This window comes from Melanotaenia boesemani, chromosome 12, assembly GCF_017639745.1.
Source record: "Melanotaenia boesemani isolate fMelBoe1 chromosome 12, fMelBoe1.pri, whole genome shotgun sequence".
In the NCBI taxonomy this organism is placed as follows: Eukaryota; Metazoa; Chordata; class Actinopteri; order Atheriniformes; family Melanotaeniidae; genus Melanotaenia; species Melanotaenia boesemani.
Window position 1 is genome coordinate 11463134 of NC_055693.1, and position 116051 is coordinate 11579184.

The 116051-nt window shown below is 39.3% G+C and overlaps 3 protein-coding genes and 1 long non-coding RNA gene across 5 annotated transcripts in view; 3 read left to right on the forward strand and 1 right to left on the reverse strand.

Annotated features, from left to right (window-relative positions):
* The first annotated feature begins 204 nt into the window (after window positions 1–204).
* Window positions 205–968, forward strand: LOC121650732. Its single transcript, XR_006012324.1, has 2 exons — window positions 205–252; window positions 434–968. It is a non-coding gene; the product is annotated as an uncharacterized LOC121650732 (long non-coding RNA).
* An 8387-nt stretch (window positions 969–9355) lies between these two features.
* Window positions 9356–79097, reverse strand: clybl (citrate lyase beta like). The gene is made up of 8 exons (XM_042002481.1): window positions 78572–79097; window positions 42849–43062; window positions 22035–22223; window positions 17568–17669; window positions 16221–16314; window positions 15525–15692; window positions 11923–12047; window positions 9356–11071 (listed from the first exon to the last, which is right to left on the reverse strand). The coding sequence occupies exons 1-8, from the start codon at window positions 78676–78678 to the stop codon at window positions 10976–10978; spliced, it is 1095 nt and encodes a 364-aa protein (XP_041858415.1). The 5' UTR covers window positions 78679–79097; the 3' UTR covers window positions 9356–10975.
* A 16981-nt stretch (window positions 79098–96078) lies between these two features.
* Window positions 96079–98428, forward strand: si:ch211-184m13.4 (uncharacterized protein LOC798560 homolog). 2 transcript variants are annotated; one of them, XM_042002057.1, is made up of 5 exons: window positions 96079–96089; window positions 96534–96563; window positions 96720–97074; window positions 97393–97907; window positions 97988–98428. In XM_042002057.1, exons 3-5 carry the CDS (start codon window positions 96726–96728, stop codon window positions 98150–98152), a joined length of 1029 nt encoding a protein of 342 aa, XP_041857991.1. In that variant the 5' UTR covers window positions 96079–96089; window positions 96534–96563; window positions 96720–96725; the 3' UTR covers window positions 98153–98428. The 2 variants fall into 2 exon arrangements, with proteins under 2 accessions (XP_041857991.1, XP_041857992.1); XM_042002058.1 differs by lacking the exon at window positions 96079–96089 and having other exon boundaries at window positions 96455–96563.
* A 16850-nt stretch (window positions 98429–115278) lies between these two features.
* gpr183a (G protein-coupled receptor 183a) overlaps window positions 115279–116051 on the forward strand; it is a 3495-nt gene continuing 2722 nt past the window's right edge. The window contains exon 1 of the mRNA XM_042000822.1: window positions 115279–115565. The gene's annotated coding sequence lies outside the window, so the exon portion shown is untranslated. The remainder of the gene's footprint in view (window positions 115566–116051) is intronic.

Genomic DNA, 116051 nt, shown 5'->3' on the forward strand with positions numbered 1-116051 from the left:
CAACTATAACCTCTAAAAGTTTCACTCTTTCCTCTTTCTCCTACAAACACACGGGTTTTAATGGCCACATATTTGTATTCCAGGCGTTTTGCCAACTTTTTTCCAAGCTCCCTAGCTGACTCTACCCGGTTACTATCTTAAATTTCAGGAAGTCAGAAAACAAGGCAGCCCATGTTGCTCTCGCTGCGTTCCTGGTTAACATTCAAAGACTGCCTTCAGAGCGGAATTTTCCTTCTCTTCCAACTGCAAACGGTCAGTACAAGTTTTTACCGTCATGCACCCAGATTATTTCAGCTTGCAGGAGACACTTCGGTTGCAAGTTTATCTTAAAACTTAAGTTTTGACTGAGGAAGGATTCCATCTCCCTCCTCCAAGATCGTGGATCGTGGTCGCTGGGATGAACTGAAAATTCTTTGTCCCGTTTTACACTCAGGCTGTCGGACGTCTGCAGGCGGAATGTCGCGCCTCTCCAGCCCAACTTCAGCAGCTGTGGTTTCACCTATTAGCCCCGATGTGTTTCCCAAGGAGTGCGGGAGTTGCACATCAGACAAAAGGCTCCTTGGGGGGTTTACACTACTGACCTGTACTTTTTAGTTTCATAGGCACTTCATTAAATCAATTACCCAATGTGCACATCATCATTTGAGTATTTGTAAATGACAAATTCTTTTTTCTACTTTCAAATGTTGAGCATGTTCTGCATAGACACGATGGAGTCCATGCTGGTGTATTGCAGGTTTGAAAACTTCTATTATTACACATAATCAAACTCCATTAATTAAGTAGAAAATTTCACTTTTGACATTTTTTAAGAAAGTTATAGTAGTATTTGTTCTTCTGACGGCAAGACTGAATTTTAAACCCATCAGAGTTTTTTAAATTTTGTCTCATACATCTAAGCATAACCAAAATATTAAGATGGCGATAATTATCATGTAAATTAAATGTATTTTCAGTTACAAAAAAAAGAAGAAGGGAGGAAAAACAGGTATATAGTATTTTTAAAAGAGCTAAAGTAAAGATACAAAAATATCTTCAAACATTGTGACATTGCCCTTGGATGGGCTGGCATTTTCTAACCAAAATAAATTTCTACACATCTTTAATATTTACACTGTGTGTTTTGATAAAATGATCTCAACAGGATACATAATTTTAGGGAAAAGGATTTTCCAAAGATTCATGTTTTCCACTCTTTGTAAAAAAATAAACACTTTTTTCTTTACTTTGTCCATAAATTATAAAAATATGTAACTCAGGATATATTCATGTAACCTCACAATGAAAACATTTTTAACTTCATCTGATGGGTTACCTAACTGATTTCCTGTATTATCGCATGCATCATATCTACCTTGCAGTCATGCACTGCTGTTCAGAAGAGCATGATGCATAACTCAGAAACTGACATAATATCTGGTGGCTCAGTAACATCTGTGGGGGTAGAGACTTGGTGCTGGTCCAAAGCCCCATCCCAGGACTGGGAGCCACTCCAAGGCAGTAGGTGAGGGGAGCAAGGTCGTCCACGGACAACCGCATGAGCCAGGCCCGGCTATACCTGGCCCATTATATGGCCCACCGGCCAGAAAGTAGAAACTAAAGTGCAGATAAGCGTGAGCATGCTGCCCCAGTAGTCTCTTATTGAATGACAAGGCTTTCCTAAAAGCCTCTAAATGCAGGATGTAGGCTTGAGCGTACTTGGAAAGTAGGGACGAGCGGGTGGAGGGAAATGGTGAACTACTCCATCAAAGTGAAGCAGATGGACTTTTTGTGCCTTGGGATGATGCTGCTTAGAAGGTACTAGACAGATTTAAAAGCAACAACATCTCTGGCACATGAGGAACAACCTGTGTGACTTTAATATGTTACAGTTTAGAGTTAAGCGTATTTTATCACTACAGGGAGTTGTTTTCAGTATATGAACCAAACAGATTAATAATTGAAACAAACAGACTTGTCAACTCAATGATGCAGCTAACTTTTAAGATGTTGCTTAAGACATGATTACACACTGAGGTAACAAAGCATTTCATAAATACAGGATTGCTTTCAATACACCATCCCTGATAATCTATTTTAAATCCATGTGCCTTCCCTTTTCTCCATCATATCTTGAAACTTATCTGTGATTGAGTGAAATGATTTCAGAAGCCAAGAGGCTTTATTCCACCTTCATCTCTTTGCCTTCTCACTCTTACCATCACACTCTCCGTTGTGGGCAAAGATTGGCATCAGAGTTAAATTTGTGCAGAACTATCATGCCTGCAACATCAGAGGGGTTGGCCCTGAATGCGACTGGTTTTATTGCAGAAAAGGTCAGAATTTAGAGAGGAGGGAATCACTATCACAGCTGGGAAGAGGGAAGGGGCATCCTTGGAAACAAGAGAGGAGAAAAGGAAAAGGCTTATATCCAAATAAGGACAGGGAACATGAGCAAACTGAGCCCAGTCACTGTCCTGTTAATAAAAGAAAGACAAGGAGCCATTTGTGCCAACAATAGATAAGAGCATAGCTCCTGCTTGGCCTACACAAAACTGACCTTCACAAAGTTGAGCCACTGCATGTTTATTATGGTAAACTGGTGAAGTTAGGTACCAATCATCCTCAGCATCCAGGCTCCCCGTGGGAGCTGAAATTCAATGTGATAAGCCAGTGGACTAACAGTAAAATATCCAGCGTGGAGACACCACAGCCTCTGCAACCAAGCAGAGCCAAGACCTCCCTCTGACTTCATGGAGATGTCTGCATGGATTCCAAACATCACAAGCCTCACACCCATTTGCCTTAACAGACTTGGGTTTGGCAATGACAGATATGACTCTGAATGGGCAGAAGAAAATGTGGTGTCTTGATGTTTCCAACTGACCAGGGATAAGCCAGAAAGAACATATGGCTGGATAGGCTATAAGACTGAGATATGGAGGTCTCCACCTGACCCAAAGCTTCAAAGAGATGTGGATTTGGTCCGGTGAGGCCCCAGATGAGGCTTAAGGCAAGAGCGATTGAATAGCAAGATGACCTATAAGGGGTTTCAGGAAACAGCCCCGACATCTCTCCATCCACTACACCGCTTCCTTACTTTGTTAGACCTGCAAAATGGATGTCAAGCTTTGATTCATTTTTAAATCAGAAAAGTGGAAGTTACAGCTAAATGACAACCCTCAGCCTCACTAAAGGACAGCTCACTTAAGCAGTTTTACTTGCTGTGAAGATACTGATGACAGCCATAATGCGTCTGGTTGTCCCACAGGACTCTTAGCTCTGGACTGTCCCAATCACAAGACTAATTGTATAATTAGGCCAGCTCCACTGGGGACGAGGACTTTTTGCCCCTTCACAGACACTTGCTATGGTAAATGACAGTATATCTCACAACATATCAAAGCTTATCCATCTTAGTGACACAAACTCAGAAAGATGGTGATTTAATTACCATGAAGGATAGTGCACAAAAATTCTGAAAACACAGCATGCCCAGGATGTTTATAAGTGCTTGTAACACTGTAGCCATAAATTTTACAGCATCTATGAGAAGGAGAGCCTTTTCCATCTGGACAGTAAGTAGAGTAGGCAGCAGATTGTGTGTTCATCATTTCAGTGGGAGGCTGCAGGGTGGTGCTTTTCTCTCACAAGTGAATCGGTCCTGAGGAAACATACAAAGCCCCCTCCCCTGCCCAGAAGAGGAGAGTGCTTATTTCCCTACAGCAACCCTTCCTTAGATTTTCAGCGTCGCTGTGCGCATCATTATCGTTGTCAAAAGTTGTTGCTGAGAGTAAGGCAAGGCTGTAGCAGGCACAGGCTGAGGTTTGCTGGGGGTAGAGGAGATGGAGGAGTAACACGAAGGTGCTTCAGTTCTGATCGGCCGTGGCGAGGTCAGGCTACCTTTCCATCCAGGAGGGCCCCACAGGTGCCCTCATTAAGCAGGCCCCTGTTGCACCGAACGGCATGCGCACGTTGAGTAGAGGTTCGATTCCTCACACTGAAAATCTTCCTCTCTCACCTGGCCCCCGTCCGTCTGTTACAGCTTCTATAGGGAGCACCATCAAGATGAATTATAATTAGGATAACAACTCTGAAAGCGCATTCTAACGGCGCATTATCAAGAGTCTCGCTGGGAAGAGTCAATTTCACAAGACAAAAACACACACAAAAAAAAAAAAACAGCGCAATAAACTGAACCATCACTTTAAAGGAGTAAGATGTAAACCGGGTTTAATCGCATCAGAACACATGTTTTTTAATTCATGAAACTCTTTATAAAAACGTCTCTTTATAATTTATGACGCTTGCCTGAAAAGTAACAAATGAAGTTTCTTCAAACTTCCCCGCTGCACACCGTGACCGAGATTCAAAGGGCAAGTGGTGCTTCATTAACCGTATCCCCATTTACTTTAGATCCCCCCTGAGTCTGAGAGAGCGGATTAATGTCAATTACCTGTCATTTTGCAACATCTAGCAACAATATGTGATCCCAGCTCGCGATTTAAATGAAATCTCAACGCGTTTACTGCGTAAAACGCTTCAAAGTTCAGGTAAGATGCGGCGCATCAACATTCTGCGCTAGTTTCAATTTCATTTGTAGTTAATTTAAATAAATTTACAGATTATTTGGTGCTGTTTTGCAAAGCTGTAATAGAAGACATGTGGCTCAGTAACAAAAATGGAATTGATTCCAAAAGGTGCAAATGTTTGCGTTTGTAGGTTTTAAATAAAAATTTGAGAATTGATTGTTATTATTTTTCACTTGAGCAGGGCTAATCTGCTTAAATAAAAGGCTAATTAGGCGCACTTATGACGCTTGTGAACTAAATCTCAATAATAAGATATTTAGGATACAATAAGTTTTTATAACTATTAAACAAGATCATAAAAAGACTTGAAGTGTTTCTGGATTTGTTCATTATCCTTTCTGATACAGAACTTCCCTGTAAAGACACAAATTATAAAATGGACTTCTATGTGTTGACCGGCCTGAACAAAAAAGCCACAGTACTGGACAAAGAAAAACACCATCTAGCTCGAGGACCAATGAGGGCTTTCTTTCACTTTTCAATCACTTGTGGTCGTGCATGGGATTAAGAGAGGGCTCTTGACTCCCTCTTTCACACAAAAGCAAGAGTGCTTGTCAGCAACTTGAAGAGAAAGAAAGAGGAGAATAATACGTGAGTCCAGGGTTATCGTGTTTAATTGGATTAGATGGTGTTGTGTTGAAGTACAGAGCATGACACGACTTGGAGAAACATCCCTCCTAAATGTATAATTAAATGACTATCACAAAATAAATAAAAAAAAATCTTAAAAAAAAGAAAAGAAAAAATAGAGACATATACCCATCTCATTCAAGACCGCATGAAGTAAAACATACTGAGATTAAGAAGTGTGGCACTGATGAGGTTTATATTGTCTGGGGTTGTGTTGTCGGCTGTGCGCTGCGCCTGTCTGCGCTTCAAGCCGCGGCAGCAATAACAAGGTGCGCGCAGCTGTGTGTGCAGGTGTGCGGCTTCCACCTGCTCAACTGCACAGAAAGTGAGAAAGGAAGGGGAAGAAGGAGGGAGGCCGAATTATTGTTTTTCATTGTGCGGAGAAATAAGAAAATGAACACCTCCTCCACGTTGATGTGTGCTGCTCCATCTGTCAAGGTTTAAATATGCAAAAGACATTAACTTAACATAAAAAATGGGTCGCAATATAAAACGCCGACTTAAGTTAAACATGTAGGTGTCGCGGCGGTATTTGGTTTAAAGCATCACACACACACACACACACACACTTTTATTTACCGTTCGAGCACAGCATTAACACATGCTCCAGCAGTAAGCTGTTGTTTTGCACCATTTTGCTTTAAACCATCATATGTGAGTCGGAAAACTGCGAGGTTGGATGAAACCACTGTGAAAGCTTTTATAGAGGATGCTCTGCAGAGCAGGATCAGAGGAAGAGATGCGCATCAGTGCCCACACAGATACACTCAGACACACACACACACACAAACACACACAGAGAGATATGTGGCGGAAAAGTTGTAGTGGTGTTTGGTTAAAAAAAAAATCTGTCAAACAAAATTATATAAAGACATTTGATAGAAAATTTTATTTTTTAGAAAAGGATTAGAAGCCTGATTGGCTGTAAAGTTGCAGGTGAGAGCGGATCTCTGCTCTTCGTTGTGTGTGAGCAGACCTCCACTGACGTCTTCGTTTTGTGGAGTTCTATTACTTTTTTCTTTTTTCCTCTAAACTGTCTCTGTTGGTCGCATAAACTTTCTATTAGTCTGTCTTGTCTGGTGCGTTCAGGGACTTCAAAGAAAAAACAAACAATATCAGGAAATTTTAGGTCTCAGTTCTTCCATTTAGTTCAAGAGGGATTGTTATTGAATGTGCGCGTTAAATATTAAATAATAAATATGTCAATAGCCAAATGTTACCTGGAATTCACCCCACCAAAAAACACAAAAAAGTGCCACATAATCTGACAATACATGTTTGTGCACCGACTGAAAAGTAGCTTAAACAAAGAAAGAAAAAGAAGATCAATACACTCAGCCTAGAAAAAAACGAAAGTGAGTTTAAATCCAGTGTAACGACCAATGGACGAAAAAAAAGAGAAAATAAAAATCATAAAAAGTTGTAGAGACTACTGTGTCTCTGTAACGAGTCTTATTATGCTACCCCTCCTCTCCTTCTTCCTCCTCCTCCTCCTGTCCCGACACCCTTCCTTACTCCTGGCAACAGCAGACAAAGCGGGCGGGTTTTAGTGGTCTCCGTCGGGGCGGTCAGGCTTTGATCTGGGCCCCGTTAAGAAGAAGTGAATAAGAGGGGTGGGGGTGTGGAGGGGAGTCTGGCCAGGGGAAGGGCTGTGGAGGAAGGTAACGTCACCTAGAAATATATTTTAGCCAAACTTTTCCGAGAAAATCATGCAGATAAGAATCATATCTACTTAACTGATTTTTTTAAAGCAATATCTCCTCATTTATAATAAAGAGCAACATCATCTAAGGTTTAGCTATTTAATGTCTGGGAGCTTATAAATTTCTGGTAACAAACTAGATTATGTTTATTTTATTTCACAAGCAGCAGAACGTTGTGGACATCGAAGGAAACGGAAGATCCAGATGCAAAACCCTCCAAGAACCACGAGGGCCTTCAAAGGGTTGAAGAGCTTTTGTGGGTTAAATTAAATGCATTTAGTCTACATTCCCATGCCCATTCTGAATAGGTTTACAGAAGGTGGGTTTTATAGTTCAAACACATTTAATTATTATATTTAATTTATATACATTTCATTTATTTTTCTGAATAATAACCAGCGTTGACACTTAAATGCAATCAGTGGCGACAAAAACAAACCCACAAATCAAATTCTAATAAATAGCAGAAAATGTCATTTCTCTATCAATTTATTTTCAAAAGAACCTAAAGCTTCATTAAGAACTGCGTCAAAAAAAGATTTATGACAATATAAAGGTAGGGTGAGGTGGGGGGTGTTAAGGTTAAATGTCTCTGATTCCGTCCCTTCGGACTCTCATAATGTGGACGCGGGGACATGTAGACAAAAGGTTTTCTCAAATGAAGTTAGTAATGGTCCACATGTGCCAGATGACTCACACAGGCCTCGGTAAAAAGTCACATCATGCAAAAAAGAATCTTGAACACGCATTTGTCATCACTGAGGAAAAGGGGACTCTCCAAAAAAACTAAACATTAAAGAAAAAGAAACAATTAAGCTTTAAATTTGGGATAAAGGAGCCTCGCGTCGCCTGTCGTTGGAGAAAACGACCTCTACCCAAAACTTGTATCGGTGGCACATAGGTTATTTGAAATGGAAGAGGGTGAATAGGGGGGGTTTCTTACAGCTGAATTATTTTCTAATTCAAAATGCTTATCTGCGAAGAAAGCAAAAATGATTCCTTTTTATTTTAAAGCCTTTTTTTCAAAGTAACAACTGATGAAGAAAAAGGAAAAAAAAAAGTTGTCTTGCCTGAGGGTTGTGATATGCTCCAAATGAAGTAATACTGTAATATTTCTGTCACAGTTTCTCAGAAGATGGCCTGCTGGAGTCACTTTGAACATTTTCTAATACATTTAAACCGTATTCCTGATCACTGCAACAGAGTTTAATTATCTTAAAACTAAAAAGCTTCTCGTTGATCAGCTCTGTGCACGTTATTGGAAGCCACACCTCTCAGACTGCGCAGCAACCGCAATAACAACCAAATTTTATTGCTTCAGAATAATCTTTTCCTCCAATTAGTTTGTCATATATTGTCATTAGAAGTCTATTAAAACATCAAGTCATTATTCAAGCATCCCCGGGCGGGGGGAATTAGAATAAAACTATCTTTGCCACACGGGTCCCATTTAGATTAATGGAAAAATATGTAAAACATTTCGTTTTAATTTTCCTCTGACAGTGTTTTGCATACATGCATTTTCTCCGCCTGCGCTGTCGCTCATTATTTATGAAAGCAATCTCGACCAACACATTACCGGCTATGAAATACAGCTCGCAGCCTAATTGATTCCCGTCACAATTGTGTGAGGTTATAATCGTGTTAATTGTAATTTAATCTCTCAGGGAATACCGGAGAGATGTATTTAAATAAAACTGCCGAGGGAAGGAAGAAGATTTTTTTTTATCAGTTTCCACACATAATAGAAATGTCATGTAGAATTACACAGCAGAGGCAGACAAGGATGCTTTTCTCTAATCTACAGAGATGTCACTGAAATGTTCTTTTTTTTTCCTCTCTCTCATTTACCCATAAATGTTATCGAATTAAAGTCATAGAGGTGAAAATAAAGCTCAGCAAAACGAGTTCTTAGAGCAGAGGCGACCGTTTTACTGTTCCTCAGCTAAAGGGGGGTGGGGGTGGGTTGAATATCTGTCGGTGTAAGTGGACAGACCAAACAAAAGCAGGATTATTGGCTGCAGTAAAAACATGATAAACATGTGTAGCACTTAAAAAGATGTTATGGTTTGCTGAAATATAAACTAGCCCAATAATTTCCTGTTCTTTCTCAGAAAAGGTGCCCCCTCCCACACACACACTTTTGTCCCTGCATGATGCCCAAGTGCTGCTTCCTCTGCTTGGAGGTCTTCCTTCCTGTCTGCAGGGGCACCTGTTGGTGCAGAGAAGCTCCAAGACTAAAGCTGGTCTCCTTCACCACTTAAAGTCACTTTGTTATGCTCTGGTGGACTGGAGTTACTGGACATTCACAGTCATGTGAAACTGCCAGAGAATGACTTTCTGTAGCCGTTTATGCAGTTCTACAGTACTGTGAATAGGGATGTCAGAGCTGTTTTATTATACCAAATAATATTTTAATTAAAACAAAAATACCCGATTCAAGAACAGGCACCTTACTTTAATTTTTATTGTGTACTAATGTAGGTGGCATACAGTTAAACCTGTAAAAACAGAAGCAAACATCAATTGCAAGAAACCAGCTAAAGTTCCAAAAGTCACAGTTTGATCAAAATTTTAATTAAAATTATGACACAAAATGTATTTACAATTTAAGCAAACGGTACCAGGACACTCATTGCTTCACATCTTTTAAATTTGTGTCCAAGTTCACGACATTGCTTGTTCAACATCCATGTAAAATCTCATAAAATGTGTCTCCCTAAATAAGATTTTGGAATCTATTGTAATGGAAGTCACATACAACGCTTCTGCCCACCAATCTCAGGGTATTTCATTAGTTTGAGTGAAAACAAACAAGCTGAAGGTGTATTCGCGGCAGAAAGCGTGAACCAGGGGTGACAGAGAAATGTGGCCAAATGCCAGAGAGACAGCTTACTGTTGGGGTCCTTGGCTGGACGCAGGAGTGGTTTCGATCTTTTTGTCTGGCCTGGCCTGGCACAGACACCAGCTCTTCCCCAGACACAATAGATCATACAGTATGAGAGAGACACAGAGAGAGACGAGTGGATGAGGTGGGGTAGAGGTGGTATGGCGCCTTTCATTACCATGGTCACCAATGGCAGTATTAACCATTCAACAACCCCCCCAATTATCCTCCCATCCACAGTTAGAGAGACAAAGCCTCAGTCCTGGTCTGCTGGAGCAACATGGCCACTAATCTGTCTCATTCTAACATCACACCCACTTCACTGTTTCTGCAAGTCAGATGCGGACAAGCTCTCCATTAAGCCCCTTTGTGCTTTCATTTGTGACAAGACTTCCTTACTTATCTCATCAAGGAGTTCATTTTTATTTTCCACCGTTGATTAGATTCAATAGTAAAGAAAGAAGCTGTTACAAAAGCAGGTCATCTCAAACTGGTGGCACTAGTTTTTGTCTAAGCCTCTTTGAACATAAATTCAACCACAGGTTCACAGCTATAACAGAGAAAGCTGCATGGCTTTACAAAGGTAAATAACACAAGTTTACATACTTCCATTTATTTATTTATTTTTTTACATCACTTTTAAGCAAGCAAGGATTTGAGGTTGTGAGTCAGGCTGTGCGCAGAGGGCTGTGGCCCGACTGTGGCCCGATGAATAGCCCTGCAACAGCGACTCAGTGTGTTTGTTTACCTTTGTGGAGATGGGAGATCATTCATCATGACCCAGGAGAGATGAAATGTATGGGCACACACACACTGGAGAATGAAAATTGTGGTGCATGCACTACCAGAAAAGGTTGGTCTCATGAGGCCAGTGCCATTCACACTCACTATGTATTTGTGTTGTGTGAAATATCTGAAGATGTAGCACAGCAGAAAAAGTAAAATTTTGCTGAAACAGCCACATAAATGATCTGAATTTCATCCAAAATATCAGCTATTAAAAACATAACTGAGAACCACTATATTCTTAGATCTGGCAATTTGAATCAGTCTGAAAAGTTTTGAAGTACTAATTTTGTTAAAAAAAAAAAAAAAAGTAAGACCTCCAACATTTCCAGTATCCTTTGACCTCTCTTGTCAGGGTTTAGTCGAGTGGTCCCTCACATTTCTTCTCACAGGCAGCGTTATTTCTTCGGCACTGCAGCTGAAAGTGTTATAATGTTCTGAGCCTGCTTTAGCGAGGGCATGTCAATCATGCTGCCACGGAAGGTGAACGCACCCTGAAGAGGTTTGTAACACAGGGAAAAGCAGAGAGGGAGACATTACAGCAGAAATACACAACCAAAATGCATGTGACAATGTTCAACATGTTAAAAAAACATAAAAATAAAAAGTTACATTTTGCACACTTCCAGTTGAGATACTATAAATATTTGAAGAGCAAACACCAGTCACATTTAAAGACAAAAGGACTAACACGGCTCTTCGTTCAGGCCATTATGTACCACACAGAGAAAGACACAGAGACATGCATTCAGCAGTGTAGGGATGGGTAAGATATGAATCCCTCGGGCGATGCTTACTAGGAGCAGCCCTGGCAGGGAGAGAGGTGTGGGCAGATTGTGTATTACCTCAGCAGATAGCCCACAGAGCTCAACACACAGGATCCAACCATGCACTAAATTAGGAACAATAATATTGTACACTTAATTGGCCCAACTGCCCCTCACTCTACTCAGCTGTCTCCAAAAGTCACCCAGGGGTGTACAGTATGTATTCACTGGAGCTACGGAGGTGTGTGAGGGGGCACACAAAAGAATCACTCCGAGTGTCAAAGCAGAGTAACAGCCGTGTCATCGCTGCACAGATATTTCATCATGAGACGTACGTGTGAGACAGAAGTCTGGTAGCTCTTTTTCCCCAGTGAAAATATTTTGTCAAGCCAGCATCTCATAGCAGTTTTATTCCAGAATAAAAGCTACACTGATTTTTTTCTGTGCATTTAATAGTCTCATTTATACATAAATCATTTGGAGTTTTAAAGGACCACCATTTAAAATAAATAAAAATATTTTCTTCTAAACTCAGATTATATGTGTATTTCTGTGTGATATATAGATGTTAACATTACCTTTCCCTCTTTCTGATGTTGGTTAAAAGCAGTAATGAGCTCTTTGGCCCACTGGACTCTTTCCTGACTGGGGGAGAACTCTTCCTGCACAGCCTGGACCTGTCCTGGGTGGATGACCTGCTTACCTGCACACAAACACACGTCATAAAAAAAACTAATTCTGCCAATTATAACAACAGGATTTTTGATGATCTAAATAAACATTAAAACAAAGACTTAATGTATATCTGCAAAAATAGTAATTAGAAAAAGCAATTTTAGCACAGAATTTTCAGTTACAGTGTGTGGCCAATATTTTACTTTTCTGAAAACTTCTGCACAAACTGCTGCATAGAAATAAATAAGAAAGACAGAAGGGTAGAAGCTGTTACGGCTCTGCAAGAGAGGAATGACGACGTGAAGAGGCAACTAGAGAGGAGAAATGGGAAATGCATAAGACTGAGTTGTGTATGTGTCAGTCTGTCCTGTGCCACTGAGTTGAGTCAGAGGGGTAGCACAGGACCAAAAGATGCTGTGCATCATTGCATCATGGCTGATATAAAGCTTCTCCTGTCTGCTTGCAGCCCTGCTGTTAAGTAGAAACTTCAGTGATCACATTGACTTCATTATGTTATGGACTGACAGAACAAAAACAGACATGCAGTCAAGTGAACTGTTGAAACCCAACAAGTAAATCAAGCATTATAGTACACTGAAGATGTAGATGAAGTATAATATATTTGCATTTTCTTGCAAAATTTCGACATATTCTTATCTAAGAAAGAAAATTTTGCCAAATACTGATAACGAACAGCTCAAACAGAAGCCTAACAAGGAGTAAGGCTCCGTCGACCACAATCCTCCCCCCACCAACTCCTCTCAGTTAAATGTGGGCGAACGCCACAGACATAATCCCATGTACATTTGCAGATCAAACTTGTAGTGATAAGTTAAGGTTATGAAATGTCTGGGGAGAACGGCGGCTCAGCGGCAGCCAGCAGGAACTCGACACTTTAGGGCTTAGCTCTGTCGCCAACAACAAATCTTTCAAGGTGGCCAAGCGGGCGGGCTGCACGAGCAGAGAGAGAGAGAAAAAAAAATTAGTTCGGGAGAATGAAGGAGAAGTAAGGAGGGGAGAAAAAGAAGGGGAGGAGAGAATCCACCCCCATCATCCAGCTCTGCTCACCCTAGTTAACCTCAAAAAACACAGCAGTGACACGATGAACAAACTGTGACAGAACGCTTGAACAATTACTCACCAGCAAACATTACTCATTAAGTGCAGTTCATAATAGGTAGGAACAATGTGTGTTTTTGTAAGTAATTGTGTTTGTTTGGGTGAAGCTGAGGCAGACCAACTGCCTGAAGACTCTCCATGCTACAACAGATATGTGTACAATTGTGTTTCTATGTGAGGAAACTCGTGAGTTTGCAAACACAGTACTACAGTATTTACACGAGAAAAGAAAAAAGTGCTCCGTGCATGCTGCAATGTTAAATTCTGCTGTGTAAATGCAGCATATCCAAGCGTCTGTGCTGCATTTTGAGAGAACAGAGGTAAGAGGAGTGTGTTTTTCCTCCTCTTTCACCTGTTTTACTGTCAGGAGACAGGAGTTTGTTGTCACACTGAAACTGCCATGTTTAAATGTACTGTAAAAGGGTTGTGTCTTCATGCTAGAGTGTGTATGTGTGTGGTTGTTTAGGACAACAGAAGAATGACTGAGTGAAGGGGCAGACTGGGTGACTCAGGTGCCCTCAGTTACAACCCATTGGTTCTCCGAAAATACATCATTCGTGGCCTCCAGCCAATCCAGAGCTGCCATGTGGTGCCTACATCTCATTGGAGGATTGCTATTTAGCAAAGTGCTCTCAGGCGAATGATGGGCAGTGTCCTGGGGATGGAGGTGAAATGTGGTCCCCGAGAGCAGAGAATTTTTTTGAGGAACCGTTTTCTATTTCTGGAATATTTTCACTGAGATCACAGAGTTTTAGCTGCAGCACAAACTCGGAGTATATTAAGCAAGGAGTATAAGCTAAAGATGCTGTTCTATTATAATCCACAAATAAAAACTATCTTAACGAACATGCTGTGTTTGATATCTGCCAAGGTGGACAGTAGTAGCTTTTTTTTGCCGCCATGCTACCAGTATAGAGCACTGGGTCCTTGTGTTTCACAAGCTCTGCACTAATGGGTGCTGCACTCAGCTTAATCAGTGCCAAGGTCAATTACTGCACAGGTAGAGGCTTTTGGCTGCACCGTATTATTGCTTAAGCACACTCGGGCCAGTAATAGCTACTAACCAAGATTATACAGAGTGCCCATGGCTTGTAAGCCACTAATCCAGTGCTTTGAATGGTTCTGTTCCATATCAAATCTAAGCATTTATTTCATCTCCCAGCTGTTTCATTTGGCTTTTACACCTGTCTCCTCTTGCTACAGCAGATAAGCTGCAAATTATTTTGACTCTGTTTCAGTAATTAGAAGCAGGACATCAAATTGAACCCTGTATTAATTTAAGGAAGCCTTGTGCTGAACAGCAGATTGTCTGCAGGCACACAGTTGAGAGAGGAGAAACATGAAATGACAACATAAACAGAAGAAAATGCACAAAAAAACTAAAAAAAAAAAACAAAAAAAAAAACACAAGGGATTTCTGCAACAGCAGAGAACAGAGGTGGCAAGCAAGGTCAACTGGATGAGTTTCAGTATGAGGCAACAAGGCCCTCCACTCTGATATGATGCTTTGAGTACAGGCTACATGATTGCTTAGGGCACCAACTGATGTCAGGAATTTAAAAGCTCTATGTTCATCTTCTTTCCCAAAGTAGTTAGTGTCCAATTGTTCTTAATATATATATATATATATATATATATATATATATATATATATATATATATATATATATGTTTTGTTTATTTGACAAGGAAATAGTACAGTAATAGAGATTACTATAAATGTACCAGAGTTTGCCAAATGGCTACTTTTTCATTTGCAGCCCCTGGCTTATTACAATGCTTGGAATTGGGTAAATACAAAGAAAAATAAAATCTTCATGGGGTAAATGTAAAAGAAAATACACTATTTTGGGGGATGCAAGCAAGAATAACTGGAGTATAGATTTCAGAGGTGGCTTTGCTGTCTTTTAATGTCTGTTACATGTGTGACAGACAAGGTAAATGATACTACACTTGTGTAATAGCTTATTTTAAACATACTTGCACAAAACATTGCATATAAACATTTACGCATAAGCAACTATCCCTCTGAGTGCAATCATAGAAGCATAAACCCATTCATGGGGTACGTTCTACAAATTACAATGCAAGAAGGCACATGAAAAATAAAAGGTTAGGAAATTTCTCGCAGCCTCCCCAGGTTTTTCGAACCACATTTAAAAGCATTTTAGAATTTCTACAGCATAAATGAGTGGAGACCAAATTTCTGGATGGCTTGAATGCTGTGTGCTGCTGGAGGCTAAGAGAAGTCTGCTACTCTTCCATGAAGTGTAATGAGAAATACAGAGCACACAATTCCAGAACAAATAAGAACAAGCTGAAGCAACTGGTGCAACTAAAGGACATTTATAAAGCCTCAAGTCAGATGCAGAGACAGAAATCTTACCTGTGAAACCCATGAGAGCACCTTCTCTGGCCTGTTGCCTCAGTCCCTCCACATCTTTGTAGTCAATGTAAACTAGGTCGATGGCCTGCAGACCGAAGGCTTTGGTAGTTACTACTACTTTTTGCCTTGCGTAGAGGAGCTCCTTGGCATCCTTAGTCCGGGTGGCTCCTGAAGAAGTCCAAAAAGCAAGAAAAAAAAAAACTGAGACAAGGTGGAAATTAACAGCATTTAAAATGGATTTGTATCCTTCTCTTTTGCTGCACAACAATCAGATCTTACATGAAAATATACTTGTTTCTAAATAGCTGCACATACATATCAAAAGAGCAGGACATGAAAAAGTCATCAATTTATAACATCTGGTTTTAGCGTGTTGTCACCCATTAACCTTTTCCTGTAGAATAAACTATTCCCTTCATTTTGTACTGTCCCACGTGCAACAATCATGTAAAAAAAAGTATTTTCAGTTACCTTATCTACATTTTTTAAACAATTTGTTCCAAATAGATAAAATAAAAATTATCTGTTTTATATGCTTTTTAGAGCCAATTAAACTTTATTTATTTATTTGTTATTTTATTTTATTTTATTTATTTATTTTTACTGCTGATGCTCTCTGCCACAAATCCAAACAGAGAACTGCTCATGTGTGATGATTAATGAAAGGGAGAGTGAAGCAGAATGTATGGTTTGTACCTATGCTGGCACAGAAGTCATCAGAGCCAAACACCACGCCATCATGGTGAAGACCAGCCTTGGGAGCAAGCCGTCGGATTTCCTCACACACAGCCTGGAGACAACGTACACATCAGCATGACACAGGCTGACAAAAGTGAAACAGATGCAAATAGGAGAAACATGCTTTGCTGCACAAATGCTCCTGAACATACTCCAAACCACCACAGCACCCAACCAGCCAATCATCATTTAACTGTTATGCTTTTTCTCTCTGAGAAAATGATGCATGTTAAAATATATTTTAATAAATTGAACCAAGCAAAGCATTTCAGACAAGCACCCCTGAGCAGTCAGATATATCTCATATTCTAAAAAAAAAAAAAAAAAAAAGTTTGGTATTTAACCTCGACTTTATTTGAGTGATGTTTCGTGACAGAGATTTTTATTTATTTATTTATTTTTTGCTTACTTATTTAAGCATGTTTGTTCTAATTAATTATTTTATTTATTAACAATTTCAATGTTATATTTTTGCATTTTAAAATAAAATAATTAGAAATTGTTACATTTTCTTTTATTTGTATACTTCTCTAATTTGATTTCATTAACAGCAAAAATAGACAAAAATTTGATATTTTCCAGACTAAAAGAAACAATTGCAGCACTGTTATAAAAAAGAAAGTCAAATCACAAAAGCTAAAACTAACAGACACAAATATGAAGTAAAAAAAAATCTTGATTGTCTGTAGCAGAAAGTTTCATGCTTTTGTTGACCTCCAAATTAATACCACCCCTAGCTGTGCCACAGCAAGTTCTTGTTTTCATGCTTGTAACCTGGGGTTCAGTCTGGGCAAAAATACAGGGTGTGCTCAAGAAAGCACACAGAGGCACCCCCCGCCATCAAAACACACATGCACACAATCACAAACACAGTTGCAGAATTTGAGTGAGGAACTAAAAGACAAACCAAAAGGATTGCCAGCTGGTTTCTACCCAAATGCCCCAAACCGTTCCCTTTTCCCCTTGTAGCCGAAGGTCACGCTGTACTATGACAGAAATGGCTTTGATGCTAGCCAAAATATCATCAAGAACTTTCCCATTATGATAATATTAAAACAGTACTAATTAAAAAATGTCAGCATGTCTGAAGAGGGACAGAGAGAAAGAAAATGACAGATGAAAGCCTTTAAAGGCTCAATTTGAGGGACAGTCCGAAAGCTTTGAATCGCTTTTATTTTGGACATGTGGAGTTCTCCGCTCACGAAGCGGTCTTTAATCTGAATTGAACAATGGGCAAACAAAAAAAATGCCTTACGCATGCAGTTTTTTTTTTCCTTTAGGGGTGGGTGTTTGTTTGCAATTTACCTTAAAATTGAGCAGGCCCACAGCAGTTTCCACAAAGGTGACTAGGCGAATGGGTTCTGTCAGCGGCCGTCCTTTCAAGTTGTGGTGAAACCTGTCAACAAACTACGCACACAGGGAACATCTCAGGCACAACTCATTAACAAAACCTACTGTTTCTGTGATGAGAAAGCAATAAACCTCTCAACAATGATAATAAATTAATTTGTTCTCACTACTTTGTGCACATAACCACATTTATCTGATGTTTTGGGCTTTGCAGAATCACGTTTTATGTTTAAAGTTTCATGATCAGCTTGAACCCAGTTGTAATTTAGTTGATATTGATGACATATTCAAGGAAATATCATGTTCCGGTGTACTGATTTTTTTCATTCAGCTCTCCGCAATGGATGTTATATCAGTAAATCAATAGTTACATTATAAAGACAAACTAAACAGGAAACAAGAGATGCAATCCTGTAAATTTAAATCATAATTGCAATTGTAATTGATTTAATAATTTTTAAACACAGTCTAATAAAACAGACTAAAAACATCTACATGTGCAAAAATTGACTTTTGATACAAATCTTGACAACTTTATTACCGGCACTGTTCCCATTTCAGAGACAACTCTGAGGGTTCAAAAAGGAAGCAAAGAAAAGCAGCAACAAAAGCAAGTGAAATGAAATATTTTACATTATCACCAGGGTTCCCTACTTTGTCTGAAGTCTCTACCTCTACCTCTTTCAAAAGCTCTGCTCAACTACAGCTTGTAGCTCCCCTGAGAGAGTGTGCACACATGTAAATGCAGACATGCACACAGCAGCAAAGTCAAGGGAAAAAAAATACAGAAAAGGGTGGAAGAAACAAAATTTGGGCTGTCTTTGAGTGTGTTTTACTGCTACATTATTCTGTTTCGCATCCCTCCTCTGTGGCAAGGAACAGGGAGACTGGAGCAACAATCAGAGTGTGATGTGACACTTTGCTGAGGCCTTTATTCTGCACGTCTCCTGCTAATATGCAAGCTCACCTAAGTAGGGGCTTTAAAACCAAGTTTAATTCTTTGAAGACCAAAGCATTCCAATTTTTTCCAACAGACCAGTTCACAGCTAGCCCTGGACTGCCAGTGGGGTAGCCCAAATTCCTAAATCTATCATCTGGAAACACACAAAAGCCCCCTCCGTCAGATATTTCCTTTCAAAGCCAGACAAAAATAAAAAAAAAAAAAAAAAAAAAAGAGTGCAAAAGCTCAAAGTAGAAATGTCTACCTCTATGTCCCCCCTTCTTCCCCTTTTGCTCCCTTTTTGACACACCAGGAAAAGAGATGGTTATAAGTAACCTCAGGTACAGCGTGACTATTTTTTCCACAAATGAAGAGCAAAATAACCCCTGTGCTCACACTTACCACTCTTGTTCTCAAAACTGAAAGAGTGGGCCTCCATTGAAGGATTTCAAAAATAGGGGCAATTTTAATCATCTCTCCATTCAATCTCAGTTGGATAAATCATATCTGAGAGATTTGCATAAATACAAACCATCAAAGACTTTTCATCTTCAAAGAGGTTTTCAAGACCCAATAGGCTTTGTACTGTAATCATCTGAGGTCACAACCCTGTGGGAGCAAGGCTGCTATGGCAACATAAAAACTAACGCTGGGGGCTTAGCATAATATGCCCCCCTCCCTCCTCCCGCCCCACCCTTCTCCAACATAGGAAAGGGTGGGGGGTGTCCGAGAGGGAGTGTGAAAATAGGGTGTAGATAAACCCATTTCTGTGACAGAGGAAACTAGGTAGATATGGCCTGTTGTGGAGAAACCTCACAGATATCACACACAGAGATTACCACCAATACACGGTGCCATGCAAACCTTAACAAGGCTGCCGCAAGCCAAGTGAGCTGTTTAGATCCTACCAAAGGAAAACAAGTGACAGCTCCATGCAGCACCACTGGTCAAAAAGCTTCTCTGATTACATGTTTCTGTCCTTCTCTCCTCTTCAGCTATTATACACTTTAAGGGTCTGATTTACTCTTGATGAGAGGTACTATAGTGCCTGTTTATTGTGACTCTGACAAACACAGCAACCATAACCCGTCAATGGCTATTAAGACAGCACCCTTTAAAGGTGTTATTCACCAGTGAATTGAGATGATAAAAGAAATGTAAAAAGAAGAAATAACACCTCTTCTTGCCATTCAAAGCCATGCCACAAACAAGCCCTCTGACAATTTCGCCTCCCAATCATGAAAAGAGAAGGAGGGAGATACGCAGCTAGAGAAAGGAGGCTATAGTGGGACAAGTTTCAATTAATTTCCTTCAAAAGGGGGCCAGATTAAATGTTTCCGGCCTGCTGAAGTGTTCATTTCACAGAGGGGAAGCGGAGAAAGGGATGAGGGGAGGGGACAGGAGGAGGAGTAGAGGAGGAGGAGTGGGACAGGGTGCGATTCTTTTGGTCCCAGTGCACACCAAATAGTGTGGTGGGCAAAGAATGCACACGGCTCCGAATCTGTGTGAGAATTGTCCTCAAACAAAGGAGGGAGTTACGCCTGTTATAGCCGAATAAGGCCTGTCAGTCACACAAGGGCTGGAGGAGAGCAGAAAGACAGAGCAAAAGATTTCAGCACAAAGAGAAACAAGCAAGTCCATCTTTTAGCGACAAATCAGTCTGGAGGTTCTTGTGCCAATATCAATAAAACGGGAGAAAAATAAACAAGTGAGGGATTTACTGCCCTGACTAACAAGAATGAAGAGAATCAGACACATGCTCACAACAAAGGCACATTAATAACAACAACAACAGAAAAGACTGGACAGAACTGAGATGGAAAAAGTTGTGAAGGACAAAGTAAGATTAAATGAGCATAAAGAGCGATCAGCTTGACTTTATGTCAGGAGCACGTATGCACCTGCTGGAAATAGAATAATAAATAAATAAAAACAAATGTGAAAAGACAAATACTTTGCTTAGATAAACTACAACAATTCTTTTTTCTTTTAATGTTGAGTTTTTTTTAAGTAAAAGGCATTAATATCTGCAAAAAAATAAATGAAATAAATAAATAAAAAAAAGCATGTCCAATTATCTGAATTTTAGTGCATTTATTATGCTTACTAAGACTTTCAGCATGTAGCACTAATAATAATGATAGGTGAATGGTTAAGAAAAGAAAAATTGAACAAAAGTGACTTTTTTAAGTAAAGAAAAGTAGCCAAGGGTGAAAAGCTGGGGCAGAGAATTAGAGAACACCTGTCAGCAATTATACTTGGAAGAAAGAAAGGGCAGCAGGAAATAGACGTGTTCTAATTAAAACCACTAGTTAAAAACTTCCTCCGCCTGCTCCAAGACCATGCACATTTATTTATGTTTGCGTATGTGTGTGCACACATGTGCACATGCGTGTTTGTACTGAGTCTAAGGTAAAAAGCCAGACCAGACACATGCCTTTCACTGCTGATTTAACTGAAGCTTTAAAAGGGTGTATCGGCCACTTAAGAAAATGCTAAGCTGTACTGCTTGCCTGTAAAAGCACATACGAAGAGAGAGAGGGAAAAAGAGAAAAATACTAGCAGTTTCAGTATTAAGTGTTTTTTTCTTTTCTTTTTTTTTTTTTTACTGAAAAATTAAATAAACTTTAAACCATATGACAGAAGCAGTGAAGAAGACAGACAGTTCCTCCTGTAAGTGAAGCATATGGAGCTGATCAGAAAGGTCTGCATTAATGATGTCACTGTCTCCTGACCTTTTAGGACTTGACATCCGTACAGAACTCCTTTATAGAAAGCCAGAGGCATGGCCGAGCCCAAACAAACACCTCTTAACTGACACATAGGTCTAGCTAGTTAAAACAAAATGTACTTAAAAAAACAGAAAAGAAAAGAAATTGGGAACCCAAACATATGGGTTTGCAATATCTTACATCAAAATCAATCAGTTCAGGATAAGCCTCACATGCTTTAATTGATACATTAGAGCCTCAGTAAGCAGTTGTAAGAAACTTTTTTTGTTTCTTGTAGTAAACGTGTGAACAGTTGTAGCACATTTAATTATTTCAAAGAGAATATGAATAAGTGAATGTGATGCAGCACAATGGTGAGCCTGAGCGATCTGAGTCAACAGTGAGTTCACAAGTGGCAGAAGGCACCATTGTGCTGTTACTGAAAGCGATCAGGCTTATGAAGCTAATCTGAAGAAATGTCATCCTTTGTTTGAGCAGCAGCCAAGAAAAACACACTCTGTCCCCGACAGTCCTGACACAAGGATCGGTTCTCTCTTTACCGAGAGATGGGAAAGTTTATTATGACTGCTTTGATGATTCCTGTGGTTTCTTCTTACGCTGAGTCTGTGTTATCATCCTTAGTTTTTTGCTTCTTTTATTTATTTAATGTTTAAACATAACACTGTCAAAGAAAAAAAAAAGTTTTTGAGCTCTCCTACTTTGAGCTCAGTTTGGTTCTAAGAAAGATTGGAATCATGATTCGCAGCTCACCCACTGAACCTCCTGAGTGTCCTCCACTTTGGGCAACATAATGGCTGGGGGAAGAACCTTCGCCTGCAGAATGATCTGCAAGTCAAGCTCAGCCAGGCCACTGGAAACTGAGTTAACCCTCACACACTTCTCAGTCCGGCCCAAGTCCAGGTCTGATAACATCCTGGGAATGGTTTCCCTGGCTTCTGCCTGGAAAACAGATTCACAAAACACAGACAGAAACTATGACTATTCAATACATCACATTTACTTACAATGAAGGCTGGAAAAAAAGTCATTTTCAATCATTTTAAATGTGTTGAAGTTGGTATATTAATTTCAGAAGCAATTATGGTTGCTGTCCGGTCACACAACGGAAATGTGTACTTCTACATGCACAAAAATGCAGTGACTGATCATTTTCATTTATCAAGTTATAATTGAAAAACTGTACAGGAATGCAATAAAGTTTCATTTGCTTGATGAAAATGTTCCTATATAAGTCATGTTGGCTGCTGAGCAAGAGCATAAAAATAATCGTTGCATTAGGAACAAAAAATAATGTGTGATCAAAGTCGTTATTCATCAATTTGGCAAAAATAACAAGATGATAAAACATTAACGACCCCCTTAAGTGAAAATAATTTATTTTCTTAGGTCCATATAATTCTAAAACCAGAAGACATCTAAGAAAATACATATTATGGCTAAGCCACCTTTACACAAAATATTATAAATCTCAACTAATATATGTCAGTTACAAAAGCTTACACAAGTTTTGAAGTTGTATTACATTTCATTTTAGATGAAAAAAATACTAGTGCAATAATTGCCTCTCATGTTGACTGAATAAATCAAATAACATCAGCTGGTGGAAAATGCATAAGTAACATATGTTTTCCATTTCTTTATTACTCACTTGTGTCTAAATTGCAAATTGTCAACAACAAGCCCATCCTCACTTGGACAGTGTCAGATAGTGTGTAAAGAAAGTCCTTGTGCGATATCAAAGCATAAGGTAGCCTTTAACCTCAGCAGGTAAATACAACAATGTCTTACTATGATTACACATAAATCCAAACCAGGTACTTGTGATTTCTCACCCTTACATCAGCCAAACAAAACAGAAAATGAAACTAAAAGTAAATAGAAAATTAATTAAAACATTAAAAATGAATCAAACTGAAAAAAATGATCTTCTTCCACCCTACCTTCAGCCACTTATAAGGATTGTGTGAAGAGTCTAGAACAGGGATGTCAAACTTTAGTCTCTAAGAGCAGATCCAACTGAGCTCTTAAAAAGATAAAGTCCTCCTCAATCCTGTAAGTGACTTATTAATTTGTATCAGATGTGTAGAAGCAGGAAAACATCCAAAACCTGAAGGGCAGTGGCCCTCGAGGATTGGGGTGGGACATCTACGGTCTAGAGCAGGGCTACTCAGTTCGGTCCTACGAGGGCTGCAGCCCTGCAGGTTTTCAATGTGGGACTCAAATTATTGAGTCATTGTGCAGATAGGCCGTTGAATCCATTTCATTTACCTCAGATGAGTTTGACCAGGGACACATGGAAAACCTGCAGGACTGCTGCCCTCGTAGGACCGAATTGAGTAGCCCTGCTCAAGATTGACAGTTACTGTCTTTGGTGTCCATGTCTAAGGCTGCCAGGGCTGGTGCGTTGGGTGAAGCCTTTCCATTGGTCCCTTGCAGTGACTACAGGTGGTAGTATTTGACTCACTGGAAACAAGAACAGATTGTAAAAATAATCCCAAAAATATGGATTCAGAAAGTCAGTTTCATACATAATCAACCCCTCAACTTAAATAAGGTTTTTCAAAACTGATGATTGATAACTAATCTAACATGAGCAACATTAAACATTTTTAAATTGTTTTTAGGTTTTGTGAATAAATGGAATGATAATTCAACTTTATTTTCTCCCAAAATTTGAACTGAATGAGTTGAGTAGGAAGGGAGGCAAGGAAAATGGGAAAAAGAAAAAAAAAAAAAATTAAAAACAAGCCTAGACCCTGTTTCTATCAGTAACACAGTGGCACATGCTGCTATACTCAAACCAGATGCTGAGGCTAAAAGAATGGAGAGAAAGCAGGATGGAATAGAGAGAGAAGTCGGGAGAGGAGAGCGCTTCTGTGGGAGAAATGTGGTCTGAGTTAAGCAGCATGAGGAAATGGTGGCTTATGAGTTGTCAGCTTCGATCAGAAGCTGAAGCATTTGAATTCTGGCGCACGTTTGTCTTCGGAGATGCTCAAACTGGGATTCTTTTTGTTAATCCAATCATTTACCACTAAAAATCTTCATTAGGATAGTTGAAACCTAATGAAGATTTGCTGAAAGAAATGGAGTCTTTTAGATGCTCATTAATCAAATAAAAACAGGCCACTAAAATATCACACCAAAACACTGAAATAACGCATCTTGATGAAACACACTTCTTGATGGCAACTTGGTGGAATAAAAGTTATGAATGCACTGCTCCATGCTGAACAACTAACTAGTGTGATAACTAACAGATTGATCACTGCAGTAATGTAAAAGTGTTCATTGTAGAGAATACACAGAAAGACACATGTACAGCTCATAGGTCATAATGTCTTGTTAAAAAAAAACTACAGAGGACCAAAATCAACTTAGATAGATTTCTGTGAGAGCTTATGAGAACCCCTCATGGGTCACAGGACGAAACAGTGCATGCTCTGATCTCCAGGAATGCAGAACTGCATTTGATATTATGAACACTTCTCCAATATCAATAAAATACAGTATCAAACTACATATCAAAGATTTTCTTGGATTTAATAGGGGTCATGAGCTGGCTGAACTGCTGTGTGTCATCTATGTCTCCCTTTTGCCTCACTGAATGAGACAAGAAGGACTGTCACACCATATGATGGGTGCACTGTGATCTTTGACTCTTGCTCAAGTTTTGCTCTCTCTTTCTCCTTCTTACTGCCGCTCATAAGCCAAGAGAGACCCATAACTGTATCGTGGTAACTTAAAACGGATGGGGCGATTTATGCAGCCATAATTCACTATTCATAAACCTGCTACTTGGTAGATAAAATTCTGTCTTTCTGTCCGCAGTTCAGGGTGACAGGAGAAAGCTGATCTGTGAGAACTCCCAGCTGCTTTATGTACCCAGAGTCAGACTGATCCTTAACCAAACTAGACCCACAGAGATAAATGATCAAGCTACATGGTCTTTATCATTTACAGATCAAATAAATAGCAGTGAGACAAACTTTCACTCCAAGGAGGCCCCATGATTGTATAAAATTATTTAAATAACAACACACATCACTAACTGCAAGGATGTCTTTGGGAACTTGACTTATTTTATGACTGTATTGCTGAAATCATGACGCCACAAATGTTTAAATAGATGTCTGGGTCATGATGCACCATCATTCCTTTTATCTCCCTTTTTTCCAAAGTAAGAAAGAGATTATTCTGGCAGACACCTTGACCCCTATGGGCTTTGCTACTCCAAGCTTGAATAAAGCCCTTTGAAAAGAAGATATTTTACATTAATGGACAGCCATCCAACAAGTTGCTTCAAAGCTCCCTCCCCAATCACCTGGTCTCCCACGGAGAGCTTGCCTCAACGTCAGTTCCATCTACTCTTTGATTCCCCCCATCATTCTCATCATTAGAGGCTGACACACAGGCAAGCAGGCTTGCAAGCCGACAGCCAGGAAGACAGGACTGTAGACCGCATAGATGCACACGAGAAGCTTTTCAAGTGCAGAGAGGCTGACCTTCCAGGAGAGCGAGGGCAGCTTCTTAACACACAGCCTGAGCCTTGACGCTAAGGATCCTACAGAGTGCTGTGTGTATGTGACACAGCATGGCTGCTGCCTTGTAGACACCACATCAGACTGGAGCGTCCAAACTGATGTGTGTACAGTCCACAGCAGGACCAGCTTCCTCTTCAGCATCAGATCATGGACGTCCAGCCCTCCTGTCAAGCTGTTTGAACTAAGCAACGTCAAACATTGCCTCTGGACAGGTTAAGCATATAGGCTCACTTAGTCACTTCATTGAGTTTGTATCATTTCTCAGAGCAGTAATAGAGTAGATTCTGTATAGACATTGGATTGTCAAGATAAATGACACGATTTAAGATAATTTAAAACATTAGCAGCTTTTAAAACCACTGACTACTTTTTCAACACACAAAACTGTATTTACATTGTAATAACTAACCAGTGTATAAAAGCTACATTGGTCCAGAGGGGAAGATATATACGTTTCACAGTCAAGCCTTAAAAATTCTAAAATTATTACACTTTCTGGTCTCTGAAATTGTCACATGCCTGAATTTTTCATTACACAAAACTGTCACAGTAATAAAAGAAATTGTGAGATTTATTTTTTTTTATGGTTGCAAATATGATACATGATGCTTTCTTTAAAAGTAATATGTTTAAATTTTGTATCACACAAAAGTTGTATGGCACAACCATTACATATAAAAAAAACTCTTAAAAAGAAGCAGTAGAGGATGGAAGAAGGTGTACACTAAAAAAATATATTAAAGAACCAAGTTTAAGCTTGTATGACTCAATAATATCCAACAAAATTTCTACTTTGCTATCAGTTGTGGCTGGTTAGGGTGCAATGAAAAACAACAGGTGATGAAAAATGTTATCATTATTCATGATTTGAAACTCCCGGCCTGCATGCAGGCAGGGATGACCAACAGTATAATTGCATCTAAAGACTAGACGCACACAGACAGCGCAAACCTCCACCAAGCTATTGTAATTTCTTTTTATTTTTTATCTTTTTTTCCACTGATTGTGGGCATTAGTTTTTTGGTTAGAAACTCTAATGTCAAAATTATTCCTATCTCCCAATAGTAATGAATCCTTTAAAAAATTCCTGGATGTAGACAGTAAAATGGATCACCCTAAAAATTTAATCACTTGTTCATTTTTCCATCTCTGACATTTTCAGAAAATTTAATAAAAATCCATCCATAACTTTTTAAGCTATGTTTTGACGTATGTTGCCCCCAACTACATCACCTTTGCCTTGGTGGAGGTAAATATGTGAAGAATATGTGAGTAGTCATGAGAGCAACTCATGAGTCCATTTGTAAAAACAATCTATTTTACTTTTCTATTTCTATTGTACTTAAATGATCCAGTTCAAATATAATATAATGTTAAAGCCTTCAATTAACCAGAAAATTATAAAACTTTGCTGCAATGTGTTATCTTTCAATTTAATCATGGCAACCAGTGAAATAACATCCATGAATGTGATGGTCATATAATAATTTATGCATTTTAGCTCAAACCATGATTGTTTTCTATCTTAATCTAAGTTGCCTTTTTATTTAAATTCAACCAAAAAGGGGGAAAAAATGTTACAGCAGAATGCTGTTGTATATTATATACTGGGCCAGATCTCACAGCACATACCATAACACAAATGGTTGACGCAGCTGTGACCAACAGTGCCATCGAAACCACCTGTCTTTCCTCCACATAAGCACTTTGTGTCTTGTTAAACAATACACCACACAATTATGTGTGTTCCAATATCGAAAGACTACATGAGTTGTATTTACCTCATGCTGATGCTAGGGGTTGTATTTCAAATTATGGAGGTCTGAGTTGTGTGGATAAACAAAGAAATTTGACTGTTTCAGCTGGAAGACTTGTTGCATCTTTATTGTGGCACCTACTACACTTTGGACATGTGGACAAATATACCTGTTACATGTTTTCTTTGTAGATTGGGCAACACTTAGCTGGTGCCTTCAAACAAAAGAGTTCTGCATTTGTATTCTCCAAGTGAATATATATTGTTAGACTTGAAAAGAGAGGGAGATTATGAGTCACAATGAGTGTAGTTGTTTTTCCGTTGTTTTTCTGAGCTGGTGTTTTGCACCCTGCTGTGTGACTCGCAATGCCATTTAAAATGAGCTGTAGACTCTTGCAAGTGAAGGATGCCTTCCTGAAGTGTGACTGTGAATGCATTTGTTTGTCTGTCTTTGTCTCTTTGTCAGGGTGTGTGTGTGTGTGTGTGTGTGTTAGAAGGCTTCAAGTCATTGTGGGTGCATTCTGACAAGTGGAATGCTGCACTCCAGAAAGATAGAGTGAGATGACTGTCTAATTCAGGCTATGTTGATAGCTGAGATGTGGCAGAAGGAGATTCAGGCTTTATCTCTTTTGTTGGAGGTGCAATGTGTTATCCATTATCCTGTAAGGGTAGACAACAAGATGCAAGTGACTGGATAGAGAAGGACAAATTTGTAAATCATGACATCTGTTTGGTCAAGCTTGGTCAAAGGTGACATGAAGTAAAGTAAAACTAAAACTCCTAATCATCCATAACAAGATATAATTTTGGCTCTTTGCTTACAGTTTATGAAAACCTGAGTGTTTTGGGACTAAATTCATAGGACATGTGTATCCATTTTCAGTGGAAATGGAAAAAAAAATCTCATTAAGCCTGAGATATGACTTCTGTCAGATCAGACAAAAATCTGAACAATTTTCTCAAAAATGCTGCAAGAAGATTAAAGATTCACAAGAACAACACAGGACATGCTACAAAGATACCCTCTTCTCTTAAGGGTTAATAAACTGCCAGTCCCCCGTAAACAAAGCTGACTTCTTGGTGCTTTTACATTACATGATACCATACTGTACAGTATTGTACAACTCTAGTACTGTTTACCAGCACAGTGTGTGTGAAGCAGTGGCGACCCAGACAAGACATAATACCTTTGTTGTACATACCTTTATGTAAAGTAACTTGCACGGAATGAGTACAGAGGAGTGTGGAGGGGTTGTTGCACTGAGTTTGTTGCAGGCTTTTAGTTAAGGAGCTTTAATACCTGCTGGCAGTGATTATGAAAACTGAGCGCTGTCGAGCTCAGCTCTGTCAGCAGAGACATAAAAATTTATTTGTATATCCAAACTTTCACATGTTTTCATTAATCGTGCTCACAGTATACAATGAACATGAATAAATAGCCATAATTTAGTCAGTTTTCAGTGTGACATTCAAATGACTTTATGAAACAAGGAAACATGTCAGTGTGCATACAGTTGTACAGAGTTGTTTACCTCCACAGGTGATGACTCTCTGACCAATCAATGTTCTGCAATGTTTCACCGTCACAGTATGGTATCAGCTTAGCACAAATAGAGTAATGGCTGAGGTACTACCAAACAGAGTATGGTACTACTTACAATGGAAAACCAATAAAACACAAGACCTACTATGTAATGCAAAAGCACCATATGTTGCCTGTATAATTAATTCTTTCTCCAGCCACTGCATCTTACTGGCACCACGATCTGTATCTATCTTAAAAAACCCTTGCATGCCTGCTGTACTCTCCTCAAACCACACAGTCTATCTTACATGCTGTATGATTGGACAAAGACGCAGGTGTACATTTCTAATTTTGAAAACACCTGTAAACTTGCTCAACTGTTTCCATACAGCAAAATTTTCCTCCAATTAATACCTTGTTATGGCAGTTGCTCTGTTATGGATTTTAAATCATTTACCACCCAACAGAACAACTGGAAAACTATGTGGGTGAGCTGGATAATCTAGTGTCTTCCATTCCACAACATCACTGTCTTCTACTCGTCCAAGAGGGACTTGAAACTCCCCAACCAGTCACAGCTCTGTTGACTTCCTGGCTCTGATCCACTCATTTCACTTCAAACACGTCAGCCTTGCTGCAACTTGTTAAGTAGGCAAAGAGCTCGAGCTCATTCTCATTTGAAACTGTGACACATGTGATCCAAAACTCACACCGCTTCAAGTCTCTGACAGTTATTTGATCCCCATCATTGTTTGCATGCTGGTAATGGCCATTGTCACATCACCAATAGCACCCCCACGGTCTGAACCCAAAACACATTTGCAACTGTAGCAGTCAGTCCACATTCAAAACAAGTAATCAAAACTCACCTGTGTAGAGCTGCTTTAACAGTATTATTTAAACTGCTGAGAGTTTCAGCAGACCTCAACTGGAACCAAAAATTAGTGGTTCCTCTTTGTAACCTGTAATACCATCAGGCTATGTTTACCTGGACACCAGACTGTTATTATTAAAAAAGAAAAAATGCAGAAGTCACGCAATTACTGGCTGTCAATGTTCTAACAAGTGCTGTATTGCATGCTGTGTTTCAACAAAGTTTAGGAAAAAAAAAAAGATACAGACCAAATTATCACGCTTCAGAAAGTGAAGAAGGAATACTGCAACAGTAAACACAGAACCCTTACAAAGGGTTCTAACAAGCACCAATAAGGGTTCTCCTACAAGGGCAAGCCAAAGAGTCTTATGTGGTTATAGGCAGCACTTTTTTTTCTAAGAGTGTAGGCAACAAGGTTCTGGCACCAAAAAATGACAGGTAGAACTTATCTAATTTGATTCAGTCCTTTGTTGACTAGTAAATCCAGACAGCTGAAATGATAGATTTCAGTAAATAAACATAAACTTTTAACAATTTGATAAAACAACAATAGCCCATTATATGACACACACACACAAAATATAGGGTCTAATTAAATATTGTTTACGAGGCGATTCTCCAAAGAAATTCTCACAAACCAACATTTGTTCTCATCAGTGGGGTTCTAAATTAAGAATGGACTTGTTGGCTGAAAAAAAGTGAATCCTAATACAAAATGCTGAAATGGCATTCTATAGTGCACATTTATTAACAGATAATGTGGTGCACATTAGTGTGATGGTGGGGGAAAAAAGAGGATTCACAAAACAAGTCTTTGCATGGAGGCCAGCAGCATGCCAGCAAATTAAAGCAAAGTTATGATTTAGAGAAAAAACATATTCTTTTCAGTCTGTTTTATTTATTTTACATAAACAATGTGTTTCAAAATAAGAGATGTGTGCTTATTTTTTTTCTTAATGTGTTTCATTCTTCTCCTCTTCCTATTATTTTATGTTTTTCCTCTTCTTGAACCCCTCCCTATCACCTCTTATCCAACTGAGGTTATCTTCCAGTCGGAGAAGTGCTTGGGTACGTTACAAAGCCCACGTATCACAGATTGGTGCAGACTACAGCTGCCAGTGAAAACACAAGACTGTAACAGGATAATGAAAGAGTGAGAGAACCCCTCTGATCTTAGGTATTTTCCTCCAGCTTCAGTTCTCGCCTTCAGGACCAAAGACGGAAAATATTAGATTTTCTTTTAAAATGTGTCTTTTCAAAGGACCATCAAAATACTTGAAAAGGTGGAAATGTAATTAATGAAATGAAGGAGTTATTCAGAATTTAAAGAAAAAAAAAGTTCAGTTTACCTTCAAATCCCTACACTTTCATACTAAAGCACTATCGTTGCTCTTCTTTGCACATGTTTGCCCATTTTTCTCTCCCAAAAGTCTCTAATCAATACCTGAAACCTGACACTTAAAACTACACTCATGCACTATGACAGACGTAAGGTTTGGAATGGATGGTCTTTCTGAGCCGGCCAGGATGGGATCTATTTTCTGGTCTCACACTCCATTTGTGAGTCTTGGCAGGCTGACTGGGAGTTTCTCTCAAGTCTCCAGGGTCCTCTGAGGTGCAGAGCACACAAGTACAAACACGATCACATGTATATAAAGGAATGAAAAGTGCAGTGAAGAAAATGTTAAACCTGCCTTTTTTTTCCTTAAGTTGACAAAAAGACTTTAAAAATTTTTTTTTAGTTTAGATACTGTAGCTCATTCCAGTTATTGGCCTGTTTTATGTTTAAATGATTCATAGGTCAGTGCAAATCGGTCACTCCAATAATGCATAATAGAATGGGGAGTTGGCTAAATGCTTCTGCACATTATTGTAAATCCACAAATTTGTAGATATAATACTCACTAAATACAAGTGTTCAGTATTCATAATTCAGTTAACGTTATTCCCCAGGAGTGCTTTCTGTCAAGAATTTATTCATCTGAATCCACTTGAAAGGAGCAAAGCTTTCAGTCGTTTGGAATAACACAGTGAGGACTGAACTGAGGTCATGTATCGGTTGACATTTGGCTGCATAATTTATGTCAAGTTGAAAATCTCCAGTGTCAGACACAGTTCATGCATACACCATGGCGATTACTGACTGACAACCAGACAAAGGTAATAGACTGTAATAATGTCATCCACTGCACAATGTTACAGTACATTCTGCACTCAGCTGCTCATAATGAAAGCATGGCAGACCACCAGACCAGTGGTAAGTAATCTTGATGTGAATGTGAAGCGACAAAAGAGAAATGTTATAAGGAAAAGGTATCTTCTTTTTTTTATTATTTATATATATATATATATATATATATATATATATATATATATATATATATATATATATACATACACTGTTTAGAAAATAGAATAATGATGTTTAGACAACAAAAATTAAGCCAAAGTACATAAGTACTATGTAAAAAAAAAAAAAAAAAGCATTCAGGTATGTGTTTACATAGAAGAAGAAAGACAGTTATCGGCAGTTAGCTAAGTAATTGATGCTGCTTATTAATCTAGGGAGGGAGTCCATCATTCAGAGATTCTTTAGTGGAAAACATTCAAGACAGTTTTCAATCTTCCTGAAAGTGGACATATTTGCCAAGTGACAGCTTGACCTCTCACCTTGAAGAGAAAGTTCTGAATGCTTGATGAAGTTTCCGCCTTATCTGCAGCAGTCTCCTTAAAGTATTTGCATTATCGGCATTTGTACTGCCAACGTAGTTAGCTAGCTTTTAGCGAGCTGTTACTTTGCAAATCTGAGATGCAAGACAGATCTCAAGTGTGGCTATCTAACCAATGGGAAAGCTGGTTACATTGGAGGAGCAGTTGACTGGTTTAACTTGGTTTCACTGCCCCAAAGTGTCATGTGAAAGCTAAATGGAGAGGATAAAAAATAAAGGAAATCCAATTGCAAAAAGGATTTAATAATACAGGGGAAAATAGATATGAAAAAGGGAACTGTTACACCCGCACCAGGCTCTGCCACGGACACACCCACTCCTGCCAGGTTTCAACGCATTTAAGTACTGATCAGTACGGATTGATCACACCTGCATTCAATTCCCTACCCGGCTTCATATACCCCTGCTTCACACTCACACCTTGTCGGATCTGTATCAGCAATGCTGGACCTTCCTCCTTCCCAGCTCCGACTCCCCTGGCTGTTGTCTGGACTTCCGAGTTTAATCCCGCAATTGCCTCCAAGTCTGTTGATATCCAAGCTTGTTATTAAAATCCTGATTGAACCTGATCTGTCTCTGAGAGGTGCTTCATTACAGGAACTGTTTTTTTAAATGTATGAAATGGAAAGGTATTTATAAGCAAATTTATAAGTTGTGTTATTTATTTCTCCTTTTAGAAACATATTTCAATATGCAATTCCTCTTTAATATTTCCATTTAAATTTGTAATTACAAGACACTTCGCAATTAGATTTTTTTGGTATGAATTGTTGAATTTGAAATTATATTTAGCAATCCATATTTTTATTTCACAATTAATTACTGAATATCAAAATGTTGTATTTCTATTTCAATGACCCTCCTGGTCCTCCACAGTTGTCAAGTAACATGGTAGAAAGCTTGTGGCCTTTCCTACTGCTCATAACAGGCAGGCTCTCACAAAAATCCTATTAGATTTGAACACCCAAATTTAACACTAGAATTCTCAGACCTATGAAATTTTTCATAAGGCTGAAGTTCCCCATGTCTCATCAGCATGCCATGGACTATGTGTTCTCATGTATATTAGCACTATTAATGCTTTCCTGGAAGAACCACCCTCCCCTTCAGTTCTAACTTCCAGCTCAGGTCTCTTGTAGGTTTTTACCTTCCGTTGATCTGTAAAGTCCAATAAAAGTTTCAGTAGAGTGAAAACTCCTGAAAAAGTCAATGAAGTCTAAAATGGGCTGCAGCACAAAGCTGGGAAAAAAAAAAAAAAACAAAACAAAAAAAAAAATGTAGCGTACGCTCTTTGTCACGTCAAAAGTTCAGATGTATCAAGACTGAAATGACCATGGAAACATGTGGTGCCTCACAGCAACTTCATAACTGGTGTACGCACAATTCTACAGCTGATGATGCTTTGGAGACACTTATAGGTGATGCTGGGAAACCTATAAATAAATGTGAAGACAGTCTGAGGACTAACTGGCGCGTTGTGATGCGCACATTGGAGACACATGAACAATTAACACTGATGAGCACTTAACACACCCATATGTCTGCAATTACCTGAGCGGTTATAAAAGCCTGCACAAAATGATGGAAAAAATACAGTTAAAAAACAATGGCTGCAGTATTAGAAGACGTTGTAAATGGTGCAATACGAAGAAAGTGTGTGTTCAGAGACACAGAGGATTTACTGGCACATGATGACAACTGGCTCATCAGCCGCTTTAGGTTCCCAAGGGCAATCTTCCTGGATCTGTGCACAGAGCTGCAGCCAGCCAGCAAGGAGCACCATACAGGTGCTGACCACACTGGGCCTTCTAGCAATCGGGGCATTACAGAGGGAGCTGGCAGACCGATCAGGACCGTATCAGTCGACCCTGAGCCAAACTGAGCCATGCCAGCCGTGTGGAACAGAATTATCTCCATGTCAGCTAGGTATATCAAATTCCCATACAATGCAATACATTAAAACACGATTTGCAGTGACAGCCGGTTTTTCTAATGTACTCGGAGCTATCGACTGCACACATTGCTATAAAAGCACCATTACATGATAAATTTGTATATGTCAACATGAAAAATTTCAATTTAATTTTTGTAATTGTCCTTAAATTTATCCTCGTAATGTGCATTGAGCATGCACTCCCAAATTCCCAGTCTTCACAGCATCATTGCCAGTGTTGCCAACTTAGCGACTTTGTCGCTATATTTAGCGAGTTTTCAGACCCCTCTAGTGGCCTTTTCTAAGCGACTAACGACAACTCTAGAAACTTTTTCTGGTATTTTTGGAGACTGAGATGAATGAAGGTAGTTTACTCTTCCCAATGAGGAGTGGCTGCTGTGCAGACCCCTCTCATACGAGGCTTGGTCTTGAAGCAGCTGCATTCAGAGCAGACGATGTTCACCTGTGTTTCATGACTAAGCTGAAAATGAAACGTACAAAGCTGCTGCTGGAGGACCCTGTGCTGGTTTACTGTTAGAGTATTGTCTATTAATGGAGAGTGTGGACAAAAATATTTAAAAAGTTAAAAGTGTTGTGATGTTCCAGACTCCCAATTAAAAAACAAAATACATTTAAATTTATTTAGCTATTCTAAACATTTTTAGGTTGTCTTTTTATCAATTTTTGCTTTCCCACGACATCCCTCTCTATGGCAGCATCCATTACAACTATATGTACTAGGCTGATTATGCTAATTAGAGACTTCTAGTGACTTTTAGGACAGCCAATGGCTACTTTTCTTGCTGAGGAGTTGGGAACAGTGATCATTGCTGTTTATTTTTGCTAGTTAAACTACAGCTTAACTATTCCATAAACATATTTAAATCTTAAAAAAAATATAAAACAACTCAAATCTCAAATCCTACAGCAGGGAAAAGGGCCAGTCTGTGTGGAAACTCACCGGTAAATTTATCATCATGATTGTCACCTATACCACTGATTCTATTCTTTTCTATTCTACAGTTATTTAGCAGACGCTTTTATCCAAAGCAACTTACATTTGAAAGTAAGAACAACACAAGTAAGAATTTAAACAAGATGGGACATCATAATTAAGTGGTAGCGATTGACACCATCATTTTGCCAAAGTGAGAAGCAAACACTCTCCCCCACGGCCTACCCCTGTTCAGTATGAGGACCACAACCCTTTTCCTGACAGGAAGCTTTACATGGGGGCAGGGATTTGCGAGGATATAATTCAGGAGTTCAGAAGACAACAATGCAAAGGTTCATTTTTAAAGGTCCCATATTATACACTTTATTCCCAATCTGAGACCATTCATTAATATCTAAATGAAATATTTCCGCCATGGTATGGACAAATCGACCCTCAGTTTGAGTGCAGCGGCTTCTCTTCACCTCCCTCTTTTTAGCAGCTTCAGAAATGTGCCGTTTATGGTGGGCGGAACCCTGGTGGAGCAGCTCAGCTGTTGGCTCCGCCCATCGCATCGCATCGCCCGTCATGAGGTGATTGACAGGTTAATATATTTTCAAGCTATCAGACTAATAAGGCCGAAACGATAAAATAACTGCCAGCTCTTACCTCTCCAGCTGTGTCACGGACAGTTGGTATTGAACCTGGCTTCAGCTTCAAACGGTTGGCGAAGCCTGCTTTCCATGCCCCCATGTTGTGGAAACAGTCCTCTTTGAAATGCTGGCCACAGACATGCAAAACCTTTGGAAGTTTTCCGGGTACATTTCCTCCAAAAATAAAATTAATCCACTCAGTCCTCGTGGGTTCAGTGGATGGAAGTAAAAAAACGTTTTCGTGTTCATTTATGCAGCCACAAACAGAACAGTGCTTCTGTCGCTTAGCCATGTCCGCTAACGAGGGTTGCCGAAGAGGGAAAAAACACTGGGCGCTAGGTGATTTTTAGAGGGCGGGCTTTGAGAGCCGGTAGGCGGGTCCATCGCTCTGTGGGGAGTGGTTATTGTCCCTTATGACGTCATAACGTACACGCTTTCAAACAAGCTCATTTCAGCGCTTACTTCCCTAGAGGTGGAGCAGGGGGGAGAGAGAGCGCCTGAAAGAGTTTCACACTTACGGGTCTCCTACACATGCGGGGGGACCAGTATGACTGTTCCAAAACCATTAAAAAGTGAATTTTGCATAATATGGGACCTTTAAAGATTTTTTTAATTTGTTAGATAAGTCACACATAACTGTCACTGTCTCTAATTTATTTATGTTAATCAGCTATGACATTAATGGCACTGATGATGTCCCTTTGTTTTTTTATTAAAGCTTCAGTCAGAACCCAACCACCTCCAGATGCACCATGCGCACCGGACACATTTGTGCTGGGGACAGCTAGAGCTCGGCAACCACATCTCCCTCATTGGGTCAGGACCTATAAGTCCACACCCGAGTGAAACAAAAATAATAATAATAATAATATAATGTGTTGACTGAGGTCTGCGCTCTCTGAGTGCTTCTAGTTTATTTTCTGCTACACTGCTGTCAGCCACACTGACAGACTGCACCGCACATCAACACGTTGCACTCGCAGCGCTTTCTTTTACTTGTCACTCTGTTGCTGTGGCCACTAAACAAAATTTCTTTTCTTGCCTCCACTAACGAGCATTTTAGTTTCTGTGTTGAAAAAGTTTTTTCTTCTTTTTTTTTTTTGTTTGTTGCCATGATTTCCTCTTTGATCAGCAGCTTCTTCATATACCACCCTTTCTAGAAAACCTCCACGTCATCTGATCCAGAACAACGGGAATCTAAAAATAGAACAATACCAAATCACATGTGGTCAAAATGAGCACCTGTTGCCGAAATAGGTAGAAATGATCAAAGTAACTATGTGACATTTTTCAGACAATTCTGTCTGCCTGAGTAAGGTGCAGAGTGAAAAGCAAACCAAACCAAGGAATGTGCAAACACGCCTCAACATTTAGTCAGAATGCAGTCAGATGTCCTTCCATAAAGCCAAAGTTAAATTAACAACATATAGCCTTACTTACTGGCTCAGTGGGAAGAGTGGTCATCCTGTAGCCCAAGGGTTGCCAGTTCAATCCCAGCCCGTCGAGCTCATGTCGAGGTGTCCCTGAGCAAGACACCGAACCCCTAATTGCCCCTGATGGGTCGTGGTGAGTGCCTTGCATGGCAGTTCCCGCCATCAGTGTGTGAATGGGTGAATGTGACATAAATGTAAAGCACTTTAAGTAAAAGCGCTATATAAGTACAAACCATTTACTTTTTTTTTTTCCTCTTAAAATATGGACAATGTGTGAACATTAATCACAATGGCTCTGAATGGTCAAGGCTCAGGTTCCCCTGTGCTCTCTGGGGGACCCCCCTGAGGGTCCTGGACCACTGTGTTAGAGCAGGGAAACATCTAAAACCTGAAGGACTGTGACCCTTTAGGACCAAACTTGCTTGTGTATGTGGAAGCTGCATTTTTTTTTTCCCCCAATTGTGGGGTTGTGGATGCAAAGATCATTTTTCCATTTATTGGCATCAGCACTTTTGACTGCGAACTGTCTATTGCAAATCCATCCAATTGCTTCTTCCAAGTTAATGGGATTTCCCTTTTGATTTGGCTTAAAAGCAAAAAGTTCTCACATCAGCAATGTCTCTGGCTTTGAAATTAAATACATTGTTAATATCAACAAATGCTCTGCAGAAAACATTTCACTTAAAAAGATTACCTAGAAATAAATGTTTTGTGGCTGTAAAGCTCCTCTCATATGTAGATGATGAGGGCACTTAGACCCTGTTCCAACTGTAGCAGACTGAAGCTCTATCAAATCACAACCACAACATGTAAATATGACATTTATGTTCTGGTCCACTCAGTTATACAGGTGAATACAATTCTGAAATAATTAACAATAAATGCATCTCATCAGATGATTATGTAATAGTCATTACAGCCCTAGTGGAAGATTGACGATTTCAGCTTGTTTTGTACCCACAGAACCTGGGCACCTTGCAGTCACTGAGTCGATTATGACTGTCTCTGTATACAATGTGAGGCCATCTGTCCAACAGCTAAAGCTTGGCAAAAATTGGGTCATGGAGCAGGACAATGATCCCAGGCACACTTGCACATCTACAATAGAATGACTGGAAAATAAAAGAACTAACCTATTTCTTGTTTTGTGCATGACATTCCGTAGTATAGCATCTTCTTCCACCCTGTCCTACTTCTTTATAATAATTTTAAACATATGTGTAAAATCACAGCTGTGATAGTTTCATAAACAACACCTGCATATGATTCAGCTCTTTGCCATTTCCATCAGAACTACCACTGCGCTTTATATGGGCCCAGTAAAATCTGAGGGAGAAGAACAGTGTCATATTAAGTGTTAATATACCAAAAAATACATACATAGTAAATTAACTAATTTTAAACACTGATGTGGTCTGTGTTCTGCACTAAAGTAAAATAAATGCAAAACCCTACTCTTTTTATTCCTGACTGATGTACAGCGAGTTTCCAACTGTAACTCAGTTTTATATGTGTGTGGATATCCATGTGTCTAGATATACACACTAAGACGTTTGTGCATGTTTGTTTTCTGCCTGCCTTATGTGCATTGCGGGCACACGCACTGGTGTGCGAGAGGTGCTCCCCGTTGTGTCGGCCGCGCCACTATGCCATCTGGAGAGGAAATCGAGTGTGAAGTACAGTATAGTTTGGGACCAAGCTCCGTGGCAGCGGCTCAGCAGTTAGTTCATTAGTTCCAAACTTCCAGGGATTAGGAGAGACTCTCTGCGGCAGGGAGGCAGGGGGGAGTCATGGAGGATGGAGGGACCCATGTGGGGAAAAGAGAAGGAGAAAGAGAAACACCAGGAGGAATACTGGACCAAAGGGCACTAAGAGACAGAGACAGAACATGGGGGAGGGAGAGATAAACAATTTTAACCCCGAGGACACTGGAGAGGGAAGATAGGCAAAAGAGAACAAGACGGTGAGGGAGAGAGGAGGAGAGAGGACAGGTGTAGCCGTCAGTTCCGCTCCAGGGTTTCAACCTGCCCTCCCTATTCCTCCACCCCACTGATCATACAGATATGATGATATGTGTAAGAGTGTTAGAGCAGTCAGCCTTGTCTTCCCTCCCTACTCTCCTCCTCCTTTTTCTCTCCCCTATAGGTCCATGGCGACACTTAGCAAACTCTGGGTGGCTTTTGCTCCCTGTCGTATCTCCCTACCTCTTAAGCAGTCATTTCAGCTTAGACAGAGTTCAGATATTCCCGGAGTCAAAGCAGCAGGCAATTAAAACAGATATCCCTAGATTTCCCTTTTAAAGGAGAGTCCATGAACTAATCTTCACCTCAAACTTTTGTTGCCAAAAAAATCCCTCTCTGTTTTAAGGTAAAGGATAATTAAAGAGTACATAAATGAACACATAATGGGGCAGTGGTAGGCAGTTGCCCGATTAAAGGCCTATCCATAGGCTTATCCAGTGACTAACCTCACCCTTCAACTAGTCTATTGTGGCTTTTGCCAAAACAATGTTTCAGGATGGCATTTAGAAAGCTCACTCTGTGCTTTGCTCCCATTAGACACACATTATGAGACTGACTCATTGTTGAGGCCTGACATGTCTTAGCAAACCCACGGAGCGGACTGTGTGGTTGTCATGGTGAATATAATCGCAGCTAGGTTATACACTGTAGAATCTATCAGTGCAAACACACTCACATTATAATAGCTAAATCTCTCACCCATTTACAGATCAGCTGGTCCCAGAGAAGACCTTAAATTGACTTCATAAAAGGCAGGTTAGGGGTAATATTTTTGACAAGAAAATGAGAGGTATGTTCTCAAAGCCTCCTGCAAATTTCGAAGAATGGTACATTTGTATCAGTGTAATTTTTCTCCTTCAGTTAAGTATTTCAAAAGATATTAAGGTGGATGTGTGTCTGACAGCTTTTGGATCTTATATGAATAAAGTGATGCCATTGGCTGATGTCAGCATAGATGTTAAATAAATTAAACTTGACCAGACGTAGTGCATCAGGTAACGGTAAAGAGTCCCGCGGTGCAAAAACCAACTAAACAAAAGAAAATGCCTCGACATTTTATAAAATGCCATATTTAAGAAAATAATAAAACTTTAAAATGTATAATTACAAACATTTACTCCAATGCTGTGTTTGGCTCCTGAGGACCACCAGGTGTGGACCACATTATGACAGTGCACATACAAGATTGTGTGTGCCAGGTCTTGCAGGATGTAGGCTGCCTACCTAAACCTTAACAACTTTCATAGTAATCCAGTAGTTGCAGCTTCACTTCTACATTAGTGTAAATAAGGTGTGTTTTTTGCAAAATCATGTCAGTAAATCGTTTGTGTTACAGAAAAACTAAGATTTGAAAAAATGGTTATCGCAGTGAAGAAATGTAGTGTGTCAGTGAAGAATAAAAATCAATCCAGAATACGATTATAAATGTTGAAATATGAGCCAGTACAGAACATTTGTACATCTGTAAACATCCGTATCACTAAAATAGAAGTATGCCCCAGTCTTCACATGTATATGTTAAAGTCCTTACAATAATAAATAAAAATGTGTATGGATTTCCATTTCCTTACTTCATATTTTGCTTTTCTCAGCATGTACACTCTGATATTAATATTTCATGACAACAAATGTGCAATATTTTGTCAGTGTGGTTATTAAGTAAATATGAAAAAAGGGAATTTTAAGCTTCTGTGCCTAAAGAGGACTCACGGGTAAATAACCCCTCTGTATGAAAGAACATTTTGAAAGGGAGTTTCTGAAGACAATTAGAAAATAAAAATAAAAAAGAAAACACAAATAATTTCCAAACATAAATTAACATTCAAATCAAATGTCTCAGTCAAATTTCCAGAATCTTAAAGGAAACTAGACAATCCCTGTGGATTTCCAATTGTGACAGAAGAGAAAGATTCCTCAAATGTGATAAATAAAAAAGGATGGGGAAGTTAAAGTTTGTAATCAAGCAAATTATTATTTTTTATATTACACAGCACAACCAAGAAAACACATATCATCTTATAAGATTTCCCCACACTGTGCTGGAATCTACCATATCAAAAAGTGCCTTCATGCCATCCATTGCTTGATACAATGCAGTGATGACAAAGCGAAATCAGAAATGAAAAAAGTAATGGGATTATTAGGCAGGGAACTATTGATGTACAATGCCATTTTCCAGAAGTTATTGTTGGTATTTTGATGTACATTACTCAAAGTGCTACAATTGGAAGGCAAAGTGGTAATCCTGCTGAGGGACATTATTCTGCATTTTAAAGCAATGGAACTTCCTGTAGCTAATGCAATTCTTCCCTTCAATTCTAACGGCATATACCGAGTTAACAGGTGCAACCCACCACCTAATTGCTAAGAGACAAAAAAATGGCCTTTAAAGAAACACTGGAAATAAAATGAGCCATGCCAATTTTAAAATATGCAATAATTTTCTGCAAATGCAATAAGTCTGACATAAAAGCTTATGCGAGTTATGAGAAAATGAAGTAGAATGGAGCAGAATACTTTGGACAAGAGTCTATCATCTGCTCTCTCTTGAGTGAATGCCCCCTTCTGTGTTGCATTCCTCTCCACACTTTCCTTTAAACACATAATAAAGACAGAAGCCCTGACATCCACCAACACTATTGAGGGGTCACAGTTTTAACCTGTCAGTCACATAGGCCATCATCTTATTGTCTTTGTCTGCTACAGGAACAGCCTCCAGCCATATCAATCATCTTTATTATCATGACTTAAAATCCTTTTGTTAGTTAACTTTTTGCCTGGGCCTCTTCTTTATCCCACTCTCCAATCACAATTTCATGGGCAGTTCAGCTGGACCAATGGGGAGGCTGAGTGGGCAGGAGGAGAATGCTTTTAACCTGCTGCATCTGGTGCTTTCCCACTGCTCACCCAGTGGGACATGGTCACCTTGCTTTAAATGACTGATGAAGGGGGGCACCACTGCCTTTTGACAAGCATAATAGAGCTGTAATGTTCTTGTTTTAAACATCTGTAGTTTTCAGTGACTAAGACCGAACACCTGTCTGAGGGAGGGCGTAGAAAATAAAATAAGTTAGGATCCCACACACTATGAATGTGTTTTTCTTGCTCTCCTGTTCATAGAAAGCTGTATTTCATTTAAATGTGATTGTTGGTGCATTTATGTACCTTTTTGGTGAGGGCCACACCATCCTCACAGTCCAACACAGCGCAATCGACATCCAGCGAAGCCAGTTTCTTCAATTTCCGTTCATCATTGCCGGGGCAGTAAAGAACTGCCCTACGGGGGATGTAACGCAGCGAGGAGGCTGCAGAGTGATGGTGGCAACGCCATGCTTCAGTATACATCTGCCATGCTGCGGGCAGCAGCCAGCCGCTCTCCCTGTCAGCACAAGTACATACATACATAAGCACACAGTAACAATACAGATATACACAACACTAAGGCAGGGACACCATTAATACACAAAAGCATGTCTTTGTTGCATATATTACTTATGAGCACACAGTATCAATACAGAACTGAGGGCAATGAATAATTAAAGGTTGTTGCTGCATTCCTAATATCTACAGTCTTAATTTACACACACAGATGCTGGAGGAGGAACAATTTTTTAGAGTGAAAGTGTGGAAACATTTTATATGAGGAGGTGTGTTTGCCCTTCAGCTGTTCATTGAAGTTAATGTGAGACAATGACCTGTGTTTTGGCACTTGTTGAAAAATTTAACTAAAACACCAATGCAATCAGATGATAACTATGCCACTCCTTTGAATATACAGACAGGACAGAAAATGAATGAGTTTGGATCTTAGTAGTAGTTCTGATCTTGTTTTGACTTAAAAAAAAAAAAAAAAAAAGCGTAAGAATGCCCATTAGTGATAATTTGAGAGACAACGAAATCTTTATCATTACTACTACTATTAACATTTACGTACAAACCTTGTATCACAACTGCATATTTTCTGCATAATGCTGAAAAATGCTGGAAGTGTATATGTAGATGAATTTTAACTGTTCATTTCTCTGATTATAAATTGAACTGCGTAACAGATGCAGCAATGAGGTGATATTTGAGCTTGGACTGATGCAGTCAATCTCTAATCAAAACTATATCCTTTCACGAACATACACGATGCATACATGTCAGTCATGTTTACAGACGAGGTGCATGATGGTCCACTTGGCCACACAGAGGTTTTTCTCTGTGTGATGAGATGACTCAGAGTTTACCATTTTTAAGACCTGTAAGGCCAAAAAAAGGCTTAGAAACACAAAGTTTCCCACAAGTTGACAATAACTGGGTAGACCATTAAATTTAGTTTGGTAACCCATTCTTTTTTGTACAAATCTAAAAATAATAAAAATCTTATACTACTGCAAAACTGTTTAAAATATGTTGAATTAAAAATTCTTCCTCTTTCACAAAAAAATCTGTTTTACGAAATAATATGAAATTCAAAGATAGGTTTGCAGCTACATTGGTTAGAAGGCTAAAAAATGATCAAATTATTACACAGCTGTTTTTACACGCAATGGACTGCATAATTTCCTCTAGACTTTTTTGAAAATATTGTCAACCCTGCCCTGTATTAAAATCGCTGGAAGAATAGTGGGTGAGTCAATGCATGAATATAGCACTATTATGGATACGTTCAGATTCATGCAGTATCAATATCAACTCAACAAGAACATTCATCTGCTCTTCCCCACAAGTTGTAATGAAATCACTGTCCAATGATTTTCACAGCACAGTTTTTGTAAAACACCCTGCCTCATGTGCAATTTGGATACGTGTTTGCCTGCACCACCTTCCTCATATTTCCATCCAAGAGAGCACATCTTCAGCAGTCTCCCACTGCAAAGTAAATGTGTCAACATCAATTGTACAAAATGTCCAGACCAACTTGCCCATACATTTTCCTGAACCTCTTTAGGGCTTTTGTGTGAAAATGGCTCATTTTCCTCAGTCTGTTTCCTTTCAATGCATCAGCTCATTGACAGTCATTGTCTCAATACATCTGCCTGAGTTAAAACGTTCTTCTTTCACATCTTGCTGCTGTTGATTTGGCCACAAAACAACTGTACAGAGAAGTAGCGGACCTTCATTCATGAGATGGTTAGAAAAGTAAATGTCCAATTTAAGCTTTGTAGATGTAACATGGATGAAGATTCAGTCGCTACAACATAATATGTTCTGCCAAATGTGTTTGTGAACAGCTTTTGTTGGATAGTTAAATACAATAGGATAGTACTCTACTCAAACAACAGGCGCCATTCATAAACAAAAAGCAAACATCTAATGCCCAAACCTGATTGACTCACAGCAAAAGCTTGAAGAAAAAAATCAAAGACAAAATTAAAATATCAAAGTAATGAAAAATAATTTTTAAAAAAAGGTGAAGCTTAAAGGACTTGGTGGTACAAACCCTAGAATGATCAGCATTGCTTCTTTTTTGGTGTTTTTGGGTGGGAGAAGGGTAGGAACATCCTCAGTGTTTAATTGATTTAGGCCCACAACACCTTCACAGGGCTCAATGGCAACACCTGGCATCCTCCCTCTGTTGTTACCCTCAGTGGTCATCTCGCAGCCTAGCTCGAGCCCTACTTCTTTAACCACAGCCAGTTTCTGCTTTGTTCCGCATCTTTAGAAAGTGACTTCACTGCTTGTTGAGAATGGGGGTCAAAGGCCTGTCCTTTGACCCCTGATCTCTTCAGGAACCTGGTTGTGGTTTTGGCAACAAACCCTGTGCATCTATCTTCTACAGGGACTACCTTAGTACGTCAGACACATTGTTCTGCCTGGCTGCTATTTCTGCATACTTCAAGCTTTTCCGCTCATGCACCTCTTTTTTAACACCTTCCCATGGTACAGTTAGTTCCAAGAATCACAGGAGTTTCTTAGAAGTTGACCACAAGGTCTGGTCTGAGAGTAATTGTTAGCATCTCTGTAAGAAAGACCTTTCTGGTCAAGGTCGATCAGGCAGGGCGAAGGAGGGCCACGTTAGCTTTTCACAAAATCTTGACTGGATGTTTGTATGCTCTCAGAAAAGGAGCAGTACTTTGGAGTTCATGTATGAGATGAGGAAAGGCATTGGTGGTGGTTCTCCTTCCTTCTAGAGTGATCGCCAGCTGCTGCAAGACCTGACTGTTCCTCCAGGTGTAGTGGCCTTGGGACAAGCTGGTTTTGCACCTGGTAAGGATATGCCTCAACGTTGCAGATGTTTGGCACAGCACATGTGGGATCTTCTCCAAGCCACTGGTGTAGGTTTTTGGAAATTGGAAGAACATCATAAGTGACACTGATGATGAAGCTGAGTCTGCTTTCTTCCATTTCCCAAAAAATCTCTCCAGGTTAGCTTGTGATGCTTCAGACTCTTCCCTCTCTACTCTTCGTCTGGACTCCGGCTCCTAACAGTCCTTGTGCCACAGCATTACAGCCTTGGTGGGAAAATACTCTCTGATTTTTGCTTTTATTTTATTGTTTAAAAAACAAACTGAACAAAAATTGATAATAAATAAATTTAAAGCTTTTTGATCTGATTCATGACAAATCAGTAATATTGAATATAAATAGCTTCATCTTCACGAAACCTACCAGGACCTTAATGATTCATTTCAAACAAAGCCAGAGTCATAGGAGAACACACTGGCAGAGATTTTCTGTTTTTTTTGTTTTTTTTTGTTTTTTTGAGCCAGAATAAAAAATTGACCACAAAACCCCAAAATTCCAGCACAATTCTTTTTTCTTTGCTAATCATTGGCTGCTAGCTCACACAGTTTTTGTCCCACAGTGATGAGACAAATGTCTTTGCAGTCAGCAGAGTCTCTGCTTTCTATTACACTTTGTGTGCTTTGCTTGAAGTGGAGAAATGATCAGAAGCTCTAAGTGGACAGAACTCTTCTCGTGTTATTACATTTCCATATAATTGCTTGGGGTTTGAACTGTGTTTTATCTGGATGCCAATACTTGGTAGAGTCTTTAAGCTGAGTTTCTCCCTGTGATTTTGATGCTTAATGTTAGGATTGTTGCTTCCTAGCAAGTGCAAAAATTTTCTGCGCTTCACGCATCTCCTGCTGCTCCCTGTACAGGGGGCTCTCTTGGAGAGGATGTTAAATATTTATTCCATCAATCTGGCTTGCAAAACAACAAGTCCTAATAAATAACTTAATGTTCAGGATATGATATATCTAATTAAAGGGAAACAGCATCTCCCACCACTAACTCTCTCTGGGTATCATTAGTTCTTAGAGGGCTTTTATGGGTAGATAGTGTCCTTTGCCTGAGGAAGGCATATAAAAAAAAAGCAAGTAAGGGGATATCCCCTGTTAAAAGAGGGGGCTGAGTTATTCTCTTTTCTTGTCTTTTGCTCTCTTAAAGGAGCTTAAGTGACTTCAATAGCCACTTAATCCTTTCAACTACGCTTCCACATGCCCTCCAGTTCCAATAAGGCCTAATCTACACTGAGATGTTGCAGTTGTAGTAGGCAGTTAAAACCAATTCAGAAAGCTTCAAGCACTTTAAGTCTTCCAGGCAGCAGTAAGCCCAATCACAAAAGGCCTGGGAGAAAATATGACAAAGTTGTCAGACTAGACCAAATTCATGCCAAATTTAGCCCAGTTAAAATAAGCTAAATATGCTAAATTTAATTGTAGGCACAAAAAACAACAAGGAAGCTGATGGAGAAGAAATTTAAAGAGCTGACTGAAAAATTAGAAGGTAAAATGGCAGGTACAGGGATGGAGTAGGGATTGCAGAGTAAGAAGTGTCAATAGAGCTAATGTTAGTAGCATGATGAAATAGCTTGACACAAAAATCCATAATTATGTTTGACAAAGGATACATGGAAATGTGAACCTTATATTCAAGATAAATTCCAGTAAAAACCTTTTAAAACGCTGCTTTTATGGTCAGACAATCAGAGATTATCATAGATTTGAGCAGAGATGCAACCAATGAGGATCTTGGCACTTTCATTAAATGGACACATCATTGTTGTATGTTATACAGCGTGAATATTTCTTTTATGCTATCCCTTATGTGATATTTTTCAGATTATGGAATATACAGACACATACAATTAAACTATTATGATGCCTTATTACTATGACGCCCCTAAAGGTATGCAGTTTTCAAGGGAGTTCCCCTGTTGCTAGTTGGCATCAGGGAGATCCCAAAACTCTTGGTCCAGAGGCTTTGTATGTTCCTATTAGTTCCCTTTTTATTTTTTACATCAAGTATTATGATAACACAGGGCTGTATCGCCATACAAATAGTTGTAAAGTGCTTGGATCTGGCCACATTGACTACGTTTACTGGTCTGAGATCAGAGGTAATTGCGTGTAAGTGGGGTTAGGTGCTGGATAGAACTGGTTGTTATTAGCAGAGAGACTGTAGCAGACCCAGAATTAGTGGCACTAAAACAGGGGGAAGATGGAGGGATACATTAAGCATTCAGGGTTTTTCAAAACTGCCTTTGGACGTATAATCTAAGTGTTATTGTAAATTCCCCAAAAGATATTCCTAAAGACAAAATATTCAGGCTTTTTCTTTGAGTTTTGTGTAGACGGCGTACTGGACAAAGCAATTCTTAGGTATAAAACTACCAACAGAACTTCAATTCACCAGAAAAACCTCTGATGATCTGACACTCACTGTCAACATCTTTGTACAGTCCAACTACAATAATCCACCTTGAACCACATAGCCCTGAACAATACGTCTGATCTTCTCCACTTTCAGACCACTACGTGACTCATGCAGCCATCCATCATTTTCATATTCTTATCTTTGAAGTTGTCTTATTCAATCTAGAAATAGGTTTAGTCCATGAGCATCCCATCTTGCAACACATAACATTTGAAGGATCTGGAAAAAGAATCCAGCTTGATGTCTTATGCAGCAGAACACCTTCAGATGTGTTGAATAGTCAATGCCCCACTGAGGCAGAACTGTTCTGTCGAACAGCAAAAACCTACACAACATTCGGGAGATAATGTTTATGTTTTGGCTGATATTTCACCACAATGTTGACACTGTACAGTTTCAAGCCAGTGGTTATTATGGTCAGGCAGGCAATATTTTTATTATGGACAGCTTGTAGTAATTGATGCATTATCATGACATGATGATCACAGTTTCTTGTAACTCTACTGGCCTCCACATGGCACATAATAGCCTAATTCAGGTAGTAATATTCATCCTACTACATGAATTACAGCAGATAACAAGAGGCCCACTCAAAACCAGACCCTGATGACAGCCCCCTCTCAATATGTAGATTTCTACAATTATCTCCAGCATGGTGGTGAAGGCAGAAGCTGTGTCTAAAATGCACAAAATTAAACATCTGTGTTTCCACCCCACAATAATCAGCTATGTCTTATTATGTATGCCACATTCTGTGGTCTGTGGTGCTTAAGAATTTAGATTAAATTTTGACAAAATAAAAGATGAATAAAGAGTAGGGAGGAAATCGATGTTGCTGAAGCATCAACAAGCCCTCCGCCTCCAGAAAGCTGACTGCAGGGGGGAAATAAAATGGTCAAAAAGTCATCAATATTTACCTAGCATCACATACCTGCCTGTCTGACACTTTGTTTTTTAGAATGAAAAAGAGAGCTAAAGCACTCCACACACATAACCCTCCTCTCAGCATGATGCTGTAATGTGTATGTTTTCTTCTTTTTTTCCCCCTACACTGCCTCAGGACTGAGGACACAACTGAATGGTCGAAAATGTTGAAAAATTAACCAGAGACACCCAAGACAGGGAAAGGAAAGAATCAAACACTTTTCTTCTATTCCTCTGCCCCCTGCTTCTTTTGCTTGCCCTCCAGCAAGTTGGCGCTCAGGATGAGCAATCCGTTCCCCTCCAGATTAGATCAGCTGGGGGCTCTAGTGTTTACAGGGGATAGCCTCTCTTTTATAGACAATAGCATGCTAGACATGTTACTATTTGTTGATAATGTCTGTACTGATTGTACTGTGTTGCTAAAGATGAACTCCAATACCTAACAACAGCACATATTTATGGTAGCTATACCCCTTAGTAAAAAAAAAAAACTAAATGTAATTCTCTGCTCCTATATGAAAGACTTACCCTCCTTTAACTCAAGCCTGGAAACTTTTTGTGTGGATGTAAAATGTTTGCACTTGTTTTTTTTTCTGCTCTTTTTTACTCTCACAACTTTAGATTACATCATTGGTCATACATCATTCCAATCCCAATGGCAATGTCCCTCACAATCAACTAAACCCTTTACTCATCCTCCCATCCATGTCCTCTCCCCTTTCCATTCTCATTAGTGTAGGTTTTATGCCTTAATCTACACAATGAGGATGAAGTCATGGCAGTTATCTTCAGCAGCCAATGTCTGTCTACCTGTAATCCTTCTCAAAGTCCCTGGCTTTTTAACAGCTCACAAATCGGCACACAATGCTTTTATGCAAGGCTTCTGCCGTAATGCTCATGGACGACAGCAGCCTTTTTCTTCCCCCTCTTTTTCCCCCATCCTTTCACATTAAACTTAGTTGAATCCACCTCCTTCTTAGAAGAACAGAGATGTCTTAATTTAGATCTCAGGACAAGAAAAAGTCAGAATGCAAAAGGACATATGTGCTATTATTTGCTCTCAAGTTACAAGCCGGATTTTGCAGGCTGCAGTTTTCCTCCCTTTCCATCCATCATGACCTACTAGATAAATCAATTCAATTCTGGATTTAACACTCTGTAACTCATGCTGTAAAATAGTTAAATTAGTTAAAAGAATTGTAACATTAAATGCTAAAAATGATGTACTTTGGATTACAGTTAGGGGAAAAAATGAGGGGGAAAAAATCAATAAATTCATCATTAAAAGTTCATAAAGAGGAGAGCTTAGAAAGGTCAAACAAGTCGCTCAATTCGAGGAGGGCATGAGGGGGTTAGGTTTTAACTTAGCATTTTTATTGACTCTTGCAAAACAAAATGAGCGGGCTCTGTAGAATTGTGCACTCTGCATTGGTCATTCTGGCCCTCAGAGCTCCATTGTAGTACTTTGAAGAGAATGAAAGGAAACCCCACTGGTGGAAATGCAGTGGAACAGCCCCACAACAGGCCACAACTGTTCCCTTATGCATGAAAGGAGGGGACATAAAAGACAAGATGGACTTCTGAGGTAGGGCCAAAAACAAAGACAACAAAAGTGCTGATCACGAGGGGATGACACGACTCGTCTCGGCAGAAGGAGCAGGGAGAAAAGGGGCAGGGGACAATAGCACTCCCAGCCAAATGACATGTTGAAGAATTGAAAAATCCACACAAGAAGTGTCTTCTCAATTCACTAAACCCACAAGAGCTGAGTGACTGTCGGCTGAGGGATGAGTGAGCCAAAAAATAAATAAATAAAAATAAACACAGCTTTTCTCGCCTCAACTTTCTTTCCCAAATCTTCTACTGTTTTGGCAAACAACTTGGCAACGACAGAGACAAACTGGGGTGATGGCTTTAGTCTGCACACACCAAACCAAAACCATACCAAACCAAACCAAACCTAATCAAAGCATGGTGGCTTCCACTCCCGCAGCTTCCGTTTTGATCTGTTGGCTCTCTGTGTCTCTGATCTGTTTCTGTTTGGGGCCTAAGCACAATTATGCTACTGCCCAACCTCCATGGAAACAGTCAGAGGAACAAAAACATGTTTGCTCTCATTGAAAATGCATCCTTGTTGTAGTGACACAGCGATGCAGATATTTGAGCCAAAGTTTCATAAGTCATACTAAATGCTTTGTTTATGATTACGCTTCCTGCCAATTTTCATCCCGACTCTGGCCTGGGAACAACTTTCTCAAAGTAGGAAATAAATACATGCATCAAAATAGAAGTATTTGTGTGCTCATAATATGCTGCGAGTCTAGCTATGTGGTGGCAACACAAACTTCAAAAATGTATCCAGCAGTAGCATAAAATTATAAGAGATCAGCCAAACTGTGCTTACATTAAAATATAATTTTTTCCACATAAATACAATTTTAAATGTGACTTGCAAATTGAAAAAAAGAAAATGAATTATTTTGCAAACGAAGACTCCTTGTACTCTTAAATTAAGGGCTAGGACTACTTGTTAAGCCAACTCCAAACTCAGCACTCCACAGGTGTAAGCCTTCCTCCACTGTAGCCCGAGGGCTGTCCCACAATTCTTCACACATACCCATGGGCCCTTTCACTAGCCATCACCCTGTCTGATTAATGGATCAATGTAGGAATTGATTAGTGAAGAGGAGGTGGGATATAGGTCAAACTTCAATAATGTCCCCGTGACAAAAGGTGGAAGACGTAAAATGTACCAGTGATAGCCTGCAGCCAGACCTCTACCCATCAAAGCACTGGCAGGGCCAACATAAAGGCCCCAAAACATTCTCCAGCCTGCCCTGCCCTCCCTCCTCACTACTCCTTTTCTCTTGGTAATGTTGTCTGTTAAAGTGGCAGGAACCATTCTGGGAGCTGCTTGTCAAGTCACCTTCATAAAACAAGCCGTAAAGCAGCAAATAACAGGCTTATATGGCTTCATTATGCTGGCTATGCAGGATCACAGCCTTGGGCCGAGGGGTGAAGGGTTTGTGCTGGTAGTGGAGAGGCAGGGAGAATGTTGGGAGGACAGCATCATTCTCGTGGACATTTGTTGTCCCATCGGCTGATAATCATATCCATCCCTATTCACCCAGGGTACACTCTTAAATTACCAAGCAGGACATATAAACTCAGTTTGGAAAAGTTTTAACAGCTTAATACCAGGCTTATCCAATTTATCCCACTTCCTGCCTCATTCTGATATTTATGACTCAATTTTTTTCCTGATCAAGCATAAACTAAGATAGTGTATCAGAACAGTTAACGACTTGGGATGAGGAGAACAGGGCCAGATGGAGCATGCACCTGCGACAGTAAACCTTTGGCCTCAGCAGGGTTGGACATGAGAGAAATTCTCATTTATTTAATGCAAATAATTTTGGCCCGTTGCACAACCTGACAGTGGGGGGTGCAACATAGTCGATATCTCAGGTTGTGTTTCCAAACATCTCTGCTGTTTTTTTTTTTTTTTCTTTTTTTAAAGAATCAGTCATGGGTGCCCAGCATAGTCTGAACCAGCCGGTGAAGTAAAAAACACACACATTTGCACATTCGTGCCTATATGGCATGGGCCCATTCTTCCACCACGTACAATATTATTTCCTCTCTTATGTTTTAAATGGAAATACAGATTTTTTTCTTTTTTTTCCCAGGGGCAACAGTGTAATTTTTTTTCTTATGTGCAACATCTGACGTGAATAATTATTGTACATTCATATTTGATGTGTAATCAAACTTATGAGGGATCTAGAGCTTAACAAGAACTATATATAATTCGCTGATATTAGCAAGTCAAATATGCAGCACAGAGGGCTTTCAGAACATCTGTTTGGCAAGCTTACGCTATATTCACCATGATAAAACTGCCGATATGTGCTTATCTGTCATCTGTACATTCACACATGTGTTGAGATCAGTTACTTATCTCTTTAGCGAGGCTTTAAGGCAGCAGTACGAGCACAATCACTGTGATCACTGTATAGTTAATTGTCACCTCCATCAGCATTAACACTCAACATGCTAAACCAGAGGGAGAAAAGGGGGGAGTTTGACTGTGCAGCCCATTCGAAGGCTGACACTTGTTCTCTGAGGGGTGGTTTTTGGTGTCAGGATTACAGCGCACAGGAGAAAAGAGGCGGGAGAAGAGGTGGGGAGCCTTCCCCACAACTCATGTCACCAGCTCTGTGTCAGAGAGAGAAAGAAAGAGACAGGGCGACAGCAAGGATTGATTGGCGTTCACGTTTAAGCAGCTTCTCAACCAATGGCAAGACAAAAAGAACAGCACGCACGGGACCATCTTGCCTTGACACCCTCTTGTGGGTCAACTAATCCAACCCCCTCACCTTTCCTGGATGCATGATACACACTGTGACCATGAAGTCACATGATCACAGACCAGTCATGTGGCCTAAATAGGTCTGCTTGGATACAAACTCCACAATGAAAAACACACATAAGGTTGGCAGTGGTTCAGTGTGAAAACAGTACCACACACACACTATATCCATTACACATATTTGGCACAAGGCCAGAGGGACTCAAATGCGTTGCCATCGAACCATATGGACACACACATCTGAACCTAATGTAACAAACACTGCAGTACACAGACACATATTCTAACCTGGCCACAGACACACATATCCGGACTGCTAAACAGCATTGCCATCTTGAGCCCCTTGGATCAGTGGGGCCATCTGACACTGCAGTCTGAATGCATTAAGACTGGCAAGGAGGGTGCACTTTCCTTCTCAGTTAGTACTGTTGCATAACCCTCCATGATATGAATGCATTAACAGTATTAGTTTGTCAGGTGAGAACATTTCTCACTTTTCATGAATGGTGCTGAGGAAAATTTACATATTAGTTATCCTTGCTGCAAGATGTCTCTATGCAAAACTACAGATGCAGCACAGCTGAATGTGATAAGTATCTGCAAATTTTAAGCAAAGGGAGATGATGTCTGGTAGAATCTACAGCAGTAAAGGAATTTGTAAGAGGAAAAATTAATGGAAAGATGAAAAAGGGGTCAAAGAGTAAAGCATTTGTTAAGTTTGTGTGGTAATGGGAATAAAAAAAAAACAAAAAAAAAACAAAGTGTGGTACATTCAACTATTTGGTCCGGGATGTGACACGCTGAGCGCTGGACACAGATATGGCAAGGGAAAATAAAAATAAATAAATAAACAAAAAGACAGTAAACAAATAGATTAGATCATCCGGTTCTCTGGCCTGCGATTTGAAATATACTGCGACAGCTCCCTTGCTCCCACCAGTTTACAAACCCAGGCCCAGGCACAAACACAACCCCGTACCCCTCCTCGAACTTCAGAAAACAAGTCTGACAAATGGGTGTACTGGAAAGATCAACTCAGGAGACCAAAACATACTGCATTGTCCGACAAACATTTGGATTTGGAGGAAAACTAAAATCAGAAGAAGAAACAGGGAGGAGAAATGAGACATCTGTGGGATTTGTCTTACTCCCTCTGTCGTGGGGTATGATGTGTCAGGAGCAAGCATGGTTTTTTTGGATCATATTCCAGTTCATTAGTACTTCATGCACCTTCATGCACGATATTCACACTCCAGGTCCAAGCCTCTCATATCTTCTCTGTAAGTTGCCTGTGCCCCCAAGTGGTTGAATTTCATAACTGCATCTCTTTTACAGCCGCATCAATTTTAAATATTCAAATTAAATGACTAACACAGCCAAACCATTGAAAATTTTTCATTTACTGTCAGATTTACTCTTGACTTCAAGCCTCTGTACTGGCAAAAATAAAGAAAAGAAAAAAAAATTGAGGAAAGTGACTGCAAACAAGGACATAGTGCATTGCTTGTTATACATAATTCAATTATAGAGAAACTTTGAAAAGGGAAAAAAATAAAAGGAAATTTCATGGTCTGATGTTTGACTCTGTCTTAACGCTGTTAGTTTAATGCAAACATGGATACAAAACGATATACTATAATTGTGTTTTAGTACAAAAAAGAAAAATTTATCAATATTGATGATTTCTTTTAGGGGTGGATGCAGATAAATCGTCATTCTTGTGTGTCAGAACTGAATGCCAGTTATATGGACTTTTGAAGGAGGAATTTGAAGTAATAAAGCTGATGCTCCCCATAGTGGTTTAATGACAGAAAGTTCATTCTTTTACCCAACAGGGATGCCTTTTGCCCTCAACTTTTGCCCAGCCCCAAGCCTTTAATTAAGACTGGCTTAGGCCTGACTGATCCTGACACACCAGGAAGTTTCTTGAAAATCTGACAGCCAGAACCATGGGAGTATTATATAGGCCACAACCCCCCATAGACACCCACAGCCCCTCCCTAAACCCTACAAAAAAAGAAGACTGTAAGCTGAAAGAGCCTCTAGTCTGTCACTAGGACCCAGAATTAATAATTTACACATATGTTTTTGCATTAACCTTTAACTTCTACATCTTTTGTAATGTACATTTTATATTGTCTAACTTATTATTTGAATTTGGAACTTTTATTACACACTTTGTATCAAAGTAAGATTATAGAGGCAAGAAACTAGCTTTTGTAAAGAACTGCTGAAATAAATGGTGGCTCTACACATTCAAATTATTCTGTAAATGGTAAATAAAGTATGTAAAGTGAGTTTTTCTAACTTGAAATTTGTATTGGCCAATTCCAGCAGTTTCTCTACATCAAACTTGCACACCACCACATAATTAATCAACAACACATTTCCTGCATAAGCTGTGATGCATATAGGAAGCTGGGACTGTGGGATTGTCATATAACTGTGTTCCGCAGGTGTTGTGCCACATGGAGAGAATTCCAGTAGCATCTTTCACTATAGCACAGCCAATGATGAGTCAGTGAACCTAACAGAAGAGCAACAGCTCTCCAAATACAACCATCGACTTTCATGGGTTTTTTTTTTTTTTTGCGCTGGGAGTTTTTTAAAAAGCTGATAAAGGTTTAAACTCTAACACAATAAAAACTAAGATCTCCTACTGACTGCTCTTTTACATCAAATTTAATGCCAGCTGTATGAAGCATTTAAAGGCATAAAACATGCATTAAAACTTGCTTGAGTAAATGTGTACAGCATGGCTCACTGTTAAGAAATACCAACCTATACACAACTAAAAAAAAAACAAACCAAACTTTTACACATACACTCTTATCACTTCCTCTATCTGCCAAGCCACAGCTTACACTTTTACCCACTAGACTAGGGTTCATGTCCAGGGGAAAATAATTGTCAGACATTGTACAGATTTTCTAGATTAATGGAATAACGAGTACCTCCTCAAATAAAACTCAAAAAAAAAAAAAAAAAAAAAAAACTACAGGTACAACAGAAGCATTCGATTTAAGTATTACTTTAATTAAAAAAATATATCAGTTTTCTCTTACAAAAGAAGGGATAAAGTATGTTAGATCAGATGGATAGACTTTGATGCATCACAAAGTGTTTTAAAAAAATTATGTCAGTCTACATGGAAAAGGGCATTTTCCTTCATGATCATTTCACCTATTTCCATTAAACTGGGGCTAAAGTCTAAAAGACTATAATTTAGAAGTGTCCAAATTTAGGAGATAGGCTGAGAGAGTCTACAAAGAAAACTTTCAACCTAACACTTACAACTTAAAAAAAGGACTGAACATGCATAGTGTATCAATGGTTGATAATTACAAAGTTTTCTGTCAAATGTGTTGTTATTTCAAGAAAATGTATTTAATGTAGGCAACTAGACTTTGTCAGAAATAGTGTTCCTGTTGTTCTACATAGAATCTCACATCTGAATTTACAGCTAACTACTATGTGATAATTGTAAAAAAAAAAAAAAAAAAAAAGAAAAAAAGGTGAAAGCTAACACGTGTAACTGTGACTTTAAATAGTCATGAAATACTTTCTAGTCAATGCAGAGCCACAGTAAGTACTGTAGAGTGCGTAGATGAAACAGGCTGAAACAACAACACAAACCCAGCCACAATGTGGAAAGTGACAGGGAGAGAGCAAGACCCGACCTTGGCCTGTCGATCCATTAAGGGTGTGGTGTAGCTGGGAGTGGGCAAAAACCAGAGCCCCTTCCTTCCCTTACTGGGAGGCGCATGGAAACTAAACTTATTGTCATATTTCAATCTGTCTGGCACCAAACCATTTCAGGCCCAGAGTAGAATAATGTTTTCAAGTCCACAACACATTCCCTAAAATAGATATTTAGTTGACAAATTGTTATTTTTTTAGTTTTACATAAATGTTTTTTTTTCTGTGATATTATAGAGGATACCAGTTGGATGTGATGGTTCTTTTTTTTTCTTTACATTAATAATCTGGGGCTTCAGTCTATGTTTAGTTACTATTCATATTTATTTGGAACTGTTTTGGACACAGTTTGGACATCACTTGTAAATCACCTTAGCTGAAGCTGGTGTTTAAGAAGATGCAATTCTGGCAACACAACATGCATCAGGATCACAAGCTTTCCACGTTACATTTTACATACAACTACTTCACAGTCTATCTGAGTCATAACAAAAGTAAACACATGGCAAAATCCTCACTGCTTGGTGATGGGACACCTTCCACTGCCAAAAGTAGAGACAGGCATTAATGTGCACTTGCCTCTTTCAGTCATCTTGTTCCCCTTCCAGGATTCACTGAAACGTGATACTAATTTGTAAGAATTACTGCCATCTAATGTTGGAATCGTGCATTGCATTCTAACGTATGATGCATTCCAGCATCTCACTTTCTCAAACACATATTGCAACAACGGTAGCTGACGTGTATCAAAAAGCCTCAAAAACACAGATGAAAGCATGTCATCCGATAGTTAAGTGTTCACTCTGTTACCCACAAAGAACTCACTTCTGAAGTTGAACGTTAACTTTATTCACCGCCGCCATATTCACAACAGCGTAGTTCGCCTGCTTCCGTTCACTTCACAATAACAGAAACCTGACCTTTTTATAATAACAGTATACATATGTGATCACCATGAAGCATGTACAGAAGTATGTATTAGCCAGTAAAACAGTTACTGTATTTCAAACTTAAGACACTCAAATGAAGAAGTTCCCTCTGGATCATAATTGGTGAGGGGTAAATATCAAGTGGGCAGAAATTCACAGTCCGATATGGTTCCTCTGTGTTTAGAAAAATGGTTCTCACAGGAGTAATGGCTCTCGACGGAGAAACTGGCCTCAACACAGCACCGGATTTTTGTCACAAAAGCCAGCTTATAAAGCGTTCCCACTGGCTTTTAGTCTGGCTTTACCGCAACTGAAAGCCGGCGTTTACCATGACTATGAAAGGAACTGAAACCACGTAAACATACACTTCTAACGAGTCTGGTGTATTTTAACAGAAACTACGGTTATGATGCCCGTGGTAATCAGCAACACTGTCCAACAAAACCAAATGATAAAGTTAGCTTTAGACTCATTCAGGCAGTAACACTGACTTACTTGTCGAGGAGAAAGCTGGCAACTTCAACTCCCTTTTAAATTCTTTCTCCTTCTTGAGCTCCTTCAACCTGGGGAAGGCTAGTCTGATGTTTTTTCCTTTTTGTATTTGTCCTTTTTGTATCGTCTGGTCACACTGCCTTTTGAGTCCCTTTTTTGCTTTATTGGAGATTATAAAACGGCTACCGTGCTGCTGCTGCATGCATTGTCCTGCATTTTTGTGAATAACAGTTTAATAGATATTCCAACTTGCCAGGGTAGTAAGCTGCTCTTAATTTTTCAACACGTTACCGCATAAATAACAAAGTTAGTACACATGTCAAAATAAAAATCTGAATTTGACATCATCTCTGCAAGAGAAGCTCATTTTAGGCATGTAGGATCCTTGTCACAGTGGTGAACCAAAAACCACTTTATCCTCCTTATTTATAAAGAATTCTGACAGTTTTCCAGCCTTACATTTAGAGGATGCTGCAAGATAAGTCATCGCGTGGGGATTGGGCTTGTGAACACCGGCGTATTTTATCCTGGGGGTCGTGGATCAAAACATTTGAAAACCACTGCACTAACAAACTCAGGCAACGGAAGAAGAATTCAATTCATCAGCGCAAGAAGTCACTCAGGTCTAAGCAGATGAAATTCAGGACCACATCTGAAAAGTGTACATGTAAATCCAGCCATAAGGACTAGGATCCATCAAAGTAACAAGGTCATCCACATTATGCAAGTTATGAAAATAACTATGGATCCCAACTATGGAAGTGTAACATCCAAAGACATTTCAGAGAGCAGTCTGCTATTCCTCCCCTTGTCTCTGATAAGCAAAACTGTTCAAAAGCCAACAACTTATTTCATTTCATGTTAGGGCAGAGCCCTAACTGGCTATTTTCTGTTTTTTTTTTTTTTTGTTGTTGTTGTTTTTTGTTTTGTTTTGCTTGCTTGTTTGTTTTTTCCCTTCTTGGAGCTGCTAAGAAGCACATAGCCCAAAGTAGGTACTTTTTCTCTCCCCCATGAACAGACCTACTTGCCTTTTGGGGGATGTATTTGCGGTCAAAACTCACAGTAGTACATTAATTGGCTGATTAATTGGTTTTCTGAATTTTTTTCTGCCAAATATTGGAATTGGCCTCAAAAAATCTATACTGGTCAGGCTCTAGTCTCTTTTCATAAATAGGCTCTTTATTGATATTAGCTTAATGGTCGCTGGTGATTCCTGAACTCAACAAAAATACAATGTCAAGGTTGAAAATCGGTGCTAGCACAGTCAAGTTTATCTATTGCTGGAACACAGATAGTGAAAGCAGATTTCAGGAACAGGAAGTCATTAAAAAAATTCCATTTGGACTAAGTGAAAGGTTTCCTGAACTGACCAGAATGGGTGTTGGCATATTGTTACTGGAAATGCCTGCTGATTGACACAAGGTATGACAGATGTCGTGCTGCAGACTGTTTTAGCTGGATTGAAGCCTAATGACCAAGATGTTTCTAAAACATATGATGTGGAAATTCTAACTGAGGTCACATCCAAAGAAGTTGAAATTCTGAATTATTCTTAATTTTGAAGCTCAGAAAACTAAAGAAAGCCAGAAGAGTTTTCTGTCCATTTTAGCAGCTGGCTGCAGGGTTTGTCCCTCTCTTAAGGTCTTGTAGTAAAGCTGGACTTCAAAAGAGCCTTATCACTGTCACATTCTCTTGGAAGGGAACACAGTAATGGAGACCGGATGCCCAGGCTTACACTAGGTTAGGCTAACACAAGGAGAGGAGTGAAGAAATGCTTTGAATTTTGGCTTGTAAAGGGAAGAGCTCCTGTATAGGCCTCCTGACCTTCCCACTCCACTTCTTTCCTGACAAGTAAAGGAATGCTGTGTCAGGTTTAATAAATTAGTAGGCGCATGCATTTGGAGACTTTCTCAGTAGTCTGCTTCAGTATATGTGAAATTTCCAGTCAAGGCAATTAGCTGGACATTAACCTACAATAGCGTGGACACACTTAGTAAGAAACTAAATTTAACATATGATCATTTACAAGTCTTTAATGAGACCTTTTCTTTATGTCGACTTGAGAATCCTTTGTTTTTCTTCATAAAACAATTATTTATTACCACTCTGCTATAGCAGTTTTAAATGTGACTTAAATCCCAATACCATGACAAAAAGCAGGAACTTAAATGATTTAAAGGTCCCATATTATACACTTTATTCCCAATCTGAGACCATTCATTAATATCTAAATGAAATATTTCCGCCATGGTATGGACAAATCGACCCTCAGTTTGAGTGCAGCGGCTTCTCTTCACCTCCCTCTTTTTAGCAGCTTCAGAAATGTGCCGTTTATGGTGGGCGGAACCCTGGTGGAGCAGCTCAGCTGTTGGCTCCGCCCATCGCATCGCCCGTCATGAGGTGATTGACAGGTTAATATATTTTCAAGCTATCAGACTAATAAGGCCGAAACGATAAAATAACTGCCAGCTCTTACCTCTCCAGCTGTGTCACGGACAGTTGGTATTGAACCTGGCTTCAGCTTCAAACGGTTGGCGAAGCCTGCTTTCCATGCCCCCATGTTGTGGAAACAGTCCTCTTTGAAATGCTGGCCACAGACATGCAAAACCTTTGGAAGTTTTCCGGGTACATTTCCTCCAAAAATAAAATTAATCCACTCAGTCCTCGTGGGTTCAGTGGATGGAAGTAAAAAAAACGTTTTCGTGTTCATTTATGCAGCCACAAACAGAACAGTGCTTCTGTCGCTTAGCCATGTCCGCTAACGAGGGTTGCCGAAGAGGGAAAAACACTGGGCGCTAGGTGATTTTTAGAGGGCGGGCTTTGAGAGCCGGTAGACGGGTCCATCGCTCTGTGGGGAGTGGTTATTGTCCCTTATGACGTCATAACGTACACGCTTTCAAACAAGCTCATTTCAGCGCTTACTTCCCTAGAGGTGGAGCAGGGGGGAGAGAGAGCGCCTGAAAGAGTTTCACACTTACGGGTCTCCTACACATGCGGGGGGACCAGTATGACTGTTCCAAAACCATTAAAAAGTGAATTTTGCATAATATGGGACCTTTAAGATAAAAATAAATAAAAACATCTTTAATCAACCTTTTAGTGTCAAGAGGTGAGCAAAATTCGAAATAACATTTTGTACTGTTTAGGAAGAGATGTATTTTACAAAAATGTGTGTGAACACTTTCCCAGAAGGAAAACATCTTGTAAGATTTTCTAGGGCTGGGCAATATATCGAGATTTTCAAATTTATCGAGACTTTATCAGACGCAATATAGAAGGAGGGAATATCGTTTATATCATGATAGCTTGTTTTGCGTTAAAAGCATCTTTTCTCTTGTATTTTGCACAGCTGTATTTTTATTATGGTCATTGAAAAGTATTTTTAATTTATTTTGTTTTAGAAGCATTTAATTTAATATAAAGGTACTTTAATTTCAGTCACTTGTTTTAATGCACATGTGCTGCTGATCCTTATTAAAAGTGTTTTTAGCATTGAAGGCTGTAAATTAGAACTGTCTCTTTGGTTACTTGACAAAAAAATATATATTGAGATATATATCGTATATCGTGATTCAGGTAAAAAATATCGAGATATAAGATTTGGTTCATATCGCCCAGCCTTAAGATTTTCCTAATAACAGCTTTCTAAATGTTCTTATTTTTTCCTCAACTGTTGTTTACATAGATGATAGAATGAACATTCTGAATAATGAGGAACACATAAAAAATATTAGTGTTACTATAATCTGAGGGGTCTCTGCTTTTATCATCTTGAAGGTATTGGCCCTAGATTCAATAAGATTTTAGATTTAGTTCTGGCTGTTTTTTTTTTTTTTGTTTTTTTTTTAGCCTGCAATTTAAGACGTCTGAAAATCAAACATGTATAGTATATAAAGATCAACCTCTTCCTAAGAAGCCTCTTGCTATTGATGCTCTCAACTCGTGTTTTATGAACATGGTAGTGAATTTCTTGTAGTAATTTCTCACTTGGACATTGACATTGGCCAGCTGTAACTTTGTGAAGCTGAATGTTTTTTTTGTTTTTTTCCCCCTCCTTCTCAAACCATTGATACTGGTATCTTTTTTTGTTGGTAGAGATAGATTAAACCAGCTCAAGATTAAGGAAAGATCTTACAGTCTTTAAGAAATATTTTAAGCATGACCTTGAGGCTAACACTATGTCGACCTTGACACTTATTAAAATCACCAGAACTGGTCTATTATCAATGTCATGTGCCACAAGTAAAAAATACAAAACAACTAAATATCACAGTGTCATGTCAAAGCTGATACATGATCCATTAAATCACTAACAAGTACAATTTCAATTTTCAGCAGAAAATGACTTTCTATATTCTAACACAAATCTGCATCTATAGAGTTGCTTTAAGTTATTTAAAACGTTTGCATAATGATTGCTTCTATTTTGTATAAAATCAGATGCAGAAAACAAGCCAAATGCAATACTCTTCAGTGGGTTTAAAGTCTCAGCTAAATTTAAACATCAGACATCCCCTTTCCTGTTAAATGACACTGGATTCATCTTACAGGCTTATTTCTTGTGTTTCTTTTAAAACAAGAACTTAAAAAGAACTTTATAACAAATTGGCGTCATTCTGCAATTTGTTTTTAATGCTAATGGGAGCTATCTGGGATTCTATTCTATATGCTCGATCTAGTATCACAACAGAGGATAAAAGGCTAAATGTGTGTTTCTGATCATTCCTCTTCATATCTCCTTGTAGATCTCTCCATTCCATCTTTGCTATGGCTAACCCAGTCTTGTACGAGGTCCCCACTTTGACTGTGGCTTCATCCTGTATTTTCCAATTATCACCTTTTAAAGGCCAGCTGGGTGCATTCCAAACCATCAGGGGGCAATTCCATTTGCATTGCTCTCAGACAAAGTCATGCCCAAGTACTTTCATGCTTAAGTTCATAACAGGCATTCTAAAAAGATGTTAAAGCAGCAGAAGCTAAAAAGTCTCCCTGATTGAATATTTTCAACCAAATAAAGTACAAACTGCAAGGAGGACATATTTTTTTTCTTTAGGAGCCTTGGGTACAAAGCACTTGAAGGGCTAAAGCTGAAAACTGTCAATGTTGAGGTAAGTTAGTGAGAAAAAGTCCCATGGTTTCAAAGGCAAAAAGTTTGTGTTACAAACACAGCAAGCAGTTTCTTCAAACTTACAAATTGGAACTGATCAATGTAATTCTCCTGTGACTGAGGCAATGTTTACAATTTCAGCTCATTATGCTGATTTTATTCTTCTTTTTCAACTCGTTTTTTAAGCAGCTCAATGGAGTATTTTGTATCTGTTTTTAATATTTGCACCAGTTGAAATTCCCTGCAATCACTTAACTAGAATTGGCCATTGAGTGTGTGTATATGCATATACATATGTGTGTGTGAGCACATTCACCTGTGCCATTTGGATGGGACAGTAACCATTTCATTTGCTTCACACATTAATAAACACTCCTTTCTCTCCCTGCCTTTAGGCTCCCTTTCTTATTGCTGGAGCTGTTCACTAGTGTAAGTCTGTGTTTGATTTCCCCCTCTCCCCTCCCTCTTGGGCTGCATATAGTAGCATTTAGCTGTGAATTAATTTTCATGTTTGGTTATATCCTGCTGAGGTGCAATGCCAGTGGTGCATAATCAAAATCTGCAACACTACGTATCAGTAGATAGGCCTTGTGGGCATTTGCACAACTCAGATCTGTAGCTGGGCGGCAGAAACTAAAAGGATAGATAGGGGTCAATGGCCAACAGACAACAGAGGTATAGGACAATGGATATTTAACACAATTGAGTAAATCTGTTTTCTAATAGAGTATAGAGCATATAATAACTTTTGCTGTGTGGAGGGCAGCTGCGAGTGTGTCCTTGTGATAATGCATATGTCTCTGGCCATAGGACAAGACAAGCACCCAAAGCCACAGCTCAAACACCAGCACCTCTTAACATGGTGTGTCTAATTCTCCTATTTAGTGTTTAGGGTGCAGTGGCGCGTGGCCTGAGGTTTTTGGGAGGGGAGCGTGGATAGCACCTTGCCTGACAGCTGTGCCCCAAACTGAAGACAAAAGCCTGAGGAAGTACCGCATCAGCGAAGATGGGGCTGAAAGGCATGGCAATTTGCTTGCGGTCTGGCCTATACGGCCATCTGATTCAGTGCATCGTCCACACCGTTCATGCTAAACATGTTCCAATGGCAACCATTTACTGGTAAGGCATGTTTAAAACACATTTAGTCAAAAAGTAGCAGGCAGAGTGTGGTACATTAAGATCAAAAGCAGAAACACAAAATTATTATTTTACAACAACCTTTATTTTAAGCAAAGAAACAAAGAGAACATAGGCCACGTTTTGTGAATCAGTCTTTTTATCGTAGGGTTTTTTTGTAATCCTTTGATAGGGAGTCGCTTTGTCAATCGGTGTACATCAAAGGTAAAGTAACTTACCATGCTGCTTGTGTTTGTATGTTTCTGTGTCCATGTGTGTATCCAAGTCTATAACATCACAGAACAAGGCCTGTTTTTAATCTACTGATTTATTAAGTTAGCAGGTAGCTACACAGCAGCTAAACAAATGAGCAGGTTGTAAGCATTTAGGGAAAATGTCTTGTGGACAAAATCTGGTTTGTGTTTGATGAATACCCAGTGGATCAGAGAAGTGTGTAACTTAGATTTCTGTCAAGAACAAAGACTACATTTGCTGGCTGCTCATGAAAACCAAATTTCTTGCAAGCAATGTCTTTTTGTTTGAAGAAACTGCTTGGCACAAACACACCGCATCCACACAGAGACCAAAATTCAGTGTTTGAAAAGAGTTAAAATCTTTGAGGAGTTTACTACTCGTGATCTTTTTTCTCTTCTTATTTTTAAACATAAACCCTATATTGCATTTGAAGAAGTACATTAATTTGCAGGTTGTGCGAAAAAGAACAAGAGATAAAAGGGGATTCATTGTTCACATCAGCTATTAGGTGATAATTAAGCCTGGATGAGATTTTTATATCCGAAATGGTTTATTTGATTTAAGTAGGTGTTCTCAGATGGATATCTAAAAACTGTGCTTTAATTATTATTGCAGATTAAATCACATTAAGCCTGCATGAAAGCTGTGGCTGCGTTTAATTTGATATACAGTTTTCCTCACAATAAACAAAAAACTTCATTAATTGCAGTTGGAATATATGTCTTCCTAGGAGGTAATTTGTAACAAGGCGAAGTGTGCTAAATAAATTATCTCTTCTTTTTTAGCTGTAGCAGAGTTGGGCTTGGTGTGAATGGAAACTGACTGTGTGCTGTACTTGGAGCTCAGCATGGCACATGATGCATAAGTAAATGTAAACTGGGGAGGGAAAGGTAAAAGAGTACTGCAACATCATTAATTCTGCTGGTTATAAAATGGAAAACTAAATATTTAAAGTCATATCTCAAAATCAAAACTGGAAAACTAACCATCCCTCACATAAAAGGAACTCTCTTTATTATACCCCTGTGTCCAGACGCATACAAATGCACAGATGTAAGGGGATTGAAATAGTTCAAAAATATCCATTGGTTTAAATTAGGCCATCAAACGGCCAGCTGTTGATTTGTTTCCTGTGTATGCGTGCATCAGGGTATGTCTGTGTTGTGGTTGGATGGTGAGTTGAGAGAAAGGGCTGAGCCGGCTTCAAAACTCTTGTGAATGCAGAGGGGTGTTGGTTTACTAAGACAACAATGTGTAAAATCAGAGGGGATTTCATGATGGAGTACCACAAAGAAGCATTTTAATCAACCATATACTTACAGTATGCCACTGAATACAAGGATATAAAATAAAATTAAAATGTAAAACAAAAGAAATGTGCTAAAACTACTTAAATAAATTTGAATCATTTTTACCAATACTCACAAAAAAATAAACATATTTTGTGTGATTTTGTTCACCCATGGAGCCTCTGTTTCTTCACATGGATGACAAAGTTTGTCTGACAAAACTTCATAGTATGATTACCGTAATACCAAATTAAACAAGCAGGAATGACTTTACAAACAATTTTACCCACTGGTTTACCATTAGTCAGGTTTTTTTCATACTTATCAGGACAATGCAGGGTCCAAAAAGACATTAAAAAAAACATCCAGGTCATCTATTCTGAGTACCAGACTCATGGATAGAAACACATACTGTGTTGTGCAGGATGCAGAAAGTATGAAAGCACGTTCAGGCTTATTTAAGCATATGCATATACATACAAGTGGAGTCTTATGTCCATTCTATGCATTCATTTTATGCGTATTTCAGTACATTTTCAGGGAGCTTGTGAAAGAGTACACAAATGCAGTAAACAGAGCAGTACCACCAGAAATCGTGGGGTCAGTGTTTATTGCTCATGTCCAACCAGCAAATGTAACAAAGAAGAAGTTGTTGCAACGTATCTAAAATCTGTACAGACCATTGCCATTGACTACTGTCCTGCTTTTTATGTCTCTTTTTGAATATGTGCATTATCATGATCATGTGTGCTGTTGTATATTGCTAATAAAACTGAACTCGGATGTGTACTCTGAACTTTGTACTGCTCTTTAGTGGATGTATTGCCAAACTATCATGCAAATTACGCATGTGGAATATGTGGCCAGTGAGGTTTGATGCAGACGTACCTATTTACATACGTAAAGGGAACATTAATGAGCGCTTAGACAGCTATTTCTCTAAGCATGCAAGTTAGCCTAAACACAACCTGAAATATACCACCTGTCTAATTGTTGATGGGGATTAATGGCACAGATTACATTGTGATCACTTACTTTCCTAGTCTCTCACTAGAAAAGTATTTGTAAACCTCACAAATTAATTTAATTTTCAGAATTTATTCAACTACGATCATTTTTAAAGACTTAGCCAGCAATGGTGTTAAACTGGACATATGATCTCTGTTAACAGACATCTAGAAATTACTTCCTCTTTATAGAGCCTGGATGTTTATGTTTGTGTCAACTTGTTATCCACAGTTAGTGCATAGAGTCAGGCTTGAGCTGGCTTTAAGCACATTTTGGTAAAAAGCCAATGTGAAAGAAATAACTACCAACACACATTCTTGTAATCATGAGCTATTGCATGACAACGACTTAGCTCCTAAAACACCTAACAAAAATGAGAATTTTGCCAAAAATTAAAAATTTCAGATAGATACATGCTTTATATCTTTGTATTATTTCAGAAATATTTACCATTGCTGTACTGATAACGCAAGGCTTTCTAACAAACAATGTGAAGGTGATGTCACATATCAGCTTTAAATTATATATTGACACGTAAAGATTCTGCTGAGTCAGCCTTTCATATCATATCCTATCCATTTCTAGTCCTTATAACAAAAAAACCCCACTTTTTTATATCAATAAATTACTACTCAATGCATATGAAATCATAAAAAAAAAAACATTGAAGAATGGAATTAAAATCATCTTCTCTCTCTTTTGTTTTCCATAGGCTGTCTTGAACTGGATTTAGCCACTCAAGACACAAACTAACTAGTCAACAACGTTGTAGTATGCAGTCGACAGGAGAGTAATATTTACAGGATGGCACTTCCATTCCAGGATACAACAGAGTGCAAAAAACCTTTACATTTTTTACGTCTTTTCACGTAAACATAGAGCTATCACTCCAATAAAACAAAAAAAAAGGATCAGGTTATAACATAAGTGTTACTGTGAAAACGTGAAAGTAGTTACACTTACATGGACAAATATTTCATCTTTCCAATTAAAACCAATCTGATCAGGGATTTCAGCTGACATGTTTACATGGACGCTGAATAAAGTGATCTAATACGTCCTATTTAAATGATGGCCAGATTTAATATGATCCTAACACTTTTAACATGCACATACAGTGCCTACTAGTTTGTAATAAGTGCTGTCTTTTTTATTTTTTGTTCATTTTAACCTTTTGACTGTCAAAATGTTCAATAATCCTTCACTCTTTCAGTTTCTAACAAAAACACATCCGTTACAGTCCAGCTCTGTTTTGCTGCCACTATTTTCGTTCCTGAAACTCTTTACATCATGTAACCCCCACATGGTTCAAGCATGCGCACAAAGAACATACACCACAAAACAATCAGAATGAGTGTACATATGGTTATTTTTTTCTGTTTATCCGGTCGTGAAAAGGTTTAAATTACCCCTCTTGTTTGGACTGAAAATTCTTTTTCATCGAATCAGCTGAAATGTTTACATGACTCATTTGTATTCTGACTGGACGTTTGATCAGATTAAAAATGCTCCATGTAAACATTTTCTGTAAACGCCCATTTACACTGAGTGTCAATTAACCACCCACATAAACAATTCTACACCCTTAGTGTTGGTCCAAAGTATAAATGTGTATTCATTTGGAATAGTCTGGCATGGATGAAATGAGCAGAGCCTTCTATGTGAGAGTGGCTGTGTCCTCAGAGGGCATTAGTACAGGCATTATCTTGTTGTGCCAGACAGTTCAGTAGTAAACACCCTGGCAGTGGGCCTCGTAGTAAACTCTGACAGAACTGCACAGTAGAGCTCATGGGTTGTAACCATCCTGGCACAGAGATATGGGTCATGCTAGGATGTCCTCTTCATCACCCCAGCACCACAGCCCAGACCCTGATGAGATTAGCTGACCAGCCAGTCGCTCGGTAGTAAAACACAAACATCAGTGATTAAGTGAACATTAAAGTCCAATCCCCTCACACTTCAGCTCCGATCCCCTTGTGCGGGGTCACAAGCAGGTTACCGTAATAACTGGTCACCATTTGCAACAGATATGGCAGGTCTACCTCCATCTTTACACACCTAATGGATGTCAGAGATAATAAAACACACAATTATCCTGTGATGTCAGTGACACAAGCCATGATTTTTGGAGCACAACCGTGATACAACAAGCTACACAACCTTCTCCATGTTATCCTTTTTAAACCACATTTAATAAAATGTGTTTTGATATCACACAGAAAAAAAAAAAAAGTCAACATTTCTTTTTGAGGAATAGTTTTGCTGCGTTAGTTCAATGCATTCAGCATCTTGGTGATCTGCTAATCTATGTTAAAAGTCACCGTTAGAAATGAGATTAGTCAGGTTGGAATGCCAGGATAATCACTCATTCAGCAGCAGCCAGGAGAAAAAGGCCTCCTCAAGGAGAAGGGGTAGGTTTTTATATAGCCTAGAGCTTTGATTACTGCCCTGTCTTAAAACCGCATCCGATGAGTAAAGACATACACTGGTCCTCCCCCACATTTACTGGGCAAGCTGCTTTCACAGGATCCTGTGAATAAGTGATGTCACAGTACTTAATGATGCCTAGACTAAACTCAGCAAGACCTGAGAACCCCTCCTCCTCCAAAAATATTAAAAATAAAATAATAATAATAATAATAAAAGTCATTTGCTCCAGATCTAATTTTTCTGAAGCCAGTGAAGTTCATTCAGTGAGATAAGAGACATCCTCCTTATCTGTAGATCAACTGTTCTGTTGGTAATGAAGACGTTCAGGTGGAAGGCTCAGCGAAAAAGGGGAAACTTTCTCCTGGCTTTCTCCTGTTTTCCCTCGATGCAGACTGGTGGTGACAGTTGTTTCCAGTTGCTACATATAAAAGGGCCCATCATAAAGCCTGGCTAGAGGAAACAGGATAAGCGCTTGAGCCAAGCAGTAAAAAGCTCTCTGGGAACTTGAAAGCCACACAAATGAAGTCTGTGTCTGCCATCTGGAAACAATAAACAAACAAAACCCAGCAGCCAAACAAACACCGCAAATAGCAGAGGGGGAGAAGGACAAGAAGAGACAAAGAAATGGAAAGCAAGAGACAGAAAAATGGAATCAAATATTGAAGAGTTTGAGACTGTGAATGAATGACAAGGAAAGGAGTGTCAACATAAAAAGAAAAAAGTGTGCTGCATGCATCATTAGCAGACACCGATGGGAAGACAGACACAGAGACAACCCTCAGTATAAAACATCCTTTGATGCTGGGGAGATGGCCCTGCTGTTTGAATGTGTGTGGTACCACTGAAACCTGGTTCTAATGAAGTGTAGCGCTAACAGGAGGCTGCTTGTCTGCAACTAGTGCTGGTGCCAGTGATGTGATAAGAAGTTCCAAATGAAGCAAAATACCAAAAGAAATTAGCCAACTATTTTCCTGCCTGGCCAGATAAAAGAGAAAAAATTACTTTTCATTTTGACTTTATGTCTCAGTTTCTGTGTGACTATAATGTTGCTGCTTGATACAATCAAATGCTGCATTCAATATTCTTTATGCTTATGAGTGTTTGACAACACAGGACATCAGTGAGTTATATGAAACCAAGTGCAATGAAAACACATGCACAAATAAATGAGTCAAATTCCCTTGACTCATCCTGACAGGGCTGGAGTTCAGGCTGGAGCTGTAATACAGCCTGCTATCCATTTAAATCCTCATTATTAATCACTTAACAGCAGTGGAAGCAGCCTCATTTTAGCCTATTCTAACCTATAAATTCTAGAGGGAAAAAAATCTAATAAATTTTGACACACTCAAACACATAAATCTACTTTCTACAAGTCTCATCATGGGGAATCAAGACATACTTGTTTTATATTAATTTAGTTGTAGCCAAGTTTATTAAATGTACAAAGAGGTCATGAAATTAACTCTTTGAATTAGAAAAATTTAGTGAGCATCAAATCACAAACCCTTTTGTGACATTTGTAATTAAGAGAACAGCTTGTGATGCAGCTACTTACTTCTTAGCCAAATTCTTATCTCAAGGACTGCAGCTGAAATTTACCCACTGATCATCAAGTGTGAACTTAAGAATTAACAGATGTTTGCTACATTCATATGCATATCAATCTCCAGTCAGAATAAAAACACTTAGAAATCCAAATTAAAGTATGAAATAGAGAAAAATAAACACACACTCACCCAAAGTGGTTAATGACAGAAAATATTTGGTCGTATAGTTAATAAATGATCTGAATGACTGAGTGGTTTAGATTTAAAAATGTCAGTCAATGACTATATTAAACCCATCAATAAGGTATTTTTTAATTTATATGTATCTGAATTGTTTAACGTTTGTTTTTTGTCTATTTTTGTTCAATTACTTTTAGTTTAATTGTTTCATCATGACTATTAGCTCAGGTTCTAGTATTGGTAATGTTGTTTCAAACAAAATTCCCAAATGTATTTAATGCAAGAAACTGACATGATACACTTTCTAGAAAAATCACTAGCTGTCCTCTCAGAGCTCATCTGAAGGCACACTGTCAACACTGACCCCGAGAGGTTCAACCAAGAACTGCAGTCCTGCTGCCACAGACTTGCCCCATAAACCATTAAGATAACCTCACCTATAGCTTCACACACATTTAACATACTCAGAGCAGAATGGCACATGGAACAAAAGTAACACACACATACATACAAACAACGCATGCACACAAAATTCCCCTGCTGGGCTTGGTTAACAAACACTGCTATAAAAGCAGGCCTCCTACTCATTAAGGTGCTGTATATCAGACAGGAAATGCTGGGCAAATTACACCTCATTGCCCTGGAACTAGCCGACCATCACCATGGCAATGAGCCAAGCTTGGTGCTGTAAGAAGGCCAAGATACCAATGTGGCAGAGAAAAAGAGGACAGGAGAGGATAAGAAAAATCTTCCACTGAAATTACCCAGTACCAGCCAAACACGTGTACTCAGAGATTTCTGAGTTGTGTGCTAAATCCAGTTTCTGTCTTTTTAATGGCAAAAGCTGACTTTTTGACAGAGGAGTTGGGTCCACACTGTAAACCTGGAAGAAATATCCCTCTCACACATAAAACATCAACTGTAACCCAAACAGCTTAACTACATCATGCAAACAGATGCTTCATCAATTTATTTGTCATGTCTAGACAAAATGTTTTATTACTGTTCTTTAAGTTGTAGCCTACCTAGAACCTGTTAAGATCATTTTTGAAAACTGATGGTGATTTTGATTCTTAAATGACCAAATAGACAATGACTGTGATAAATCTAAAAAAAAGGATTAGCAACCTTAATAAACTAACTAACAATAAATAAATAAAAAAAAAGGACAATAGTTTTCGCTTTAGTTAACAAACATTATACTGGTCTTAAAACTGCTAACTTTATCACAGCACCTGTGCTGGCCCACATCTGTAAGCAGAAATATAAGTTTCCCACTTGTGTTGTCATTAAAAACAGAGCATATTTCCCCAGCTTGTCATTTAATCTGACCACCACACTCGAATCCTTAACCACATAAACCACCCGTTAGCCAAGTCCACCCCATGTTTCTAGAACAAAATTCCTCTGTTGCATTGTTCACACATTCCTCCCTGGCCGTGTTTATACAGATGCAGTTCCATGTGCTCTCTGGGGTCGTAAGAAGTCCTGCACCGATACTGACAATGTGCTGTTGATCAAAGGCATCGCAGCTAAAGCAGAGCCACTTGTTTTACTTGAGGTGTCCCCCCACCTTCTTCTGTGGGGATACAGGTTAACATATCCATCTGTTGGCCTTATGGATCTACCTTAGTCGGGGCTGGGACAAGTGTAGGCCTCTTTTCCCTGTCATCTCAAACTGCTCCCTCAACCCTGTTTACTCAGCTGGTCCCCACACCAATCCGAGCTTTGTTTTCACACAGCAACATGTGTTAACTTAATGCTCTGTAACAGATTTCAAAGGCAAGCTTAGCTGGGTCAACAGCAGGTAATAGAGCGATTTATTGATTCCTTGGCTTAAAAAAAAAATGTAAGCATTAAAAAAAAGGCTACCTTTGTAGGCAATGATGAATACAGATATGAGTGGATTTATTTTAGCTTGTTTAATTCAACCTGATAAACAAAGCATGGTTACAAATCTTCCTAAATCCTCCAAAACAACAATCAAGAATCTGTCTAATCAAAGATTTTACACAACTCAAGAAGGAATAGAGTTTCAGATTACTTGTCCAACCTGCTCGCCTTCCCATGGCTGCAGAATTTGGTTACACAGTTCTAATGGTTGTTTTCTTGCTTGATTGGATTATGGCCACACACCTTAAGCTCAGCTTCCACCACCAATCAATGAGGAAATGAGGTGTCAACACTCTGGTGTTTATTCAACACTCATTTATTTTTCTACCGGAAGCCAAAGAAAGCGCAGCCACAGAGGACACCAGATGAGTTGAGGGATTTTCGTTAAGCCTTTCAGAATGTTACCGACAATGTGTGTGACTGCTAATAACATTTACAAATAAGTTCAATTGTTTTTGTTAATGTCATAAGAAATTCCCTCTTGTCTATAAAGTTTTGAGCTGAAACTAGCAAATTAACTGTAAAATTACTGATGCATTTATAATGACATTATATTAACAGCGTATAATATTAAACGTGCATATTAAACATGTTCTCGGTTTCTAATCTATTTTACAACTGAGATGTGAGGGCTCTGAAAGATCTGGCTGTGCATCCATATGACCAAGGTAAAAGAACGGGTAATGGGAAGACACCAGGAAGTCTGTAATGTTTCCAGTCAGCATGAAGTGCCATCAAAATAAAAATCTGCACAGTAGCCGCTGCTTTAAACAACTGGGGCAATTGAAAATTCCCCTTCCAATTTATACCAAATGCCACTATATAAACATTCTAGCATGACTGCCAAGTGTCTGCACTGCTTTATGCCCCTTCTCTTAATTGAAAACGTTATAGGGGTGCATTACACTTAGGGTTTTTATAAGCTGTGCTATAAAGCACTAGCAGGCCCTGAGAGGGGAAACTGGCCATTAACTTATAAGGTCCAGGCCTTGGCTCTCTTAATTGACAACCTCTAGGCTACTTTCATCACTTGTCGACTTCATAGCAGCAGTCAATGCTTCCTCCAGGATGCTGTTGCATCTTTGACATGAGGGTGTTTGTGACAAAGAGCAGTCTGCCGCCAATGCTAGGGTGAAAGCTCTAGGCTGTCCATAAAACAAGCACATGCATTCCTCTCTTAGTTCCAGCCATCTGAGAGGGCTGCATTTAACCATTAAAGTACTGACTCTCTTGAAGCACCAGTTAAAATTAAATATTACTCCCATTTGGAAATGTATTCCTTTTATAAGCATAAAATAGACATGTCAATGTACATGTTAGAAGATTTTTTTTACTTTAGATTATTACCATATAAAACAAGGAACTGAGCTGCAAGGTTCAAAGACAAATGATTGAGAATGGAAACAATAGTTCCTAATTTCTAATCTGTTTGGGTTATCCCCACAAGCAAAAAGCAACACACACACATGCACAAAGATACACACCAGACTGGCGTGACAGTTCCTTCACACTCTAATTTGGCAGGATCATCAGCTTTGTGCCTCTGGAAATTCATGCGCCTTGAATTAGACCCACATGTCACAATGTTGTTGACCAGAACAGACACATTACTGGAATATTAAACACACTTAACTTCTTTGTAACCAACAATCAAACCCTTTGAAGTTTCACATTATTCCTCCAATATGACATGAGAAAGACAGGGGTACTACACTTCTTAAACTAATAACAATCTGTCACTAAGATTCATGACCTAACCCCAAAGGAATGCACATGCACACGTGTGTAATATTCCACTTATTTAGTACTGCAGTTCATTAAGGTTACAGGACGTGTCAGGATCAGAAATGCAAATTGCAAGACTATGTAAATTGATTGGTCTTTCATAATATTTAAGATAACACAGCTTTTAAGCCTGCCTGTCATTGGAATATGTAAAATGTTAAGCCAGGTAAGCACTCGAGCTAAACAACAAACCAAAATCCTAACTGTTGAGTTGATTGCCATGAAAGTTTGCTCAGACAATCATGGTCCCCGGCGGATGACTTGGGTGATCATCTGACCTTTCCTCTAAAGTCAAACATCTACAAGGTTGGCATTTTTGCTTTTCAGGGAAATGTCAAACCCATAGGAGGGACTCCACAATTTATTCAATGACACAAAACGGAGTTGACCTGATGCACCTGTACTGGATGAAGAGTTAATATGGGATGGGAATGTTGTGCTCTAAATGCAATTAATACGAACCTAAAAAGATTCTCATCAGCAAAAGCTGGACTCTTTTAGGTGATAGTAACATTAGCATAGATAAAGATGGTGAATAACCTTGAACATGCTAAAAGAACATCTATCAAAAGTTCAAATCATATTTTTTGCATCTTTATAGTCACTGGAACAAAGACAACTAGTTTAACTGTTCTGTTTAGTAGCAGATGTGGAATCACAAACATGTCAACTTTGGATATCAAACCATTTACATTTTGAACCCAAAAATCATGAGGACACTGCTGTTATCCTAATATTAATTCAAAGTTGTATATATAAATGGCAAAGTTTTATTATTACATATGACACAGTAGGTCAGCTTTCTGATCAATAAAGCACCAAGACCAGTCTTAAGATAATGATGGACAGAACCAAAAGTTATACGACCTCAGCAAAATACACGTTAAACCTGAGACAGAAACACCACTTGAATATCCCTTTACTTGTGTTTTATTAAAGCTAATTAGATGTTTTTATAATTATACACCCATCATTTATAACCGCTTGGAAGTTATCATGCATTAGCATTGCTAGTGTAAATATGCATGTGCAGACATTTTCAAATTAGGCAGGCAAAACAGAAAAAGGCTAAATCAAAGTGTTATCACTTTTCTTAATTGGCTTGTAAAACTTGTGTGAAGGAACAATGTAATTTATAACTAAATAAATCAAAACACATTTAAGGAAGGGGACAGTGTAACCAGGGCTGTCATGGTGAGGAAATTTACCCAGCTGTGACTTTAGGTGGTTTAACAGCACAGTAGGCATTATTATCAGAGGAGGGGTGGAGAATTGTGGAGGCTCCTGCATGAGATTTGTGATTGTAAAGAGTCCCTAATGAGTTTTTAATGATTTTTTTTAATGGAAAATTAAGGGTCTACCACTCTGAACCTTGCTTCCACAAGATGAGGAAGGAAAAGGTTGAAAGAGCTGGATTATCCAAGGAGGCAAAAAGGACAACCAAGAAAAACAGAGGAAACACCAACAATAGACAGTAAGAACTCTCAAACTACTGGGAGGCCCACACCTCTGGATACCCTGCAACAAAGCTACATGCTATTAGTGACAGACCAGGCTGGAAGATTTTTGGCGTGACATATCCAGTTTCCAGCAAGCTCTGCTGCTTGATGTCTACTGTCAAATCTGAATAGTACTGTTTTATTCATTGAGCAATCAGTGCATGTAAATGAATAAAGAAAAACGTGAGCTGTGTGGCTCAACAGCACTTCTGATAGGCCTGTCAATAATGCAGTGTTACAGTTAGAGCTGTTAATGTGCTCTAGTCCATAGCACTTTCCTTTTCATACTTCTCGTATATAACTAGCTGTAGTTTTATTTACATTACACATAATCACGTAAGTTTGCTACAGAAAGCTTAACTCTTACTCTTTCTCACATTAACATTATTGACAGCTCTCATGTACTCCTAGTTCTATTTGCAATTAGCTAAACACATCGCAATTACCATGATTACATGGTAAAAACAGGTGCTTCTAAGTGCAACAGCATTATGATCACTATGGTGCTGCATCAGTTCAAGGTCTTCCCTTTCTGTGCCTACTAATGTGTTATCTCTGCAAGCAATAAAAAATACCAAGTTGACAACAGTATAACCCAGCTAGCCTTCTTGTATTGAAATGGTACACTTGTGCATTAACGGGGTTAAATGAAGGGTTAGATTAAGTAGTCAGATTAAAGTATTTTGAAACTTTGCCCAGCTAAAATAAATTAATTTAGTCTTTCATGAATGTCAGTAATAGGTTATCTGGGGGATACAGTATTCAGAGCCAGTCCAGTGGCTACTACAACTTCCCAGGGGACAAATAAGCAGAATAAAATAAATATATGGTGTTAAGAGTGTATCCTGCATGTTTTCTGCATAAGAACTACTTTCTGAAATGATTAGGCTAGTAGCTTATCATTTCTAATTGGATCGCAGACTTCAGACAGTAGGCCCACACAGCAGGACCGAGTGAGCTGTTAGCTGTCTTGTAGACAGGTGAAATCAAACAACCTCATCTTATTATATCCACAAAATGCTTCTGTTAGTTTCAAAGCTTCCAGGTAAAGTAATGGATGGTAAACATGTATTTCTGCTAAGGAAAAAGTAAGCAATGTCAAAAACGAGATTGAACTGTGCGAGTGCAAGTGTGTGACATGAGAGTTGAATCAGTTGATAGTTTGGTAAATATACTTTGGTAGCATTTAATGCACCTGTGTACCCAGGCAAGATTAACCTTTAACCACATTTAATATGAGCATGGCTGGAGACGAACATTATAATTTCAGGTTTGTACATTTCTCTTATGATTGCCTCCCTCCAGCTTGTTTGGGTTTCTTCTCTTCATTCAGACTCAAAGAAGCACATTGAATAGAACCACACAGATTTTTAACCTCAGATGTTCATGTTGTTACAGGTTCTTAAAAGTTAAATGCACATTCCCAGTGTTCCTGACCTTATTCATCACATCTCAGGCTACAAAAGGGTGTGAAATTATGAATTTCTGCAAATATACAATATTGCACACAAATATACTGCTGCAGAGTTCGGGTAAGAGTTGTAACCTACTTCTCAACCAACACAAGTGACATTTGACCGACTGCTGCTACCGTAAAATGAAAGAAAGCTGTGCGATTAGTATTAGCGACCTTTCATTTAACTTAGCGAGTTTTCCTGCGAGTGAAAGGAAAAAATACCCCAGGAAAGGTGTAAAAATACGTAAACTGACTTACTGTGGAGCAAGTCCTCTCACAGCTCTGGTAATGTGCGCCGCCATGTTTTCCGGTGATGAGGAAAACACCAAGCTGCGATTGGTTTCATTACCGGTTCCCACGTGCATTTTGGGCCATCTGATTGGCTTCAGCAAGGAGAGGGCGGGGTTATTGACCTTGCTTTCACATGGGAAGGTAAACAGCAAAGTCGAAGTGAGCTGGTAGCTGGTGCTGTTTTAACGAGGCGAAAGACGCTTGCGATAAAAATTAAAAGAATGAGAAAAACTTTATACCAGAAAAAGAAAAGTTTAGTTTCTCCTTGTGTTTATCCTTGGTGTATTTCTGCTCATTGTCGACGAGACAGTACGCCAGGCAGCGAGGTCTAACTGGAGAAATAAGAGGAAAGAGATTTGTGTACAAGGCACGTCACCCCAGGAGTTGTCTCTCACAGCAGTGGTGAATTACTACCACTACCATCAGCCAGGTCCAAGTGTGGTGCACAAATGACACGCAGTATTTGCCATGATTAAGTCTGCAGGGGATTTGCTCCAAATGTCAGCATTCAAGGACAGCCACTGGGGGTGTGTTTTTTGTATTTAAATGTGCTGCCTAAAATTGTTTGTAGACTAATGTCTAGTCTCATATTATAACTTATTTATTTATTACTATTATGAGCATTTGTTTTTAACACATGGAGTCAAGCTGAATAAAATTATTAATTAAATTATACATATATATATGTAATTACAGTGAATCTGGAAAAAATCAAGTTAAGAAAACTTTATGAATATAAACTGCACTTCCAAACAAAGAGACGATATAGCTAAAACCATTTTTGCATGAGATAAAAATGCCATGGAGAAGGAAAATTCCATCCATGGGTTACTTGGAAACTCCTTCTTTCTCTCCCCCTTCTGTTCATCGAACACAATTGTTGTCTACTAATCCAGTTTTGATAGCATTTGGCACACTTTCTTTGGATCACAGCAAGATGCTCAACTTCCATTCTGGTCTCCCCTAGGAACCTCTGAGCCCAAGAAAGCAGCCGACATCAGGTCGCGCCAGAGCAGGGGGGTTCTCTGTGTCCTCATGAAGCACAGAAAATTATTTTTTGATTCAGGTCACCCCTTGCCACATGCACACACACACATATACCAGTAAAATAAAATAAAATGTTTACAAGCTCATCAGTCTGGTAGTTAATTTGAGCTGTATTTTGCACATGTGTTTGTTCTTGTTAGTCTGTTATGCTGTTGAATGTTGTTATCACCTAAAGACCCCCCTGAAAGGCAACAGAATTCAAAATATTAAGTCAAAGGAGAAAGCTTTTTGCCTTTGTCCCCCCTTCTGTACTCCCCCATCCAAATGGACAATGTATCACTAGGCCTTGATGCCTCAGAAGTCTGGGTTCATTAAAATTTTGAACGAGTGCCAAAGCTGTAGTCAGAGATAAAAGGAATATGAAAGGATAACAAAATTTATGGATGGCAAGACACCACCTCACCCTGGCATTTATAATAAACAAATGGTTTCTGTTTCCAATTTAAATTTCTCATTATACTGTGACTTTTGGAAAATGTGTTTTGATTTACCAACATTTTATCTGAAAAACTGTATAATTGATTAGATTTACATCGCTCTGATTTTGATGCTGATCGCCTGCCTTGCCCAAACAGCCCCCACCCCTGGCCCAACACTCCCCCCCCAAAAAAGAAGGATCTGAACAGCTCCCGAGGCACATTAACATCATATAAAACAAACCTACATATCAAACAGCTTTTTTTCCTGATAAAATAATTGGTTTAAACCAGCATACAAACCAATTCATCCCTTTGAAAGAAACCTCTGTGAGGGCACCAAAAGAAAAGATTTTTTTAAAAAACAAAATGGTGAGATAGACTTCACAGCCCAAGTGAGATGGACATCAATGCAGTGTGCCAGCAATGGCTATATTAACCCATGGCTAAATCCCATCACACAAATGTCAGTGTATCCGTTATGAAACCATGACATTTAGATCCAAGGTCTCCATCGTGGTTTTAGAGGGAGCTGATGTTTGTCCATTCTTTGCATCCATCAAACCTGCACACATCCTCACAACCAACTGTACTCCAAACATAGAAAGGTTAAAGATCACAAGGGTTTATATATTTCATTTTATTGCATACTACATAATTGATTTTTTTTTTTATTTTAATTGAATTATTTTTTAAAGCAATTTATTAATTATTGAAAAGGACCATTTAAAAAAATTAGGTGGGTAGTTAATTTTGTCAAAAAAAGAGAAAATCACATTAACTGTTTTTTTAAACATTTTAAATTGGTAAAAAAAAAAAAAAAAAAAAAAACATATTTGTCTAAAAAAATGTATAAAATGACCACTAAACCAACACAATGAATTTTTAATTAAAAGAAGAAAAGGAAATGAAATGAAAGATAATAAGAAATACCATGCAGTAAATTGCATTTTAAGCAGTTACAAAATTTTCTAGACATGGCATCATTTGACCAACTCCTCCTAATTTACCCTGGACAACCTTTCCAAACATCACCACCATCACAACAGCACACCAGGACAAGCCCAAACTGACACATCACGACCACTCATGAGTCATGTGTAATGAGGAGCAAAAACCACATTCAAGAACTGGACAATGTGTCATAAAGCTCTCATGTTAAGAGTGCAACACCTATAAGCCACTTGGCTGAGAATCACGAGATGTTTAATTATTGCCTCTTTACATTAGTTTGGATCTCACCCTGCAGGCATCAGTTTGGGGGTCAGGCTGTGGGGAGGGGGTGGTTGGAGGGGAAGGGGGCAGAGACTGGAGCCGATGGTAAAGAGGAATAAAACTCCTCACACAAACACTACTAAAGGCAGTCCAGATCAGGAATTACAAATGATATCATGACAATTTTTCATGCTCTTCAAACCAGTGATGTTTTACCGACTCATTTGCTATGATACCTTGTTACGGATCCAGCTGTGAATCAGGGATGTTTCATGGGGCTAGAAGCCCACCCCCCACTGAGCCTGGCCAATGACCTGGAAGGCAATAGGGGATGCCAGTGCCTGCAGCATGTGCTGCACTGACAAAGCAGCAGGGCACCGTCAAAAACCCTCTCATACAAACTTTGCAGATCACTCCGTTTTTAACAGATGAGTAAGCACTGGTGCTGACTTTTTTTCTCTGCCCTAACATGAGATTCATGGATTTTTCTTCGCCAGTGTGTGACTGTGGTTGACGCATAGCAATACCCTTGCCCACAAGGGGAATAGTGTAGTGGTGGATCTTGGGTAGAAGGGTGCAGATAACATGTGGCAGGGTCACTGCGCAGGTTAAGCAACAATTCAGTTGAGTGCCCATAAAGGAAGTGGAGTGTGGTTGGAAAAGACCAGCATACCAGCTAAAGAGGCCTCGCAGTTCAGATTAAACTTTGGCCTTTGATCTAAAATTGTAATAAACCCCTCAATTTATTCAGTGGTGTATGTGTACGTAATTTAATGTGTAAATGTTTTTTTTGTTTGTGGGTTTGTTTGTTTGTTTCTCCCAAAACAGAATCACTTTTTTTTTTCCTTTAGAGAGATTTCTCCAAAAATCACTTTGATCAACAACAGAGTATAATCCAATAAGACAAAGTAGCAACTAAATCCATTCATTAATTTTTGGATTCATCAACAGGATTTCAATGAGGTTAAAGTTGTTTGGGTTTCCAGATGAGAGCCCTCACGCAATCCGAGGCCCTGATGACTTCTGCATTACTAAAATGATGCTGCCAGGACTGATGGAGCTGAGAGTGTCAGGAGACATTAGCCTTCACAGCCTAAAGCTGGTGGGCAAGACCAGACTGCGCCCCCTGACCCAGTCCAACACCTAGTTACTGACCCAGGAATCAAAACAGGCAAAGAGGAAAAGAGAGGGACAAAAGAAGAGAAAAATATGTTAGAAACCAAAAGGAGAAAAACATGAAATCATCCTGAAATATTAGGAAAGGGAAAAATGCATACATACTGAGCCTCTTTCCTATTATATCTGCCAGCTAACCAAATAACAGGAAAGTGTTTTAAGGGCTTTTTTCCTGTTTGGTTCACACTGATTCTCCCTCTTTCACTTCATTTAACTAAACTAATGAGCAGGGCCAGTCGAACCTAAGAATATTAACTTCTTTGGGCACCTTGTTGAGAAAGTAGAGTTCCTGTGTTTCAGTGGTTATGTAAACAATTTGACAATAAATAAACATGTTAACCAACTACAGAGGCCTTCAAACTGATTTAGCTCTTAAAAACCTTTGAATATTCACTGAGAAAAAATTTAAAGTCAGATGAAAACATTCTTAAGTTGTATAAATCCACTATGGATTGCTTTGTGTAAACCTGTGAATGATAGTTCTCCTCTCAGCGCTCTGACACAGAACAAACACAGTGGGATAGTGGCCTTGCAACACGACACTGGTGGACTGAAAAATACCTACATCAGAGAGGACCTAAAGCTGTGTACACATGGTTCACCTCAGGACAGACCTGTTTACAGCACAATGTCAATGATAGGCTCCCTCTGTGCTCTCTGCCTGTGATGGTACAGTGGAAAGAGTTCCCATAGCATGCTGCAGGCTAAATCATGCAGTATACAGTAATGAAGTAGCTAAAGCTGTTTAAAATACGTCCCTTTTATTGAAAAGTTAAACCCAGTGGCTAGAATACGCATGCCTGTTTCCATATGTTGTACATCCCATCCCATTTTATCAAATGGTATGAGTTCATTCATTATTCATGTTGATCATGGAGTTATTCCCATTTTCCCATCAGACTTGCTACTGATACCATATTATTATGAAATCGCTGTTCACCCAAGGCATTGTTACTGCTGAGAAAAGTGGCACAACTGACTAGTTAGCATGGGCATGCAGAACGCTTGAGACAGGAACTAAAATTGCCATGAAAGTGACCTGTGAGTTAAAATGGTTACAAAAGTGGGAAAGGAGAAAAACTGAATATTACTCAGGCATGCATAATGCTTTAAACTCACTTCTAAATTGTGATAATACCAAGATCTGAACTGTGCAGCAGTTACAGAGCTTCCAGCCATGAACTAAGTGTTAATGCAGCCTAGGTCCAGACTGTACAGTAGCCCCACCAGGACCCAACCCGGCATCAGCAGGTTCCATTTATAGATGTCTTACTTTTATAAAGCCAAATTCTCTGAAACTGAATAAAAATTTCACGCCACAGCAGACTTAGTTGTAAGCTAATTTGTCACAGGCTTATCAAGGCCTATTTATCACTGATCTAGTAATTACCAGAATAAGCTACAGGGTAACCCCCCTTTGTCCCCCTCTTTTCTCCCCCGAGCGATGGTCAGCCTGTAAAACCAGGATGTGTTGGCACCTTTATGATATAAATACTCACACACCCTGGGCATAAGAAAGCTGTCAACAGAACATTTGTTTTCCATTTTTCACCACCCAAAGCACTTCAATCTGAGGAGTAAAAAAAAAAAAAAAAAAAGAGACAAGGTGTTAAGAAAGTACTGCAACACTAACTATTTTGCCCTTTGGTGAATTTGGGTGCTTAAACAGATGGGGCTTGAACTGGTTCCTTGTTATTTAGTGCCACATGATTGTCTGAATTTCCATTCAACAAGTTCTCACCTCCACACATGCTTGGTTGTGGTTGGCACATGCAGTTTAAAGGCATAAACACACATACATGATAATGTATGTGTGGTGACACCCACACACCCACACACAGCAGCTGCTGTCGCTGCTCCTCCTTAATGCCCACTCATTACTAAACTTTTTGTTAATTGAAAAATAAAAGTTCATGTCAAGCGAACTGAAAGACAAGGGTTGTCAGAGCTGCACGATTTGACCCACGCATGCAAGTAAGCTGTTATGACCCCATCCACCCCCATCCCACCCCCACATAAATAGATCAAAGCACATCTGTTTCAGTGTCCAGCAGCCACACATCTATAATTGCAAACTGGCCTTAATGGCTTAGAGCAACCCATCAGATGTTAAGCAGTTTGGACACAGGAGATACTAAAGCATATGAGCATAGTGCTACCATCAGAAATCACTGGACAGGGAATTCTCTGGAGCCACAGTGGAGGCCTGTCTGGTCTCAAGTGGACTGAAATAGATATCACAACTTCAGCCCAGGGATGTGGGCCCAGAGGGGCCGGAACTGACCACACAGCTGGGATTAAGGAGCAGGGGTTGACCAGTGTTCAGAATTGGAGATACCACATAGATCAAAAATATCTGCCAGGAAAAAGTTCAGATTTTACGTTGCTGACAACAAACTAACTTAAAAGTTTTTATGTTTGTCAAAAGAAAGAAGCAAGAACACTAAATAGTGTTAAATTAGGTGTGGGAGAGTCTGAGCTGGTTTTGTCTGAATGGTGTAAGCACTGACTGAAGAGAGAAGCCTCAAGTTGGCCAGTTGTCACAGTGTGACACTGATTAGGCCTAATGAGCGTTGCGCTGTCACCACACATCTGCCTCTCATTCACTTGTAGAATCTGGCAGACTCAAAACCTGCTGGAGTCACTGCTAGATACTGGAACTTGAGACATTGCCACCTCTCTGTTTGCCAAACAAGGAAACTCTCAAACTTGTACTTTGACCACAGACTCAAACAAGACCATAACAACCACAAATTCTGAACTATGCCTCATCATCCAAACAGAGTAAGATGTAACAGTAAAGTATAGTTGATGAGCAGCAGAATGACACAAAAGATAAAAACAATCCTCTTTTTAAACTGACCTCAGAGGCTGCATTTATAAGACCCTAATGTTTGTTGTCCCCAAACAACAACAGAAAGTATCAGACCATTTCCTTATTGCATTCAAGTCATACTTACTGGTATTGACTTTCCTCAATTTGAAAAAAAAACAACTTTATTTCTTCTGGATTTTTTATGACTTCATAATTGTTTTTCAACATAATAATTAAACCTGATAATTTATGATGATTACTTTCTTGCCTGTCACTATTGTACAATTTGTTCATTCTCAAAGAGATGACTGCCCAAAAATTTTCTTAGATTTGTAAAAACAGCAAATGTCACTTTGTTTTTACTTGTTCTGTGTAACAATGTGGTAGATATCAGTTTTTCTGTTGATCAGAAGAGACAAGAGGCAAAACTATGTCCTTTTAAGGTGATAACGGTTATTAGGTCTTGGTGTCTGCTGATCTGCAGAGGACAGCAGTCCTCCCATCTGTGACTCTGAAGGCGTCTCTGTAAGCCAAGCAGCAACTCGAAAATTCCTCATGGGCATCCTCCTGGAAAATAACACAAAGGTTTACCAAACATCATTGTGGCGGTGGCACCAATTATTGTTAATATACATCAAATAGCCTCGGCCGAGTTCGTGAAACAGACTGATCACTCCAATGATGGCAACTGTCAGTCTGCTCCCCAATGAAGAGAGCTGCTGAAATAATTAGTCCCTGCCCTGCGAATAAAACAATAATACAACAATCGAGATGACATTCAAAAAATGCGCTCGGCTTTAGATGACCTGAAAACCTGCCACCATTCAGACTATGATGCAAGGACACATTGCATTCACACACAACCTGAGTTTACTGGACATGATGAATGCAAGCTTTGTTTAAGTGGAGTATCTACATGATGGTGTGGCATCGGTGAAGAGGAACAAAACAATAATAGAGCAGTTGTTTTTGTGTGGTCTGCAAAGATTTTATCTTCGATGCATACTAATTTTAAATTTCTCACTGTTAACTTTATTTAACTTTAATGCACATATAGGTTATGCTCATCACACCAGAGGTTATAGAAATGCACACATAGAAAGCCAAGTCACTGTATCAATGTAATAATAAAAATATTAATATTAGTATTAATAAGAACAACAGATGATGATAATGATGATACAACAAAAGCTACACACAATAGCCCAAATCAAGGTCAGAGTTCAGAGCTTTAAGTATTTCAGTATAGACCCTGAAGATGGTGCTGCTCAGCTGCCTTTTTCATAGTTTGAAAATTTAGAAAAAGGAAAACCAGATGAACTTAACACCCTATCACATAGTAAAAGCTAGAAAACTATTTTCTAAACTGAATCAATGAAGAAACAAAGTTACTAACATCTGCTTTATCTATGGAGAGGGACTTAGGTTAAACAATTTAACACATAATTGTTAGAAAAAGGCATCTAAAAAATACAAAACTCTATATATCTGTTTGTAATCTCTCCATTCAGCATAAAAAACCTGAGAATCCAGCATTTAATGCATAGTGACCACATTGTGTAATATTATAAACGTTTTATTATCATTAATGTTTTCTTCTAAATCTTCCTTGCAACTGTAGTCTTGTTATTATTACCTAATAACATAAAATGCGTTATTATTATTATTATTACAACTCATAAACATACAGAGAATATTGTTTATGATTTGTCATGTCATTTGTGTAGCTGTGCTCAAGCAAACTTGTAAAATGATCTTTTGGTTTCCTTTATTAATACTTGTGTTCAGAATTTGGAGATAAATTGTGCTGTTTATAGGGGCTCCAACAAAACCTTGATTCAGTACCTTTACAGAGTTTTAACAATCAAGAAAATACAAAACTCTTCAATATGTAGAGGTAGATTAGTGCTTGTCCCTTGTGAACGAGGCTTATGAGTTTATGTACCAGGAGACTTACTTGAATATGGGTGAAAGGTAGAATTTAGAGCATGTTGATGGGTGTGAAGTCATGAGCAGTTCAAAGGGACACTGGGCACAATGAGCTGGTGTGTGTTTTTAGTAACCAGCTATAGTGTCAACACTTTGACATGGTAGATTAAGAAACGCTCCAGATAAAATGAAAAGGATTGTAGACAGTCTTCAAGAAGCTGTCCAAGAAGACCTGTGACAGCATATAATTATTGCTCCGTGCATCCAAGCAGCTTCAGTCTTTCACTCAAGCAGTTTTAGTCACACTAAAGCCAGAAACACATCCATCAGTTTTTTTAAGAGATTAAAAATACTAGGATTACAACAAATAGCTCATCAGTGTTAAAGGTGACAAACATGAAGTAAAGTGTGAACGGAGCGTCTTCATGCGAGTGTGGCGGAGGAGCAGACAGGGCCTGTGTGGGGCAGGCGGTGGTGGTGGCTGATGCGGGGGGAGTGGGGGGTAAAGTGGGGGTGGTGATGATGAGACCAGACACGAGCCACATGAGGCCCCCTGACAATGCAGCAGTTCCCTGCGGTATGTCCAGCAGTCTACTTAAACACACACGTCACACGCAAATGCACAGAAGCACGCAATTTTATCACAACAACAAAATGCCAGATTTGCACACTTATATGTGACCTAACTCTATCAGTGTTATCATAAAACACATCAGCCATCGGATCAAGTTTATTTTTCCTCTTTAACACTGACTTTGAGTTAGTTTTCTTTTTCTGATTTGTAATGATTGCACCCCCTCTAGTGGTTATATGTTTGATAGCAATTGATTCTGACATTACACTGCTTTGCAAAACTTGTTAATTTTCTTTGTTTCTTCTTATCGCCGTGTATTTATATATGTTAAAACATTGATTTAATAATTGTTATTGCCCATCCATTATGCCTCTATAGTTTGCTTTAGTTTGGCTGCTGAATGAGTCACCAGCAGCAGAGGAAAGTTTCTGTTATAAACTGGCCCTAACTTTGAAATGTGTGGGGGAAGTTTCATACAGAATTCATTTTGGCAGCAAAAAACATCCAAGATTTGGTTAGGCACCATTTCTGGACCCATGCTGGTTATTCCACACATGTTGTGGACACCAGAAGTCATTCCCAGTTTTCCTCACCAACACTCCACTGGTCCCTCTCCACCATGAGGGTGCCTTTAAAACGATATGCCTTCTGGGGTGTTCTTTTATGGGCTGCCGTTGCACCATTCACTATTGTATAATTCTCTTCAAATCAGTTTGTTCCCCTCTCCTCCCCACCTTTTTTTTTTTTAGCCCACCCCTGACTTAACAACCAGAAAAAGGTCACATTTCTGAGAAGTGACTTCCATGCATGTTTCATGCTGGGTCGTCACTATCAATTTCCTAAGACCTTTCATGTCACACAACAATCAACCCAGAGAACTGCAAACACTTTACTACACGCTAACACGTGCAACTTCTTAGGGTGCTGGAGCAAAGTATGAACTAGAGTAGTGTGAAAAATACATTCTTAGCCAAGGATTTTATTCAAACATTGAAGCACATTTAGCTCCTTTCAACAAAAAAAAAAGAAGAAGAAAAAAAAGAAAAGCTGCACAATATGCAATATATATCTTGTTGTAGGTCAATAGAAAGGTGACAGTCAGTGACTTGGCCTTTGCACAGCATATATCTTCAAATACGGTTGACTTATGGAAAGGTTTAGGGGGGTGTCTGGTAACATAATGCATAAGGAAAAGTGATAATCGCCTTCTTTCCATGTCTTCCCAGGTTCTTGCAGCATTTAACACTGAGAGACCCTCAGGACACCTAGTGAGTGCTCAGCAGACAATTGTCTTTTCTTTTCCCAGTACACCAATCAGATGGTATGAGATGTTTAACTCTGGGCAGAGAATTAATGGAGCATGAAATGTAGGCCTTAAGTGCAGCAGACTCCTAACCTGCAGGTGACACAGTCTACATGAAGTTTCTATTGTGACCTAAGTGAGCTGTATTATAACCGCATTTGACTGGTGACAATTAGTGACCTTTTGCCGATCCAGCAGCCATCCAATTGAATTACTCCTACATGGAAAGCTTTGGTGGGTGAGCAGGATGAGACATTTACTGTAGTCAGAGTGCTTCTACTGTACTTGTACTGTAAACTTGGAATACAGGGAGCAAAACATAAGTGTAATCCTTGGAAGAAAAGTACACTTGTATAGCAACAAATGGGGGATTGTCATAAGAATTTTAAAGTTCAATGCAGGATATATGTGAAAAGAAGTGAGATATTTTCTTGACTGTTGTGACATCCCGAATAAAGTCAAGAGCAAAGCTGCTTTCATTTGTCTTCATTAGCTACTAGTAATTATCAATCTACTTTTTTAAAGATTGCATGACAAAAATCCACAAATCCTATCAACAAAACCTTCAAGCATTTAAACCCTCAAACATTACATTTAAAAGCTGGGATATGTGGACTGAAATAAAGTGGCTCTCTTTTTGGAAATGGGTGCCAGCTGACACCTTCTTTAAATGGTTTCAGCCATGGTTACACTCAGATTGAGGAGACTGCCTAACATTACTATAACTGAAGTGTGTGTAGTATTTGTCATGTTGCAGTTCTGCTGTAACAAAGTGGATCATCCTGCATTGGAGAATTTGTTTGTTCAGAGTTTCAGTTGCAAGTAAGCTTGAGCAAATATTGCTCTGCTCAACCTTATCTTTTCAAACTTTGCTGTGGTCTGAGGTTAAAGCCAATGAAACTTATTGTATTTCATAAACCTCTCTGCTGGCTCTTATCAAAAAGGTTTCAGCTAAGACACTATTTTTAAAACATCATGGGCGCCATTTCACAGGTCACCATGGTTTCATCTAAACACAACAACAACAAATAAACGTAACATGACTTGATTAAGGTAAGATATTACTAAATTACTTTGTCAGGTTTAAAAAGGATCGTGGTCAGGCCTAAATTATATTCTTTTTACAGCATGACCGTCACTCTCATGGGTGTCATTTTCCATGCAGCTACTCTCATGATCATGAAAAGCCACATAATGCCACATGTAAATACAATTTGTGTCTGAAGATGACAGTCTCATATATGTATATAAATTAAAAATATTGTTTTAATTATTCTACAGTAATTTAGCAGACGCTTTAATTAGTTTAATGACATGATTATTATCATCATATTCTATATGAATTCAACAACATTGCTGGCACTTTCTGGATTCCATTTATACTTACTTTAACCTTTTGCACTATTAATTTACCTAATCAAAAATTACCCCAAACTGTTTAAAGTAAAAAAAAAAAAAATAAGAAAACAGATGGAAAGCCTTTTCTTCACAGCCCATGCCGTGCATTAACATATAAACAGTAATAACTGTGTAAGTAGTAATGACAAGCAACTTGACCTGGAGTAAAACATACTGTTTCATGAGACCACACTGGTCACCAAATTAATCATCACCCCACTTATCGGGTTTTCCTTCCCCCTCTATTCCTTATGCTTTCTTTGTTCCTACCATAATGTGCAGCTGAAATATTTTAAGAGCGTGTAGAAATAGTTCTGCTGTTACGTTTTTTTTTTTTTTTTAAGCTGCTAAGTTACTTTGAGAAATGCACATCCAGCCTGTTCTGTTTGTAGTAAAGCTGTAGCGTCTTTCTTTTTTTGAAGTAAACTTGCATTGCTGCATTTTTACCGCTATAACTGTTCTAAGAAACTATAACTATGTTGTTAGAGTTTTTTTTTTTTTTTTTTTACCATAGAGTATTTACACTTTTTTAATCTTTTCAGAGCATGGTGGTTGAGATATATATCTAGATTGTATGTGACATTCGTTAGGCAGTTAGTGATACATCCACACATCATAAGATTGTGACTTTTTTTTTTCTTTTTTTCATACAAACTCTAGCATCACCTCAGTTTCCTCTTATATCTTCCATCAGTGCTACCTCGGGCCTGCCTGCATTCATCTCAGCCTCACAGCGTTGAAACTTGAGAAACCTCAGTGGCAGGAACTTAATATAAAACCTCATTCCGTCACTTTGCCTAACCTTTCCACAAACCTGCTACACCCTCTGCAAGTAGTGGTGCAAATATGATGTTTTATTTAATAGAAGCCATCATAAATTACAGATATTCTTGTCTAAAGCAGTATTTCTAATAAAAAAGTTCATATTAAGAAGTCAAGAGATAATTCCTTGAGACAACAACTGTATCAAACAGTCTGTGTAAATTAGATATAAGAAAAAAAAGAGACAAGTCAGCTTTTGAAAATGTTTTCCTATCAAATTCAGAAATAACTAGAAGCACCTCTGTCAAGCCTCAGGGTCACTTACCTGAAAAAATCCCAAAAGAACAAGCTGCCCACCCAGTATTCCCTATATTCTGAACCTTCTGGATAACCAGATCCAGAATAACAGGATCAAACAATGTTGGATTATAACATCTATCATGATGTTTCAATTTTTTTCTTTTTTTCCAATGATTCTGGGCGTTATCTGATGAGTTAGAAGCTGTAATGGCAAAATTATCCCTATTGCCCAGTAGTAACAAATCCTTTAAAAAAAAATGTAATCACTTGTTCCTTATTCCATTTCTGACATTTCCTGAAACTTTTATCAAAATCTGTCCATAACTTTTAGAGTTATGTTGCTGACAGACAGACAGACAGACAGACAGACAGACAGACAGACAGACAGACAGACAGACAGACAGACAGACAGACAGACAGACAGACAGACAGACAAACAGACAGACAGACAGACAAGCTAACACTGTCCAAAACATAATAAAAAAAAATCAGACTGTCAAATTATTAAAATCTTTAGTCACATTAATCACTGCTTACAAACTAATTAATCGTCATTAATCACCATTCGCTACTATGCCTGAAATATGCCTATTTTTTACTATATTGTATCAACAGAAAGAGCAAGCCAATGCTCACAAATATGTTAACTGACCTTTACTTAAGTGATCACTTTAGTTGTAATAAGCAGTTCAATATTACATAAAATCAAGACCTTTAAAAAAATTAATTTGTGCCCCCCCTTTTCATGGTCAGTACTGCAGCCCCCCCATCAAAAGATTTCTAGAGCCGCCCCTGCATAACTGAAGTATGAATCCTTTCTACCACCTGTCAACTATTTTGTTAGAAAAGGGTCCTGCTCTGATTTGAATCTCAGAACCTGCTCATAATTTCTCCTCATCCATCACCATATCGGTGGCCCCTAAATGATCAAACCTGTATCACTAACATCTGCACGGCACCAATTATTTAAAGAGGATATCACCTTCCTTTTGCTCTTTCACTCTCCCTAGATATCTGAACCTGATCTATCTTTATAGATACGTGCATGGTTGTCTTATGGCTAGCAGATTTTACAGCTATGTCACTAGCAAACCTCATTAATGGGCTCAAGGCACAGGAGGTGTCACTCCTACTCCATTAATTTCCTATGGAACTTGCATGATGAAGTGAAAATTGCTGCCCTCCACCAGCTAAGCGACAGGTGACATTGGTGCATGTGAAATGTTGCGCTCGTTCACATAGACGTGCACATGGGGGCTAACGGCACGACAGAAGAAAATAGAAAAATGTTGCATTTTTGTCGCTGTTGCATGGCACTACAACCAATCAGTGAGGGCTTCATTAACTGACCAGTGAGTTGAAAGGAGGCTGGACAGCGCAGGCTGCAAACACTTTCAGCATGGAGGAACAGATCATTTTAGCTGTGTCTGACTTTCCCATATTTTGAAATATTTTATGCAAAGATTATAGAGATGTAAATGAAAAGGTAGCCGCATGGCACCAGGGTGAATTTGTCCGAATGCAGGTTCTGGATTTATCTGCATCAGCCTTGAGGTCCACCATCAAATGATGATATTCACCATGCTGTTTCCTTGTTTGTAAAATAGGATGAACCCAGCGCTGTCTGTCTCTTTTGTAGCAAGATTTATGTCAATTCGAACAAAATCTTCTAACTTTTCATCCTTCATGCTTTGTCTGTCACAGACTGCCTTGAAATGTCAGAATTCTCTCCAGTATCATAACCAATCAAATTTCTTGAAGAAAAGCGATCCAAGAGCGCAATACGAGACACTGCGGCTGTCTCTGCTGTTTGTCGCATCCCGTGTGTTGGGTTTCACCTGGGTTGGTGATCAGTTTCACCTGTTGCTGTCATTGGTCGCCCCCCACATTGAGTCCATAATACTGAAAAGTTATATAAAATAAAGGCAAACAATATCTATTTGGAAGAGGCTACTGTTATCAACATTTTTCATTCTTTAGCTTCATATGACAATAAAGGCCTCTGTAAACACCACCTTTGCATTTTTATGTTGCATCAGCATGGTGTGAAATATACCTCCTTTTGTGGTTCTAGGAGATATTGGAATGTTGGCTGTTATAGTGTTTAAAAAAGTTCTGGATCCAGGCTGTGACTGGGATTGTCCCCAAAATCTAATCAGTTGTTCCTTTTTCCATTTTGGAGATTTCCTAAAAAAATAATCAGACTCTGTCCATTACTTGTGCTGACAGACAGAGAAACAAATGCACGCCACCAAAAACATAACTTCCACTTTGGTGGAGGTAAGCTACTTTGTTGAAATAAACCCTAGCAAGTGATGTTTGACATCTTGAACCCATGGACACTTGCAAAGAAAATGGTTTGAGATTTAAGATCTTACCAAGATTGTCCTGCTATTTAATTAACTATATTGAATTAGACTAGCATTAAGAGCTGTCTTTTTCAGAATTTAAATGGTTGGTTCTGTCCTAATGTCATTCATAAAATCTAATAACTGACTACCATTCGAAAGAATGCATTCCAATGACATTCTTATGAATGGTTTGTACCTGTGATTAATTTTCTGTATTTGCTCTTGTGAAGTTTACTCTTTATGTTGGGCTTGAATAATGATCTGTGTCAGATGTTAACTATAGACCTACTCAAATAAAGGTGGCATATGGAAAGATAGCATATGGCGTTCCCCAAGACTCCATCTTGGACGCCCTATTGTTCAGCATCTATATGCTCCCACTAGCTCGGATCATGCTAATTATGCTGATGATATTCAGCTTTATATTACTGTCTCACCAGGGGACTCTGATCCCATGCCAAGCTTAAGTTCATGCCTCATTCAAATCAATATATGTCAGAAATTTTCATCTGCTCACTAAAGACAAATCTGAAATGACTGTCTTTGGAACCAAAGATGAGAATCCAAAGATTAGTGACCAGCTTCAGTCAGCAATGTAAAAATCAACAGAAATTTTAGTGTCATTTTCAACTATGCACTAAATTTTAACATATTACAACAATAACCAAAATCACCATTTTACCATCTGAAGAATTCATATTCATATTCATGGATTTGTATTCAGTAGGCTTGAATACTGTAATGGAGTTTGAATACTGCTGCTCATGTCTTTACAAAGGCCAAAAAACAAAGCCTTTCATCCTGGTTATCATTCATATCATTACACTGGCTTTCTGTGCACCAAACAATTGGTTTTCAAATTTTTTTGCAGGCATGCAAGGCAATGAATGGTTCTAGCCCAAATTATTACCTGACTGGCTGATACCATGTGAAATGCCTAGACTTCTAAGACCATCTGGATTAAGCTGTCTTAGAGTTAAAACTAAACAAGGACAATCCACATTTAATTTATTCAAACGTTAGTACATTTAAATCAGGTCTTTATTTACTACTGCTTTTGATTAAAATAAAGTTTTTCCTTTTCTTTTGAATACATTTCCTGCATTTGTGCATTGACTTCAATGATGATGATGATGGTGTTGATGGTGATAGTGATTGTGATGATGATATATTTTTCATTGACGTCTGTTTGTATCATATATAACTAACTGTATGTATGTATGAATGTATCATGCACATCCGGTTGTTTTATGTATGAATTACCATTCCTTGCCTTGAATCATATTTTGGAACACACTTTCCTACAACTACACTACCAGTCAAATATTAGGGCACACTTAACCTTTCGATTTAGTAGGTAAGCTTTTTACTGGTACTGTTTTTACACAGCAGGTGCACGCTTTAGTATTTTATGAATGTATCATTCAAAATTTAATGGATGGGACAAAAAAAATGTCCTCCAATTTTGAAGTGTCAACCCAGCAGCAGTTTTCCATGTTTCCCATTTCTGAAAAAAACAAACAAACAAACAAACAAAAGAACTACATCACAGTAATCCTTCTGATTAATGATGATCGGTTCATCACACATTGCTTCTGCATTTTGACCTAATTTTTGTTCAGTAAAGGCTGAAACAGTGTAATATGTCATCTGTCAGTGTTTATCTTTTTTTTAAAGACCTAGCAAGGAAATTATGTTGATGGTGATAATGATGATGGCGCATTTCAGAACTCACTGATAGCTGAAGAAAGTTTTCCACCGAGGTAAAGGGGTATAGTACTGCTTAAATCCAAGCTAACAAGTCAAAATTAACAGGAATCGAAGCTGAAAACCTGGAAATAGATAAAGAGAGAAAAACAGGATTATTTTAACAATTCTTATTTGTAACTACAAGACACTGAAGTTTTGGTTGCAAAATACTGCAAGAAAGCAGTATTTTGGAGAGCAGACCCAGGCTTAAAAGACGAGACCATCAGAGCAGTCACAGGTGAGTTGCTTGAGCGATCAGTGAGCACTGGGAAGCCACACCCAAAGGAAGGCAGGAGCAGGAGACAAAGAAAAATAAAGAAAAACCCAAACAAAAACATAATATTTGCAGCCTAATAATAACAAAGATTGTTTTGGTGCTTAAATTCAGCTGTGAATGTTGGTTGGCAAAGTCACCAACTTCACAAAATGTGGTCCCCTTTGCTCTTCCCAGTAGATTTACTTCACTAGGAAGGAATTTATTTAGTAACTTTCTCAGAAAATGATCACACTTCTATGTTATGCAAATACAGGTAACATAAGTGGTCTCATTGTTGGTTCAGTGTCATATCTCTCAGCTTGTCTGTAAGGACACACACATGTCAACACATTCTGCATTGTGGTATGTTACATGCAGCCCCAACATGGCACTTTTAGGATTATCTTTAATTTAGTTTCTACATGGTAGTTTAAGCCAAATAAACTGTGTCAGCACAACCTCACTACTGTGCTTGAAATGTGTCAAAATGTTGAAAAAACAAAAAAACAAACAAAAAAAAAAAGAAAAGGAAGGAAGGAAGTAGGCTTATAACACTCCACACAAGCTTTATAAAAGGCGTCTTGAGCTTTGCAGCTCAATTTGCAAGCAATACCAGCAGCCCAGGACAACAGTATCAGTAAATCAGTTTGGTTTTCATCTCTCTCATTGTAAGTACTTAAATCAAAATCATTTTATGTATTTATCTGTAGAATAGTTTAGTAGTTTTTTTTGTTGTTGTTGTTTTTACTTTGCTTGTTACTGCCTGTGAATATTTGTTATAAATGCACATTAAACTTTAACTAAAACTTTTCTTACAATGGCAGGTGGCAATGGATGTAGGAAATTTCACCGTTGACGCCACAGAAACTTCTCCAAACCAGAGCAGTTGTGATGTGTTGGTCTACCAAAGAGCTGCTGTGGTCCTATTCCCCATTTTCTACTCTGTAGTTTTCATCATCAGTGTTTGCGGTAACAGTTTGGTTCTCTATGTCATCTGCCAGAGGAAGCAGAAGTTCAACTCTACTTCCATCTATTTGGTCAACTTGGCACTCTCCGATGCCCTGTTTACTCTGGCACTGCCAGGAAGAATTACTTACTACATCCGTCATTTTGATTGGCCCTTTGGTGACATTCTCTGCAGATTGACCACACTTCTCTTCTTTGCAAATACCTATGCAGGTATCAGTAAAGGCAATTTTATTGACACTTTGTTATTATTTATAAGTGTATTTTTTTTATCACATATTTGCATCAAATTGAGGTAACCTTAACTTTCTGAACTGTTTGTGAAAGAATGCAAAAGACTCTCTTTGCAATGACTTAAAAACTATTAGAAATTACATTTGTTATTAATAAGGCAAAAAGATTTTATGGTGAGAACACCTTCTAAAAAGTCTAAAAAGTTAAGCTATTAGTTGATGTAGCTGAAATTAATTTATCATATCATTCTACTATATGTTAACTATAATTTGTTTTGCCCATCTGTATTTCCTACAGGTATTGGCTTCATGACCTGCATCAGTTTGGACAGATACCTGGCCATGGTGCATCCACACCGGCTGCAGTGCTTGCGAAGTGTAAAAGTAGTTCGCAGAGTCTGCTGCCTGGTCTGGGTTTTAGTATCCATGGAGGTATTGCCTCTCCTTTTTCGTAGCATGCTGCGCATGCGCCAGGAAAAACGAACCTGCATGGAGTACTTCAACTTTGAAGGCTCCCGTTTCACTCCTTATTTCCTGATCCTGGCCTGCTTCATGTCCTTCTGTTGTCCGCTTGCCATCATCATGGGGTGCTATGCCAAGATCAACCTGAAACTGCGAACTGCAGCCAAGCAGAACTCCATGACTGCCCGAACGAAGAGAAACCATAGGGCGAATGTAATTATTTTACTCATCCTCCTCACATTTATCATCTGCTTCAGCCCTTATCACATCAACATCATGCAGTTCATGTTCAGGAAAATAAACCACCAGCCAACCTGTGAAGAACTCAGAGCCTTTAAGATGTCATTACAGGTAAGAACTTTAAGAGCTTCAACTGACATTCAAACATTGTCCATCTGTTTACCTTTTCATAATCCACTGTCATCCTGCAGATTACAGTATCACTAATGAACTTCAACTGCTGCTTGGATCCAGTCATTTACTTCTTTGCCATAAAAACCTACAAGAAGCGGGTGATGAGTCTGTTCAAGGATTATCTCTATACTTCCGCTGCTTCCTCCAAAATAACAGCTGAGAATAGCAGTAGCAACACCTGAGAAAAACCACAGAAAGACCGCATTTAACTTGTCAAACTCAAAAAGATAAAATGTCTTCTCACTTGTGTGGATACTGTTGATGCAAATATTGTGGATCTTGTAAACATATAATGAGTTCATTATATGTTCATCATATAATGTGTTACACAAAGTCTTGACATGTAATTTAGGAGTTATATTCATCTCCACCCCCTTCCAAAAAAAAGATCTGTTATTTTGTTTTGATATGAGTTGTTGTTTATTTGCATTGCATAATTTAATTTCCTATGCTTTTTTGTCTTCGTAGTCTTTGTTTTGGAGATTATATTTCTTGTAAAAAAAATATTTTATATATATATATATATATATATATATATATATATATATATATATGTGTGTGTGTGTGTGTGTGTGTGTGTGTGTGTGTGTGTGTGTTTGTGTCAGCTTATCTGTCAGAATTTTTTAAACTAATTCATATTGCCTGCAATAATAATCTAAATTTTTACAACTTCTTTTAACGCCATTTTGGTCATTAATGAAAAAAAAAACATCTACTTTTACTTCCTTTTTTTCAGAGAGACATGTGCAGTCTAGTAGTGTGACGATACAGGATGTACAAATAGACAGAACTAAATACAAATTTGTAGTGAGTACTATCTTACAAATAATGGTATTATTAAATTCACCTCCAAACTACACTGCATTTCTTATAAAATTCACAAAAAATGAGGACATGGCACATATTTCCATTTCACGCCCACATTTGACTTCTGTGTAGGAGCAAAGATGAAAATCACCACTTCCTCACCCACCTTTTCTGCTCCCCTTCAGAGGCCTCATTCCTGCTGGGTTCCACATCTTGTGGTGGAGCTGCAGTGTATGTGCATCTTACATGTACAAGCAGGTGCACTTGTGTATTTAAATTTAACCTTTAACATTTCCTGAGTTTTTTTTTTTTTTTTGCAATGTTTTTCTATGATTTTACATAAAAAAAAATTGTGCACATGTTGCAATGTTGCATCATGAAAGAATTAAACTTGTTTCAAAAAGAGCTGATGTGTGTTTATTGTACAATATCTTTATATGTCACCAATGATGACAATATCATCACTGTTTGTTACTTTATCAGACAGCATATGCATGACTGCTGTTTAAATCAGGTATTTTTTATCTGAATATTATCAACATAATTACAAACATCCTCTGTGAAACATCTTGTGAAACCTGGTTTAAGCATTTGCCACATCTAGGCCAAACTACTGCAATGTCATTTTAATTGTGAGTAGAAAAAAAGCCTACAAATTATTTTACCTTATCCAAAATGCTGAAGCCATAACACAAGCTGGTACCATTCACTGCCTTTCAATCTGGTGTGAGAGTTTGATTTTTGGTTTTAATTTTTGTTTAAATTGTTGCTTTTTAAAATGTTCTGTTTTTTATTGGTTTTAATAATGTTACTCTTATTCTTGTTATGTGGCTACTACAGCGTTAGTAACTGCAACACAGCCAACCTGTAATGAATTCCTTCACTACTTTGTTAACAAAATAGGTTTTATTAGGCAGAACATTGTACACTTTGATCACTTTGAGCCAGTGTTGCTACTACAACTCTCTGAAGTGGTTCAACAGATGAGACCCACCAACTGCCCTCTGCACATTATTCCTTCTAATGGCCCTTTCCCGCTAGTACCCAGCTCAACACCACCACTCCTGTTTTGTATGTGTTCCCAGTGGGGTTTTTCCAGTAACAATCTTTTCTAGAAAATAGCATGTTTTGAAAAATTTCAGTCTATCTTTAGATCTAATCACAGCACTAAATCTGCACTAATTGTGTTAACTGATTTTTTACTTTCCACACAATCACTGCTCATTTGCCACAGAGAACTATGAAGCAGAAGCAGATTTGTACTAAACATGTTTTCAAAGTCCTATATAGCTCACAAATATGACCCTTTCAAATGATGTTAACGTTGACTTTGTTTTTTAAAAAGAATTATGACAAACTCACACCACAAATAAGTTGTCAGGAAATGTAAGAGTGATGCATGTTTGAAAAAAGATGTCAGATAAAATCTAGAAACCAAAGTGACATATTTTCAACATTCATATCAAGATATTGGGACTTTTTTTTTTTTTTTTTTTTTTTTTTTTTTACAGCTTTTGGCTCCACCTCAGAAGATGCATTGTTGAAATAATTACTATTAAGAGCATAGTAATAATCAATAATTTGGACACACTCCAGGTTTTCTGATAGTTTGTTTCAGATATTAGGAGCATAAACACTAAATACAGATTCTCTTTGTTTAGTTTTAAGTCTTGGGATGGAAAGCAAACTTGATCCAGATGATCTTAGGAATCTTAATGGCTCATGAGGAGATCAGAGAGCCATTCAGTGCCTTGTACAGTTGCAGAAAAATTTCAAAAATATATTTTGGGTGCCCAGGAAGCCAGTTTAAAGATCTGTAAAATGGAGTGATATGTTCCCTCTTTTTTGTCTTTGTGAGGAGAGTAGCAGCCTTCAGGATTACTTGCTGTGGTCTTAGTGACATTTTAGAAACATTTGAAAAAACTCTATTACAGTTGTCAAGACCACTGAAAACAAATGGATGAAGATCCATCCATCCATTTTCTTCTGCTTATCTGGGGTTAGGTCGCAGGGGCAGGTGCCTAAGCAGGGAAGTCCAGACTTCCCTCACCCCGGCCACATTCACCAGCTTGTCCAGGGGGACCCCAAGGTGTTTCCAGGCCAGCCGAGAGATGTAGTCGTTCTAGTGTGTCCTAGGTCTTCCCTGGCACCTCCTCCCGGTTGGACGTGCTCGGAACACCTCACCAGAGAGGGGTCCAGGAGGCATCCTGTCCAGATGCCTGAGCCACCTCAGAGCCACGGACCAGTGCAGAGTTCACATCACTGCAGCTGCAGCACCGATCCCCTTGTCCATATCCCACTCCATCCTTCCCTCACTCATGAACAAGACCCCAAGATACTTAAACTCCTCCACTTGGGGCAGGACCTAATTCCCGACCTGGATAAAACACTCCACCCTTTTCCGGCTGAGGACCATAGTCTCAGCTGAAGTGGATGAAGAAGTTTTTCTAAATTAAGTTTAGTCAGCAGTCTTCATATTATAGAACAGCATCCAAAATTACATCAAGATTTCGGACTTGATCTGTTGATTTCAACATTGCTGACTGATGATGCTGACTAATCTTTGGATGGTTCTCTTTGCTTGTAAACACAATTTCAGTTCTATCTTTATTTTCCTGAAGAAAAATTCAGATTCAAGGATTGAGTTGACTGAGGCCTGGGGACCAGAGTCCTCTGGTGAGATGTCAGAATGTGTCAGAAAAATTCTGGTAAGATATTTTTGTTTGTTTCTAGGATCCAAGCTAGTGGGAGCATGTAGATGCATTTTGAGCCCCCTAACAATAGGGGGCTCAAAATGTAGTCTTGGGGAACTTTGAATTTCATCTTTGCTTGAGTAGATCTACAGTTACCAATTCATATAAAGTAGTTCCTGTCTTGATTTAAAGCAACCAATTCAGAACCGGACCAGAGATTTCCACCTAATTTTCCAATTGGTCTAGTATGATCTTGTGGTCAACTGTGTCAAATGCAGCATGGAGCTCTTGTAAAATCAAGCTTTTTGTACACTCTGTAGGCACTGAAGGGAGCCCTGGTCCAACTGGGAGTTAAAGGCAGATTAAATGTGAATTCTATAATCCGAGCTAGAAAGTGGCATACCACTATCTGTGTTGAAATTGATGTCATTTAAGACTGTCAATCAAGCTGTTTCAATGGTCCCTTATCAACATTGTAAAAGTAATGTGGTGGAGGCTAAATAGAGTTGTGTACAAGTACAATAAAACCCTGAGTAACTTAGTAAAGTCAGGCAACACAACAGCAATTCAGTCAAATTTCCTCAACAACAATATAAGAGTGATCATTTCATACAGAAAATCATATATTCAAGTAGTTGCTGCTTAAATAAAAGTTCCAAAGACATTGAAACATTGCTGTGTACTTAGATTTTTGCACACCTTCCCCAGCTTAGCTTAGTTTTTCTGAGTACATATTGTAATATGTCATGTTATGTTGAGGTTATTTTTACCTCTTTTTAAAAAACATGACAATGACTAGATTATCTGTTTTCATTACTCTTTCATTAGATTGTTTTATGCCAAACTAGTAGGGGGTTTTTCTTTATCACTTCACCATAAATATCATCTTAGAACATGATATATTAAAATAAAAGGTGGGCTTGCTGTGTTTCCAGCCACCCACACAAAAACTGCTGTAGTTTGTGTATACTGTGATCTTGATATTAATACCTTTAATCAAACATACAGTTTATTTTCCACATCACTTTAAAAAGTTGATTCATAATTGAATCCAGAATTACAGAGGTTAGATTTTGACTAATGTTACTGTGTATTTGTAATTAGCTAAATTAGTCAAAGGGCTGTTTAGAATGTGTGAATTCAACCTAATCGAAGAGTAAATGCATGAAAAAAAAAAACCCCGCCACAAAAACCCCTTTCTATTAGCAAATAGCGGAAGAAAACTCTATGTTGAACGATTTAAGATAAATACACATTTTCTTTATGAACCGTTTTTATTTCATTTACATACACATAACTTTATAATGATAATGACTCATTGTTATAACTAATCCAGCATTGTTTCATGCAGCTTCTTGGGTCAGGATTAAACACATTGTTGATTCATACACATATTGGGCGCTATCTGGTGTGCTGTGTTTTCTCACCCTCACAGCCATTGTTTTCAACTGCCAGCTCTCTTGTCTTACCGGAAATTTGCTGGGTGGTTTTCTTTACATGACCTGACCTTTCTTAATTTGTTTTAGTCTTTAGAGTAAGTCCTCACTATCATTAATCTACACACAAAATTTTCTTTTGCACAAAACTAGCTTAAATTAAGCTTGAATTGTTTTTACAACTTCCTCCCAAACAAATTTTCAGCAAGATGACAAATTCAGACAATGTCTAGACCACAAGAGGCATATTTTTTGTGATGTAACTGTGTACATTTGTGGCAGTTTTTAAGCTGCTTTCCATACCTGAGCATTTGATTTTTAATAGATAACATGTTTTTGAGGTTTATTATACCAGATGTAAAATTCATGAATAACTCGACAAGTCTCTGATAAATCTTATTTGAAAAACATGTCTGCCCACACACATCTATTACATTGCTGTGGGAATGGTTAGTGTCCACAAAAGGGGAAGTTCAGAATGGCTGAAGTTATGTAACATCAGGAAAGTAGCACTTTCATGTATTAACGACATTTAAGTTGCACGAACCACTACAAACCAAGACTTTTTGCAGAACATACCTACTTCAGTTTAGAAAAGGCAGATGACATTTTTAAAGCAAAATTAAACACAGGGATTTAAGTTCTTTGCATACAATAAAGTGAACTGTAAAACAAAATGTAAAAAAAGTTCAGAAATAAATTGATTAACAAATAGAACAAAATAAATTAATAAATAAAAAAGGTACAACAAAATCTAAATATGGAATTGAAATCAGGGAAAAGTTGCAGAATTTATCAAATGATGGTTAAAGAGACAGGTGTGGATTATTTTTCCATTACACTGCTGAGACAAGATACCCAACTTAACCTTTGGATTTTTCTTTGGATTTCAAAACAATGTACTGAATTTGAGAGGTAAGTAACAATAATGGCATTGCTGCCATCCTGTGACTTACTTATGTTACAGCACAAGTTTTTGTTTACATCAAACTGTCTGCTGTGTTACATACTGTACACACCTTAAAACCTACCATATACTGCTCTTCTTTCTTGTGTCATGAAAGAGCAGAACCTGTAGAACTGCAATATCTTTTACTTGCCTGATGAGGGCACTGTTCGTCTGAGATGATGTTTTGGATGATAACGTGATCCACTGTGTGGTATGCTTAGTGAAAAACAGGATATTTTGTGATAAGTTCAACACTGCAATTATTACACCATGTCCCATGTTGCAACTCATGTCAGCTCCCACAGATTCACAGTGACGATTACTGCTGGTACATAGACTCTGACAGCTGCAGTGCTGCAAACTTTAATGACAGCAATACACATAAACAACAGTTATAAGCCTGCTGTTGTTTTGGGTCTGTGATCCACCTCATTGAATTTTAAGTCAGTGTTTAATATGAATATATTTAGAAGGGTTAACATCAGTTATACAACAGGATGAAGGAACTCTTTTGCCAAACTGGGGGAAGTCTCAAAAAAGGAAACGGATTCTGTAAGGTTTAATACAATTTTTCTTAAAATCAAAGTTGCTTAAACACTAGAATAACACAAAAAAAATTGGTTTCCTGATAAAAACTTTTTGAAAATGCAATAAACACACCGCCACTAGAAGTTTCCTGTTCTGTTGCAACCTTATCTCAACCACATGCAGAAAAACAACTTTGAAAGCTACTATCAGACTACTCATATTATATTCATTGGACCATACCATGGTTCCATTTGCAGTGTCACCACAACACACTGTAATCATCGTGAGAAAGTACATGGCATTTATGAAACAGGAAATGTAACACTTTTTAAAGGGTTGCTTCATGTAATGCTGTTTTTAATTTGTAAAGAATTTGCCAAAATGTCAAGTTCATAAAGTTGATAACAGCCAAGAATCATCATTTTATTCTGATCTTGCAGAAAAAAAAACAATATTTTTAATATGTATTGATTTCATCCTGGAGGGTTTGACACCTTGGTGACTTTAGGTGTGTCCTGTAGCTCTACCTCTAACATCTTTCATCTAATAATAGGTTGAGTCTTTTTTAAACTCCCTGTATAGATTTCAGGTAAACAATATATTAATTTAATCAACCAGAGGCATCTAGAGACTTGCAATGTTCACCTTCCATACACAAAAATATGTTTCATCACATACTGCTAAAGAGGATATCCTTTTCTTTCCTCACTCAACATCCTTTATCATGTACAGGATGCACAGAATTCTCGTCAGCCATACATGGCTTGAGAGATCAGCAAATGTGCCACTATCCAACCAACAATCTTTAGGTCATTGCTTTGTTTTCATTTCATAATTATGTCATCTCATTAGAAATTAACAAAAAAATGCAATATTTCCAAAATGGGTGTGTAAAAGCATTATATGTGACTTTCCTTAATTTTGGTTCTATTGTCTTCTAAGAATAGCAGTGGCAAAACATCACACCGGTTTTCTGTCAGCAATGGGTGTGATCTGACAATCTGAGGCCCAGTGAGTCAGGCCCACATGGCAGGCTATGAGGAAGTTAAACGACTTCCTTTGCCTCACAGCTGGACTTGTTTTTGAGCAAATGAAGGCTTTGGTCAATAAAATGAACTGAATAACATCAGGAGGCATTACCTTTTTTATTCTTCATCATCTAACCATTGAATAACACTAAACCTTCCCTGTGTGCTACATTTTTCTTATGCTGATGTACAAGATGAGTCTGATTGTACACACCATCAGCATGTGGCATCTCACTGCACATCCTGCAGCTGAATTTCTGTTCTTTTTTATTTTTTTTTAGTAGAGAGCAGCACATAAAAAGGCGGGAGTCATCGTAAAGGTGTTAAAACCACACAATAACAGTTTCTGCTCAAATTTGTAGGTAGTAATTTGAGTAAAGTACTTTTGGGGACATGGTTCTATCGATGTTATTATATTAAAAATCAACTTGCTGTTTCAAGTGACTATTTGGGGCACTTTTTAAATTTTAAATGAAATGATTAACACTTTAACCTCAAACACATCTAAAATACTCTCTCATCTCTTAGTGCAAAATTTCTGTTTGAATGTGAAACCCTGTTTTTCAGTGGCCGTAATGTAGTTGGATAAAGTTACACGACCACATTTTAGATAATCATTTGCATGTTATGAGAAAACTAGTACAGTCTGGACATTGCCAAAGAATGCATTTCGTCCTTTGTGATGCTTTGCCAAGCCTTTACGGTAGCATTTCATACCTGGTTGTTTGTGAGTTGCCCTACTTACTCATTTAGTAGATGCTTTTATTTAGCAACTAACAATCTTCAAAAAAAAGTAAAAAATGGTGTACTTAGTTTTGTGGACTAAATTTAATTGAAATGACAGAGTAGAATGGGTAGAGTTCTGCAAAGTTAACGGGGATTTTAAGAGTATTGGAGGTGTTGGTGAAAAGGGTGTTTGCATAAGAAAAGTGTCATCCCTTAAGGCTCCACATGCTTATTCAAGCAATTCTTGAAAGTTGAGAAAGACGTCCCTGCCCTTGTTAGCTTGTTCCACCATTGTGCAGTAAGCTATGAGAAATATCTTGTCTGAGGCAGCCCTTTGTATATAGATGTCAATGTCAGACACTTTTCTTAGAGGAACAAAATGGTAAAGCCAGAGCATTTGTGAGTTTAAATAGCTGGCTGCAGACCCAGATCTCACATTTTAATTAAGTATTAGTAATGAATTTGATTCAGCAGCCATGGTAAACCAGAGGAAATTACAAGAGAGCAGGGATATTCAATTTGACACCATTAGGACTGCCGTCTTGCAGGTTTTCAATGTTTCCCTGCTCTAACACACTTGACTCAAATTAAATGGATTCAACAACTTATAAACCTCAGTGACTTGCAAAAATCACATAAACAGCACATGCAATTTTCAGATCAAACTAGTCAGCCATGTTTTGTAACTAAAAAAGCTGAAAAGTAGCTACCCACTATGACAGGAAATTATTTATTTATCTCTCCTGCAGAGACTTCTTGTTGGAAAATGTGAAACATCACATCCTTCCCATTACAGTTATGACACATTGATTTAAACTAGACAATAAAAGGAAGAGCAAAACTTGAAGACCTATAAACGTTTTGGTATAGAGGGTGTTGCATAACTTGTTCCAGTTAATGATTCCAGACTGTCTGATGCTTCATTCAATTAATTAAGAGTTACCTGGTTTGACAATTCATGTGGTCTGTGGTTTTCTTGTATTTCAAACACATTTTAAAATGCATAGAATCTCTTTACACACACATTTTATCCTCCCAACCGTGCCTTCTCCATGAAATATCTATCACAGTGAATTGTGAGTGCAAACTTTAGTTAATGAGCTTGGGTGATAATGCTCTCCATTGAATTTTATGCTCTGGAAGTAAAACTCCCTCAACTGCTACTTCCCCATAAAGGTGGAGTTGGGGCTGAAGGATCCAGGTTTAAGTTCCTGGATTGGCAGCGGGGAGGAACAACTGTGGGCAGTCCACTGCTCTCTAGTAGTAAACTTAGCCCTCTAAAAATCAGATCTGGCTCCAGCAAGTGAAACACTGCTTGATCAGGTTAATACCACCATTGTTTTTCCAGCTGAGCTGTCTCAAGCTTTCTTAACATTTTTTTTTTTTTTTTAGTTTCTTAAATAGTAAGGTTTCCTGTTGTTTTTTAACTATTGTTTCATCTGTCCAAATAATGCTGCCTTTACTTGGAAAATGCTATGGTCTCATGACGAGGTTGGTCACCCGGCTAAATGTTGTGAGGAAGTTTGTCTCTACCACACACAATGGGTCCTGCCATTAGTCACCACTACTATAGTAGACCTACAGCTATATATTTTGGTTTTGTACTCCTTTTTGTGCTCATTTCATTATCTGAGCATAAAACATACGTTGTTACGACCCGACTTAAGGGGTAGGGATGGGCGTAACAAAGAAACACGGCGTGGACAGATGGTATTTCAAAATAAAAGCACATTTATTTACAACTCCCGTGATAAGTGATGGACAACCTGTAAAACAAAAGATGAGCTGGGGTTAGCGGACCTGCAGAAAGAAACAAACCAAAACCTATACCAAACACTCACCGAGTGCACACACAAACACAACCGCAACTCGGTGAGGAAACTAAAACCAAACAAAAGCAACAGGCCCATAAACTAAAGTGACCGTCGTCACAACACAATAAAACGCTAACCTAGCCCAGCTCTAATCACAAAGTAAACTTAACTCAACTAAACACTTAAGGCACCCATTGTGGAAAAGGAGGTGGTCGCGACACACACACACCCGGTGCACAACATGAGGGGGAGAGAGGCCGGAGCCATTCTGGTTTCTCCCCCTCCAGACCTGCCTCGGCTGCAGCCTTTTCAGCCTCAGCTTCCCCGTAGGCTGCAGCCTGACTGGTCCGGAGGGGTGCCAGTCACACAGGGGCGGGGACAAAGGTGCTAGCCCGGGCCACTCCGGGCAGCGCTCTGCCGCCCCTTAATCAGCGCATAAACAGCCACAGCTGCCTGTAACAAGCAGGGGCCGTAACATACGTGTTCAGGCAACTCCTATTATTCAACAATGTCTTTTTTTGTTTTGTGTTTGCAGCTCTTTAGACCACACATCTCATCTTCCATACATATCCCATACATTCAGACCTCTTGAAAAACCACTTCTGCTTAAAAGAAAGCTTTTCATTTCTTTTAAAAACAAGTAGAGAGGAAGATGGCAGAGCTGGAGTGAACACGCAAGAAGCAATTGGATATCATTATATGATATTTGTCAGATGGATCTGGCGAAATGGTCCACTTTCCCCCTCTTTCTTACTGGCTGAACAAATCTTTTTCAGCATGTCCCAATTTACATTCTTAAAATGTTTTTTAACAACCTCGAACAAATGATTGCCTCATTTCTTTGGAATAACAAACCTCCTTGTCTAAAGAAATCCACTCTCCAACATCCTAAAACCAAAGGGGGGCTAGCACTCCCCAACTTTCGCAACTACTTCTGGGCCTGTAATATTACAAAGCTCCTATACTCTCCACAAACAGATTTCCTTATGCTTGTCTCCCCTGGGTTTGTTTGGAATTGTCTTTGTCACATTTTTCTTAGTTTTCAGTGGCTTGCTCACAACTATCCATCTCTGTGGGTTTAAACTCTCTAAATCCAGTAGTCACCAACACTATAAAGATTTGGCTCCAATTCCAAAAACATTATGGCCTACACAGAGGCTCAACTCAAGCTCCCATTCTGTGCCATAATCTGTTTAATCCCTCCTGTTCGGACTCTGCCTTTAAAATGTGTTCCTCTAAGAGTCTTAAGATACTCAATGACCTATACGATAGTGGAGTGTTCTCCTCATTTGCAGTTTTATCATTTTATTAGATAATATCATATATATTATCAACAGCCACCGTCTCTGGTACTATCAAGTCCGACATTTTGACCAAAAGTTCACTTCCCCAGCTGTCCCCCAGAATCACCAGCTCCTTTCGGTGAACACAGGCCAGAAAAAGTTAGTCTCAACACTGTAAAATAAGATTATTCTCTTCAGTAAAAACACTATAGATAAACTTGAAGAATCTTGGTCTTGAGATATTGGAACAGCAATGTTTGACAGCGAGTGGAACTAAATCTTAACATTAGTTCATTCCTCTTCTATCTGCCCTGGACATGGGTTGATGAAGTGCAAGGTACTACACAGGGTTCATTTTCTTATGCCAGGCTAGCAAAGATTTATCCTAATCACAGTGACACTTGCAGTCATGTCACCAGTTACCCGCCATTCATTTGCACATGTTCTGGAGCAGCGCAAAGTTGTTGTCCTTTTGGTCAGATCCATCCATCCATCCATTTTCTTCCGCTTATCCGGAGTTGGGTCGCAGGGGCAGCTGCCTAAGCAGGGAAACCCAGACTTCCCTCTCCCCGGCCACACTCACCAGCTCATCCGGAGGGATCCCGAGGTGTTCCCAGGCCAGCCGAGAGATGCAGTGCGTCCAGCGTGTCCTGGGTCTGCCCCGGGGCCTCTTTCCGGTGGGACGTGCCCGGAACACCTCACCAGGGAGGCGTCCAGGAGACATCCTAACCAGATGCCCGAGCCACCTCATTTGGCTCCTCTCGATGTGGAGGAGCAGCGGCTCTACTCTGAACCCCTCCCGGATCACCGAGCTTCTCACGCTATCTCTAAGGGAGAGCCCGGCCACCCTGCGGAGGAAACTCATTTTGGCCACTTGTATTCGCGATCTCGTTCTTTCGGTCATTACCCACAGTTCATGACCATAGGTGAGGGTAGGAACGTAGATCAACCGGTAAATTGAGAGCTTTGCCTTTTGGCTCAGCTCCCTCTTCACCACGACAGACCAATGCAGAGTCCGCATCACTGCAGACGCCGCACCGATTCGCCTGTCGATCTCCCGCTCCATCCTTCCCTAACTCCTCCACTATCGCAGGACCCTATCGCAGACCCGGAGAGAGCACTCCACCCTTTTCCGGCTGAGGACCATGGTCTCGGACTTGGAGGTGCTGATTCTCATCCCAGCCGCTTCACACTCGGCTGTGAATCGCTCCGGCGAGAGCTGAAGATCACAGCCCGATGAAGCAAACAGAACCACGTCATCCGCAAAGAGCAGAGACCCAATCCTGAGGCTACTGAACCGGATCCCCTCCACACCTCGGCTGCACCTAGAAATTCTGTCCATAAAAGTTGTGAATAGAATCGGTGACAGTGGACAGCCTTGGCGGAGTCCAACCCGCACTGGAAACGATTCTGATTTACTGCTGGCAATGCGGACCAAGCTCTGACACCGGTCGTCCAGGGACCGGACAGCTCATACAAGCGAGTCCGGCACTCCATACTCCCAGAGTAACCCCCACAGGAGTCCCCGGGGAACACGGTCGAATGCCTTCTCCAAATCCACAAAACACATGTAGATTGGTTGGGCAAACTCCCATGCCCCCTCAAAGACCCCAAAGAGGGTGTAGAGCTGGTCCACTGTTCCACAACCGGGACGGAAACCACACTGCTCCTCCTCAATCCGAGGTTCGACTATCCAACGGACCCTCCTCTCCAGCACCCCTGAATAGACCTTACTGGGGAGGCTGAGGAGTGTTATCCCCCTGTAGTTGGAGCACACCCTCTGACAGCCCTACAGCATCCAGAGCTTTAAGGAACTCTGGGCGGACCTCATCCACCCTTGCCACCAAGGAGCTTTTTAACCACCTCAGCGACCTCAGCCCCAGAGATAGGCGAGCCAGCACCAGCTACCCCAGACTCTGCTTCCTCATCAGAAGACGTGTTGGTGGGATTGAGGAGGTCTTCGAAGTATTCCCTCCACCGCCTCACAACATCTCGAGTCGAGGTCAGCAGCCCCCCCATCCCCACTGGACACAGTGTTGACGGAGCACTGCTTTCCCTTCCTGAGCCGCCAGATGGTGGACCAGAATCTCCTCGAAGCCGTCCGGAAGTCATTCTCCATGGCCTCTCCAAACTCCTCCCATGCCCGAGCTTTTGCCTTAGCAACCGCCGAAGCTGCACTCCGCTTAGCCAGCCGATACCCATCAGCTGCCTCTGGAGTCCCACAGGCCAAAAAGGCTTGATAGGACTCCTTCTTCAGCTTGACGGCATCCCTTACTGCTGGTGTCCACCAACGAGTTCGGGGGGTTACTGCCACGACAGGCACCGACAACCTTACGGCCACAGCTGCGGCTGACCTCCTCGACAATAGAGGCATGGAACACAGCCCATTCGGATTCAATGTCCCCCGCCTCACCCAGGACATGGTTGAAGCTCTGCCGGAGATGGGAGTTGAAACTCTTTCTGACAGGGTCAGATGTTTTCCAAATTCTGTAGCAGGTATGTGGTATTAACCCTGACCCTCTGACAGCCATATTTGGTCTGTCCCTATCCAAAGACATACCAACCTCTGTGCAGTGTGCCTTAGCTTTGGCCACCTTGCTAGCCGGACGGGCCATTCTAGTGAAATGGAAACTCGTCCTCCCTCCTACATGTAACCAGTGATTACAAAATATTCCACAATGCTTACAGAGAGAGAACCCTGCAGAATGACTCCCTGAAATCTTTTCACAGAATATGGGTGCCTTTGATGGCCTTTATTGTGGAATAAATTGAGATCATCTCCACTACTGATGACAGCACCTGATGGTCAGTCCACCATTAATTACATTTCTGTTCATTGGTTCACCTATTAATTTGTGTATTTATTTATTTATCACATTCCCCTTTTGGTACTTCCCATCCCCCGTGGGTTGGATGGGGTAGATTGTGGGCCACAAAATGTAGCAGCAGTCTTTTGTATGTCGGTCATTACTGATGTAACGATTAGCGGGCGGAGGTGAGGACCCAAATACAGGCAGTCAAGGCAGGAGGCAGAACTGTGCTGGTGACAAGGTTTATTTCTTGAAACACAGGACAGGAACCACACACACACGACAGGGGAATGGACCACATGTAAGGATCTGACAAGAGCAAACTGACAGACCAAAACAAGACAGGCCCCCCGACAAAGTTCGGGGGGGCCACCTGGAGGCTTAACAGATGGCAGGATCAGGTCAGGAGGCTGGCCGGGGGGCCGGACGGACCGGGGCAGAACCTCTGGACAACCAGGAGGACGCGCAGACAGGAGGTTCTCAGGCGGACGGGCAGGCTTGGACCAGCGCTCTGGAGGACAGGCAGGCTGGATCACCGGAGGCTGAGCAGGCTTGGACCAGTGCACTGGAAGACAGGCAGACTGGATCTCTGGCGGCGGACGGGCAGACTGGATCTCTGCATGCTGGATCTCTGGCGGACAGGCAGTCTGGATCTCTGTGGGCTGAGCAGGCTGGATCTCTGTGGGCTGAGCAGGCTGGATCTCAGGAGGGCTCAGGATCCAGACTGATTAGCTCCAGAACCAGAGGCAGAAAAGAAGCGATCTCCTCGGCGGTGTAGACCACAGGTGGCGGAGGAAGAGCACTCTCAGGAACAGGAACTCGAGCTGGGTGAGGAGCGTCTCGGTCAGAGACCCCCTCGGGAACAGGAACTCAAGCTGGGTGAGGAGCGTCTTGGACTGAGACCCCCTCTGGAACAGGAACTTGAGCTGTGGACAACACTGGTAACGACACTGGGGGAGAAGACCTGGGCACTGGCGTGGGACGCTGAAAAGCTGGGCAAGACCTCGGAGCTGGCGTCGGATGCAGCGGCACTGGGGGGGACCTTGGAGCTGGCGTAGGACACTGCAGCGCAGGGGAGGACCTCAGAGCAGGCGTCGGATGCTGCGGCGCAGGGGAGGACCTCTGGGCTGGCGCCGGACGCTGCGGCGCAGGGGAGGACCTCTGGGCTGGCGCCGGACGCTGCGGCGCAGGGGAGGACCTCTGGGCTGGCGTCGGACGCTGCGGTGCTGGGAGGAACCTTGGGGCTGGCGTGGGACACTGCGGTGCTGGGCAGGGCTTTGGGGCTGGCATTGGACACTGAAGAGCTGGGCAGGACCATGGAGCCTGTGGCGACACCCGTGTCGTGGACCTTGGAGCTGGTGGCGACACCTGTGACGTGGACCTTGGAGCTGGTGGTGACACCCGTGACGTGGACCTTGGAGCTGGTGGCAACATCCGAGATGTGGCCCATCCAAGCGGTTTTGGGCTTATCGCCAATCTGGACCCCCAAAATGGCGACCACTCTGGATACTCCAGCAGCTCTGACTCCAAGTCCAATCCAAGGAGCCTTCCCACCAGTTCGCTTGAGGTGATGCTCAATGGGGGCCACCACCCCTGGTGCCTGGACGACCTCCTCCTTCTGGACCTTGTGGGAGGAGGCTCAGGGAACATCTGGTCTGGGTCCACCACAGTCAGGAGGCTCTTAGCTGCCTCCCTCACGGCTGAAGTATTCCAACAAAGTGATCATACCGCCTGCTGGGTCCATTTCTGGTCAGATCCTTCTGTCACGTGTAGCTGGCGGAGGTGAGGACCCAAATGCAGGCAGTCAAGGCAGGAGGCAGAACTGTGCTGGTGACAAGGTTTATTTCTCGAAACACAGGACAGGGAACCACACACGACAGGGGAATGAACCACATGTAAGGATCTGACAAGAGCAAACTGAAAACCATGGGGTATATATGCACAGGAGGAGTAACAGGTGAAGTGAATGAGTAATTAGACCAGGTGAACTAATGAGCCAGAAACAGGAGCCACAGGGAAAACCAAACATGACAGAACTGAAAACCTAAAGCATGAGCATAACAAACTGAACATGATAAAACCCAAGAACTATAAACCAAGAGCAAGACAGAACTAAACATGACAAAAACCAAAATCCTAAACCATGATCAAAAACACCAAAACCCAGAAACCACGACAACTGGTCTTGTTAAAAAGACAAGATAATAATAAAGGAGAAAAAAAGCAAGTTTATGTGATGTTTTTATATGTGAAAAGACATATCATGAGTTAAATAAACATATAATTTTCAAGTTGAACTGCAACGTGCCAGTATGTGTTTAAAAAATCATGGATTTAAACTTTCAGGGTAGCATACATGGAAAAGAGGACAATCCTGTTAACAAGCAGGGTGCAGCTAACCTTTCATGACTGTTAATCAGGGACATGGTTTATCTAAGTTTAACACTCTGCACGCATATTTAGATTTCTTCTAGTCAGTTAGAAAGACCATGTTGTTTCACTTCAGCTCAGCACCACTGTCTACAGCTGTTTTCCTCCCCTCTTTTGGCTCTTTTTTTTTTTTTATCTATTTGTGTTTTTACAAGCACATAAACTATAACACCAGGTGCAACTGTCTCTAAAAAAAAGTCAAAATTTAGCATTAAAGTTGGAAAAGAAGCATACCATTCTTACCACATTAGTCAAATATATACACATGATTGACAATCTACATTTTGATACAAAGCAAATAAATGACATCACAGACATTAAAAGAAAAAGGTTGAGATGAATTGTCCCCTAAACGTCATTCTGAGCCTGAAACACCGCAAAACACAATACCTGCTGGGGCAAATGGGAATTTCCCCGTTTTCACTACTCTTTGATACTCTTTGATAAAGTGTAGGAAAGTAAATTTCACAGAATGTCGGATATGTGATGCAACTGGGAGGAATTCACATATCAATATTAACAAAATACATTTTAGAACAATGTAGGTGCATTAGTAAAACAGCAAAGAAAAAGAGAAAATATTTTGGGTAGTCTGAGCTTTGTTGAAGCCGCATCCTCCCCTCGGGGCACCTATGACACTACATAATGTATGAAACTTAGATTTTCATTTCCCCATATCTGATCAACCCCCCTGAGTTTATCAGTCACAGAAAGGATAACGCATGCAACCGTTTAACGTCACGTAACATTTGTCTCTTATTTGCATAAGCAGAAGGTTTTCTGAGAGTGGTTGAAGAGAGATAGTGCATTTGACAACAGTTTAGCACCAGAGAGAGAGAGAGGTAGGCACACACGCACACATACAAACAAAGAGAGAGAGAGAGAGAGAGAGCTACAACAGGATATTTTGTCACTATGGTTACTTCCAGTAGATACTAATCTTGATTTTTGAATGTCATGCTGTATTCACACTGGGCAGCGTGACTGGTGTGCTGTTGGGAAACGTTTGTAAAAGCAAAAAAGTTTTGAAAAAGGTGTTCATGCCATCTGGTTCCATGAGACTTTGGGTAGAACTGTAGGACAGCTGTGAGGTAAGTGCTCCTTCCAAATTGATGTTTTTTAAAAGATTCATGAAATTGGCTGTATATTTGTCCTGTGATTGACTGCAAAATGACTGCTTCAGTTGCTTCAGTTTGGCTCACAATATTTTAGTAAAATGCAATGTTTCCAAGTCATGCAAGTACCAATGAGACTTTATTGTATTACCACTTATATTTACTTACATATTTACAAAACATCTACTCTTGCAAAAAATGATAAGAAGAAGAAAAAAAAAACAGAAGAATATGGCGTCTTATGACACCTCTAAAAAACACATGTTTCTATCTTTCCCATGTTGGATTTAGAAATAGAACTGTCATCTCAGGTGCTAAAAGTACACATGCATGTCCACCTGAAAATAATTGTCTGCAAAACTTGTGGTCATCTAGATCTATCTATTTACCTATAGCCTATACACACACACACACACACACACACACACACACATATATATATATATATATATATATATATAT

Coding starts and splice junctions, on each gene's coding strand:
- si:ch211-184m13.4 (XM_042002057.1), top strand. CDS start 96,726: ATGGATGTAGGAAATTTCACCGTTGACGCCACAGAAACTTCTCCAAAC. Junction 97,075..97,392: donor CTTTGCAAATACCTATGCAG/GTATCAGTAAAG, acceptor TATTTCCTACAG/GTATTGGCTTCATGACCTGC. Junction 97,908..97,987: donor CCTTTAAGATGTCATTACAG/GTAAGAACTTTA, acceptor GTCATCCTGCAG/ATTACAGTATCACTAATGAA.
- clybl (XM_042002481.1), bottom strand. CDS start 78,678: ATGCACGTGGGAACCGGTAATGAAACCAATCGCAGCTTGGTGTTTTCC. Junction 16,315..17,567: donor TGGGCCTGCTCAATTTTAAG/GTAAATTGCAAA, acceptor CGTTGTCTCCAG/GCTGTGTGTGAGGAAATCCG. Junction 15,693..16,220: donor TGACTTCTGTGCCAGCATAG/GTACAAACCATA, acceptor GGACTTCTTCAG/GAGCCACCCGGACTAAGGAT.